At 38.9% G+C, this 131,484-nt stretch overlaps 5 protein-coding genes, 8 long non-coding RNA genes and 1 pseudogene across 14 annotated transcripts; 2 read left to right on the forward strand and 12 right to left on the reverse strand.

Moving 5' to 3' along the window:
* The first annotated feature begins 10,984 nt into the window (after nucleotides 1-10,984).
* On the forward strand, nucleotides 10,985-61,947 carry LOC147506280 (uncharacterized). Its single transcript, XR_015194033.1, has 3 exons — nucleotides 10,985-11,027; nucleotides 61,149-61,198; nucleotides 61,860-61,947. It is a non-coding gene; the product is annotated as an uncharacterized LOC147506280 (long non-coding RNA).
* Nucleotides 19,408-20,212, reverse strand: LOC147506281 (uncharacterized). The gene is made up of 3 exons (XR_015220776.1): nucleotides 20,075-20,212; nucleotides 19,826-19,894; nucleotides 19,408-19,744 (listed from the first exon to the last, which is right to left on the reverse strand). It is a non-coding gene; the product is annotated as an uncharacterized LOC147506281 (long non-coding RNA).
* Nucleotides 23,425-24,169, forward strand: LOC147506282 (uncharacterized). The gene is made up of 2 exons (XR_015193681.1): nucleotides 23,425-23,543; nucleotides 23,663-24,169. It is a non-coding gene; the product is annotated as an uncharacterized LOC147506282 (long non-coding RNA).
* Nucleotides 61,948-71,337: 9,390 nt separating the features above from the next.
* On the reverse strand, nucleotides 71,338-73,664 carry LOC147506283 (uncharacterized). The gene is made up of 8 exons (XR_015220777.1): nucleotides 73,427-73,664; nucleotides 73,039-73,329; nucleotides 72,857-72,949; nucleotides 72,567-72,758; nucleotides 72,328-72,469; nucleotides 72,054-72,239; nucleotides 71,906-71,979; nucleotides 71,338-71,819 (listed from the first exon to the last, which is right to left on the reverse strand). It is a non-coding gene; the product is annotated as an uncharacterized LOC147506283 (long non-coding RNA).
* A 4,478-nt stretch (nucleotides 73,665-78,142) lies between these two features.
* On the reverse strand, nucleotides 78,143-78,809 carry LOC147506284 (uncharacterized). Its single transcript, XR_015220778.1, has 3 exons — nucleotides 78,669-78,809; nucleotides 78,541-78,595; nucleotides 78,143-78,287 (listed from the first exon to the last, which is right to left on the reverse strand). It is a non-coding gene; the product is annotated as an uncharacterized LOC147506284 (long non-coding RNA).
* A 5,542-nt stretch (nucleotides 78,810-84,351) lies between these two features.
* On the reverse strand, nucleotides 84,352-85,838 carry LOC147506285 (uncharacterized). Of its 2 annotated transcripts, none has more exons than XR_015220780.1 (3): nucleotides 85,022-85,838; nucleotides 84,791-84,894; nucleotides 84,352-84,627 (listed from the first exon to the last, which is right to left on the reverse strand). It is a non-coding gene; the product is annotated as an uncharacterized LOC147506285 (long non-coding RNA). The 2 variants fall into 2 exon arrangements; XR_015220779.1 differs by having other exon boundaries at nucleotides 85,586-85,837.
* A 1,342-nt stretch (nucleotides 85,839-87,180) lies between these two features.
* LOC147506286 (uncharacterized) lies at nucleotides 87,181-88,374 on the reverse strand. Its single transcript, XR_015220781.1, has 4 exons — nucleotides 88,232-88,374; nucleotides 88,032-88,148; nucleotides 87,476-87,904; nucleotides 87,181-87,374 (listed from the first exon to the last, which is right to left on the reverse strand). It is a non-coding gene; the product is annotated as an uncharacterized LOC147506286 (long non-coding RNA).
* Nucleotides 88,375-88,488: 114 nt separating this feature from the next.
* On the reverse strand, nucleotides 88,489-89,162 carry LOC147506287 (uncharacterized). The gene is made up of 3 exons (XR_015220782.1): nucleotides 88,946-89,162; nucleotides 88,723-88,868; nucleotides 88,489-88,607 (listed from the first exon to the last, which is right to left on the reverse strand). It is a non-coding gene; the product is annotated as an uncharacterized LOC147506287 (long non-coding RNA).
* A 201-nt stretch (nucleotides 89,163-89,363) lies between these two features.
* Nucleotides 89,364-91,025, reverse strand: LOC147506288 (replication protein A 70 kDa DNA-binding subunit B-like). Its single transcript, XM_086605732.1, has 6 exons — nucleotides 90,677-91,025; nucleotides 90,334-90,497; nucleotides 89,983-90,268; nucleotides 89,790-89,874; nucleotides 89,592-89,710; nucleotides 89,364-89,467 (listed from the first exon to the last, which is right to left on the reverse strand). The coding sequence occupies exons 2-6, from the start codon at nucleotides 90,484-90,486 to the stop codon at nucleotides 89,364-89,366; spliced, it is 747 nt and encodes a 248-aa protein (XP_086461858.1). The 5' UTR covers nucleotides 90,487-90,497; nucleotides 90,677-91,025.
* A 3,307-nt stretch (nucleotides 91,026-94,332) lies between these two features.
* On the reverse strand, nucleotides 94,333-94,797 carry LOC147506289 (ATP-dependent DNA helicase PIF1-like). The gene has a single exon (XM_086605733.1). It carries the CDS (start codon nucleotides 94,795-94,797, stop codon nucleotides 94,333-94,335), a length of 465 nt encoding a protein of 154 aa, XP_086461859.1.
* Nucleotides 94,798-94,814: 17 nt separating this feature from the next.
* Nucleotides 94,815-95,870, reverse strand: LOC147506290 (uncharacterized). The gene has a single exon (XM_086605734.1). The coding sequence runs from the start codon at nucleotides 95,868-95,870 to the stop codon at nucleotides 94,815-94,817; it is 1,056 nt and encodes a 351-aa protein (XP_086461860.1).
* Nucleotides 95,871-97,517: 1,647 nt separating this feature from the next.
* On the reverse strand, nucleotides 97,518-105,157 carry LOC147506291 (uncharacterized). The gene is made up of 6 exons (XM_086605735.1): nucleotides 104,951-105,157; nucleotides 104,760-104,858; nucleotides 98,641-99,115; nucleotides 98,381-98,491; nucleotides 98,159-98,290; nucleotides 97,518-98,056 (listed from the first exon to the last, which is right to left on the reverse strand). Exons 3-6 carry the CDS (start codon nucleotides 99,104-99,106, stop codon nucleotides 97,518-97,520), a joined length of 1,248 nt encoding a protein of 415 aa, XP_086461861.1. The 5' UTR covers nucleotides 99,107-99,115; nucleotides 104,760-104,858; nucleotides 104,951-105,157.
* Nucleotides 105,158-112,019: 6,862 nt separating this feature from the next.
* Nucleotides 112,020-112,820, reverse strand: LOC147506292 (uncharacterized). Its single transcript, XM_086605736.1, has one exon. The coding sequence runs from the start codon at nucleotides 112,818-112,820 to the stop codon at nucleotides 112,020-112,022; it is 801 nt and encodes a 266-aa protein (XP_086461862.1).
* Nucleotides 112,821-120,875: 8,055 nt separating this feature from the next.
* LOC147506293 (uncharacterized) lies at nucleotides 120,876-127,828 on the reverse strand (annotated as a pseudogene).
* Nucleotides 127,829-131,484: the final 3,656 nt, after the last annotated feature.

Consider the following 131,484-nt stretch of genomic DNA (forward strand, 5'->3'; position numbering starts at 1 on the left):
AGAGTTATTGAAAAGAGATTTGTAACCTAATCATCTTATTTGTGAATTTTTGTAATGAAGAGGACTTTTGTTTAATTGAAAATTTTATTGGTTTTTAATTATGAGCATGTCTTCAGTGCGCGAGATGTATGGTGCGCAGGTCCCTTTGGATCAGTACTTCTGCCATGCAATACACACGCACCCCCTGGTATGAGTGGCCCAGATTTCACAGCATACCATACGACCTGCGCACCATAGATTTAGCCTTTAATTATCCGCATATGTAAACTGTTTATGGGTTTTTGGAAGTGGAGAGTGCGTCACACCTCGGAAATCGAAGAGTCGAGAACAAATATTGTTTTTTAGAATTCTGTCGAAATTTGGGGTGTGACAGTTTATAAAAACATACTCTTACATGTATGCAAAGTGTATAGAAATTGTAAACTATCGAACTAACTTAGACAAACAATTAACGGGAAATCTGAAACTAGATGTAGATGTATTGAACTAACCTCAAAGAGTAATTAATGGGAGATTGGAACTTGGATGCAAATGCAATGAACTAATCTCAATGACTAATTAACGAAGCATCGAAAACTGGATGCAAACTGTACTGAATTAATCTTAATGAATAACTAACGGGAAATCATAAAGTGAATGCAATTGAATTGAACCAACCTCAAATAATAATTAACGGGAAATCGGAAACTTATGCAACTATATTGAACTAACCTCAAAGAATAATTAATGAGAAATTGGAAACTGGATGCAACGTACTACATTAAACTATCCTCAAAGAATAATTAATGGAAAATCATAAACTTTATGCAAATGCATTGAACTAATAACCCTAAAACATATTTGTATTATGGCTAAATCTATGGTGCGCGAGATGTATGGTGCGCCATTACATCTCGGCCACTCATACCAAGGGGTGCGTGTGTATTTAATGGCAAAAGTACTAATCCAAAGGCCCATATTACCTGCGCACTGAAGACATGCTCTTGTATTATATGTAGGGGGAATAAATGTCTCGACAAATATAGTTTTGCATTTTAAATAGTGTTTATTATAAATTTTTTAGGCTAAATCTACTGTCTTGTTGAGATGAATCGCGGCGTGCCCTCACATCTGGGCCACTCACACACGAGGAGGTGTGGGTGTATTTCACAAAGAAGTACTGATCCAAAGGCCCATACAATTTGTGCACCATACAATGCTTACCCAAGACATGCTCATTTTTTATTGTGATTAAGAATGCCTTGCTATTCAAGTAGCTTCAATATTATCTTCGCCACATTGGGCATTCTCACAAAACTTCAATCAAACTTCTATTATTAAAACCCAACAAAAAAAAAGAAGACGACGAGTTTTATCAAGGTTTGGTGCTTCCTTTTTTAGAGAGCGGTCAGAAATTTAAATGAGTAATTAATATAATTTTTATATCTCGTAGCTATGCATAGTTGTTAATATTTGTCAGAATAATTTAATATAATGGCACCCGTTCGCAGGACACGTTCATGTGATAAATCTTTTCAAGTGGGAGTAGTGTAATCTTTGAGGATATGAAAACAATCAATCTATTTTAGTGATTTGTACACATTAGCACGTAGTTTTAACGGTGATGATATGATTTACCGCTAAATCACCATAAATCTAATAAAACTATTATACAATAAAACTATTATATCAAGCTAGACATGCTCTTAAGATAATTCTATTTGAAAATTACAGATTAATATCCTAAACCACAAAGTGATGATGCTATCTCAATTTGATCCCTTAGTTTCCAAGTACTTATGCACCATAATCACTTGTCATTAACGTATTTCGGTTTATTTTCAATAAAAATATATTCTTATTCGAAAATTTGTGTGAGAATTTTATAAAGCCTTTTCAACACATAAAATATTTAATAGATCACGGGCGTATTGTAAAGACTCAAATTCTCACTAAGGGTATTTTTGTAAATTTCATATTTAACCTAGGGACATTTCTGTAATTGGTCGGTCGGGTTATATTTCAAACGTACGTAACTTAATGAAACTTACCTCATATTTCTAAGCCACGTTAGATAAGCAAATCTTATGAGAAAATTTGACAAAATGTCGGTTAGCGGCTTTTCTGCGTCGAAGCTGGCACGAGTTAACAACTTACACGCATGAGTGGGTTATTGTTATAGCCTGCGGTGAGATAGAATATAGGAGATTAAATTTAGCGGGATGGGCCGGAAAAATAATTACGACGTGACGTCAAATGAGTTAGTGGTTAGGACTTAGGAGTGAATTAGGACCTTAAGCCTAATTGGGATATATTGGGCTTGGGCCTTAATATATCGGCCCAAACAAAACAAAACAAAAATTTAACCAAAACCAAATCGCACCCAAAATTTTCCCCAATTAAGCCAATTTCAAAACCTAAGAGAGAGAAAATCCAAATTCGCCCAATTCCATCGATTCAAATCAAGAATTCTTCACACCCAATCCTTAGAAACCATAACCTCAAGTGTGGGAGTTCGAATTTCCAGCGTACCGAAGTGAAATCGCAGCGACAGGTGAGTTAATTCCTCTCAAATCGATAGTGTAAACTCGATTTTGATTTAATTGGTTGTAATTGATGAGAGATAATTGATATGGGGTGGTGTTGTATTCGGCAGTAGCTTGTTTGGAGAAGTAGAGCTTCAAAATTGGTGGAGGAGAAGCTAGAGTGAGCTTAAAATTGGTGGAACCGAAAGCTAAGGAGCTATTCTACCGATTTGGTAAGGATTTTAGTATATTCAATCTATTTTAAAGAATTGATGTTGGTTCTAGGGTTGTTTAAGATCACATTGAGTATCGAGTGAGTGAGAAAGAACACCCACTTAGTATTATTAACGTCGAGAAAGAATTACTATGCTATCTACAATATTCAACGTTAGCATTATTAGTAACGTTAGTATTATTAACGTTAGTAATATTCAACGTTAGTATTATTAACGTTAGTATTATCAACGTTAGTATTATTATTAACGTTAGTAATATTCAACGTTAGAATTATTAACGTTAGTATTATTCAACCCACTTAGTAATATTCAACGTTAGTATTATTAACGTTGAGAAAGAATTTGGTTTTGATGCTATCTACAAAACCAAATCCTTAACGTCGAGATTCTTTTCGACTTTCGTAGATAAGAATTTCCTCGTTAGTTTGATAAACTCTAACGACCGACGTATACATCTGATGTTATAGGAGTGATCTCGAGTGGATTTGGTTAAGTGGGCTTGATTCGGTTAAGTGGGCTTGAGGAGAACGGAGCTTGCTAAGGTAGGAACTTACATGCCAATATATAGCATGCTTATTTTCATGCATGATTTGATTGTTTTAAATTGAGAAAAATAGTTTGCGTATCAACCATGCATGTATATGTGATATCCATGTTTTGCATTGTATTCCTCGATATAAACTATATATATGGATAGCTTTCGTGTGAAATGGTTTTTGTGAAATCGGGGTAGTGGGGATTTATTTTCTTTGTTAAAAGAGTAAAACTGGTTTTGGGAAGGGTTTCGCCTCTTCTTGTCTCGATAGGAGAGAGAGATGGATTTTTAATGCGGTAAGGATTACCCGGTTGTTTGTAACTAGGTGTGAGGTTCTGGATTGTTCCCGGGATGGTTGTTGTTATTTACGATGATTCGCCGTTTGGGAATCATTTATTTACTATGACTGGCCCGTTTGGGAGTCATAGGTTGCTTTTACTCGATTGTGGGAAATCCAGGAACTCACACCTACAGAATCAACAGTTTAAAAGGAAAACTAAATATGTAATTATAGTATTTTGAAATAACCGGTAATACGAGTATATATATATTACTATGCTTATCACGAGGGGATTTGGAAAAGAATTGGTGAATTCCTATAAAGAAGGAACTGTTGTTGCATTAGGAGATGGCAGGTTCGCTCTCTAGGATTCCAACTGTGGTGTACACTTTTTGAGGTGGTGGGCCATCTTGATAGGGATGCATCATGGGATGTAGTCCGGGAATTCCTTTCTACTTTTCTAGATAACCATGCTTGTTTGTACCTTTTCTAGATAACAAAGGTACAAACATTTCTGTCCTAATTTATAATATTCCTCTCTATTAGAATTCTCATAATATTCTATTTCACATTTTATGTCATCAAGGGTTGGAAACGATCCTGGCGGTTATTGAGCTACCCTCAACGATCCATCATTGCACACATCTTGTGGACCTGATTTACGCTACTTATCCTCATTTGGATGAAACTTCCATCGCCACCCCCGACTATTTAACCGAGCGGACAATTCTTTTCGGAGGAATGATGATGTCAATGCCATTAATGCAAAGCGGCTTTTACGTATGTTCCCGTGAGAAACTATGACTTTTCTAGTCACGACAAGTTGGATGAGGCGTGATGCAAATAATCTAAGAAATATTAATCAAGATCCAAATGAGTACCTAAACTCACTTGATCCCCAGGTCCGCCACCATTTCGACTCAAGCTAAAAGAAGGTTGTCCAATAATGTTGCCGCGCAATATTGCCCCCGAGATGGGTTATGCAATGGGACTCGCTTGATGGTGTTGCAATGTCAACCACACGTTATCCGGGCGGGAATTCTTACGGTGAAAAATCGGGTAACCGTGTATTTATTCCAAGGATCTCTTTGTCACCATCCTCTTCAGATTTTCCTTTCAATATGACACGAAGATAATTTCCTATCCATTTGGCTTATTCCATGACATAAATAAATCACAAGGTCAATCTGTGAAGTTTGTGGGAATAGATCTTCAAACTGAAGTTTTCAGCCATGGCCAACTGTATGCTATATTATAAGACTGAAGCTGATTTGGCGGTGTGTCCTCAATGTGAAACTCCTAGGTACAAAGTAAAGGAGGGGAAATCGGGGAAGAAAGAAACAAAAGAGGCGAGAAAAGTATTGAGACATTTCCCTTTGATTCCTAGACTCAAAAGGTTGTACACTATACCATGGATAGCTCGTGAAATGACATGGCACAGTAGAGCGACACCTTCTTGGAATTATATGAGGCATCCAATCGACTCGCTTCAGTGGAAGACATGTAAAGATGATTGGCCAGATTTTTGCTAAGCAAGGTATGTAATGTTTGGCTTGGAATTGCAACCGATGGATTCAATCCACGTGGTGTTCAATCCATTGGTTATAGTTGTTGGCTTTGTTTTTGTGGTGCCTTATAATCGCCACCGTCTTTGTGCCTGAAATCTGAGTTCCATATGATGTCGTTGTTAATACGGGCGGCGCACCGAGTCAAAAACATCAATGTACTCCTTAGACTACTAGTTGATGAGTTACAACAGTTATGGAAAGAAGGGTGGCGACTTATGACATGCACAAACAGGAGCATTTTACTTTGAGGGGCTATGTTGATGTGGGGCATTCATGATTTACCAACAGATATGGCAATTTTCATCGCGGTAACACATGGTTACAAAGCCTCGTCCCTATTTGTGGTGATGAAACTCCGCCTATGCATCTTCGGAACGCAAGGAAGATCGTCTATACAAATTACCGGATGTTTCTTAAATCTGATCACCCATTTAGGCAAGGCAAGTATTTAGGACTTAAGACAAAAGAGTTAAACCCTCCTCCACCAAGGTTAAAGGGAGAAGTAATTGAGAAAATGTTAAGTCGTGTCCATTATGTACCTGGGAAAGTATTAAAAGGTACCAAACGGAGTATAGATGATGTGGATGTGGTTGCTATTGGAAATGATGAAGATTATGAAGTTACTGAAGCATGGTATAAGAGGTCTATTCTCTTTGAACTGGAATATTGGTCGAAGCATAAATTCGACATGTTATTGACGTGATGCACGATGAGAAGAACGTGGCAGAACACATAATAAATGCGATTCTTGACAAGAAAGACAAAACAAATGATACAGTTCAGGCACGAGAGGATTTGAAGAAAATAGGAATTCATAGTGGTCAATGGATGCAAACAGACCCAATCACAGGGAGATCTGTTAAACCAAAGGCCCCATTTGTCTTGAATAAAGATGAGAAGCTTGAGTTCTGCACAATTTTGAAGAACTTGAAGCTTCCTACAGGTTTTTCATCAAACTTAAAAAACGTTGTCACTTTGAGTCCTCCTGGTTTGCTTACAATGAAATCACATGACTATCACGTGATTATGTGTTACTTGCTTCGTTTTTGCTTCAACACACTTTTCCAAAACACCGCGATTTGGTAGAGCTATTCATCGATTAGCTTATTTTTTAATCTTCTATGTTCGAAAGTCTTAATCTGAAAGGAAATCCAAGATGCCAAATACATGGTTGCAGAGGCATTGTGTGTATTGGAAAAGTATTTTCCAACCGCTTTCTTTGATATCAGCATCCACCTCTTGGTGCATTTGGCTGATGAAGGGCTGATTTGTGGACCTGTGTATCCTAGGTGGATGTATCCATTTGAATGGTATGTAAAATGCCTTTACTTTTATTTCTTATTTAGTGGCAATTATTATCGACGAAAATACAAAGTACAATTTTGGTTTTGTTTATTTTAATAGGGCAATGAAGGAGTGTAAAAATATTCCGAGCAATAAACGTTATGTTGAAGGCTCCATTGCGGAGTCCTATATTGTTTCTGAGTCTGTTAGGTATGCTATAGTGTACATGCCAAATTCTCGGGATGGAAATCACAAAGCTACTCGTGAGGCGTTTCTAGATGAAGATGGAGAGTATAGTGATGAAGGGCCTATACTTGAGGGTAAAACTGTGACCCTAGGCAAGGAACAATGGATACAAATCCGTAAGTGGGTTCTTTTTCGACTCGACATTGAAAAGCTTGATGAACATTACATGTTTGATTTTTTTTGATAGATTTGACTCAAACATTTACTAGTCTAAAAAGTTGTAATAAATAGTCGTGTCAAACTGCATAAACAAATTGTAGTGAATATTGTGCCTTGCAAGCAACTACACGTGCCAGAAGAAAAGGGGTAGCAAAGATAGAAGTGGAGATACAGACTGAGTTTATTGTGTGGTTATATGACAAGGTATTGTTTTATATATAATTTAGTTTTGTATGATATTACAATTAGTATTTTAATTTTATCTTTCTAATTGCGTTTTTTTTTACTTCACGCTTGTTGTTGCAAAAGACACGTGATTGTGACTTATGGCGATTTGTCCAAGGACCATTGTTCAAAGCTAAAACATATAAAAAGTACCGTGTTAATGGTTTTGTGTTCTCTACTAGGTCGCATGACGAAACAGTTTCCACACAAGATAGTGGTGTTTGCTTGAAAGCAATCACTACGTTTATGTCGAGTAGGAAAGACAAAAATCCCATTGATGCATCAACTAAGTGGTATGGGGTTATCGAACATATAATAGAGTTGGACTATACGACCTTCCAGCATGTTGTCTTTTACTGCAATTGGGTGAGGGTAGATGACAAGACCAATGGTTGTAAACTTTGTCCAGATTCTAATTTGGTGATGGTTAATCTCAATAGGCTAAAGAGTGTTGATCAGTACTTTGATGAAATGGGTGATTCTTACTTCCGAGGCTAGTCGGTGTTTTACTCGAAGGATTTGAGAAATCCTAACTGGTGGGTAGTCATAAATTCGCTTTGTAATTGATTGACAAGTCGAGTTGATGAACTAGATGCACCAACTGACTTCCAATCTATTCTTGAGGACCAACCTAATTTGCAGCCGTTGATGGAAAGTCTAACCTGATTATAATAGTTGCACTATTATATTATGAGATTTTTAGTTGTATGCGAACTTCTCATTTTCTACTTTTAGATATATAAAATCTTTCTATTTTGAAGTTTGTTTGTGTAGTTGGGTGAAAGGTGTGTTTGAGTTGTTTTTTATCCTTTTTTTTTAATCAAGAATAGTCTCTATAAATGTATACTTTTGAACTTTGTCATTTTTTTGTGGTATCCTAGTTTTACCTATTTGTTATAACATTTTTTTGTCATATAGTAGGCTATTTAATAATGGCACCAGGTCAATCTCAACCTATTGCTTCCCAGCCTTCGAGTTTAGTCCCACTTCCATCTCATAATTCAACTTCAGACTCACACATCTCAGCCTTTGGGAAACTCACCAACGATTACCAAGTTTCCTATAGAGTTCAATGAGGATGGCATTGTTGTGGGTCCTAACCATGCCAAATGGAATACCCAGGTTGGTATTTATGTTCGATCACGTATTCCAATTCATTACAAGGATTGGAGGAAAATAGATGGAAGCTTTAAGGATAATGTATGGAATAAATTAATGGTAAGGTTTACATGTACTTTAATTTCGATGATAGCATCCATTATTCTTGAATATTAGTATGTTTTTCAAATCCTATATCTACATGTTGTCCAGCCCTATGTATGGAAATTTACTTAATATGAAATGAACAAAAGTCACTTTGTTCATGTAGGAAGAATTTGAGCCTAATGTTCCCCAAGCAATGGCACGCCGAGAAGTTGAAAAGGACTTTCCCCAAAAGTTCAGATCAGCAAAGTATGCCCTGCGAAAAGAGATTTTGCGTAAGTGCGGGAGCGTGGAAGAAGCTCTCAATGATATTGCAGCATGCCCAGATGGTAAGGACCCAAATCATTGGGCTACGTTTGTTAGAAATGAGAGTACCGCTGAAGTGAGAGCTAGAAACGCAAATAATGCAGAGAATGCCAAAAAGAACATATATCAACATACTAATGGGCGGGACACATATGTCCATAAACTGGATAAAATGGTAGGTGTCTATTCTTGCACTAATGATTTCTTATCACGTTATGCCAACAACTATTAAGGATTTTTTTGTAGGATAAAGAAGATCCTAGCAGAAAACATGGACGGGTAGATAGTTGGAAAAAAAGACATGAGCGTCGTGATGGAACTATATTAGAGAGCGCTCGGACCCATTATGTAAGTTCTAATAACATTGAAGCTTGAACTTACCGGTGTGTTGGTATTGTATATAGACTATGTTGCATATTGTATTACTCATATCGGTGGTTAATATTATAGGAACAAGTGGAGGCTTCTCATAAAAGAAGAAAAGAAGCAAGCGCGGGTGGTGAGGGCAGTGTAATGGAAGTAGACTTCGATAATGATGAGTTGTCTGAAGTCTTTGGGCCCGACAAAGGGAGTAGAACTCGTGGAATCAGCTCGAACAAGTCTAAGAAACAATTGCAACGCATGGTATTGCCAAGGCATTATTGCAGCAAGCAAGCTCTTCATCCAACTCGAAGTTGAAGTGGGGAAATGAATGAGGTGAAGTCTTCCTTAGCTAATGTCATGGAATGTGTTAAAGGTGAGTTTGCAATTTGCACTTGTGCTTTATTGCATACAATATCATTATGTATAACCAATTGTTACTATAAATTGTGTCGGGATGTACTTTAAGGCTGTCAAAAACAATGGACCATCGATTGCTCAACCACCGCGGCGCCCAAAGAACACCGTAAACCGAAAGTCGGTTCCAGTTTTGTTCGCCACCGACTCAACAAAACTTGATGAATATGTTTGCTAATTTGAATCCTCCTTCCGGGACGCTTTGGTTCTTCACCAAATGTATCTTTATTAGATAGGGATGGTGTAGTGGTTGCTAAGGGTATGTCATGACAGACAATTTGGAGATTGCAATGGCGTAAAAGTTCTCGCAGTGAGAAAAAGGTCTACATAGAGGAAGTCTTGGTTGGTGATGCTCTTTGTTTACGATGGGCCCCAAGATGGAGTTAGATTTTGGATGGCTTTAGTGCGGAGGTCCTTTAATTTGGCTTGAGTCAAGGATGCAATTTTCTTAATAAGTTGTTTGGGATATGCAAACTTTCTAAACTTGGAATTTTTCAAGATTGTTTGGTTACTTTATGTTTTGAATGTCGTTTGTTTTTTGTTTAATATGGATGTCATAGTGACTTGACAAACTTATGGTCTTTTTTTGGTATGGATGAGTATTGACGTTAATATGTTTGTACTATATCTATTTATTAAATTTGATTGCAGATTTGTATGCTTGTTTGCTTAAAGGTGTTGAAGAAAGTACTAACCCATTTTTAACTCCTTTTGTGCAAATCAATATAATTGGTTTGCACTGCCGGTCCCAAGCCCGGATAAAGGAGGAGGGAGGATGGTGGAGCCTTGGACTGTTTTCCATTGAACGTTGGGATTCTCGAACTAAAGGTGGAGTCAATAGAGCTGATGGAGATGAGGAGGTTCTGCCTGTTGAGTTTTTGTTATTTTCCCTACCTTCTAGAGTTTTTAATTGTTATATGGCACAATTATTCTGTTTCAATTGTAATAAAGCTAATGTGAATATTTTTCTTAACCATTCTTTAGAGACCGGATGATCTTTGGGCAATACATTCTCAACCTGTCTTTCCAAGGCCACATAAAAAGAACAATTCTTCTTGGATAGCAATTCAGAAGGTGGGTGATGTTCCCATATGGTCTAGTATCTGAGGGTTGCTTGATGCTATTATACGTAGCCAGGTGTCTGGTAAAAAATTGTCATTGTAGAGCTAAAGAATTATTTTTACTGGTTTTGTGTATCTAATTGTGTACCCTTATCATGATTGCATGTGATGCTAAATGTGAATGCTTTATTTCAGGGGTGGGTGCTGCAGTGTTCATTTGGTACAATTGCAAGGCACAGGTGAATTATATGCCATGAAGGCGGTGGACAAATTGGAAATGTTGAATCGTAACAAGGTACTGAATTTAGCATTTTTATGGTTTAGGGTTCACAATATTATCTGTTTGTAGCATATCACTACTAACAATTGGGATGTAAAGTTGTATGTGACCTAACCGCCAAAATGCTAATTTGGTTTTCATGGTCCCCGTAACTTAGCCAACGGCTAGTTTTAGGTGTTGATGTAATCCTCTAAAGTCTTAATTATACCCATTATGATTGTATCCATTAATACAATTTCTAATTTTTCTATTTTTCTTCGGGATCTACACGATGTTTGTTTGATAACGGACTTCGGTCCGGTGGGGAGCTCTTTGCGTTTTTGACAAGCAACCTATGAAGATTTTCAAAGAGGAATCTGCGAGGTACCTTTAATCTTCAATTGATTTTTCCTCATCTCTATGAATGCCAAGAAACATTCATTTTGGAGGTATGCTCACAAATGATGGTCTTTGACCATAGATTTAGTTAACCCCTTGAACCTCCTCAAAAGCAGATTTTACATTTTAAATGTAATAGGTGCATGAATGGTTCCAAACTTGCCTTTTTTTAGGTTGGATTAGGAGAATGCGCAAGTTCACACAAAGCATGATCTGTTCACTAGAATTGATATAAGATAACTTCGTTCAGTAATATGTCATGAAAACTTGAATATATAGTATCTAGTCTAAGGCTGTCTTTGTTCCGAGAAAATATATTCATGTCAAGGAATTTGTTTCTTTGTGAACTTGGATCTAGATTTATTTTCTCACGATTACTAGTTCACCTCTATTTATGGCCGTCTAATTTTAGTTTTATGCTAAAATAGTATAGAAGAAGCAATCATGTGGTGAGAGCACCATCCTAAGTAACATGAAAGTGATCGTGGTTATTTCGCTCATTATCAAAGACATTATAAATAAAGTACATTCTTACACATATTTCTTCAAATAGTGTACTGACTTCATCATTGATCATTGTGTAACTTTGCCAGATTCTATGCTGCAGAAGTCTTAATTGGATTGGAATACCTTCATTGTTTAGGTAAATTTATAAGATAGACGTGTTGTTTCATGGGATAAATGTTTTTCCTGATTATGACAAAGCTGTTACAATTGCAAAGTGTATGTATAGGTGGTTCTTTTCTGCATACTTGTTGTGTTAAGAGGTTTATTTTTTTTATTCTTCCTACTTTGTGTGCTTTCCTCGAAAGCTTGATATAAACTGCATCTTCCGGTCTAGCTTGTGCATTAAACTATTAAAGTATGATTCAAGCATCGCGGTGAATGGCTTATCATGTCATTAGGCCTATTTGAGATCCTCCTTTATGCAAGAAATTTAACTAATGGTTTATCTGAAGTAAATTTTTTGCTGCTCACCTCAAGTTGTTCGGTTATATAGATTCAATAATTCCCATTCATTGAGTATTGTTAACGTTTGTGTTCCAAAGCACTTTTCCTTCGAATGCCTGGTTTTTATTAAGACCTTAAGATAATTATTCATAAGCATTACTGTTGAGCGTTGGATATTCTTTTTGTGTGTGTGTGTGTGTGTGTGTTGGGGAGGTGTTTCCTAAGATTGTTCACATACTTCCCATTTCACAATATTAGATGGATAAGATTTTCTGTGTATTCTAATTTCATTTGTGTTGTCTTTTACATTATTCGGTCAATCATGCTTCTTTCTTCTTCATGTCTCTACAATACAGAATAATATATCGGGACTTGAAGCCCGAAAATGTTTTACTCCAACAAGGGATGGCCATATAGTGTTAGTGCTTTTGATCTATCCTTTTTAACATCCTGCAATCCTCAAGTATGTTACATACTCTTCTACTTAACCTACACTACACAAACTTTTATATTTCTCGCACGATATACCTACTTTTAAACAAAGCCCACATGAAGATGATAATGAGACACACTCATTCAAAAGTGTTATTTAGTTAATTTCATGTGAAATGTGAAACAAGAGACTCATGTAAAAGATCACGTTTAGTTTGACCAGAAAAGAGGAAGTGAAAATTTGGGAATTCCATATGATCATACCCGTAGATACACACTAGTAGTGGTCAGTAATCTTCAACATATAGCTTAGTGAGGGAATCTAAAGACACCTCCATGTAACATGTAAGCACCGAAAAAGGTTCAAAGGTGAGTTGTTGTATCTTGCTCCATTTGTACGTATGGTAAAACATACTAACAAACATGATTTTTATCTAATAAGTTACATTGACACGGATACGTGTGTCCGTATCCGACACATATACGAAGCGCCTGGCATGGCGAAATATAAGAAAATTGAGGTATATCACATACAATATGTGTCCGTGTTGTGTCCGACATGAACATGTGGATTAGTGACATGGATTATTTCTAAAATATGGTGTGTCCATGTAACATAGTTTTTTATTTATCTTTCGAATAGCATATGGGAACTGATTTTACACCCGCACTAATGAAACCCTTTATTGTGATTATAAAAGAGTGTAAAACACAATAGTACATTTTATGACTTGTGTCACTATTCATGAAAGAAATCCTAGAATTATCATTTCATTTGGTGAAATTACTCATTAAACATTGTTGCATTAAATATGGCATGGTCTTGTACCTAATGTTACTACACATTTCATCTTGATGTGACAGGTTTTGGTGCCTCAGGTTCCTGCAAAATGAAGATCTGTAAATCAACCACCTCCTATATTTGTAGCTGAGCCCATAACACAGTCAAATTCTTTTGTAGGAACTGAAGAGTACATTTCTCCTGTATGTCTCCATTGACCTTGTTCTTTTACTTTTTTTAAGTTGAATAATTTATATGGAAATTTATGTAAATTTATGTACGCCTATGCTTGACTTAATTAAATGTTCTGTGACAGCTTTTTTTGGACTCCATGAGCTTCTTTAGTAATAATCAATAGAACTGTTCTCTTACTCTTCCCATGGAATTAATAGAGTCTGTAGGGTTGTATATGAGATGAGAGAACACCTCCTTGCGTCAAATATTTTTCTGGAAGGCACAAAACAGTGTCAAAAGTAGGATCTTTGAAGACTGCTCAATTAAGTGGAACAGTTTATTGGAGTTTGAATTGCTCATATTGTTAGGAGTATGAGACCCTGTTGCCACATTTTTTGTGAGTTTGGTTGTTGGACCAGTGAAAATAAATAACCGAACTTTCCGATCTCTTGGAAGGGACAAAACATACCGCTACTTAAGAATTATGCTACCATACTTTGTTTTCTCAATTCCGTAGTTTGAGTATAAGGAGCTACTACTTAAGAATAGGATATAAGTATATATCTATATATACATATTTGTTTTCTATCGCTCGACTCTTTTTTTTTATTTATTTCTATTGGTGTATAGGATGAAAGGGACTTTTCTGATGATACCATCCCAAAGTCATCCCCTGATGCTTACAACTACTGAAGGTGCTAGTTTTGTACAAATGATGTGAGAGCTTGAGTTTAAGGACAAGTCCCATTGATTTGGAAAACAGTGCGTATTTCATTCGTGGCAAGTCCTATTTATGAAAGACGTTTTGGTGATGTTATTTTAATAAAAGATTATGTGATTGGATGTACTTGTGAGATTTCTTGTTTATATTATGGACGATTGTAAAATACCCAATAAGTGGGGGTATCTTTATGCAGGTTAAGTAGTCTCCCAAAAAGGGGGGGGGGGGGTGGTTTTGGGGGAATTTTTTTTACATATGAAATAGTTTTGTAACGGTTCTTCACCGTTACTAAGCTTTGCAATAAATAACACAAAAAAACGTTACTAACTTTATAAAAGCGTTACTAATGTTAGAAAAGAGTAACACAAAAAACCGTTACTAACTTTATAAAACCGTTACTAATGTTAGAAAAGAGTAACACAAAAAAGCGTTACTATTTTTATAAAACCGTTACTGATGTCACTAATTTTATAAAACCGTTACTGATGTTAAAAAAGAGTAACACCAAAAAGTGTTACTAATTTTATAAAACCGTTGCTAAAGAGTAATACAATTGAGCAAAGAAAACCGTTAGTAAATATTTTAGTAACGGTTAGAAACCGTTACAATAAATAATTATGTAACGGTTATAAACCGTTACGAATATTAATAACGAATTAGCAATGCCAAAACTATGATGCAAAAAAACCGTTACAAATATTTTTAGTAACGGTTTTTGACTGTTAGGGATATCCTGTTTTGGTATAGTGATGGCCGCCCTATCAAAGATGTACGAGCAACCCTCAGCAGCAAACAAGGTGCATCTTATTAAAAAGTTATTTACTTTAAAGATGCATGAAGGAGGATCTTTCGCAGAACATTTAAACGAGTTTAACACGGTGACTTCTCAACTTTCGTCAGTTGAAATAACGTTCAGCGATGAGATTAGAGCCTTGTTGGTTCTAAGTCAAATGCCCAAAAGTTGGGCAGGTATGGTAACAACTATTAGTAGCTCTGCCGGGAAGTTAAAGTTGGAATTCGACAGTGTGGTAAGTTTGATTATGACAGAAGAAAACAGAAAATAAGCTACTGGGGAGTCTTCAAGTACTGCTTTAAATGTTGAAAGCAGAGGAAGAATCTCACATAGCGGTTCGGGTCATGGTGGATCCAAACCCAAGAGGGGCAAGTCAAAGTCAAGAAAATCGAAAGGTGTATGTTGGAATTGTGGCAAGAAAGGCCATTATGCTAACGAATGTCGATCTCCAAAGAGGGAAGCTGAGAAGGATCACAGAGTAAATATTGTTGCTGAGGATGCCTTAATTTGCTCTATGGAGAGCAAAGCCGAGTCCTGGGTGTTGGACTCTGGTGCTTCATTCCACGCCACTGCACACAAAGAGTTCTTTGAGAACTATGTACCTGGTGATCTTGGAAAGGTATTTCTAGGAGATGACCAACCATGCAGTATCATCGGAAAAGGTGATATACAGATCAAGCTAAATGGGTCTGTATGGAGATTGAAGGAAGTTAGGCACGAACCTGACTTAAGGAGAAATCTAATCTCAGTGGGGCAACTTGCAAATGAAGGTTATGTTACAACCTTTGCAAATGAGGCTTGGAAGGTTTCGAATGGTGCAAGGATAGTTACACGTGGCCAGAAAGACAGTACTCTCTACTTAACCACAAATGCATGTGGTTCCATTGTAGTGGCTCATAGCAAGGATGATCCAAACCTATGGCACAGAAGACTTGGGCACATGAGTGAGAAAGGATTAAAAATCCTACACTCAAAGGGAAAGGTACCTGGTGTACAATTTATTGAGATTGCCATGTGTGAAGACTGCATCTTCGGGAAGTAGAAAAGGGTAAGTTTTTAGAAAGTCGGAAAAACTCCGAAAAGCCAAAAGCTTGAGCTAGTTCATACTGATGTTTGGGGGCCAGCTACTATGGCCTCAATCGGTGGGAAGTCTTACTTCGTCACCTTTATCGATGACTGCACAAGGAAAGTTTGGGTCTATTTCCTTAGATAAAAGTCGGAGGTCTTCGACGTGTTCAAAGACTGGAAAGCCATGGTGGAAAATCAAACAGGGCTGAAGCTAAAATGCTTGCGGTCCGATAATGGTGGAGAATATGGCGACAAAGAGTTCAAAGAATTTTGTTCTTCCAGTGGGATCAGGATGGAAAAGACTGTTCTAGGGACACCTCAGCAGAATGGTGTTGTAGAAAGAATGAACAAAACTGACAGAGCGTGCTAGGAGCATGCGTATTCACGCTGGATTGCCAAAGCAATTCTGGGCGGAGGCAATCAGTACAGTAGCTTACTTGGTTAATTATGGACCATCAGTTCCATTGGATTTCGAAATTCCAGAGGAAGCTTGGAGCGGAAAGGAGGTAAAGCTTTCACACTTGAAAGTTTTTGGTTGTATTTCCTATGTACATATCGCTGACAATGCTAGGGGCAAAATTTGGACCCCAAGTCCTTGAAATGCACATTTATTGGATATGGCATCGACGAGTTTGGTTATCGCGTTTGGGACTACCAAAATCGAAAAATCATAAGAAGCAGAGATGTGGTATTCAATGAGAAGGTGATGTACAAAGACAAGAATGATACACAACTCAATGATACTAAGTATGTTGAGTTGGAAGACCTTGAAGCTAGTCGCATTACAGAACAACAACCGGTTGTTGAGGTTCCTCGACTAGACACAGATGGTAGTGTTGAGGGTGCAACACTACAGAGTCCAACTCCTGCCCCTGAACCGAGAAAGTCATCTAGGCCACCCGTGCCGAGCACAAGGTATCTGTCATCTACTTATGTCCACTTCTTGTTGCTTACTGATGGTGGTGAACCCCAATGCTATGATGAAGCATTAGAGGTAGAGGATGCAAGCAAGTGGGAGCTAGCTATACAGAATGAGATGGAATCCCTCATCTCAAACCATACTTGGGAGTTGGCTAAACTACCCATGGGAAAGCGGGCTCTACACAACAAATGGGTTTACAGAGTTAAGGAAGAACATGATGGGAGTAAGCGGTACAAGGCCGATTGGTAGTCAAAGGCTTTTCACCGAAGGAAGGCATCGACTACACGGAAATTTTCTCCCGGTTATGAAGCTAACCACTATCGAGTGGTGTTGAGTATTGTGGCTGCAGAAGACTTGTATCTTGAGCAAACTTTGATGTGAAGACGCATTTCTCCATGGCAATTTAGAGGAAGAGATTTACATGCAGCAAACCACGTGGTTACTCAATTCATGGCAAGGAGAAAATGGTTTGCAAGCTCAGAAAGAGTTTGTATGGACTAAAGCAAGCTCCCAGATAGTGGTACAAGAAGTTCGACAGCTTTATGCACGGTAATAGCTACAACCGGTGCAATGCGGATCACTGTTGCTACTTCAAGAAGTTTGGCACCAGCTATATCATCCTTTTACTCTATGTGGATGACATGTTGGTGGCAGGGTCAAACATGAAAGAAATAATGAACTTGAAGAAGCAACTAGCAAATGAGTTTGCTATGAAGGATTTCGGACCTGCCAAACAGATTCTTGGAATGAGAATCAACAGGGACAGAGCAAATGGGACACTGAAGCTGTCTCAAGCAGAGTATGTTGAAAAAGTTCTAAAACGTTTTAACATGAGTGATGCTAAACCAGTTAGCACACCCTTGGCTAGTCATTCAGGTTATCCAAGGAGCAGTCGCCAAAGACAAAGCAGGAAAAAGAATTTATGGCAAAGGTGCCATACACATCAGCTATCGGCAGTCTAATGTATGTTATGATCGTACGGCACGGCATTACATTGTCGCAAAGGGGGGAGCAAAGTAGTTTCGATTTATGAGCAATCTGGGAAAACATCACTGGGATGCAGTGAAGTGGATTCTTAGGTACTTAAGAGGTACCAACGATATGTCTTTATGCTTTGGTCAAGGTGACAGTTTACTACAGGGTTATGTAGACACTGACTTAGTTGGTGAAATTGATCATCGTCGGAGCACTACTGGGTATGTGTTCACTATGGGTTCCACTGCAGTAAGTTGGATCGCTCAATTGCAGAAGATTGTAGCTCTATCAACTACATAGGTTGAGTATGTCGCAGTCACAGAAGCTAGCAAGGAGATGATTTGGTTACAAGGTCTTTTAGAGGAACTGGGTAAGGAACAAGAGAATAGCACATTATACAGTGACAGTCAAAGTGCGATTCATCTTGCGAAAAACTCGGCGTTTCACTCAAGGATGAAGCACATAGACCGGAGGTACCATTTCATTCGTACACTTCTGGAAGATGGTACTCTAAAACTTGAGAAGATTCAGGGGAGTAAGAACCCAGCCGACATGTTGACCAAGACGGTCACAATTGACAAACTGAAGTTGTGTTCAACTTCAGTAGGTCTTCAAGCTTGAAGATCGTGGAATGAGCGCACCAGCCACCAGGTTTCACAGGATTAAAGATGATTTGGTTTCAGTCTCCAAGTGGGAGATTGATAGGTAAGTGTGAAGCCTGATTGATAAGTCAATTAAAGCAACAACTCAATTCAAAGTGAATGAGTGACCACCGCCAAATTAAGCTTGTCAACAAAGGAGATTCTTTATAAATGCAAATCACAAAAAGCATGGAGACAACAAGCCTTAAATTGTGGATTCAAAATAGTTTGCAACTATTTGCAACTATTGCAGAGGGGAATCAGATGCCTATAAATGAGTGCTTTGATTCATTCCTTTTATACACGATTCAGAGAGAAAGAATCAGTAGTCTTGAGTGATTTTGTGTTTTGGTTTCATTAAGGAAACCAAAACTTAGAGAGTAAGAGACAGAGAGCTTTGTAAGGGCTTATCATCTTTAATAAGAGAAACTGGAGTGCTCTTGAGGACGAGGGCAAATTGTCTAACCTCGTGAAATTCTTGTTGTTGTCATAATTTCGTCAAGATTCATTTAAAGTCTCTTGTAATGTTCTTGTTACATTACTTCCAAGATCCTATTTATTTTCGGGTTGTTTCGGTTTACACCCTAACACAACCGCGGTCGACGACAAACACTTGGACACTCATGTCAGACACATGGACACGTTGTGCATACCATTTCAAACTAGGGTTTCTTCTATACCCTAAAAGACTAAGAAGATAATCTATTAACATAGTTACAATTCCATGATATGCCACTTTCAAATTTATTTATTGGAAAGGAGCCGCTTGGTAAGGTCTTGAGCACAAGATTGTGTGTAACTAAATAATACTAATATTTTTCCTTTTTAATTAATGAATGCATACAGTACATCTAATTAAAAATAAAAAGATGTTACATCTAATTATCTCTTGGTAACAAGGCAACAGTAAATGATTTTGCTATTCTACCCTTAAACCCGTCTTACACGCCTAATTTGCCTAAATTTGCATACTTATAAGGACCACCAAGCCCTCATGTAAGATGAACATAGTCACAGTTAAACTACGATATCTTTGCAAAAAATGTACCTGCAGGATTCAACGGGATAGTGTCAAATACACATGCAGAATTACTAGAGCCAGATAACATCTCTGCATACTGTGCAGGTTTCAAAAACTTCGTGAATTTACGTGGTTGCTTATGGTTTCCATCATCAAGATCAACATCATTTGCAGCATCTTTCGGCTTTTCAGAACCAACAAAATCAGAACTTCCACTATTTGCCTGAAATAAAATTTTCACCTCAGTCAACAATTTATGCAAAAAACCACAAAATTGGGAAATCGAAACTCTACTTTTAACTACCAGGTCAGAATCAACAAAATTTCCAGCTTCTTGTTCTTGATTTTCAATTGGTTCAAATGCTACTAGTGCCTGCAAGAAAGAAAACATAGTTATCAAATCAATCAATGAGTTCGGCACAATGGTTAGATAGGCATAATCAACTCACCATTTGCCAGCTTGATCAAGCACGTACGCTAAGAAATAGCATATTAGTGTGCAGTTTGGCTATATACACACAAATAAATGGATACAATTATATACAATACTTACAATTTCAAACTGAGTTTGAAACTGTCTGCACTTGTTAATTGAACTGCTTACTTGGTTGATCCCATCATCAGAATATCATATCTGAGTATATGTGGGACAAAGTACACTCACCAGTCCATCGATATTAATATGGCCACTTTCTACACACACTTTGGCCAGCTCCATACCCACTCATATGGCAGTGATATATGCAAATCTTTTGAGCATTCCCAATGCAGGGGATTATGAGGGGTTTGTGACTATAGTCACCAGTTTTTGGAGAAAATTGGTGTGCAATGCAGAGATGAAAAACTGGTGACTATTTTTTCCGGTTGATTTCAAGGTGAAACCTTCCACTGAGATAGTGGCTGCCTTGTGAACTTCGGACGGGATGTTGGATTCCGTCTCGTGTGTTTTTTTAAAAAAAACCGGTTTTTTTTTCGGACGGAATGTTTCATTCCGTCTCACGTGTTTTTTCGGTTTTTTTTTTTTTTTTTTTTTAACTTCAGACAAAATACTAGACGGGATGTTACATTCCGTCTCGATCAAAAAACTTCGAGACGGAATCCAATATCCCGTCCGAGATTTTTTTTTCACCTTTGCATTACACAGCTTCACCTTGTTTTTCACTAAAACGGTGAAAAATTGGTGAATAAGACTGCCTACGTAGCGGTGATAAGGAAGGAATTATTTTGAACTGCATTGAGAATACTATTATAGATGTATATTAGGAAATTAACTAATTTTGTTAGCTATTACGTACTCCCAAGCTCTCTCCTTAAAGTTAACTGATGACATTTTATACACATACTAGTAGTAGTATTACACATGATAAGACTTTATTTATAAATGAAACACATAACAATCAATGTAATTATATTTTAAGACAATACACTATACGACAAAAATGACAATATTAGTAATCTAAAGTTTATATAAAGTAGCTTGTTAGAGTCAATTTGGTCTATAATAGAACCAAATGGCACTAGTTCATCTTCTATAAGTGAAGTAGGATTGGAAAAATCATCTGCATGGTCCATTATTTCATTAAATTCATCCTCTGGCATATAAAGTCTATTCTCAAAATTAGTCTGGCACTCCATTAATGATACTTTTGAATGTAATGCGAGGTGAAGAGACGGTTTGTGGTGTTACTTGGAAAAGGGGTTATGCTCTGAGTTTTACAATCATCATCTTAGTAGTAAGAACGTGGTTTCATAACATGACAAAAAAGATTTGCTATGGGACCAGTTACCTTTTAAGCATTTTTTTAATTCAAGAATAATGTGTGTTTGTTTGTGTGTTGACGTGTGTTGTTCACTTTTCTTTATTATTATTTGTTTAGGGCTTTAGAATTACAAATTGAAATTAGAAAGAAAACTATATGCTGTAAATTTAGTGATTAGTTCAAATAAACGACAACGGAATTTTGTGAAGAAGATCATACATACCTAACATAATATTTGAACAAATTAACAGCCACCATGGGATGGTCAAGAGCATAGCATAGGACTGAAAATTTTGATATCACATGAAAACCATAATTCCTTCACCTTCATCTTCGGTAAATCAACATCCCTGAAGTAGTATTTGGAGAGAAAACTCAATATCTATATGTATGCATGTAGAAGAATGAATAGAATAGTGTTATATGGACCTATTTTTTAGACCTACTATTACGACTCACAGTTTGCATTGCAATACATACGGATATGTATCTCTATGTAAATCAATGATTAGGACTTTTGATACATCAATAAGTTCAAATAGTAGGTCAAATAAGTAGGTCGGTATAGCATTCTTTGGAATGGAATGAATGTATTATGTAGGTGATTGATTTTGATCTTAATCTTAGGAGGTCAAAGATGTATTTTTATTAAGAAAAAATAATACTGGCTTACCATAAAAATGTTGTTAAGAAAATAACAATCTTCCTATATGGTGCATACTGCCATATTGGCTTATTTTATTTGGTGACTACGTTTTCTATTCTAGCTAATAAGAGGGGAAGTGAAGTAGTCCGTATCATTAGTCCTCAACTAACAGAATTGAAGCTTCAAGTCCGAGTTAAAGACCAGGAAATACTGATGTATTTAATAGCATGAGGTCTAGTGTTATTGGTGTCAATGAGCTGGGCTGGAGCCCCACGGGCTTATCGTGTTTGACCCACCAGAACTTTATTGCTAGTCTCATGGTTTTTATTTTGGATCAGTGTTGGGTAAATAACTTAATATTCTCACTGATGGATATGTTAACGTGGTTTATGGTATAAATAACTTAGCTGTTTTTTCTTAAAACTTTTTTGCAGGTTCAAATAATTATACTAAGGGTGCGTTTGTTAAATTTTAACTCATGGAAAGGAAAGGAAATAAAATGGGTGGTCCACTATGGAATGGAATGGAAAGGAAATAATTTTAAGTGGTATGTGTTTGGTAAACTGGGGAAAGGAAAGTAAAAACTGGAGAAAGGAATAATCATGTTTGTTTGCAAAAGCTATGGAAAGGAATAATTGTATTGTTGGGTCATGAGTGTATTAGTAGTAAGTCCCTATCTATTTATTTCCTTTCCTTTCCTTTCCACAAAAATTTCAGGGGTTAGCTAAGGACACAAAACCTTTTCCATTTCAATAATTTTGTTTCCATATGGAAAAGCCCATTTTCTTTCCATGGATAAACAAACACCTTATATCTTTTCCTTTCCTTTCCATAGTATTTCCATAGTATTTCCATCATAACAAACAATAATTTTGATTCTAATTGGAGTGGTAATGTCAATGAAAAACAATTTACATGTTTTGTTGCAATTATAGTACCTTTACACCAATTCTAGTTTGTAAAAAATAGTTGCATAGTTGAGATTTACCTTGATGAATGAATGCCAAGTTAGATAACTTAGGGTGTGTTTGTTATGGTGTGTGTTTGTTAAATTTTAACTCATGGAAAGGAAAGGAAATAAAATGGGTGGTCCACTATGGAATGGAATGGAATGGAATGGAAAGGAAATAATTTTAAATGGTATGTGTTTGGTAAACTGGGGAAAGGAAAGTAAAAACTAGGGAAAGGAAAGTAAAAACTAGGAAAAGGAATAATCATGTTTGTTTGCAAAAGCTATGGAAAGGAATAATTGTATTGTTGAGTGGAGTGTATTAGTAGTAAGTTCTTATTTATCTATTTCCTTTCCTTTCCTTTCCACAAAAATTTCAGGGGTTAGCTAAAGACACAAAACCTTTTCCATTTGTTTCCATATGAAAAAGCCCATTTCCTTTCCATGGGTAAACAAACGCCTTAAAAACTATGGAAAAGGTGGACCACTCTTATTTTCCTTTCCTTTCCATAGTATTTCCTTTCCTTTCCATCATAACAAACACACCCTCAAAGTAGGCACGAAGTTGTATCGATGAGATACAAGGATAGAAGAGACTGTAAAGTTGGAACACCTATGTTTACAGATAGACTTGCAGAGACCAAGATAAGAACTTCATATGCAAGATGTAAGCATCCTGAATTTGTACGCAAATACACGGATTAAAGTAGATAAACATGAAGAAGAAACCAGTTTCGATAAAGATATAAGATGTCTTAAAAACTGTGGATGCAATTCATGTTACAGGGGATGAAATTGTAGCGGTTTATGAGGTGGAGAAAGATGCTATTACTAAGAAAGATGAAGGTTGGGAAAGCCCTGGGAAGAAGCACTCATTTAGGCCTAAGAAAAAACAGATGACAAGGTAGCTAATAAGGAAGAACAGGTTACACCTTTACTGGATGGTACTCATGCAAAAGAGAAGAGGACACAAGCTAGTGAGTCAAGTCCAAGAAGGAATTCAGAACATAGTACTAAGCAGTTTATGAGCACTTCTCCCAGTGTTACTGGCAGTGCAAGAATCCAAGGGGAGAAGACATTAACAGGTCCTATGGTGTGTGCCAAGTACAGCCACCTCAATCCCCTTCCAAAGCCTAAATGATTTACATTGACCTGTTCAACATCTGTAAGGCAGAAAACAAGATGGTCAATGCAAAGAGAATTTTAGTGCCTTCTTTGTCGTTTCTTAGTCAATGTTGCTTTAAACCCATAGTACATATTCTATTTGTTTGATGTGCATTGGATATTTCTTTTTGTTTGCGTTGTATTCTGTTTATATCTGCTTTCAATGGTTGTGCCTTCTGTTTTCATTTTCTCTTCCACAATGGATTAACTTATGTGGCCTCTGTGTGTAATGTGTTTCAGGTGCTCGAGTAAACGCCTGTCCTAACCGTGTCACCTTATAATTGCTTATATAGCAACGAACTGGACAGAGAATACAGACAACGATGGTGAAGGGTAAAATATCGAAGCTCACTACACCTAATCCTTATATTCCTCACGACATATTATTTTTTGGTATACTCGTTAGACTCCCTGCCAAATCTCTCCTTAGATTCAAATGCGTCAGCAAACTATGGTACGCCATACTTGGCGAGCCAGAGTTCATTAAAGCACACTTGACCCGCACGAAAGAACAATCTACCTCGTCAATAGTTGGTTTCTTCCAGGTCAAATACAAGGACTCAAAAAAAGAGGGCTGTGAATATATCTTTGTTAACAAAGAAGGTCCCGAGTATTTTGCTGTTCAAACTGTGAAGTGGACGTCTAGAGTTGGTGATTGTAACGGCTTGTTTTGCTTTCGTTCAAGATCTGGTTTTGAGATTTGCAATCCCAGCACACGCGAGTTTTTGTACCGTCCCTTGCCCCCACCTCCACCTCCACATTGTCTTATAAGCTATGGATTTGGTTTTGATCCTTTGAAGAATGAATATAAAGTTGTCCAAATTGTACATGGAGAAGGAAATTTCCATAGGTGCATGGTTTGCACTTTGGGAGCTAATAATTGTTCTTGGAAGGACATTACAGTTGCAAGTAATTTATCAAATTGCTTAAATCATTCATCTCTACGTGGGTCCAAACAACTCGGGGGCATCGTGAATTCAGATAGAGCTCTATATTCAAATAGTGCTCTTCATTGGTTCTTCCGTCGACCTCATATAATTATGTCATTTGACATCCACTACGAAAAACTCTCTTTGATTCTAGGTCCCAATCGTGAAACCGAGTTAAGAAATTGCCGTTGTTTTCTAATTGAGTGGCAAGGCTATCTGTGTATAGCCTTTCATAGAATCATCGCTCGGTGAAAAGAAAATGGAGGCTATGTTGTCCTATTTAGGTATTTGTTGAAGCATCACGATTACAGTGTTCGGGGTGGGGTGCAGGAAGAGGTTTGGGATAATGTATATGTCATTCTCCCGTACAAGATTAGTTGTCTAGTTGGTGATTTGGGTGGTGAGTGTTTATTGTATTGGTTCACTAACGGAAATCCTTCATTGTACTCTCCAGAAAAACGTAATAGCAGATATATATACCGTTATGGCTATGGAACAAAAATCAAATTTCCGCTTCCATTGGATACTGATGATTCCACATTACATGAGTATAAGTTTCATCACATAGAAAACCTCCTCTCTCTGAACACATTTATGCCTGCCAGTCCAAGTCCCGTCAGCTGTAAAAAGGACAAAAGCTTGGTGCAAGTTAAACTTGTCTCATCTCTCTGAGAACATACAGTTGTGCTTCCTGGTGCAAGTCCAGCCAGGTATATCTGACAAATGCCCGATGCAGGTCAAATCTTCCAACCCATCTTTAGAGAATGAAAGAACTTCATATCTTCACTCAGTTAGGAAAAAACTGGCCTTTGGTGTTTTTTGAGCTTCCAACACTTTGGTTTCTCGGCATATTTGGATGTTGATTGACATGTTAATTTGCTGCCCTTGTGGTGATAGTTACTTTTGGTAATTTTATCTTCAAATTATTATGTGATAAGTATTACTTGTGGATTTGTTGAATGATTTATGTGATGTGCTCAGTTTTTTGACAAAATATGGTTTGTTATCTTACTGCATAGTTTAGATTCTACAGAGTGCTGACTGAATTCGGTGCACGTAGGCTACCTTTTACTGTTGCATAACGTTGTTCACTTCCTTTCTGGGTTCAATCTGACGCTCTTCTACCACTAAAATTCTTTGTGGAGCAGGAAAAGGGAGATGTTTGTTGCTAACCTTTATTTGATGTTCATTAATAGATATTGGGAGGAAGCATTTGGTTGATTCTACCCCTGGACCAGTTGCATTTCCATGTTTTCCAATATGGGATGGCAATAGTGAAATGAACAATACCCTGAGTCCCGACACATTTAGCCTTTCTTGAGTGTGTAATTAGAATTCCACTTCTTGAATCGAAATAATGATTCGAAATGAAACCAACACTGAAGTGTTGAGTGTTGGCAAGGGGGTGAAGGCCAAAGTGGGTAATTTGCTAAATCAAGTGATCAAGCCTGGTCCATCAGGAATTCAGAACATGAGTAGTATCATCTAGAGTACTGTACTGTGAACTCAGACATGTAAATCAGTTCCCAAATTGATTAGATGATCATCATCTCTATGAAATTATGTTACTAGTATTACCAGTGTACAAAAATTATGTTACTTTGGTGGTTGAGATTGGCATTGGCCTAGATATACATAAACTCTGCGACAGTCTTCTCTAGTTTTGTTTTATTAAATTGAAATCATCAACATCCAAGAGAGAACTTTCGAATATTTTCCTGCAAATTAACGATACCCTTCTAGAGTTCTAGTGATGTAGACTCTATTGCAGTCTCAGTTGATATACAGTCATCTTGTTTTTTTATCGTTGGAGTAGAATATGTGATCCTATTCAAACTGAAGCCTCATTGCAGGCCTTGAAGCCTTCAACTCCTTCAAAATTTAGAAGTGTTTCTCCCTTGATAAAGATTTTTAATTATACATTCTTTTTGTTGATAAATGAATTTGGATCGTAGGAATTTGAACTGCATTTGAACATTATTCCTAAATCCAACACTCAATGACTTGCTCCATTTTCATAACCTATTTATCTTCCCTTATTTTCAAATTTTGGGGCATCAAACCTATCTCAGGCTTCTAGTCCCCTTCCCTGAATATGTACTAGAACATAATACATCTATTCTCTCAAACTTCAGAATAGATGTATGTGCCACACATATGGTCTAATTGTCAGATGCAACCTAAAACTGCACAACTGTTTAGGTTTTGAATGTGTTAGTAATTATACAATTTGTGCATAACAAAATATATCCAAATGTATAAGTGATCACAAGCACAGATTCATGCGCACTAAAAAGCACGAGGAAAATTGTTATTAGTTTAAATGCTCACTACTCGGATACATAGTCGGTATAGGACTCTCTTAAAGAAGGGATGTCCAGCCGCAGAGCCTTAGTTTAGTCTATGTAGGGGTGGATTGGGTATTAGGGGTTTGAAGTTAGAAGGTCTTATATGCAGGTGGGGTGCCATAGAGCCTTAGTCTATGTATGGTTGTTTGTATCACTTGTAGCGTGAATCTCTCACACTACATCACACTTGTTTTGCAGATCAAAATAAATAAACAAATATTTAAATGCTCACTAGCCACTAGTGACTTATTTCAACTTAGAACAATGTCAGAATCAGAATGTCAATCTGAAATGTTAAACATCAAAACTTATTTGTTGATGTGATCACTTATTTCTTACACTTTTAACTTATCTAATTTCTGCATTTTGAGCTTGGAAATATAGCTTTATACAACGCTAAAAAGTGACTAAGATAGTACGATGTATTTCTTTTTCCAAGGATATGGGAGAACTTGTTGGGCGGAACATTTGAGATAGAAAACAGTTGGATAGTATAATCTACTCAGGTGAGACTCTGAGTTAACGCTATCTATAAATGGTTATTCAAATATTTTGAGAACAATCACAGCTAGGAGGTCTAACACTTCTACAAAAACATTGGTTGCTTGAATAAGGAAATATAAGTGATCAGGGGAAATTAATCAATACTTAGTCTTACACAGTTGGGAACTAACAATATTTCACTTATCCAATTACACATCTTTGAAGATGTGTTGAAATCTTGGTATCTTCTCTCATGGGGGGGCAACTCACAATGAGTTTGCCCTTCATAGTGTTGGAGTTATCCCTCACATGAGGAGAGGAGAGAAACCGGGTTAAACTTGTGTGGAAAAGCAAAGCGCCACGCCTCCAGAGCAAATCTGAGCGCCGCCCGCCATGCGCCGACATCGTCAAAGGCAAAAGCGCCACCGATGTGGCATTTCCGAACCGCCCCGCGCCCATGCCTATTTTGGTAGGATTCTATTATTGCGGAACCGCAAGTTTGCATTAGATGTTAGGGTTATTTGGCAAAACCTAACACACTAGAGACAATACAAAAGTCAAAGAAAACCCAATCTTGAAAGCAATCAAGATTGAGAGATAACCTTTACAGAAATACAAGCCTGTAAAGAAAGAGGAGTGATCTAGTAAGGTGAGAGACTGTAAGGAGTGATTGTAATCTTCCTTCCCACTTTATAAAAAGATTAGCTCTTATGGAAGTAGGCACCATTGGCCTAACCACGGTATATCTTTGTATTGTGGTTTGTTTTTACTGCTTTACATTATTATCTGTTGTTAATAGTTGTTTAGCGAGTTGGGCATGTTAGTTTGGTTGTAGGGAATATTAAGATTGTTGTCTGGAGTTGAATTGTGTTCAAATACAAGTTATCTGTGTAGTAGGGAATCGATTGATATCGGTGTTTAACCCCAACAAGTGGTAGCAGAGCCAGATTAGGTAGCCTAGGGTGTTATCCAAATCTTGGTCGAAAGGTGTTTAACAAAACTCCTGAGAGAAGATTTGAGTTTAAATAACTTGTAGAGATAGACAATTTTGTGAACACTCACATGACGAGTCTGAATAGGAAGAACTACACCATTTGGAAAGCCAAGATGGAAGACTTGCTTTATTGCAAGGACTTGGCATAACCCATTGAGAATGGAGCAGAAAGATCGAAATCGGTTGCTGCGGCTGAGTGGAGCAAGCTTGACAGAAAAGCAATTGGGTACATTCGACAGTGGATTGACGATAATGTCTTTCACCATGTATCCCAAGAGACTACAACTTTTGGCTTGTGGGAGAAACTCGAAGACCTCTATGAGAGGAAGTCGGGTGGAAACAAAGTGCTGGTTGTTAAGAAGTTTGCCAACACGAAGTACCAAGAAGGTTCTTCAATGTCTGAGCATCTTAACGAAGTACAAAATACCATCAATCAGATGCATTTGATGAAGATTAATTTGGGAGACGAAGTTGAGGCTTTGTTTCTATTAGGCTCTCTACCCGAAAGTTGGGAGACATTAGCAGTCTCTCTACACGGAGCAGCCAAGGATGGAATCGTTACCATGGAGATGGCTACCGCGTCTTTGTTGAATGAGGAGACTAGAAGGAGTTCAAAAGGCAACTCTTCTCACTCAGAGATCCTTGTCACAGAGAAACGGGGGAGAGGTAGAAACAGAAAACCATCTCGTTCTAGAAGTGATGATAGAAGTAAATCTAGGGATGAAACTAGAACTCCCAAGGCAGAGAGGCAATGCTACTATTGTGCCACCAAGGGTCACTTCAGATATGAGTGCAGAACACTGAAGAGGGATGAGAAGAATAACTATGTACATGAAGACATGGTGCAGAGGAACGGAAACACAGGCAGAGATACTACCGCACTAGTCAACTAATTTAGTGGGAATTGTGGTCGACAGGTGGTGTGGCCGCCTTAGTACCTCGTGCCGAATACGAGTGGGTGATAGATCTGGGGAGCATCCCGTCACACCAATAATCAGGGGGATTCTTCACTACCTACAGTTGTGGTGAATATGGTGAAGTGAGGATGGGTAACAGTGGCATCTCGAAGATTATGGGCATTGGTGATGTTCATGTAGAAACCAATGTCGGCTACACCTTGACACTCAAGGATGTAAAATATGTCCCTGACATACGGCTAAGCCTAATTTCGGCTGGGAAGTTAGATGACTATGGATTTGTAAACTCATTTTGTAACGGGATATGGAAACTGAGCAGAGATTCCATTGTAGCAGCCAGAGGGAAGAAAACTTGCTCTCATTACAAAACACAAGCTAGTTTGTGTAAAGTAGAAGTGAATGCGGCAGAAGAAGAAGCTTCCTCCGAACTGTGGCACAAGAGATTGTGTCATATAGGCGAAAAAGGGATAGAAGTTCTTGGTAAGCAAAAGGCCTTGACAGACATCAAAGGTACACATTTAAATAGATGTACTCACTGTTTGGTAGGAAAGCAACACAGGGTGTCTTTCCAAAGATTCCCGTCTCACAGAAAGGACAATGTCCTTGAACTAGTGCACACAGACATATGTGGTCCTATAAAAGTGAAATCCTATGGGAGAGCTTTATACTTCGTAACCTTCATTGATGATGCGTCAAGAAAGATATGAGCATATAGTCTGAAGACAGATGAAGTACTTGGCGTGTTTGAGAAATTCCATAACATGGTGGAAAGAGAGACAGGGAAGTTGTTGAAGTGTATTCGCTCAGATAATGGGGGTGAGTACATTGGGTTGTTTGAAGAGTATTGCCAGAGTCATGGGATTCGTCATGAGCAGACCGTTCCCAAGACACCACAACAGAATGGAATAGCAGAGAGAATGAACTGTACCATTGTAGAGAGGATGAGATGTATGCTATCTCACTCTAAGCTACTTAGAACCTACTGGGTAGAAGTAATGCGTACAGCCGTGCATATGATCAACCTACCACCGTCGAAGCCTTTGAATAGTGACTATCCAGAGAGAGTATGGTCAGGCAGAGATGTTGATTATGGATACTTGAGGGTATTTGGGTGTAGGGCATTTGTGCATATTCCGAAGGATGAGAGATCCAAGCTTTATGACAAAGCCAAGCAGTGTATTTTTCTGGGTTATGGAGATGAAAAGTTTGGTTACAAACTCTATGATCCGATTAACAAGAAGGTAATCCGAAGTCGAGATGTTGTGTTCCTAGAAGACCAAACCATAGCAGACTTTGAGGAGGGTGAGAAGCTACATGCTTTCACTAATTATCTTTTTGATTCAGAACCAGAAGTTCCTACTATGGAACGTGCAGAAAGCATTGAGAATGCAGAGAACCATGAGTTTGAAGCTCATGATGAGAATCATATTGCTCATGATGGGATATAACCTATTGGTATAGAAGATGCAGATGAAGTGCATGAACCACCACCAGAGCAAGCAGAAGTGCATCCTCCTGAGGCACCAACAGATGGGGCAAGGAGGTCAGATAGAGAGATACTAGCTTCAACCAGGTATCCACCACATATGTACGTTCTACTATCGGATGGTGGAGAACCTATGTACTATCAAGAGGCACTTGAATGTACAGACAAAGAGAAGTGGTTGAAGGCCATGCATGACGAGATGGATTTTTTGCATAAGAATCACACTTATGAGATTGTTGAGAAACCGAAAGGAAGAAAAATTCTCAATAATAAGTGGATTTACAAAGTCAAGCATGAGGAGAATAATCCACACCCAAGGCACAAAGCTTACCTTGTAGTGAAGAGATTCGGTCAAAGGAAAGGGATTGACTTTGATGAGAGTTTCTCTCCTGTAGTGAAAATGACTTCTATTCCGGTGGTATTGGCTATGACCGCAAGTATGAACCTAGAGGTTGAGCAGCTAGATGTTAAGACAACTTTTCTTCATGGAGACCTTGAAGAAGATGTCTACATAGACCAGCCAAAGGGGTTTGAGGTCAAAGGCAAGGAGCACCTAGTATGCAAGCTGATAAAGAGCTTGTATGGGTTGAAGCAAGCACCAAGACAGTGGTACATAAAATTTGATTCCTTTATCGCGAAGCAAGGATACAAGAAGTCTGATTCCGATCATTGTGTGTTTGTTCAGAGATTTCCATATGGGGATTTCATAGTGCTCTTGCTGTATGTGGATGATATGTTGATAGTTGGCCCAAACATCAACAAGATATCCAAGTTGAAGAGAGACTTGAGTAAGTCCTTTGAGATGAAGGATTTGGGTAAAGCAAAGCAGATACTTGGGATGCGGATCACTCGTGACAGAAAGAGTGAGAAGTTGTGGCTTTCTCAAGAAAGTTACATTGAGAAGGTGTTGAAGAGATTCAATATGGATCAAGCGAAGCCAGTCAGTTGTCCGCTTGGTGGCTAGTTCTGCATGACCAAAAAGATGTGTCCAAAGGGTGAGCATGAGCAGAGTCAGATAGAAAAGATTCTTTATGCATCCGCAGTGGGCAACTTGATGTACGCAATGGTGTGTACAAGACCGGATATTGCTTTCGCCGTTGGTGTTGTAAGCCGATTTTTGTCAAATCCGGGGAAAGAGCATTGGGAAGGTGTTAAGTGGATATTGAGATATCTCAAGGGCACTTCCAAATTGTGTTTGTGTTTTGGTGGCAATAAGCACTTACTTTAAGGCTACACTGATGCAGACATGGCAGGTAATGTTGACTCGATGAAGTTCACCTCCGGTTATCTAGTTACTTTTGCAGGGGGGGCAGTTTCTTGGCAATCAAAGTTGCAAAAGTGTGTTGCCCTCTCCACTACAGAAACTGAGAATATTGCAGCCACTGAGTGTTGTAAAGAGATGCTATGGATGAAGAGGTTCTTCGACCTAATTAGATAAAAAAAGTAAAACCGTTTGTAGTTCTATGTGACAGTCAGAGCGCCATCTATTTGAGCAAGAATATGAGTTTTCATTCTAGATCCAAGCACATATACGTGCGTAATCATTGGATTAGAGAAGTACTCGAAGACAAGCATTTGTGTATCGAGAAGATCCATACTGACAAGAACGGGTCGGATATGATGACCAAAGTCTTACCAAAAGGTAAGTTTGATGTTTGTTGTGGTTACCGGAATGGTAGCAGACTCCTCCCCGTTGATTTGAAATTGCATAGAGGTATCCCCCCACCGCTCGAGGGGAGATTATTGGAGTTATCCCTCACATGAGGAGAGGAGAGAAATCAGTTCAACTTGTGTGGAAAAGCAAGAGCGCGCCACGCGCCCTACACAAGCTATTCTGAAGCACGCCCCCCGCTAAAGTGCCTGGACATCGTCCAAGGCAAGAGAGCACCCCGCGCCCTCCACAGGCAAACCTGAAGAGCGCCTCACGCTCAAGCGCCTGGACATCGTCCAAGGCAAGAGCGCGCCCCGCGCCCATGTCTATTTTGGCAGGATTCTATTTTTGTGGAACCGCGAGTTTTGCATTAGATGTTGGGGTTTTTTGGCAAAACCTAACACACGAGAGACAACACAGAAGTCAGAGAAAACCCAATCTTGAAAGCAATCAAGATTGAGAGATAACCTTTACAAGCCTGTAAAGAGAGAGGAGTGATCTAGTAAGGTGATAGACTGCAAGGAGTGATTATAATCTTCCTTCCCACTTTATAAAAGGATTAGCTCTTGTGGAAGTAGGCACCAATGGCCGAACCACGGTATATCTTTGTGTTGTGGTTTGCTTTTACTGTTTTACATTATTATCTATTGTTAATAGTTGTTTAGTGAGTTGGGCATGTTAGTTTGGTTGTAGGGAATATTAAGATTGTTGTCTGATAAGAGCCCAAAACTGTAGTTTTAACCCCTTAATAATCATACTGTTAGACCAATTATGTGAATAATAAGTAAGAGTTAATACTGATTACGTGTTTTTATGCATTTCGTGCTTCAAAGTCCATTATGTGCGTAAATGTGCCACTTTAGCGAGATAAAGGAGCAAAAAAGTTGTGAGAACTTCCGAATGCCATATCTTTGGACTCAGACCTTGGATTGAGGCCTACCTTATGTCAAAACGACCGGCTCGGAAAGAGCTTTGCAATGGTCTAAGTCTTGACCCAATCAGAGGAGCAGAAGTGGACGAAAAGTCTGTGGAAGCCAACTGCAGCTGAAGAGGCCTTTTTTGGACTGAAAGAATTGGGTTTTGGGCCTGATTCTCTGGCCCAAAACATGGCTCCAAGCCCATGCACGATTTTTGGATCTGGATGTATAAAAACAAAAGCTTGACTCAGTGTTAATGGCAGTCAATGACAGTTAGGTTAGGTAGATAGCTTAGAATAGAAAGTAGCCATTAAAATAGCTTCTAGATCTAGTTTTATTTAAGAGTTTTAATTAAGTTTAGTTCCATTTAAATTATTGTATTAGATTAAACATTTGAATCTTGCTCTTAAATTTGATTAGATCAATAAAGTAGTGTTCTTTATCAATTTCGTTTTTGTCATTTACAATTTATTAGATCTAAATTCAATTCTTGTTACCATTCAATTCTTAGTTATTAATTAGATTCCATTATTGTTTAATTAAGTAAATTTCAATGCTTTATATTATATTTAGTTTTAATCTAAATGGAAATGATTTGAATGATTCAAGGCTAAACCTCCATTAGAGGGGGTTGAGAAGCCTTGATGAAAGCTTGATTCCGTTTAACGTTAGAGTCGCCGTAATTTCTATTCCACGCCGTAAATAATTAGTTCACCATGAGAATGGGTTTAATTGTTCACATGCTAGTTATAAATTGGTAGAAATGCCATGTGTAATTAGGGATTAGGAAGAACCGATTGTTCGTGGTAGCAGTTCAATTCGATTACGACGACTAATTCGCCGCTAGTGGATTAAGTTGAGTTAAGGTGGAATCAATCCCCTCTAACTCCTTATCATTCAATCAACGTAGCATTCCCTTAGTGTCCGATAATCGACTAGTTGCATTTTAAGTGGGTAGTTGCATCGTAGTCTAGTTCAGAATTAAGTAAATCTCTCATTGACTTTAAGTAAAGTATTGAGACTAGAAAACAAGCATACGGAAGGACTAAGAGTGGAACGAATCACTCTACTCCACTATATTCGTCTATTGATCGAGAGTAGAAAATATCTTTGATAAACAAAGGCTCACAAGTCTAGTTGTTAGTTTACTTACGTTGTGAATTCATCACTCATTTCGTAGGAAGACTAATCATTTTATGTTTATCAAATGGCGCCGCTGCCATCTTAGTTTCACTTTCGTATTGTTTTCGTAGTGTTAGTACTGTTTTTAAAGTCCCATTTCACCCACCCACCCTTGTTGAATCATACTGTGGTTGTCCATTTTATAGTTGAAAATTTCGGCAAAATTTATGAATCGAAGCGCTTGGCCTCCTCCTGCGCCTTGACCAGCCTATGTTATTGGACGAAAGCGACCGCCCCCATGTGGAGCGACCCGCCCTAAAAACACCGTAATTTGAAAATTATTTATGAGCGAAGGCTATCTCTATGAAGTTAAATTTTCGTGGTTAAATTTTTTCGGATTTGGGCAGCTTTGATTCGAACTTTGCTCTTTCATATTTTTAGGTGTTCTAAACCGCTATATACATGAACAAAGCGTAAACAAGAGGCGCTATTCATAAAAGTTTAAGCAAGGACGCTAATCGTATTCCTTTCTTCCAAACCTCGTGATCTCCTGTTAGAGTTTTATACTAGTATATCGAATTGTTAGGAGTGTTGCATGTTTAGTTAAGCTCGACTTAGTCTTGTATGAGATTAAGGTGCGGTAGAACAAAACACCAAACGTAAATACACAACAACACCAACAAACAAATCTATCTAGTATACCACACACTACACCTCTAGCTACTATTTTACACACACCACCGATATAATGGGGAAGAAAGAGACTCTCTCTCTCGACTTCTACAAAGCCTTGAGCGATAGCCCCAAATCTTGCATCGTTCTAGCAGACCCAACCGGGGATTTCAGAATCCCTCCAAATATTTTTAATTTGTTACCCGTTTTTCATGAAAAACCTTATCAGCACATGCGTAGGATTGAACAAGTCCTAACAACATTCCACCATCCTACGGTTGGTACGGAACAAATTAAATTAAGCGGTATTCCCTTTCACCTTAGCCGATAAGGCGCGTCTTGGTTAAGCGCCCAAAGCCTAATTACGTGGACTCGTGGGCTAAACTTGTTTTTTGTTTATGGAACATTTTACCCACCCCTAAAGACGGATGAGATGCTTTCCAAGATTCATTTCTTTCGACAAAATCCTCATGAATCATTTTGAGGCTTGGAATCGTTTTCACCGATCCGCTTATAGAGTGTCCACACCATAACCTACCAAAAGACACGTTAGTTCGCGGCCTTTTCAAAAGGATTCAACATCACCATAAAGAAGTCCTTGATATAATGAATGGGGTAGTTTCTTAAGTAAAGGAGCCTCTGAGGCTTATAAATTTTAGAAGACCAAACTAAAAGTTTAAATAATAATTGGGGGTAGTGATGATATCCCCGCTCGCCTAGTTCTTCTTCGGCGGTTAAAGGCACGGTATGTTTGAAATTAAACACGATTCGAGCTTAAAACTCTAATCGAATCACTCACTAAAAAGGTAGAGGCCATTTACAGACAACAAAAGCCTATCCCCGCATGAATGTAAATTCAAATCCATGTAGTTTCATTTGAGTCCCCGAGCATCCCGACTCCACCGTCTATCTATAGCCTATGAACAGGCTTGTTCCATTAATAGTGAACCTAACGCTCCTTGGAGACAAAATCCCAACTCGGTTGGAGAAATAACCAACAAGTCACACCTCAAGGGTACAATAATCAATATGTTAGGCTAACGACGCCTTTACCAAGCTCCACTCACGACAAGGATGTGGTCGGGGGTAATTTTAATAATTATAACAACCAAGTGCAACCTCGACAAGGTCAAGCACAAGGTCAAGGTAATTATAATAATTATAATGCTAATAGAGGTATCGTTCAGGCCAATAATAATTATCAGAATCCACCTATAAATAATTCACGTGAAATAGTTCAATACACCACCGTGACTACTACACCCACACAACCGATCGCCTTTGACACCTTCATACAAGTGAGCCAAAAACTTTTCCAAACTATGGCTCAATCTAACCAACAGCTTCTACAATCCGTTAATAATTTAACCCACGGTTGGCTCAAGATAAAGCCCAAACCAAAGGTGTGTTGCCAAGTCACTTGCAATACATAATCCTAAAACAACAAACACTGACCTTTGAGGTAAGCGGATAATACTAGTAATGAATTTGAAAAGTAGGTGAGATAAATGCCATCACCACTCTCCGATTCGCAGAGTGGTTGATAACAAGGTAACTATGCCTATATCCCACCAAAGCGCCCCCTACACCTACTATTTTACTAGATCTTGAAATAGAAACTGAAGAGCCTACCACCGTAGAGGTACCATTATAATACAACCTAAGAAACGAAAGCCACGGTTAAACATCCGGTGATACCATAGCTAAATATAGTGAAACCACCGTTTTCCACAAAATTAGTCATGTTAACTAGGGATACAAATTCACGAGGAGATTGTGGACGTTTTCAAGAATCTAACTATAAACCTTCCTTCCTCAAGCTATTAAAAGCTACCACATCATGCTAAGTTTCTTAAGGAATTGTGTATTACTAGGGCGAAGACAAATATACCAAAAGACGCTTTTTAATGTAACAATTCCCAACCTTATCCGAACATAATGGAATTGTTAATTTACAAGGACCCCCGGTCGATCCCATCAGACAATGCACCTTAGAGATTCTATCTGACGATCGCGTTATTAGACGGGGGCTAGTGTTAACTTACTCCCCATTTTATTTGTATAGACAAATAGGTCTAGACAAGATGCAACCCACTAAAATGACGTTGCAATTAGGCGATCGGGTCTATTAAGTATCCTAAGGGTGTAGTAAAAATGTGTTGGTAAAAAGTTCGGGATTTCTACTATCCGTTGATTTTGTAGTCCTCGATACGTAAGTCGCTAACGACTGGGGCCCGATCATTCTAGGGCGGCCCTTCTTGGCAACCGCCAACGCTCATTAATTGCCGTGATGGTTCAATGTCCATGTCTTTTTGGCCATCTTGTTGTTGAAGTCAATGTTTTAAAACAAGGACCATTTACCCGATTCGCCTATGGATGGAGAGGTTAGCATGATCGAGAGCTTTGCTTTCGAGATTATTTCAACAACACGTTCCTCGATAGTCATATGCCCAAAATTCTTTCCTTTGGAAAGTCGGACTCCAACATTTTCATTCCTACACTAGTCGATACACATACTATTGATGAGGGCCGGGATAGATGACTTTTTCAAAGATGTAAAGGACTACCATAGTAATGTGGATATGACCAATCTAGATGAGGAATTTGATGAGTTTCTTCGAGTAGGTGAAAATTCACCCTATCAAGAACTAACTTGCACAACATCCACCTCGATTCCCCTCCTTCCACCCTTTCAAAGGAATCTCGAAGTTTGCACTTTCGATCCTTTTGTTTCTCCTGTGCTTCATAATTTTTTAAATCCTCCTAGCAAACGGATACTTGGAAGGACAAACTATTTGACACCTTCATTTTCAGAATTGAGACAAGTCCCCTACACACACAATGAATGAGTTCGATTGCTAAAACCACATCCTCATTGTGTACAAGCTGTCTTTCTACAACTTATCCATATCCACCATATTCTCCACACCCATTCACTTTTCCACACTTATTTACTAGAACACCCACTCATTCAAAAATTAAAAGAAGGTGCATCATAGGTTACCTGATAGTGGTAATCCGACTTCCCCTTTCATATCACTAGGTTGAGTCATAGGAAAATTGGTGTTTGATTGTGTTTGGATATGTTTTACGTGATATTTATTTATGGAATGATCCACAACTATTTCGGTTGTTGATATATGATCAATTGCATGTTCATACATATGTTTTAGATAAAGTCTCGAAAGTATCGACTATAAACGACTCAATTTCGTGTTTGGTGCACTTCCTTACACTTTAATATATTGGCGAGTGCACCATTAAGGTAACCGGCCCTCCCTATGGACTGTGGTGGTGGTAAGTACCGGATCCTAAGTCCACGGTTCACATAGTTCACGTTTTCCACTCTTGCATGTTTTTCTCGGATTTTTGAGTCATGTTTCTCTATGGTGTGAATTATGTCTTTATTGCTTATCGCTTTTTCCTTCTAAAAATAAAATAAAAAATAAAAATAAAAAATAAAAATAAATATAGTAATCTAGGAAGTCTCGAATCGACTTTAAAAGACCATTTTACTAAAACAAATTTTCTAAGCTTCGTTGTAAAATTTGTTTGGGGTGGGGTGTTAAATGTTCGTAATAAATATTTTATGTGCCATTAGAGTTGCTTAGGCGTTTTATTGTATTACGATTCGGATTGACATAATCTATTAATTTAGAGTTCATTAGTTCGCATAACTTACGTCATGCACGACTTCGCGAGACGTTTTCCACTATCTCGTATGTCATCCGAAGTCGGAATAGAGTATTTTTATGGATCATTGGATAGGAAATTCCCTCCTGATCATTTCCATATCTCATTCGCAAAAATCGGACCCGTAACGGCGGCAATTTTGATTTGAAATTCGCGAAAAAAATCAAAAAATCAAAAATTTCGATTTTGGGCTTAGACCAACCCAACCCGCACACCGGTATTTCAGGGCCTTTACCTTCTCAGCAACGGTTCATCGTTTTTCCACTCCATTCCGCCATTAACAAAGCTCAAAACCCTAACAAAAAATAAAATTAAAAAGAAATACCATAAACTCACGCCAACCATCAAATTTCCAAGCTAAATCTCTTACAAAACTAAAACCAAACCACCTCCACCAATTTAACTCCAAAAAACCACCAAAAATTCAAAAATTTGGTGTCAGCGCCACCACACCGCCACCACCACTGTTCTTTTCGGTCGGTCAAGCTAAACCACCACCACCACATCATATTTAAAACCTCACCCATTCCAAACACTAGATGGCTCAAGGAATTATCACCAGGAGCAAGTGTTCCTTTAGCAGACCATTTCACTACCGTTTACGGTGGCGAATGGCTAGTAGAGACTGGAATAGTCTCACGGTACTTTCGACCGAAGCCTTCTACCCGCGAAGAATTGGTCCGACATTTTACAACTTACGTGGAGTTGAGGGGAGTAGGATTTTGTGATGGTAAGAAGAAGAGAAGGGAGTTGACATCGATCGGTTGGCCGAGATTCTAGGCATTCCGCCTAGAATCCATCCGGATGTCACTCACAGAACCGGTTTGCTTTGAGGGTGGAGCCATTGATGGGCGCATCGTCATCAATGGGAGCTAACAATACAAACTCCCATTGTGTTCGGGCATCACTCCGGACCAACCGGTGGCTTTCTGACCCGATTGGATCGGGTCGGAATGTCCTAGGAAGGACAAGGTCGGTGACATCTGGGTCGACTGCCTCCACCTCTTATGGATACTCCGGGAGCGGTGGCACGATTTACGTGATCCCGGAGTTTTCTTGAGCATGATTAGGGGGCTGGAAGGTCTTTGGCACCTCTTTCGTGTGTTAATCACCAAGATCATCTTTGAAGATGAAAGCACTCCCCGCCCGAGAGGATTTACATTACCCCGCACGGGAACACGCCAGATATCTATAGGAGAGTGTGTCCAACAAGTTTGGAGGAGGGGAGGATAGAAGAGGAAGAAGAAGAGGATGGTGGGGCTGGGAATGAAGAGGGAGGAGGATGAGGATGCCTCCGAGGATGAGGAGGACGGACTGCTTTGATGCAGATGCCTTCCAGAGGTGTTGGTGCGGCCCTTGAACGCATGGCTATGCTTCATAGGGGCATCGTTCACTAAACACTATCTGCAGACAGACCTCCGGACTCGGCCTGTGCCACTATTCATCACAACCGAGATCCGCACCCGAGAGAGGATGAGAGATGGGATATGAGGGTGAGATGGAAGCCCAAATAGCCCGGTTTAAAGTGGATATGCTTGACGCTTCCCACCTCATACGGAACTCGCCAGAGGACACGGCCTACGAGGCATGAGCGTCGTCGACGAAGGGCTACCGCTGCTGGACCTTCTGGAGCGAGCCACCACTAGAGAGTGTGCCCTCCACCGCTGGTGCGAATTTGTTTAGAAAGTCGAGGATTGATAGTGGTTGTTGTTTTATTTACTTTTGTTGTTTTATTTACTTTTGTTGTTTTATTGTAATGAAATTTTTATTTCCGTAATTTGAATATTGTAGTGGTACTCCAAATGAAATTTTAATATAAGGGCTTATTTCCATTATGCATGGTTGTTTCATATGACCCACCTTCCCAACTTGTTTGGGGGTGGTTTTATCAATTCAAGCATTATTTTGTATAATAACCCTCAGATTAGAATTAATTATGAGTCAAGGTGAAAATATGGTTGTTTAGGCGTAAATATGATTAAGTATCATTGTAGGATGAAATCTATATTAAATAGGTACATTCTATCATAAAATCAACCTAAAAGATCTTGGGTTTGAATTAGAATCCGGGATATGAGTTGTTCGGATTTTTCGAGTTTGGAAATTTTAGGATCGAGGAACTGCGAATTAGTTTTGGCAACTTTCGATCCTTTTTAAAGCAACTTTAAACCTATATAAACTTGATACAAACTATCCTCACAACTCACACTACACCTAAACTCCATCACTCACGCCTTCACGCCCGCGATTCCCACACATTTTCACTTCATTTTCAAGAAAATCTTCCGAGGAGCGCCGCTGTTTAGTAAGGCTTCGCTCTTCTACACTTCGACAGAAAATTTTGTCGGAGCGCCAAGGCCCCAAGTCAAAGCGACTTCAGCGCTAAAACACTGGAATTCAAAATACTAATAGCCAGCGCCCGCCTCCAGCGCGACTTCGCACTAGTTTTGGAATTCCAAAACACAAAGAGCGACTTCGGCCCTGGCGCCTTTCAGCGCCGACTTGCATGGACCAGAAATTTTCCAGTTTTTCGTGGCGTAGTATCCGGATCATTAGCAGCCTATCCCAAAGCGTAATTTTGAGATGACATCTCCAACATTGATACCGAACTGATCTTTCGAAGATTTGTCCCAGCACTACTTACGGTGCTTGGTTTCAATGAGGTGATCAGCATATGTTGGCGGGAACCTTATGGTAAGACCGGCTGAACTTTATTCTCCAAGACTTGCATCTTATTTTTATAATAGCTGCATTTTCTTTGAGAGACCGGATGGAGAACAAGTGTTCTCCATCAACATCGACGATGAACCAATGGAAATTACCGTGTTCTTGCTAGCATTTGTTCTTGGACTTGCTATGCCCATCGGAGATACAAGACCCATGGTGCTATTGTTTGATAATATGCATGTTCTACACTTATGAGTCTTTGCACGAGGCTTATGGGGCGAGCATTTTTCGTATTGAGGACCAAAGGGACTATAACGTTGCCCTTATGGCTTTGTCCATGAACATAGGACTGTTACGTTATGTTTGGATTATGCTAAACATTTTAGGGAATGGCGTTTTCTTTGTGAATGGCCCGCCCGGCAACGTTTTCCCGCTTTAGCCAATGGACGCCGGTTCTGACCTTCCCGTAACTTTTTGATGTCTAGTTTAGCACGAGCCTATACCATGAGGCATAAGTACCTTCTTATGCCTGCTCTAGTTTCGCGTATTATGCTATGTTTCTTTCTGTTTTTTGTACACGTTTCACGGATTGGATTAGGGTAGACGGTCGCGACGCTTGATAGTGATTATTCGATCAGGTCACGATGACGGCAGGGTGGCGGATGACCTAGCGAGGTTGCACTTCCACCCCATCAGATAGAGTGGCATAGCCGGGTTAGCAACCATAGATGATAAATGCGTGAAGCGTTTTGAGTTTGTTTTATTGTTAAGCTAAAATATGTCCTAGAACCCTCCTTTGTTTGATATGCAAATATCGTGAGATATATCTAAAGCAATCTACTATCTATATACTAAAGCAGAGACCTATTGTATTTTCTATCCTACAATCCCAATGCATGGGATCTCTTTGGAAGGTTTTTGAGTATATTTCCTTATATTTAGAGAGTTTGAGTGTATTTAATTCTTATCTATTTGATTAAATAAAAAAAATAAGAGATAATATGTGATTTGTAGAAGGTAATTTCCTATTACGAATCAAACACTTTAGTGTTCCAATTCAATATATTTGATCAAATAAAAAATACTATAAATTAGGTGATTTGTAGAAACTAATTCCCTATTACAAATCATACAATTTTAATGTCTATGATAAAGCACCGACATATTTTGAATATATCCTTAACATGGCCTCAAAACATAGTTATTATACAAAAATAACATCACAAAATAACAAAGAAAACAATAATGACAAATATTTTAAAATATGTATTCTAAATGAAACTAACGTCAAAAACAATTAATGGGGAATCAAAACTGGATGCAAATGTATCGAACTAACCTCAAATAATATTTAACATGGGAATTGGAAATTAGATGCAAATGCAAGCATTAAACTAATCTTAAAAAAGTAATTAATATAAAAATCGAATATGGATACAACTACATTAAACTAACCTCAAAAAGAATAATTAACATGATAAATCAAAACTTGGATGGAAATACATCAAACTAACATGAAAAAAAATAATTGTTGGAAAATCGAAAATTGGATGCAAATGCATTGAGCTAACTGCTAACCCTCGAAGATTAAATTAGCGGAAATCGGCTGGTTGCAAATCGCATTGAACTAACCTCAAAGAAAAAATTAATTATAAATTGGAAACATATAATGCAAATGTGTGGAACTAATCTTATAAAATAAGAGTTAGTCATCGGTCATCTTTGTATGGTATGCATCTGCAGTATGGGCCTTTGGATCGATACTTCTTTGATGAAATACACCCACCCTGTGTGATCGAGTGGCCCGAGATGTATCTCAAGCACCATAGATTTAGCCATAAAATAATTAATCTGAAATCAAAAGCGGATGCAACTGCAAGACCAACTAATCTAAAAAATACAAAGGATGCAAAACCTCAAGAAGTAATTAATGGGAAATCGAAACTGGTTGCAAATTAATTGAACTAACCTCAAACAATAACTAACCTCAAATAATAATTTACATTTATTGAATTTGGATTAATACAATAGTTATCGGATGCAAATGCATGGAACCGACCTCGAAGAACAATTAACATGAAATTGAAAATTGGATGCAAATGTATTAAACTAACCAAAAAAGAATAATTAACGAGAAATGATAAATTTGATGCAAGCGCATTGAACTGCTCTCAAAAAATAAATAACGGGAATTGGAAATTGGATGCAACTGCATTGAACTAACATCAAAATATAAATAACGGAAAATCAGAAACTGGATGCAAATACATTGAACTAACCTCAAAACATAGTTGGGTTATATGTTGTGGGAATATCTCGATAAGTATAGTTTTGCATTTAAAATGGTGTTTATCTTATCTCTTTCCGTATGATTGGGATATCCTTGCTATTCAAGTAGCTTCAATATATATGAACTTCGCCTTATTAGGTAATCTCACAAAACTTCAATCAAACTTCTATTATTAAACAACAAAATGAAGTTGAGGGGTTTTATCAAAGGTGGGGGGTTTTTTTTTTAATGGAGAGTGAGATTTTCACGTTATAAGAAATTTGGTTGAGTAATCAATATAATATTAATATATAATAGTTATGCATATTTGCAAATATTTTTTAGAATAATTAATATAACAACACCCGTTTGTAGATAATATTTGAAGATTCCACATAGCGAGCCATGCATAATTTAAAGAATAATTAACGGAAAATCGGGAACTGGATAATCTTCGATGATCCCACACAGTAAATTAAGCATAATTTAATTTTTATGTCGTGTTTGCAAGGGCATGCACTACAAATGGATTAGTAGAAGTTGGTATTACACACCACATTGGATAATTATAAGAAAATCGGAAACTCGATTCAAATACATAACTAAGCTCAAAGAGTAATTAACGGGAAATCGGAAACTTTATGCAAATGCAATAAACTAAACTCAAAAAATAATTAACTAGAAATCGGAAACTGGATGCAATTGCATTAAACTAACGTCAGAGAATAACTAACGGGAAATCATAAATTGGATGCAAATCCTTGAAAAATATTTAACGGAAATCGGAAACGGTATGCAAATACATCAAACAAACTTCAAATAATAATTAATGGGAAACCGGAAATTGGATACAAATGTATTAAACTTAACTCAAAAAATAATTAATAGAAAATTAAAAACGAATGCAAAAATAATTAATATTGAACTAACCTCATAGAATAATTAGTGGGGAATCAAAAATGCAAATGCATTTAAATAACCTCAAATAATAGTTAACGGAAATCAAAAACCGGATATAATTGTATCGAACTAACCTCAAATCATAAATAATCGAAACTAGATCTTGGATCTATTGAACTAACCTTAAAAAGTTGAGCATGTCTTTAGTGCTTGTCGGTCGTGTGGGCCTTTGGATCGAGTACTTTTGCATTGCAATACACACGCACCCGGCACGTGTATGAGTGGCCCAGATGTGATGGCACACCATACATCCGCCGCACCATAGATTTAGCCTAAAAAGTTATTAACGGGAAATCGGAAACTGGATCCAAATGCAATGAACTAATCTCAAAGACTAATTAACGAAACATTGAAAAATGGATGAAACTGCATTGAACTAACCTAAATGAATAATTAACGGGAAATTATAAATTTGATGTAACTACATTGAACTAACCTCAAAAAATAATTAACGGGAAATCGGAAACTTGATGCAAATGCATTAAAGTAACCTCAAAGAACAATTAACATTAAATCGGAAATTGGATGCAACTGCATTGAACTAGCCTCAAAGAATAATTAACAGAAAATAAAAAACTGGATGCAACTGTATTAAATAAACTAAAATCAGAGATTAACTAACGGGAAATCAGAAATTGGATGCAAATGCATTGAAATAACCTCAAAAAATAGTTAACTAGAAATCGGAAGTCGGATGTAACTGCATCGCACTGACCTCAAAACATAAATGTCCACCTTTTTAGCCTTCTCACGTGAGTAATTAAGAACCCAAAATGAAAGTGAGTTTATGTAAAGCCCGTATTTAAAATGGCTAAATCTATTGTCTTGTGAGATGTATGAGTGCAGCCCTCACATCTGGGCCACTCACACCTTCTGAGGGTGTATTGCATCAAAGAAATCTTGATCCAAAAATATGTATTTATTTATTAATTAATTAATTTAATTATTTATTTAAAATTAAGCTAAATTGGATTTGGGATCGTGGGCCTGATTTATGGGCCGAAGTTTGTGTTGGGCTTGGGTTTCAAACCCAAATATATATTCATACTTTTCGGATAATAGGGTTCTTAGAAAAATAAAATAAAATAAAAAAGAAAGGGGGAGATAAAAGCTTGTTGGCTAGATGGCCTTGACGATTGGATTAGGAGGGATTAAATTCGAGCTTTTAATACAGAGTGGTTATATTTTTTAAAGGTGAGTGGTTATATTTTTAAATTGGACTCGAGATCTCTACAACCGGATGCAGAGATCATCTCATAACCGTGTTATCTCGCCGGATTGATCGAATCCGAGATGTGTGTGTGTGCCTCGATATCGTGTGTGTGCTCGAGATGTGTGTGTGTGTGTGTGCTCGAGATATAGATGTGTGTGTGAGGTACAGACTCTGAGATCAATCTCTATACCGGTTATAGATTAAATCTGAAACTATGTTGTATTATTTGTCGAAGCTTTATGAAGTTAATGGCGGTTAAAGCCCAACATAAAAGAAATCGGCATGTTTGTCTGTTTGAACTTTTCTTTCTTTGTGGTTTGGAATTTATTGATTGATGTCGGGGGGTAAAGGGTTTTATGTTTGGTTATGGAGGTTTGAATGGGTGAAATTTGTTGAAGCTTTAAAAGAGTGGGCTATAATGGCGTCGAATCGAAACCGTCCGGATTATTGTTTGAACTCTCCTTTTTGTTGTGGTATGGTTGGTTGATGTATGATTGAAATCACGGGATTGGGTGTGGGCTTTTGTCGAAGCTGTGGAAATCGTTAATGGCGGTGAATTCTAGATCTAGTTTTGATGAAGTATATGAATTGAATGATTTGAGGTTTTGGTTTTGTTAAAGTTGTAGGGGTTTTTATGGGGGTTAAAATCGGTTGGTTGAAATGGGTGGGTGATTGGAACTTGATGGTGAATGATTTGGTGGTTTGTGGTTTGGGTTGGTGGTTGGTGGAGGAGGTGGTAGTAGGCGATGGAAAGATGATAATTTGGGCCTTGGGCGGTTTCGATTTTGGACTTTAGTTTTTAGTTGTTTGGGCCAACATTAGATTGTTTTGTTTGGGCGGTCCACATTAGTTTAAGTTGTTGGGCGATTAGTTTAAGTGTTTGGGGCCAATTTCTAATATTGTTTGGGGCGAGTCCATAGGACTTAATAGAGATCCAAATGGGTCTTTCAACATTTAGACTTTTGGGTTATAAGGTTTGGGGTTTGGGCTTGCTGAGTGGGTCGAACCATGACCTTAACCATGAGCCCATGAACCATGCACCTTTGCCCTTAGCCATGAACCATGGCTATGACCACGAACATTGAACATGGAAAAGAGCAGGTTTGACTTTGACAATGATGGGTTGACTTTGACCATTGACCGTTGACTATGAAATGTTGACTTTTTCTAGATTTTCACATATTTAAGAATATGGACAAATGTAGTAATAAAATGTTAAAATTGTATGGACAAATCAAATGATAGAATGTTGTGGAAGCTTGTATAAACTTGGTTGTCATTATCTAAGATAGATGTGACGTTGATAGTTTGTATTTTTGACTGTGACAAGAGTGAAATTTTAGGAGATATAATATTCCTAAAAGCGTTATAAAAATGTTATCGCGGTATGTTTGGAGCTATTGTGGCGTTATGGGGTATGTTGAAATTGTTGTTACGGTAAAAGGATATCATATGATAAGATATCGATTAATTGCAATATCTTTGAGAAATTTATATAAACGCTCTATTATTATATATGTGAGATGCTACTATGAGGTAGTATAGTATTGGTGAATATTTTCCCACGGGATTGTGGCTTAGTGCAATAATATATGAGCATGTCTTGATCTTGTGAGTGCTATATATGGTGCGTATTGGTAATTATTCCCACGGCCTTTGGATCAGTACATCTGCCATTAAATACACACGCACCCTTGGTATGAGTGGCCGAGATGTAACGGCGCACCATACATCTCGCGCACCATAGATTTAGCCATAATATATTGGCACGTGAAATGATGAAAGGAGTTATGAGATGTATTGAGATATTTCTAAATAGTGTGGCTTAGTGCAATAATTAATGAGCATGTCTTCGGTCTTGTGAGATGTATGGTCTTGCGCGGTAATGTGGGCCTTTGGATCGATTACTTTTGCCATGCAATACACCGCACCCTACCCTGCGCCCAATAGATTTAGCCATAATTAATTGGCATGCACGTGATATAGTGAAATTATTATGAGTCATGAATGTATGACACTTGAATAAATTACGTAACGAAAATCATAAAAACCTAACTACCACAACTCATGTGATTTGGCCCGGCCTAGTGATGGTATGTGATATGATTGTCCCTTCGGGCGTTTGATGAATCTGAATGGCCCTTCCTTAAAGTAAAGTAATGTGATTGGCCCATACGGCGTTTGATGAATCTGAATGGCCCTTTTGGCGTAACCCGAATAGTGGCTTGATTATTCCGTTAAGCAAAATTAGAGCGAGGCAGCGATAGTTTATGCGAATAGTGGCGATACTTACATAATGGCTTTTCGTGTGAGGGTTACTTGGTGTCGCGGCATCCCGCTTCGAGGTGGTTACGCCAGAGTGGTTCATTATGTAAGGGGAGGCATGTGGATGTACATGTTAGGCGTTGGGGAAGCGATTGTGGTAGCCGGGAAACTAGGTAAGACATAGATCTGGCGTGATTTTAGGGACATGCAAAGAAAGTCTTAATTAATATAATCATGGTAATATGTTGGTTAATGATATATCTTTAGATATATTATTATATAGCTAAATCTATATGTGTATGGTTAATTACATATATCATTTAGATGTATTTAATGGCAGATGTACTGATCCAAAGGCCCATAATTACCTGCGCACCATACGACCTGCGCACTGAAGACATGCTCTTATTATATATGGTTTTGCAAAAGGGTGGGTCAAACTAATTACTTGTGCAGAGACGACCCACTCTGTAATTGAGCATGGAATGAGATAAGTATAGAATATGTTTGGCTGGTTATTAGTTCAGTTAGAACCTAAGGCGCCTCGGTGGAGGAACTAAATGCCTTTTATTATGCGTATGGTTTGTTGTGTGGTTAGTGGGAAGCTAAGGCACCTCAGTGGAGGAACTACCTGCCTTAATTATGGTACTTAAGGATGTTGTATTATTCGTTGGAGGTTAAGGTGCCTCGGTGGAGGAACTACACCACCTTATTTATTGTGTATATATATATATAAGTCTAATTTGTATTTTAGAGCTACTCACACCGATATTTTTATAATCTTGACCCGATTTGCATGTTTGCTTATCGGATGTGTTCATTAAATGAACATAGTTGATAAGTCTTGACAGATTTAGTGTTGAAGAAGGTTGGTTCTTTGCTTGTGGTTTTGCGTTAAGCGTCGCATTTCAAGATAGGTTTTCTTTTCCCTTGAGGTGATATAGATTTTCAGTTGAGACAATGTTATTTGTATTTTCATTTGTAATTTTAAATAAAGAGTTATTGAAAAGAGATTTGTAACCTAATCATCTTATTTGTGAATTTTTGTAATGAATAGGACTTTTGTTTAATTGAAAATTTTATTGGTTTTTAATTATGAGCATGTCTTGATCTTGAGATGTATGGTCTTGAGTCCCTTTGGATCGATACTTCGCCATGCAATACACACGCACCCACAGTATGAGTGGCCCAGATTTCCACACATATACCATCGACTGCGCACCATAGATTTAGCCTTTAATTATCCGCATATGTAAAGCTGTTTATGGGTTTTGGAAGTGGAAGTCGTCACACCTCGAAATCGAAGAGTCGAGAACAAATATTGTTTTTAAATTACAGTCGAAATTTGGGGTGTGACAGTTTATAAAACATACTCTTACATGTATGCAAAGTGTATAGAAATTGTAAACTATCGAACTAACTTAGACAAACAATTAGCGGGAAATCTGAAACTAGATCTTAGGATGTATTGAACTAACCTCAAAGAGTAATTAATGGGAGATTGGAACTTGGATGCAAATGCAATGAACTAATCTCAATGACTAATTAACGAAGCATCGAAAACTGGATGCAAAGCATCTTGAATTAATCTTAATGAATAACTAGCGGGAAATCATAAAGTGAATGCAATTGAATTGAACCAACCTCAAATAATAATTAGTGGAAATCGAAACTTATGCAACTACATTGAACTAACCTCAAAGAATAATTAATGAGAAATTGGAAACTGGATGCAGCGTGCTACATTAAACTATCCTCAAAGAATAATTAATGGAAAATCATAAACTTTATGCAAATGCATTGAACTAATAACCCTAAAACATATTTGTATTATGGCTAAATCTATGGTGCGCGAGATGTATGGTGCGCCATTACATCTCGGCCACTCATACCAAGGGAGTGCGTGTGTATTTAATGGCAAAAGTACTAATCCAAAGGCCCATATTACCTGCGCACTGAAGACATGCTCTTGTATTATATGTAGGGGGAATAAATGTCTCGACAAATATAGTTTTGCATTTTAAATAGTGTTTATTATAAATTTTTTAGGCTAAATCTCTATCTTGCTTGAGATGAATGGAATTAAGCCCTCACATCTGGGCCACTCACACACAGAGAGGTGTGGGTGTATTTCACCAAAAGAAGTTGATCCAAAGGCCCATACAATTTGTGCACCATACAACATGCTTTTGAAGACATGCTCATTTTTTATTGTGATTAAGAATGCCTTGCTATTCAAGTAGCTTCAATATTATCTTAGCCACATTGGGCATTCTCACAAAACTTCAATCAAACTTCTATTATTAAACCCAACAATAAAAAAAGGCGGCCGAGTTTTATCAAGGTTTGGTGCTTCCTTTTTATAGAGGCGGTCTGAGAAATTTAAATGAGTAATTAATATAATTTTTATATCTAAGTAGCTATGCATAGTTGTTAATATTTGTCGAGAATAATTTAATATAATGGCACCCGTTAAGTAGGACCGTTCATGTGATAAATCTTTTCAAGTGGGAGTAGTGTAATCTTTGAGGATATGAAAACAATCAATCTGTTTTAGTGATTTGTACACATTAGTGCAATAAAAGCCGAGCGGTGATGATATGATTTACAGCTAAATCACCATAAATCTAATAAAACTATTATACAATAAAACTATTATATCAAGCTAGACATGCTCTTAAGATAATTCTATTTGAAAATTACAGATTAATATCCTAAACCACAAAGTGATGATGCTATCTCAATTTGATCCCTTAGTTTCAAGTACTTATGCACCATAATCACTTGTCATTAACATATTTCGGTTTATTTTCAATAAAAATATATTCTTATTCGAAAATTTGTGTGAGAATTTTATAAAGCCTTTTCAACACATAAAATATTTAATAGATCCACTTGTATATTGTAAAGACTCAAATTCTCACTAAGGGTATTTTCATAAATTTCATATTTAACCTAGGGACATTTACGTAATTGGTCGGTTGGGTTATATTTCAAACGTATGTAACTTAATGAAACTTACCTCAGACTTCTAAGCCACGTTAGATAAGCAAATCTTATAAGAAAATTTGACAAAATGTCGGTTAAAGCGGCTTTTTTTTTCGAAGGCTCGACCCTTCACGAGTTAACAACTTACAAAGCCCATGAGTGGGTTATTGTTATAGCTGCGGTGAGATAGAATATAGGAGATTAAATTTAGCGGGATGGGCGGAAAAAATAATTCTGGACCAAATAATTCGACGTCAAATGAGTTAGTGGTTAGGACTTAGGAGTGAATTAGGACCTTAAGCCTAATTGGGATATATTGGGCTTGGGCCTTAATATATCGGCCCAAACAAAACAAAAATCGCACAGAACCAAATCGCACCCAAAATTTTCCCCCAATTAGCCAATTTCAAAACCTAAGAGAAAAAATCCAAATTAAGCCCAATTCCATCGATTCAAATCAAGAATTCTTCACACCCAATCCTTAGAAACCATAACCTCAAGTGTGGGAGTTCGAATTTCCAGTGTACCGAAGTGAAATCGCAGCGACAGGTGAGTTAATTCCTCTCAAATCGATAGTGTAAACTTCGATTTTGATTTAATGGTTGTAATTGATGAGAGATAATTGATATGGGGTGGTGTTGTGATTCGCGGTAGCTTGTTTGGAAAAGTAGAGCTTCGAAAATTGGTGGAGGAGAAGCTAGAGTGGCGAAAATTGGTGGAACCGAAGCTAAGGAGCTATTCTACCGATTTGGTAAGGATTTTAGTATATTCAATCTATTTTAAAGAATTGATGTTGGTTCTAGGCTTGTTTAAGATCCGCGTTGAGTATCGGTGAGTGAGAAAGAACACCCACTTAGTATTATTAGCGTCGAGAAAAGAATTACTATGCTATCTACAATATTCAACGTTAGCATTATTAGTAGCGTTAGTATTATTAACGTTAGTAATATTCAACGTTAGTATTATTAGCGTTAGTATTATCAACGTTAGTATTATTATTAACGTTAGTAATATTCAACGTTAAATTATTAACGTTAGTATTATTCAACCCACTTAGTAATATTCAACGTTAGTATTATTAGCGTTGAGAAAGAATTTGGTTTTGATGCTATCTACAAAACCAAATCCTTAACGTCGAGATTCTTTTTAGACTTTTCGTAGATAAAATTTCCTCGTTAGTTTGATAAACTCTAACGACCGGCGTATACATCTGATGTTATAGGAGTGATCTCGGTGGATTTGGTTAAGTGGGCTTGATTAGGTTAAAGTGGGCTTGAGGAGAACGGAGCTTGCTAAGGTAGGAACTTACATGCCAATATATAGCATGCTTATTTTCATGCATGATTTGATTGTTTTAAATTGAGAAAAATAGTTTGCGTATCAACCATGCATGTATATGTGATATCCATGTTTTGCATTGTATTCCTCGATATAAACTATATATATGGATAGCTTTCGTGTGAAATGGTTTTTGTGAAATCGGGGTAGTGGGGATTTATTTTCTTTGTTAAAAGAGTAAAACTGGTTTTGGGAAGGGTTCTCTCTTGTGTCTCGATGGGGGGAGAGAGAGATGGATTTTTAATCTTGGGTAAGGATTACCCGGTTGTTTTATAACTAGGTGTGAGGTTCTGTTGATTGTTCGGGATGGTTGTTGTTATTCTGATGATTAAGCGTTTGGGAATCATTGGTTTTATTACTATGATTGGCCCGTTTGGGAGTCATAGGTTGCTTTTACTTTCGATTGTGGGAAATCCGGGAACTCACACCTCTGAATCAACAGTTTAAAAGGAAAACTAAATATGTAATTATAGTATTTTGAAATAACCCGGTAATCACGATATATATATATTACTATGCTTATCACGAGGGGATTTGGAAAAGAATTGGTGAATTCTATAAAGAAGGAACTGTTGTTGCATTCGAGAGGCGGCGGTTAAATCTAGGATTCAAGCGTGGTGTACACCTTTTCGGGTGGTGGGCCATCTTGAAAGGGATGCATCCGCGAGGATGTAATCGGGAATTCCTTTTCTACTTTTCTAGATAACCATGCTTGTTTGTACCTTTTCTAGATAACAAAGGTACAAACATTTTAAATCCTAATTTATAATATTCCTCTCTATTAGAATTCTCATAATATTCTATTTCACATTTTATGTCATCGGGTTGGAAACGATCACGAAGGCGGTTATTGAGCTACCCTCAACGATCCATCATTGCACACATCTTCAGGACCTGATTTACGCTACTTATCCTCATTTGGATGAAACTTCCATTTCATCACCCGACTATTTAACGAAGCGGACAATTCTTTTCTGCGAGGAATGATGATGTCAATGCCATTAATGCGGCGACTTTAACGTATGTTCCCGGGAGAAACTATGACTTTTCTAGGCTGGCGACAAGTTGGATGAGGCGGATGCAAATAATCCAAGAAATATTAATCAATATCCAAATGAGTACCTAAACTCACTTGATCCCACAGGTCTGCCACCATTTTGACTCAAGCTAAAGAAGGTTGTCCAATAATGTTCTTTAGCAATATTGCCCCGAGAGATGGGTTATGCAATGGGACTCGCTTGATGGTGTTGCAATGTCAACCACCGTTATCACGGGCGAGAATTCTTCTGGTGAAAAATCGGGTAACCGTGTATTTATTCAAGGATCTCTTTGTCACCATCCTCTTCAGATTTTCCTTTCAATATGACACGAAGATAATTTCCTATCCATTTGGCTTATTCCATGACATAAATTGAAACTCCTAGGTACAAAGTAAAGGAGGGGAAATCGGGAAGAAAGAAACAAAAAGAGGCGAAAAGTATTGAGACATTTCCCTTTGATTCCTAGACTCAAAAGGTTGTACACTATACCATGGATAGCTCGTGAAATGACATGGCACGATGAGGAAATACACCTTCTTGGAATTATATGAGGCATCCAATCGACTCACTTCAGTGGAAGACATGTAAAGATGATTGGCCGATTTTGCTAAGCAAGGGCGTAATGTTTGGCTTGGAATTGCAACCGATGGATTCAATCCACGGTGTTTCAATCCAATGGTTATAGTTGTTGGCTGTGTTTTTGTGGTGCCTTATAATCACCACCGCCTTTGTGCCCCCAAATCTGAGTTTCATATGATGTCGTTGTTAATACGGGCGGGGCGCACTCAGTCAAAACATCGATGTACTCCTTAGACCACTAGTTGATGAGTTACAACAGTTATGGAAAGAAGGGGTGGCGACTTATGACATGCACAAACAGGAGCATTTTACTTTTAGGGCTATGTTGATGTGGGGCATTCATGATTTACCAGCGTATGGCAATTTATCGGTAGTAACACATGGTTACAAAGCCTGTCCTATTTGTGGTGATGAAACTCCGTCTATGCATCTTCGGAACGCAAAGAAGATCGTCTATACAAATTACCGGATGTTTCTTAAATCTGATCACCCATTTAGGCAAGGCAAGTATTTAGGACTTAAGACAAAAGAGTTAAACCCTCCTCCACCAAGGTTAAAGGGAGAAGTAATTGAGAAAATGTTAAGTCGTGTCCATTATGTACCTGGGAAAGTATTAAAAGGTACCAAACGGAGTATAGATGATGTGGATGTGGTTGCTATTGGAAATGATGAAGATGATGAAGATTATGAAGTTACTGAAGCATGGTATAAGAGGTCTATTCTCTTTGAACTGGAATATTGGTCGAAGCATAAAATTTGACATGTTATTGACGTGATGCACGATGAGAAGAACGTGGCAGAACACATAATAAATGCGATTCTTGACAAGAAAGACAAAACAAATGATACAGTTTAGGCACGAGAGGATTTGAAGAAAATAGGAATTCATAGTAGTCAATGGATGCAAACAGACCCAATCACAGGGAGATCTGTTAAACCAAAGGCCCCATTTGTCTTGAATAAAGATGAGAAGCTTGAGTTCTACACAATTTTGAAGAACTTGAAGCTTCCTACAGGTTTTTCATCAAACTTAAAAAACGTTGTCACTTTGAGTCCTCTTGGTTTGCTTACAATGAAATCACATGACTATCACGTGATTATGTGTTACTTGCTTCCAGTTTTGCTTCAACACACTTTTCCAAAACACCGCGATTTGCGTAGAGCTATTCATCAGATTAGCTTATTTTTTAATCTTCTATGTTCGAAAGTCTTAATCCGAAAGGAAATCCAAGATGCCAAATACATGGTTGCAGAGGCATTGTGTGTATTGGAAAAGTATTTTCCAACCGCTTTCTTTGATATCAGCATCCACCTCTTGGTGCATTTGGGTGATGAAGGGCTGATTTGTGGACCTATGTATCCTAGGTGGATGTATCCATTTGAACGGTATGTAAAATGCCTTTACTTTTATTTCTTATTTAGTGGCAATTATTATCGACGAAACTACAAAGTACAATTTTGGTTTTGTTTATTTTAATAGGGCAATGAAGGAGTGTAAAAATATTCCGAGCAATAAACGTTATGTTGAAGGCTCCATTGCGGAGTCCTATATTGTTTATGAGTCTGTTAGGTATGCTATGGAGTACATGCCAAATTCTCGGGATGGAAATCACAAAGCTACTCGTGAGGCGTTTCTAGATGAAGATGGAGAGTATAGTGATGAAGGGCCTATACTTGAGGGTAAAACTGTGATCCTAGGCAAGGAACAATGGATACAAATCCGTAAGTGGGTTCTTTTTTGACTCGACATTGAAAAGCTTGATGAACATTACATGTTTGATTTTTTTTGATAGATTTGACTCAAACATTTACTAGTCTAAAAAGTTGTAATAAATAGTCGTGTCAAACTGCATAAACAAATTGTAGTGAATATTGTGCCTTGCAAGCAACTGCACGTGCCAGAAGAAAAGGGGTAGCAAAGATAGAAGTGGAGATACAGACTGAGTTTATTGTGTGGTTATATGACAAGGTATTGTTTTATATATAATTTAGTTTTGTATGATATTACAATTAGTATTTTAATTTTATCTTTCTAATTGCTTTTTTTTTTTCACGGTTGTTGGTCGCGAAAAGACACCTGATTGTGACTTATGGCGATTTGTCCAAGGACCATTGTTCAAAGCTAAAACATATAAAAGTACCGTGTTAATGGTTTTGTGTTCTCTACTAGGTCGCATGATCTAAACAGTTTCCACACAAGATAGTGGTGTTTGCTTGAAAGCAATCACTACGTTTATGTCGAGTAGGAAAGACAAAAATCCCATTGATGCATCAACTAAGTGGTATGGGGTTATCGAACAGATAATAGAGTTGGACTATACGACCTTCCAGCATGTTGTCTTTACCGCAATTGGGTGAGGGTAGATGACAAGACCAATGGTTGTAAACTTTGTCCAGATTCTAATTTGGTGATGGTTAATCTCAATAGGCTAAAGAGTGTTGATCAGTACTTTGATGAGCCGGTGATTCTTACTTCTGAGGCTAGTCAGGTGTTTTACTCGAAGGATTTGAGAAATCCTAACTGGTGGGTAGTCATAAATTCGCCCTAGGCGATTGACAAGTCGAGTTGATGAACTAGATGCACCAACCCACTTCCAATCTATTCTTGAGGACCAACCTAATTTGCGGTAGTTGATGGAAAGTCTAACCTGATTGTAATAGTTGCACTATTATATTGTGAGATTTTTAGTTGCATGCGAACTTCTCATTTTCTACTTTTAGATATATAAAATCTTTCTATTTTGAAGTTTCTTTGTGTAGTTGGGTGAAAGGTGTGTTTGAGTTGTTTTTTATCCTTTTTTTTTAATCAAGAATAGTCTCTATAAATGTATACTTTTGAACTTTGTCATTTTTTTGTGGTATCCTAGTTTTACCTATTTGTTATAACATTTTTTTGTCATATAGTAGGCTATTTAATAATGGCACCAGGTCAATCTCAACCTATTGCTTCCCAGCCTTCGAGTTCAGTCCCACTTCCATCTCATAATTCAACTTCAGACTCACACATCTCAGCTTTTGGGAAACTCACCAACGATTACCAAGTTTCCTATAGAGTTCAATGAGGATGGCATTGCTGTGGGTCCTAACCATGCCAAATGGAATACCCAGGTTGGTATTTATGTTCGATCACGTATTCCAATTCATTACAAGGATTGGAGGAAAATAGATGGAAGCTTTAAGGATAATGTCTGGAATAAATTAATGGTAAGGTTTACATGTACTTTAATTTCGATGATAGCATCCATTATTCTTGAATATTAGTATGTTTTTCAAATCCTATATCTACATGTTGTCCAGCCCTATGTATGGAAATTTACTTAATATGAAATGAACAAAAGTCACTTTGTTCATGTAGGAAGAATTTGAGCCTAATGTTCCCCAAGCAATGGCACGCCGAGAAGTTGAAAATGACTTTCCCCAAAAGTTCAGATCAGCAATGTATGCCCTGCGAAAAGAGATTTTGCGTAAGTGCGGGAGCGTGGAAGAAGGTATTGCAGCATGCCCAGATGGTAAGGACCCAAATCATTGGGCTGCGTTTGTTAGAAATGAGAGTACCGTGAAGTGAGAGCTAGAAACGAAAGAATGCAGAATGCCAAAAAGAACATATATCAACATACTAATGGGCTGGGACACATATGTCCATAAACCGGATAAAATGGTAGGTGTCTATTCTTGCACTAATGATTTCTTATCACGTTATGCTAACAACTATTAAGGATTTTTTGTAGGATAAAGAAGATCCCAGCGAGAAAACATGGACGGGTAGATAGTTGGAAAAAAGACATGGCGTCGTGATGGAACTATATTAGAGAGCTTCGGACCCATTATGTAAGTTCTAATAACATTGAAGCTTGAACTTACCGGTGTGTTGGTATTGTATATAGACTATGTTGCATATTGTATTACTCATATCGGTGGTTAATATTATAGGAACAAGTGGAGGCTTCTCATAAAAAGAAAAAAAGCAAGCGGCTGGTGGTGTGGGCGTGTAATGGAAGTAGACTTCGATAATGATGAGTTGTCTGAAGTCTTTGGGCCCGACAAAGGGAGTAGAACTCGTGGAATCAGCTCGAACAAGTCTAAGAAACAATTGCAACGTATAGGTATTGCCAAGGCATTATTGCAGCAAGCAAGCTCTTCATCCAATTCTGAGTTGAAGGGGGAAATGAATGAGGTGAAGTCTTCCTTAGCTAATGTCATGGGCGTGTTAAAGGTGAGTTTGCAATTTGCACTTGTGCTTTATTGCATACAATATCATTATGTATAACCAATTGTTACTATAAATTGTGTCAGGATGTACTTAAGGCTGTCAAAAACAATGGACCATCGATTGCTCAACCACCGTGCGGCCCAACAACACCAGAAACTGAAGTCGGTTCCAGTTCTGTTCGTCACTCGACTCAACAAAACTTGATGAATATGTTTGCTAATTTGAATCCTCCTTCTGGGACGCTTGGTTCTTCACCAAATGTATCTTTATTAGATAGGAATGGTGTAGTGGTTGCTAAAGGGTATGTCATGCTGACAGCAATTTGGAGGAGATTGCAATGGCAGAAAAGTTCTCGCAGGTGAGAAAAAGGTCTACATAGAGGAAGTCTTAGTTGGTGATGCTCTTGTTTACGATGGGCCCCAAGATGGAGTTAGATTTTTGGATGGCTTTAGTGCAGGAGGTCCTTTAATTTGGCTTGAGTCAAGGATGCAATTTTCTTAATAAGTTGTTTGGGATATGCAAACTTTCTAAACTTGGAATTTTTCAGTATGGTTTGGTTACTTTATGTTTTGAATGTCGTTTGTTTTTTGTTTAATATGGATGTCATAGTGACTTGACAAACTTATGGTCTTTCTTTGGTATGGATGAGTATTGACGTTAATATGTTCGTACTATATCTATTTATTAAATTTGATTGCAGTATTTGTATGCTTGTTTGCTTAGCAGGTTGAAGAAAGTACTAACCCATTTTTAACTCCGCTTTGTGCAAAATCAATATAATTGGTTTGCCTTTGCCGGTCCTAAGCCCGATAAAGGAGGAGGGAGGATGGTGGAGCCTTGGACTGTTTTCCATTGAGCGTTGGGATTCTCGAACTAAAGGTGGAGTCAATAGAGCTGATGGAGATGAGGAGGTTCTGCCTGTTGAGTTTTTGTTATTTTCCCTACCTTCTAGACTTTTTAATTGTTATATGGCACAATTATTCTGTTTCAATTGTAATAAAGCTAATGTGAATATTTTTCTTAACCATTCTTTAGAGACCAGATGATCTTTGGGCAATACATTCTCAACCTGTCTTTCCCAGGCCACATAAAAAGAACAATTCTTCTTGGATAGCAATTCAGAAGGTGGGTGATGTTCCCATATGGTCTAGTATCTGAGGGTTGCTTGATGTCATTATCGTAGCCGTTAATCCGGTAAAAATTGTCATTGTAGAGCTAAAGAATTATTTTACTGGTTTTGTGTATCTAATTGTGTACCCTTTATCATGATTGCATGTGATGCTAAATGTGAATGCTTTATTTTCGGTGGAGTCTTTGCGTTTCATTTGGTACAATTGCAAGGCACAATTGAATTATATGCCATGAAGGCGGTGGACAAATTGGAAATGTTGAATCGTAACAAGGTAATGAATTTAGCATTTTTATGGTTTAGGGTTCAATATTATTATCTGTTTGTAGCATATCACCGCTAACAAAATGGGATGTAAAGTTGTAAACAGCCAACTGCCAAAATGCTAATTTGGTTTTCATGGTCCTGGTAACTTAGCCACGGCTAGTTTTTAGGTGTTGATGTAATCCTCTAAAGTCTTAATTATACCCATTATGATTGTATCCATTAATACAATTTCTAATTTTTCTATTTTCTTCTGATCGCTACGATGTTTGTTTGATAACGCATCTACGTCCCCGGTGGGGAGCTCTTTGCGTTGCTTGACAAGCAACCTATGAAGATTTTCAAAGAGGAATATCTGTGGAGGTACCTTTAATCTTCAATTGATTTTTCCTCATCTCTATGAATGCCAAGAAACATTCATTTTGGAGGTATGCCCACAAATGATGGTCTTTGACCATAGATTTAGTTAGTCAGAATCGCTTCTCTGAAAAGCAGATTTTACATTTTAAATGTAATAGGTGCATGAATGGTTCCAAACTTGCCTTTTTTAGGTTGGATTAGGAGAATCGCTAAAGTTCACACAAAGCATGATCTGTTCACTGAATTGATATAAGATAACTTCGCTTAGTAATATGTCCCGAAAACTTGAATATATAGTATCTAGTCTAAGGTCTGTCTTTGTTCCGGTGAAAATATATTCATGTCAAGGAATTTGTTTCTTTGTGAACTTGGATCTATATTTATTTTCTCACGATTACTAGTTCACCTCTATTTATGGCCGCTAATTTTAGTTTTATGCTAAAATAGTATAGAAGAAGCAATCATGTGGTGAGAGCACCATCCTAAGTAACATGAAAGTGATCTCGTGTTATTTCCGTTCATTATCAAAGACATTATAAATAAAGTACATTCTTACACATATTTCTTCAAATAGTGTACTGACTTCATCATTGATCATTGTGTAACTTTGCCAGATTCTATGCTGCAGAAGTCTTAATTGGATTGGAATACCTTCATTGTTTAGGTAAATTTATAAGATAGACGTGTTGTTTCATGGGATAAATGTTTTTCCTGATTATGACAAAGCTGTTACAATTGCAAAGTGTATGTATAGGTGGTTCTTTTCTGCATACTTGTTGTGTTAAGAGGTTTATTTTTTTATTCTTCCTACTTTGTGTGCTTTCCTCGAAAGCTTGATATAAACTGCATCTTCTGGGTCTAGCTTGTGCATTAAACTATTAAAGTATGATTCAAGCATCGTGTGAATGGCTTATCATGTCATTAGGCCTATTTGAGATCCTCCTTTATGCAAGAAATTTAACTAATGGTTTATCTGAAGTTAATTTTTTGCTGCTCACCTCAAGTTGTTCGGTTATATAGATTCAATAATTCCCATTCATTGAGTATTGTTAACGTTTGTGTTCCAAAGCACTTTTCCTTCGAATGCCTGGTTTTTATTAAGACCTTAAGATAATTATTCATAAGCATTACTGTTGAGCGTTGGATATTCTTTTGTGTGTGTGTGTGTGTGTGTGTGTGGGGGGTGTTTCCTAAGATTGTTCACATACTTCCCATTTCACAATATTAGATGGATAAGATTTTATGTGTATTCTAATTGCATTTGTGTTGTCTTTTACATTATTCGTCAATCATGCTTCTTTCTTCTTCATGTCTCTACAATACAGGAATAATATATCGGGACTTGAAGCCTGAAAATGTTTTACTCCAACAGGATGGCCATATAGTGTTAGCTGCTTTTGATCTATCCTTTTTAACATCCTGCAATCCTCAAGTATGTTACATACTCTTCTACTTAACCTACACTACACAAACTTTTATATTTCTGCACGATATACCTACTTTTTAAACAAAGCCCACATGAAGATGATAATGAGACACTCTGTCCAAAAGTGTTATTTAGTTAATTTCATGTGAAATGTGAAACAAGAGACTCATGTAAAAGATCACGTTTAGTTTGACCAGAAAAGAGGAAGTGAAAATTTGGGAATTCCATATGATCATACCCGTAGATACACACTAGTAGTGGTCAAGAATCTTCAAAGATATAGCTTAGTGAGGGAATCTAAAGACACCTCCATGTAACATGTAAGCACTGTAAAGGGGTTCAGTGAGTTGTTGTATCTTGCTCCATTTGTACGTATGGTAAAACATACTAACAAACATGATTTTTATCTAATAAGTTACATTGACACGGATACGTGTGTCCGTATCCGACACATATACGAAGCGCCTGGCATGGCGAAATATAAGAAAATCGAGGTATATCACATACAATATGTGTCCGTGTTGTGTCCGACATGGACATGTGGATTAGTGACATGGATTATTTCTAAAATATGGTGTGTCCATGTAACATAGTTTTTTATTTATCTTTCGAATAGCATATGGGAACTGATTTTACACCCGCACTAATGAAACCCTTTATTGTGATTATAAAAGAGTGTAAAACACAATAGTACATTTTATGACTTGTGTCACTATTCATGAAAGAAATCCTAGAATTATCATTTCATTTGGTGAAATTACTCATTAAACATTGTTGCATTAAATATGGCATGGTCTTGTACCTAATGTTACTACACATTTCATCTTGATGTGACAGGTTTTGGTGCCTCGTGTTTCTGCAAAATGAAGATCCGTAAAATCAACCACCTCCTATATTTGTAGGCGAGCCCATAACACGTCAAATTCTTTTGTAGGAACCGAAGAGTACATTTCTCCCAGATGTCTCCATTGACCTTGTTCTTTTACTTTTTTTAAGTTGAATAATTTATATGGAAATTTATGTAAATTTATGTATATATATGCTTGACTTAATTAAATGTTCTGTGACAGCTTTTTTTGGACTCCATGAGCTTCTTTAGTAATAATCAATAGAACTGTTCTCTTACTCTTCCCATGGAATTAATAGAGTCTGTAGGGTTGTATATGAGACGAGAGAACACCTCCTTGCGTCAAATATTTTTCTGGAAGGCACAAAACAGTGTCAAAAGTAGGATCTTTGAAGACTGCTCAAGTGGAACAGTTTATTGGAGTTTGAATTGCTCATATTGTTAGGAGTATGAGACCCTGTTGCCACATTTTTTGTGAGTTTGGTTGTTGGACCAGTGAAAATAAATACTGAACTTTCCGATCTCTTGGAAGGGACAAAACATACTGCTACTTAAGAATTATGCTACCATACTCTGTTTTCTGAATTCCGTAGTTTGAGTATAAGGAGCTACTACTTAAGAATAGGATATAAGTATATATCTATATATACATATTTGTTTTCTACTGCTCGACTCTTTTTTATTTATTTCTATTGGTGTATAGGATGAAAGGGACTTTTTTGATGATACCATCCCAAAGTCATCCCCTGATGCTTACAACTACTGAAGGTGCTAGTTTTGTACAAATGATGTGAGAGCTTGAGTTTAAGGACAAGTCCCATTGATTTGGAAAACAGTGTGTATTTCGTGGCAAGTCCTATTTATGAAAGACGTTTTGGTGATGTTATTTTAATAAAAGATTATGTGATTGGATGTACTTGTGAGATTTCTTGTTTATATTATGGACGATTGTAAAATACCCAATAAGTGGGGGCATCTTTATGCAGGTTAAGTAGTCCCCCAAAAAGGGGGGTTTTGGGGAATTTTTTTTTTTGTACATATGAAATAGTTTTGTAACGGTTCTTCACCGTTACTAAGCTTTGCAATAAATAACACAAAAAAACGTTACTAACTTTATAAAAGCGTTACTAATGTTAGAAAAGAGTAACACAAAAAACCATTACTAACTTTATAAAACCGTTACTAATGTTAGAAAAGAGTAACACAAAAAAGCGTTACTATTTTTATAAAACCGTTACTGATGTCACTAATTTTATAAAACCGTTACTGATGTTAAAAAAGAGTAACACCAAAAAGTGTTACTAATTTTATAAAACCGTTGCTAAAGAGTAATACAATTGAGCAAAGAAAACCGTTAGTAAATATTTTAGTAACGGTTAAAAACCGTTACAATAAATAATTATGTAACGGTTATAAACCGTTACGAATATTAATAACGAATTAGCAATGCCAAAACTATGATGCAAAAAAACCGTTACAAATATTTTTAGTAACGGTTTTGATCGTTAGATATCCCCGCTTTTGGTATAGTGATGGCCGCCTTATCAAAGATGTACGAGCAACCCTCAGCAGCAAACAAGGTGCATCTTATTAAAAAGTTATTTACTTTAAAGATGCATGAAGGAGGATCTTTCGCAGAACATCTAAACGAGTTTAACACGGTGACTTCTCAACTTTCGTCAGTTGAAATAACGTTCAGCGATGAGATTAGAGCCTTGTTGGTTCTAAGTCAAATGCCCAAAAGTTGGGCAGGTATGGTAACAACTATTAGTAGCTCTGCCGGGAAGTTAAAGTTGGAATTCGACAGTGTGGTAAGTTTGATTATGACAGAAGAAAACATAAAACAAGCTACTGGGGAGTCTTCAAGTACTGCTTTAAATGTTGAAAGCAGAGGAAGAATCTCACATAGCGGTTCGGGTCATGGTGGATCCAAACCCAAGAGGGGCAAGTCAAAGTCAAGAAAATCGAAAGGTGTATGTTGGAATTGTGGCAAGAAAGGCCATTATGCTAACGAATGTCGATCTCCAAAGAGGGAAGCTGAGAAGGATCACAGAGTAAATATTGTTGCTGAGGATGCCTTAATTTGCTCTATGGAGAGCAAAGCCGAGTCCTGGGTGTTGGACTCTGGTGCTTCATTCCACGCCACTGCACACAAAGAGTTCTTTGAGAACTATGTACCTGGTGATCTTGGAAAGGTATTTCTAGGAGATGACCAACCATGCAGTATCATCGGAAAAGGTGATATACAGATCAAGCTAAATGGGTCTGTATGGAGATTGAAGGAAGTTAGGCACGAACCTGACTTAAGGAGAAATCTAATCTCAGTGGGGCAACTTGCAAATGAAGGTTATGTTACAACCTTTGCAAATGATGCTTGGAAGGTTTCGAATGGTGCAAGGATAGTTACACGTGACCAGAAAGACAGTACTCTCTACTTAACCACAAATGCATGTGGTTCCATTGTATTGGCTCATAGCAAGGATGATCCAAACCTATGGCACAGAAGACTTGGGCACATGAGTGAGAAAGGATTAAAAATCCTACACTCAAAGGGAAAGGTACCTGGTGTACAATCTATTGAGATTGCCATGTGTGAAGACTGCATCTTCGGGAAGTAGAAAAGGGTAAGATTTTAGAAAGTCGGAAAAACTCCGAAAAGCCAAAAGCTTGAGCTAGTTCATACTGATGTTTGGGGGCCAGCTACTATGGCCTCAATCGGTGGGAAGTCTTACTTCGTCACCTTTATTGATGACTGCACAAGGAAAGTTTGGGTCTATTTCCTTAGACAAAAGTCGGAGGTCTTCGACGTGTTCAAAGACTGGAAAGCCATGGTGGAAAATCAAACAGGGCTGAAGCTAAAATGCTTGCGGTCCGATAATGGTGGAGAATATGGCGACAAAGAGTTCAAAGCATTTTGTTCTTCCAGTGGGATCAGGATGGAAAAGACTGTTCTAGGGACACCTCAGCAGAATGGTGTTGTAGAAAGAATGAACAAAACTGACAGAGCGTGCTAGGAGCATGCGTATTCACGCTGGATTGCCAAAGCAATTCTAGGCGGAGGCAATCAGTACAGTAGCTTACTTGGTTAATTATGGACCATCAGTTCCATTGGATTTCAAAATTCTAGAGGAAGCTTGGAGCGGAAAAGAGGTAAAGCTTTCACACTTGAAAGTTTTTGGTTGTATTTCCTATGTACATATCAGTGACAATGCTAGGGGCAAGCTGGACCCCAAGTCCTTGAAATGCACATTTATTGGATATGGCATCGACGAGTTTGGTTATCGCGTTTGGGACTACCAAAATCGAAAAATCATAAGAAGCAGAGATGTGGTATTCAATGAGAAGGTGATGTACAAAGACAGGAATGATACACAACTCAGTGATACTGAGTATGTTGAGTTGGAAGACCTTGAAGCTAGTCGCGTTACAGAACAACAACCGGTTGTTGAGGTTCCTCGACTAGACACAGATGGTAGTGTTGAGGGTGCAACACCACAGAGTCCAACTCCTGCCCCTGAATCGAGAAAGTCATCTAGGCCACCCGTGCCGAGCACAAGGTATCTGTCATCTACTTATGTCCACTTCTTGTTGCTTACTGATGGTGGTGAACCCCAATGCTATGATGAAGCATTAGAGGTAGAGGATGCAAGCAAGTGGGAGCTAGCTATACAGGATGAGATGGAATCCCTCATCTCAAACCATACTTGGGAGTTGGCTAAACTACCCATGGGAAAGCGGGCTCTACACAACAAATGGGTTTACAGAGTTAAGGAAGAACATGATGGGAGTAAGCGGTACAAGGCCAGATTGGTAGTCAAAGGCTTTCAACAGAAAGAAGGCATCGACTACACGGAAATTTTCTCCCCAGTTATGAAGCTAACCACTATCAGAGTGGTGTTGAGTATTGTGGCTGCAGAAGACTTGTATCTTGAGCAGCTTGATGTGAAGACTGCATTTCTCCATGGCAATTTAGAGGAAGAGATTTACATGCAGCAACCACAGGGTTACTCAATTCATGGCAAGGGGAAAATGGTTTGCAAGCTCAGAAAGAGTTTGTATGGACTAAAGCAAGCTCCCAGACAGTGGTACAAGAAGTTCGACAGCTTTATGCACGGTAATAGCTACAACCGGTGCAATGCGGATCACTGTTGCTACTTCAAGAAGTTTGGCACCAGCTATATCATCCTTTTACTCTATGTGGATGACATGTTGGTGGCAGGGTCAAACATGAAAGAAATAATGAACTTGAAGAAGCAACTAGCAAATGAGTTTGCTATGAAGGATTTCGGACCTGCCAAACAGATTCTTGGAATGAGAATCAACAGGGACAGAGCAAATGGGACACTGAAGCTGTCTCAAATAGAGTATGTTGAAAAAGTTCTAAAACGTTTTAACATGAGTGATGCTAAACCAGTTAGCACACCCTTGGCTAGTCATTCAGGTTATCCAAGGAGCAGTCGCCAAAGACAAAGCAGGAAAAAGAATTTATGGCAAAGGTGCCATACGCATCAGCTATCGGCAGTCTAATGTATGCTATGATCCGGTACGGCAACGACATTGCCCGTCAGATGGGGAGCGATGAAAGTTTCCATTTATGAGCAATCCGGGAAAACATCACTGGGATGCAGTGAAGTGGATTCTCAGGTACTTAAGAGGTACCAACGATATGTCTTTATGCTTTGGTCAAGGTGACAGTTTACTACAGGGTTATGTAGACACTAACTTAGTTGGTGAAATTGATCATCGTCGGAGCACTACTGGGTATGTGTTCACTATGGGTTCCACTGCAGTAAGTTGGGTCGCTCAACTGCAGAAGATTGTAGCTCTATCAACTACATAGGCTGAGTATGTCGCAGTCACAGAAGCTAGCAAGGAGATGATTTGGTTACAAGGTCTTTTAGAGGAACTGGGTAAGGAACAAGAGAATAGCACATTATACAGTGACAGTCAAAGTGCGATTCATCTTGCAAAAAACTCGGCGTTTCACTCAAGGACGAAGCACATAGACCGGAGGTACCATTTCATTCGTACACTTCTGGAAGATGGTACTCTAAAACTTGAGAAGATTCAGGGGAGTAAGAACCTAGCCGACATGTTGACCAAGACGGTCACAATTGACAAACTGAAGTTGTGTTCAACTTCAGTAGGTCTTCAAGCTTGAAGATCGTGGAATGAGCGCACCAGCCACCAGGTTTCACAAGATTAAAGATGATTTGGTTTCAGTCTCCAAGTGGGAGATTGATAGGTAAGTGTGAAGCCTGATTGATAAGTCAATTAAAGCAATAACTCAATTCAAAGTGAATGAGTGACCACCGCCAAATTAAGCTTGTCAACAAAGGAGATTCTTTATAAATGCAAATCACAAAAAGCATGGAGACAACAAGCCTTAAATTGTGGATTCAAAATAGTTTGCAACTATTTGCAACTATTGCAGAGGGGAATCAGATGCCTATAAATGAGTGCTTTGATTCATTCCTTTTATACACGATTCAGAGAGAAAGAATCAGTAGTCTTGAGTGATTTTGTGTTTTGGTTTCATTAAGGAAACCAAAACTTAGAGAGTAAGAGACAGAGAGCTTTGTAAGGGCTTATCATCTTTAATAAGAGAAACTGGAGTGCTCTTGAGGACGTAGGCAAATTGCCGAACCTCGTAAATTCTTGTTGTTGTCATAATTTCGTCGCATTCATTTAAAGTCTCTTGTAATGTTCTTGTTACATTGCTTCCAAGATCCTATTTATTTTCGGGGTTGTTTCGTTTACACCCTAACACAATCCGTGTCAGACGCACAAACACTTGGACACTCATGTCAGACACATGGACACGTTGTGCATACCATTTCAAACTAGGGTTTCTTCTATACCCTAAAAGACTAAGAAGATAATCTATTAACATAGTTACAATTCCATGATATGCCACTTTCAAATTTATTTATTGGGAAGGAGCCGCTTGGTAAGGTCTTGAGCACAAGATTGTGTGTAACTAAATAATACTAATATTTTTCCTTTTTAATTAATGAATGCATACAGTACATCTAATTAAAAATAAAAAGATGTTACATCTAATTATCTCTTGGTAACAAGGCAACAGTAAATGATTTTGCTATTCTACCCTTAAACCCGTCTTACACGCCTAATTTGGCTAAATTTGCATACTTAGAAGGACCACCAAGCCCTCATGTAAGATGAACATAGTCACGGTTAAACTACGATATCTTTGCAAAAATGTACCTGCGGGGATTCAACGGGATAGTGTCAAATACACATGCAGAATTACTAGAGCCGATAACATCTCTGCATAATGCGGGTTTCAAAACTTCGTGAATTTACGTGGTTGCTTATGGTTTCCATCATCAAGATCAACATCATTTGCAGCATCTTTTCGGCTTTTCGGAACCAACAAAATCAGAACTTCCACTATTTGCCCGAAATAAAATTTTCACCTCGGTCAACAATTTATGCAAAAAAACCACAAAATTGGGAAATCGAAACTCTACTTTTAACTACCAAAATGAATCAACAAAATTTCCAGCTTCTTGTTCTTGATTTTCAATTGGTTCAAATGCTACTAGTGCCTGCAAGAAAGAAAACATAGTTATCAAATCAATCAATGAGTTCGGCACAATGGTTAGATAGGCATAATCAACTCACAATTTGCCGCCTTGATCAAGCACGACGCTAAGAAATAGCATATTAGTGTGCAGTTTGGCTATATACACACAAATAAATGGATACAATTATATACAATACTTACAATTTCAAACCGAAGTTTGAAACCTATGCAAGCACTTGTTAATTGAACTGCTTACTTGGTTGATCCCATCATCGAATATCATATCTCGAGTATATGTGGGACAAAGTACACTCACCAGTCCATCGATATTAATATGGCCACTTTCTACACTCACACTTTGGCCAGCTCCATACCCACTCATATGGCAGTGATATATGCAAATCTTTTGAGCATTCCCAATGCAGGGGATTATGAGGAGTTTGTGACTATAGTCACCAGTTTTTGGAGAAAATTGGTGTGCAATGCAGAGGTGAAAAACTGGTGACTATTTTCTCCGGTTGATTTCAAGGTGAAACCTTCCACTGAGATAGTGGCTGCCTTGTGAACTTCGGACGGGATGTTGGATTCCGTCTCGTGTGTTTTTTTAAAAAAAATCGGTTTTTTTTTCGGACGGAATGTTTCATTCCGTCTCGCGTGTTTTTTCGGTTTTTTTTTTTTTTTTAACTTCAGACAAAATACTAGACGGGATGTTACATTCCGTCTTGATAAAAAAACTTCGAGACGGAATCCAATATCCCGTCCGAGATTTTTTTTTCACATTTGCATTGCACAGCTTCACCTTGTTTTTCACTAAAACGGTGAAAAATTTGTGAATAAAACTGCCTACGTAGCGGTGATAAGGAAGGAATTATTTTGACCTGCATTGAGAATGCTATTATAGATGTATATTAGGAAATTAACTAATTTTGTTAGCTATTACGTACTCCCAAGCTCTCTCCTTAAAGTTAACTGATGAAATTTTATACCACATACTAGTAGTAGTATTACACACTAGGGTTTGCCCGTGCCCTCCCAAGACGATGAACCGCCTTTGTGGCACCAACTTCGAAGCCGATAGAAAGCTAATGTACCACAACATATCCAAAGATAAAAATTTTGTTGAAATCTTTTTATCAGTTTCCAGAATTTTGGAGACACCTAGAAATTTATAAACCTTTCAGAAAATATAAATTTGAAAGAGAATTGTAAACAAAAAATTATTGATCAGCAGATCCTAAACGTAAACAAAATTCAACAACCAGGTGTGGTTGGAACTTGATGTATGCAATGAACAAAGCATGTCAAATTACATACCAAATATAATGTCTTAAAATGATAGATTTCATTTCCTCTTCATAAATAATCATCATTATCAAATCCTCCCCAAAACAGTCCAACACACACGCACTTATCCAACTAATTCACATGTGAAGATAATTTATCAGCTTGAGTTCTGCGCTTCTGTAGCAATTTAAATTACTCAAGGTAACCTGGATTTCAAAAAGCAATAAAGATATATTAGTGCCATACTATACCAAAAATTTATTTATGTGACAAACTACGCAAAACTAATGAACACAGATGTAGAAGAAATGCATACACCACACACAAAAAGGTAGAATTTATTCCAATTACAAATACGTATTATGGAATTAGCTGATTCAAGTACAAGTAAGTTCTAAAGTGGTCAGCAATCCACCAGGTTTTTGTTAACTACTTAGGTCAATGCAACAAATTTATTTTTTTCTAATGTTCTGGCAAGTGGGTGCTAGTACAATTTAACTCAAAGGGAAATGTTCTGGCAAGAGGGTGTTTTATAGGTACTGAAATTTTGATTATCATCATACCGATAAAATGCCTTTGTACAGTAATGCAAATAGCAATTAAATTCAAGCAGGTTCCCCACCCCTTTCTTTTGTAGATCAGTTTAGATGCGTTTTCTTATTGTACCTGTGTAACTAATTTGAACGAAACAAAATGAAAGTGTTAGAAAGTCTATTATTTCTTTTTCATAGCAAGGATCTTTCTTTATGAATGGGATATACCCATCTGCGTTATCTACAATATACACGACAAAGAAAAGAAAGGGATCTTCTCCCCTCAGATGCCCTGTCGACTATGTATAACAACATCAAGTCTAAAGAGAATGCAGCTACATCAATCTTTGATTAATCAAATACTTTTACAATTCTCCATTATTTCCGGAAAGTCGTTACATTAATATTCCCATGTTTATGCATATGCGCTTTGGAAAAGTGGTTCATCATCATCACGATCCACTTTGTTCAATAAACAGAAAAAAGATTTGATGATGAGATTGTCCTTTTTCAGCCACATAAAAGGAAGAAAATCACTACAGGGGCTGATCCGGACTTGGGAAGCTCGGTGCAATCTTTGGCACCCAACCGACCTGGTCCGCTTCTCATTGTCATAAATCACCAACAGATCTTGGAGCCAAATATCTGTGCACATTGATAAAAGGAAGATGGGAACTCATTAAGAAATTATAGCTCGGGATATCTTAGAATTGAGCTTTGAGAAAGTTTACCCCCAATGATGTTAAGATCTTCCAAACCTACTTCACTACCATTAAGAATGCCCAAGCACACGCTTCCATCGCGACTAACAAAAATGGCTCGTTAGAATGTATCCAAGAATATAGTTTTGTGTCCTATTACTAAAATATTAAGCAATACGTCTTGTTATGATCATATAAGCTTCGGGGAATAACAAGCTTAGCTTTCTTTCCATTGAAGTTCAATATTACCGACCGAAGTACTTCTTGACATCTTGGAGGGATTTGAATGGTTTTTTGCCTTTCCAAAGAGATGGGAGAGTCTCATCATCTACCGCTTTCAGGTGGCTTTCCATTTAAATCTTTCCTTATCCGGAAATTCATAAGTCGCTTTTATCAGTATATGATAAGATCTAACTCAAAAAGGGAGTTACATACGAATTCTTGTTGTAAACTCATCGATGAAATGAAAGCCCCGGTAGGCACGCAAGTTGAAATAAGTGTAGGAACTCCTCACTGTCGAATATTGTTATAAGTCCTTTAACACTTGTAGACTTTGTTCCATAAACAAGCTCTGCAGGCCGCGAATAGTGCTTGCTGGTTGAAAAATAGGAAAATTGCATGTCAACAATTATAGACTGCAAGATACATTAATATGTAGAAACGGGATATACGGGTAAGGAGTCGAGCTTACTTTCGGACGAACGACTTCGGGACATTGGTGTCCAAACTACTCTGAAGAAGGTACAAGATCATCACCAAAGAAGAGAAAACCTCCACCACGCCAAGACTCATGCAAAGGTCCCGATTACATTTCGTGGTTATACCAAATTTACGGAGTCGAGATACAATGCCGATTCCCCATTGCCAAGGCCAAGAACTCCATCTCGTGTTAGATATGGTAGGATCGGATACTTGTTGGTCATATCCACATCTGTGGATATTGTAAAAATCACAAGGCACAAAAGCATATTCCACACTTACTTAACCGATGAATCATAAAGAGGCAAAAGCATATTCCAAGTTACCCACCCAAACCATCAAAGTCAGCCTGCTCAACCGATAAATCAAGAAAACCTACACGCACGGATCAACCATCATAATTAAACAAAATCAACAAACCAAACACAAGAATGCAAAATAAGATGAACCAGAAAAAGCATTACTAACCAAAGCCACCGAGGTTTCCTAACTCCCCGACCTCACAAGAGGTCTACTCAAGTTCAACTAAGTAGTAGCCTCTTTCCGAAACTTTTCCAACAATTTCGAACGCTCGAATTGAATACCATCTCCAAAATCCAATCCACCAATCTCCTTAAAACTCACCAACTCTCCTCTATCCCTTATAACACCAAACTCAGAACCAACTCCTGATTTCTCCATGTAAAAACATTTGAACTAAAACAACAACAAAGAAAAAAAACAGCCACAGTACATATCCACTGAAGATAATCCACCTTCTCAAACATAAAAAAAACATGAAAATCAAGATCCAAACTTCAGTAAAAGAGAAATAAAGGAAAAGGAAGATAAGAAGAGGATAGAGTAGCATACCTGACATGGGTCCGAGAGTGGGGTTGCAGATCTGAGAAGAGAAGAAAGAGAATTGAACCTAAACGTTTTTACCCTATATTATAGAAGAAAATGATATTGTGAAACTGCACCAAAAGTTAGAGAATAGCACACCACTTAGGATATCTTGAAACAGCCATGTCACAACTTAGAAAAGACAATGGTAACCACTGGATGGAGGCCCTGCGGGCCCCACACCATTGTGTTTTATTAGATAGATGATAAGACTTTATTTATAAATGAAACACATAACAATCAATGTAATTATATTTTAAGACAATACACTATACGACAAAAATGACAATATTAGTAATCTAAAGTTTATATAAAGTAGCTTGTTAGAGTCAATTTGGTCTATAATAGAACCAAATGGCACTAGTTCATCTTCTATAAGTGAAGTAGGATTGGAAAAATCATCTGCATGGTCCATTATTTCATTAAATTCATCCTCTGGCATATAAAGTCTATTCTCAAAATTAGTCTGGCACTCCATTAATGATACTTTTGAATGTAATGCGAGGTGAAGAGACGGTTTGTGGTGTTACTTGGAAAAGGGGTTATGCTCTGAGTTTTACAATCATCATTTTAGTAGTAACTAGTAAGAACGTGGTTTCATAACATGACAAAAAGATTTGCTATGGGACCAGTTACCTTTTAAGCATTTTTTTAATTCAAGAATAATGTGTGTTTGTTTGTGTGTTGACGTGTGTTGTTCACTTTTCTTTATTATTACTAGCAAGTTGCACGTGCTTTGCACGATGATGATAAGGAATACATATATTGGAGGGTATGTGATAATGTTTAAAAAAAAGAAACATTGAAGTGTATGTGATTATGCCGAACTTGTGAACCATCACAACTTTACGAATTGATAAGGACATTGTAATAACTGATAACAAAATATAACCTGGATATATAAATTTTGTAAGAGATTTTGTTTACATTTACAGAGTGGGTGACCACCACTGAAATAATTTTATAGTCTGTCTGCTATTTTGCATTCGATGTGAAGAAGCATTAAATTATGCATTTTCAGATCCTCACGTATAACTGTTAGCATCAGTGACATAACCTTCGCTAGTGCAGTATTACATAATAAGCCATAACGCTATTATGTGATAAGAATTTCTCTAAGAAATAATGTTTCCAGTTCACATGTATTATTGGAAAAAGAATAATATGATAATCCAAATTGTGTATATTACTTGTTGTTAACGCCCATTCTTTGCATCCAAATTGTGTATAACAAAAAGATATGATAGATACCTCACTTATTTCATTTTCACTTAAGAGTTCACTGTGCACAGCGTTGTCAGCAAAATCTTGTTATAACGAATCTATCTCTGAAAAACATTGATAAATAGCTTCAGAAAAACTTCATGCTTTAAGCACACAAGTGACTCAATGCCAATATAGTTTTCCAACGATCCTGCGAGGTACACAAAATGATAAACAATAATTTTGGGTTAACATACCAAAAAGAGAAGACATGTTTACAATCTCCTTCAAATATTTCCTCTGATATGAACACCATCTTCAGACTTGTTGTCGGACCCCCAAACAAATCTTATTTTTTTGTTAACCAACCCCCAAACAAATCAAACTGCCAACTCCTGCCAGATAAGAGGATGACATATAAATTATTTGTACAAATTAGCTAATGAAGTAGTAAATCAAATATCAATAGAGTGGAAAAGTAGTCTATATATGCTACATGGGCTCTGAAAAAAGGCGAAGAGATTTGCTATAATGATTTGCATTTCATGTCACGACCCCCCCCCCCCCTCTTAACGTCATCCTCTTAACGTCATACTATGATTACAATATACAGTAATCAATAGAAAGAAAAATTGAATTGACGACATTTTCAATCGGTAAGTAAGCCAGACAAGAACCTCTCTGCCTTCGTCAACAATGGTGTCTTTCACTAAGAAATCATTCTTTGGGTCTTATATAGTAGATTAGGTGAATTATTTTTTTTTCACCCACCCAATGTATCTCACCATGCTCATGACATGTCATACTAACATGGGATGCTGGCCATATTGAAGTCTTGAAATTTGCTATTCAGTTTTCATTCAGAACCACAAGTGGAACTGACATCACCCCAATTTTATCATTTCCGTATTTCTTATGGACCCCTATATAATGAATGGCTAAATACGTTGGGAACAAACTGGGGAGGAATCACTACCTATCCTCTTGTTCGTAGTTAAGTGGTAGAGCCTTGACCTTTAATATAGGCAGTGATCCTCCTTCTTATTTAGTTGAGGATCACTACAAATCAAGAAGTTTCTTTCAAAGAAAATATAGGAAGGGACCTAATTGCCTACTTGAGCTGCTAGACTTCCATTGAGAGCCTGGTCGATGAGGAATAAGTCGGAGAGTCTAGTTTCTAGACACCTTCTACTACCTTAAGATTGTTTCAGCACTCATTGACTCAGTTCCAGTTCCTGCTAGGTTAGAATAACCAACCATCTCTACTGCCAGGTACATGGAGTCACTCGGACGACTTTCCGGTGTTTCATTGCCTATCAGAGAGCACATCTCTAGCGTTCCGACCCTATCATGTGTCCAAATGGGCAGCGACCGCAAATGCGCAACTGCACACAAACATAATTTTGCAACTTTTGTATTCAAGTAATTATCCACTCTACAGGCATACATAGAGACACATGTAGTTGTGTGTAAACGAATTTTCTTCCAGTGATACCATGTTCGTGCTTCGTACATAGATAGGTAATGCTCACACATGTCCCTATCTACGACACACCAGATTTGTGTGTAAACGAAATTTCTTCAAGTAGATACCATGTGTAGTTTTTTAGTAAACAATCTACAGGCGTCACAAATAATTTCAAAAGTTCCAAATATAAATAATGATCCTAAAAAGATCGACCCTTTATAACAGAGAAACGGAGAAAAAAAAATCCCCCATCGGTGGCCGACAACAAATTAATCCTTCTCGAGACGCCCGATATGAAATTTCAGGCACAGAGATCAAACCAAAATCCTTGAGGCAAAAGTCTCCAAACGCCCGCCATCTCTAGACCAGGAGAGTCATTGTTTGGTAGCCGACTCGAAAGCAACTTCTCGCTCATCCCGAAGGGCTTAAAACCATACCTCATCTCCTCGATCCTCTCGCTTCCGCTTATAAAATAGAATAACAATAGTTATAACACATTCAATACAAAAATTGCCTCAAGAGAAGGAGAAAGTCGGAGACAAACCAGGGGAGATTTGGTTTAAGATCGACAAATAACCGAATCTGCAATAAGAGAGCCATCTTGATCTCTAGTTCCAAGTATGGCTCTTGAGTCCCCGATATTTCCAATTAGAAGATCTTGACCCTAAATAAAATTAAGGAAGGGGAAAAAAAATACAAATAAATTAATGAAATCAACCAAAATCTTTAATGTTACAAAAAATTGACCGAGGGAGCCACGAAAAGAAAACAATATATATTACCTGCTTGACCAATTAATCAAGCGGTTGTCCCACTCGCAGAAGCGGTCGATGTTGCGGTGCATTCTCAGCTCATTATCTATAACTTTAAATGCCTTTAGAAATGACTCTTTCGATTAATCCGAAAGATTTCTGGATGCTTCTCCTTTTCTTCAAGGTCCATGCGGGCACCTTTCCTCATCGGCACACAAAAGAGGCGCTTTCTTACGAGTCCATGTAGGAAAAACTGAAAAAGAGAATAATCAGCATTTGATACAGAATGAGAATTATGACTCCATACCTCTTTTCCCCGATCTTGTGAAACCTGATTGCAAGTATCCATGAGATCCGAGATTGTTGACTCAATGTAAAGTATCTATTTATCCGAGAGAGATGCCGGACTTAACGCCCACTGCCGCAGAATATTTGTCGCAATGAGGCATACATCGATGGAAAACTTCGATCTTTGTTAACCAATCGAGGGACGTTACGTACTTTTAATATCTCACCTTAAAAGTGTTAGAAATGACTCTTTTCGGTCGAAAGATTTCTGGATGCTTCTCCTTTTCTTCAAGGTCCATGCAGGCACCGCATTCCTCATCATTACATAAAGAAGCGGTTTCTTCGAAGTTCATGCTTCCCATCGCACTCATGTTCTCTTTAAACCCACCTTCGCACCTGTATTTATATGCCAATGCGCTACTGAGCTTGAGAGGAAGAGAGTCCCACACTCTTAGCAACCATGTGGGTCGCTAGGGACCATGGCCATCAAAACCCCACGTAAGATCGTGGTCCGTCCTTGATCCAAAGTTCTCACATGCAAAAGAATCAGCTCAGAAAAAACTCTGGTGCCCTAGATAGAAGGGTGTGTAAGAAAAGGACTCAAAGAGCATAATTGTCAAAGCATCAAGCACCATATGAAGATGAAAAACAGATAACATGTCTTGCCCATTGACTGAAATGCTAATACTACATTTTTGAATGCTTCGAAAACCACTCCAGAAAGTGAGAATTCAAAAGAGAATTTCAGGGCCATTGATTATAAACACAATAAAGCAGAGGATATAGTTAGACACATAGTGACACTGCAAACAAATTGCAGAGCTTAAAAAATTAATGTACAACTTGTGAAAGTAACCAAATACGATTACATTAAATCACATTCATTCTTCACATTTACCATAGCAACAAAAGTAGGATGGATATAGTTGTCAGGGACAAAGAACCACAAAAGAAAACGAATACATACCTCAACTTTCTACATATTGTAAAACCCATCTCCTTCTTTTAAAAGCTGCAAGCCGAATCTGTACCATCTCAGGGACCGTCACTTGATACTTAGTTACATACTTCTCTATGAGTTTCTCCTCATTTAATGTCAACGCTGAAGTGACTGAACCTGCATTAACTCTTCCTATCAAACAGATTGAGTACAGAATTTCCAGCACATTACACCTAGGAATAATCCTTTTCTCAAGACTAAGAGCAAGTATCACTGAATTTTTCACAATATCCGACAGTTCAAAATTTTGTTTACAGTAAAAAACTCGACCCTGCTTTGCATATTCTCTTTTGATAGTACGAAAATACAGGGTTGCCTCTTAAACACTGAAAGACTCTCCGCATGAGAAAATACCAAGCTAAATACATACCTTTTCGAGAGACAGGTAACAGCCACATCCAAGAAACTGGTTTTGAGTAGTGGGGCTGTTTTGAAACAGAGAATTTTATTTTTTTGACTTCTAATAATAATCGGCAGTGGAGGCAGAAGATTTTTTACCTGTTTCTCATACACATTAGATGAGAGCACCTTAGGTTGCTTGACATACATCCTAGTGTTTTTGTAAATTTCCGGGTGTATGACATACATTCCAGGGGTTTCATAGGCTGGTTTATCAATCAAGGCGGTGGGTGGCCGTGGTGGTTGACCCACATACCGAAACGTGCATCTGGCTGTTGGCTTGGTGAAAATAGAGTATTAGGGCTTCCTTAGTGGCTTCACAGAGTCTTTGGTATGTTGGACCATCTTTGATTGTCAAAGACGACTTTCCCTCCCTAAAGTGGTATTGTTCTTGATAATCGATACCTATCTTGTGCTCTGTAATTCTGTTTTTCCACATTTCATTGTAAGAAGGTGCTGATCTATAATTAACAATTGTACCTCTCGGAATGCTAAAGTCCCCATGGAAATAATTTTGATCCCCGACCATATCCTCTTTCATATCCGTAAGGTCCCGGCTGGCCTAGGCCCCGCACATCCATCGTATGGTTGTTTGGAACATGATACCGATTCATTTGGATAATCCAACAACACGGATGTCTTGGGTTTCATTTGGAGTGTGTTCCCGGAAAGCAGCTATGAGACGCTTCTCCTAAATGAGGTCCGTAGATAGCTCCCGACACTTGAGGCCCAGAAAAGCGATATACATAAATGTGGCATTCAATTATTAGTGATTAAATCTAGTCAACCAATTCTCTTTTCTATTTTGGTTAAAGAAAACACTTTAATGACGAAGAAAGGATTAATGGACTACCCGGCTAAGCTAGCACCAAATGAAATGAAAAGCTTGAAAGCAATGTTCGACAAACTTTATGCAGCCTACACCGCAAATGAGGGCATCACATGGATTAAGAACATAAAATGGCTATTGAGTAGATAAGGCCTAACCTCGGGTGAATGTTGCTTTTGCTTTTGATATCCTAATCATCATATCATTGTTATTTCACTAAGGGACAAGATTATCATTTATCAGCAATCAATACAACAACATAGAGTCATAGATACCAAAAAAAATTCCAAGATAGACGATCACAAAGAGTGACATTCACTTGGCATATGTATTGTCATCTCCCTTTGCCCCAATTTATTAGGAAATATATGTAATATATCCCTCTCACATTTTACACTCTCCTATCATGTTTACCACCCTATCCTAAATGGTGCTATTTGGTAGATTTCTTGGAAAGTCATTTCCACCGGGAAAAAATAAAACATAACACATATTATGTCTTGAATTTATAGCCAACACTAATAACCATGAACATAGAATAAGGGTGAAAACATGTAAAACATTGTTATAAGTTGCAATGCCAAAGGAAATATAATAGCAAACAGTAAAATTTGTTGACAAACACATGCATAAAATTGATACTTCATAGATAGGCCTTGAAAGACCAAAACACTCTTTACATTGATGAACTGCTCAATTCAATACTACGCATATCCATAAATTACTTTGATACAAAGCAAGATTTGGATGAAGTAATTAATTGATGTTTTAGGGAAACTATAAAAAAAACAATAAGAAACGGAAAAAAATCTAAAACAGTAAAAGCTTCAATCGTCGGTTGCCGTCTCGTAGTTGAAATCCATAGAGGGTTCATAATCCGAGCCTACATTATCGTGATCCTCATCATCGCTGATAACTATGACCTCAGGATTGACAATTGGGTGTTGCAAATTTTGAACTTGATGTTGTAGTATTAGGTTCCTATTGCGAACTTGGGCTATTTCATTCCGAAGGTTAGTTAATTGGTTTCCAAGAGTTTGGACTTGGGTACGTGTTTGACGAAGTTCACGGAAATTGAAATCAATTATTTCAACTTCGAAAGTTTGTTTAAGGTAGTTAACGGCTAACCTCGCCGCCACTTGTTCCGAATCATCCCTAAATAGTGTGGGCAATCCAAAAAATCTTCTTTTTTCAGTAGGTTGTAGTTCAACCCACGACTCATACCGGCCGGCGACGAAATTGGATCCATACGTAGGTAAATGCATTCCTAGGATCCGAGACGCCTCATCAAGTAAGCTCTTGAATGAAATGGGAATATTGTTGTACGCCATAATCTGTAACGGAATCTCCAAAGAAAGCAAGAGAATTAGTTAGTCGAAGTTAACTCATTACAAAGTAAATAGAAAAATTCCAATGGAAAGCACAATACAAAAGCATAACACACACAGCATAACACACGTACTTTGTTTGCCTACTTTGAGATTGAGAGAATGAAGAAGCAAGAAGAGTAAATGTGTAGGAAATAGAATAAAATAGCTGGTATTTATAGGAGTAAAACCAAAGCAAAAGAGAAAAAAGATGAACAACCATATGCATTGATCGGCTATTAATGTTGGGTGGGGAATTATGATGAATGAGGAGTTATGTAGAGGGATTAATAGCAATTGCTTGAGAGGGTATCCGTTTTTAAAATGGTTTGTCTGAATTGAAGTAAATATCGTAGGAGACGAAGCATTTGAAAAGAATTGGAAGGAAGGCGTTGGATATGTTGGTCACTAATGTTAAGGCCTAATTAAAGGCCCAAAATTTGAACCATGTTTGAAGGTGTGGGGATTTAATAATATTTGTTTTTAAGCCAAATGGTTTATTTAGAATCATATGTTTTGGACCAATAAAAACATAATTGGCGTTGCCCAAAACGATGGCATTAGTAAATCATATCTAATAAGTAAATTTGATTGTTTGGGTAAAATATTAAGCACAGTTGCAAAGTTGATTACAGTCGAACAGGACAAAATTACGTTATTTAATTAATAGGAGTACGAATGGTGGTAACTTGATCGGAGTGAAGTTCTAACTTTTGATCACTGTTGTGTTAGACATTTAAAAGGAAACGATCCTGAAACTTTGGACACATTGGTTTGGTGTAAATGGTGTATGGTTCCTTTTAACTATCAGTTGATAACTTGAAAAGGGGCAATGCATGGCTGGACTCAAAGGATGCTGCTGCATCATTTGTCCGCTGCACGTCTGTTAACTAAAGTCATTTAAGATTTTGTAAGAAATTCATGTATAGGCATTGTACGTCTCAAGTAACCATCAAATTAAGTAATTTAACGACACTGACTCTTGTATATCGATGCAAAACATGTATCATTAGTGTCAAATGAAGACCATCTCGCCCACGTCTAATACAATCATGTTAGCTACATAAGTAACATTTTGCAACCATTGGCAACACAATTACTATCAAATTCCTCGAGAGAGCACATGCTAAACAAATGGGTGCTAAAGCCATAAGTGAAACTCTGATGTTAAGTTATTATTTGGTGTCAATATTGTTTGGCACTTTGCATGATGTTCCACAACCAATAAGAAAATCATGGCCTCCTAAACGACCTAACATGATTTTGGAGTTTCAACATTTTTTTTGTAGCGAAGGAGTGTTCGGGATTTTTTGTTATAATGATGTCATGGGACAAAAATAATTGTTCTAATACGGCATACCCACAATGATCTTGATCAAAGCATTGGAATTGGAATGCAGTATAGAGACGCTCTTGTCCTTCCGTTTTGTTTATATGCATTGCCGCTGTGATGAACTCATCATAGCCTATGGTGCCATTGCCCTATGCGTCAGTATGTTTTGAAGATTGATTGACTGGGTTAAAAATTAAAGAGAAATGATAAAAGAATAATCTAAAAGCTTGAGAAAAAGGCTCAACTGTCGATATTTCTCACTATGTTATTGGACTGACAGTATCCATTAACTGTTGCGCCTCATATTGAGAAATCTTTGCTCCTTGCTTGTACAATACCTGTTCAAGTACTTACGGTGTCATGGTCCTACTGTACGTCAAAATCTCAAAGTTTTGGGACTCAGCACCACCAGAAATTGTCAATTTCAAAAGGTTTCCCGTTTAAATTCCTACAACCCTATTCCTAGCCAAGTGTTGGGCAATACAGTTGTAATTGTTAAGGAAAAATGGTTAATATAAATGCTGTGGAGAATATGACGTTGTGTTAGCCATGTGCCGTCCCTGATGTATGACCACCAATAATGCAGAACCTCAAAAGTGTATCCATAAAAAGAAGTAGAGGAAGGAGAGGAATGAAACACAACCAATTTGACAAATTTTAGCAGATCAAGTTGAAACCTAACAAAATGTTTATTGCGTAGTCCTAAATAATACAGTTACAATATTAGACCAACATAAAAATAGCAAAAGGGTAATTTGACCATAGTATTTAATCCCAGGAAACAGGGCGTCCTGACCACAAATTAAGCTGGTACAAATGAAATGGCTAAAGGAAACTTTGAGGGTGATGGCAAAGGCGAAGCCCAACTAAATATCGTCATCATCCTCCTCGGCAATGTGGTTGGCAAATTTGTGTTCCTGTTGTTGTATCTCTCGCCTCTTCTCAGCACTTTCCTTTTCTTTTGGTTGTTTGGGCGGGAACCTCAGGGCATGCACGGCCTCATGTGCATGTTGAGGCAGAAGGCAATCCTCGAGCTGAATGCAAGCTGAGGCTCATTTGTAGAGTATACATTTCCAATTTCCTTTGATACCATCCACCCATTTGCATGATCTATTGTAGCATCAATTGTGCCGTCTCGAATCACCTTAGCCACCATTCTCTCACCACCAGCAACAGGATTCTCAGAATTCAACCTCAATTTTTCAGCAACATTTTTTAGTAAGCTACGCGGTCACACCCTTAGAAGGGGGCCTTACCAACATGGAGAAAGAAATAATGTTAGCAACTGATGTAACAGAACACTGTCCAAATTCCACATCATAATCTCACATATATATCAGAGTTTTCTAAGTTATGGGAGTATCATAAATGGAACGCTGGCCAAAACTCGTATTGATAAGACACAAACATTTACCCCGCAAATCATGGCAATGCAATAAGCTATGTTTCCACCGTAAGTGGGGTGCGTAGACCACAACCGACTCAACGGAGGCAGCCCTAGCACACCCACATCGAGCTCTGTCTAAGGATGGCAGTGCAATTTGAAAAAATATTTGGTTGCACAATTGATAATTTAAAAACAAATATATGTTGCCTTCCTATTACCTAAGGGCGGGTGTTAACATCAAGAGGTGTATCCAATATATCTGTCGCACCACACAATGCCACACTTACGGATTACAATTTCTTATTCAAAAAATGCTTTTAGTATAAATAATACACTGGTAAGTATAAGACCATGTCAATGTATTAACTACTCTTACCCTATTCTCCACTTCGGACCGAATGAACAGAGACAAATCTTTCTAAATAATTGTCAAGTTTTCGAGAAATTATGTTACATTCGGTATAAGACAAACATACCACATGCATGCAAATCAAGCAACACATTAGTAAAACTGTGGAGAGATGTTGTCGAAAATATAATTCTCAAAAAATAATGAGGTTGAAAAGCAAACGACCTGCAGAAATCCCTCGCTTTCTTGTCCTCCTAATTCCATATATCTCCAAGACAAGCTCCACTTATAAGTCGATGTAAATATCGGATGGTCATGCCCCCGGTTGAAAAACTATAAAATGATGATCCGAGAGGGATGATACCACCGTCGAAATGAAACTATAACTATTATACAACATGATTTACCTTCGTCAATGCCAATTCGATATTATGCAGCAAACTTGTAGATCTTTCTCGTTGGAGCCACAAAATGCACAACCCCATTTTCGGGATCTTCTCAACGCCATCCCGAGTTAAGAGATTCACAAGTCTGTAACAGTTTTTTCACATGTATGATGAGATCAGTTTTCTTGTCACAGCGTCTACAATAATACTCCGCATCCAATCCATTGCTTCCTCCAGCCGTCCCAGCCATGTAAGAGCGAAGCGCACAATCTATGTGAGCAACTTGTGCACAGATATAACTCTCGTTAACCTTTGCTTAATATCACTCTGTCTGGCCTTGCCCAATCGCTTTGCACGCAGTAGGAGTTCAAAAGGTAGTAGAAGGAATCAACCCTTTCGACCTATTCCTTGAGCAGGAAAAAAATAATTCATAATAGTGGCTTTAGTATAAAGGGAGGTCTTAGAGTGTTTTTTTCTTTCTAAAATGCCTTTGAATAAAACCAATACGCAACCACGGCACACCAGGCAACTAAAATGAAGTAACTTATTATTCAAATTGTGTTGTCTTACCTCTTATAACATTGGCAACATACTTCGCTTTGAAGGCATGAACCAGTGTCTCAGAAACTGCTCTATCAAGCGTAAATCCGTGCTGCATCATCTGGTCCCAGAATCTACAAGCCATTGAGAACAAAGATATTACATACAACGTCTGGGTGAAGTAGTAGGTTAATTAAATCAGCCGGCAGAGTGGCAAAACAGAACGAAAGCAAGGAAATCCCAACTTCGGGGTAAAAGTACCAAAGGTAAGAAAGTACAGGCGGACGTTACTTGATGCTGTCAACCTCTCGTCCGGTGATAGCAATATAGGCACTCACTATTTCCGACAGGCATTCATTGGGTCATTTCTGAATGGGATGAACTCTGCACTTATAATTTCTTTCAATCAATCATTCGTGGAAAGCTCTACAAAGTCTTTAAGTTAAGGAAGCCGAGTTGAACAGAAGATAGAGCTTCAGTTCCAGTGAAAGCCCCTACTCTGTCGTCTTCCTCATTCTAGGCCTGACTTTACATTCCTATTTCGACTTACTACTTCTACCTAAGACCAACGAAAGCCACTTGGAGATACTGATTCCGTGAGAGCCGGCAATTTCTCCATGAACGATTGATGGTACGAAGAGAGACAGGGCTTTTAGTCTATTGATGTTTAACCCGAGTGGGTCAAAGCTCTCCTGTGGTCCATGCATCAGTATAGTCCATTGATCTCGTGGTAGAGGTCAAATAGTCTTTAGTTTATGTTTCGGGAGTGGGGGACTAATGCCTTAACTCTGCTTTTATATAGGGTAGTCCGTCACCCATGCCCACCTCTGTGTCTACTTCTACATATGGTGCTCCAGAAAAGAATCCAATTCCACTTCCGCCTTCCTTAGCACAAGCGTTAAGCGATAATAATTCCTTCCTAAAGTGAGTCCTGTGCCCCGTGCTTCCCTCCCTCCTGCGCCTATCATACAAGTTCGAAACAACACTGGTTGAAAAACATCTAATGGGTTATTTTATCTCGGAAAAAAAAATTTATCTCGAAAAAAAAATACAGAGAAAAACTAAACAACATTCTGCATAATGAACCTCAGAAAACTCTGAAAAATGAAACATGGTACCTCATCATTGGAAACTTGTTCATCCAAAACAAAGATCAAAACAAAACTCATGCTTCTCCACATATGCGGTCAAGTCCACCTTTCACATAAGATCATAATTTAGTTACTCAATCTTACAAAATCAACTCGATAGGACTTTGATATTTCTAGCATAGATCCCAATTCACATCTTGCATTAATTGAAGAAATCTGAATAATCACTTTTTGTAGCAGCGGGGAGAAAACAAAATTAAGGTAGCCATTTATGTTCGAAATAATAATCGGCGTGGAGGCAACGGAGAGATAATCGGCAAGATAGAGAGGTGTTACTATCAATATAGAGTGTATGTGATTGTAAAATTTCTCGATAAGTTTCATGTTAATTATCTCTACCGATCTCTGGAACACAACTTGTACTGTTGTACATATTACATTGCGCTTAATATCAAGGAGTTGTCCTGAAATCTAGTTATGTTTCATTACGTATATGGCACTAACCATTGTTTCTTACTTCGTCATCCTGTCTTAAATGCGAGTCTTAACATTTATCAGTTATCTACATTAGGGATTTGGTCAAGCCGAGGTTCTCTTTTTATCTGCTGCTTTATAATGTTTTTTTTTTTTCGACATTTCAATAAATATACAAATATTTGAAAAACATGTTTACAATCATCTGAGAAAAGAAAACAATCAAAAGGTGAAGTGGTCGAGAAATTGAGGCAGCTGTAATTGAAATTGGTAGAACAACTTTCAGTAGAGTTTCTCAAAAGTAGGTAAGATTTTAGTTTCCTTCCTTAAATGTAAGGAAAAAAGATGAGGCCTTTTACTCACTTTTTTCTTCTCCCGATGGTGGAATGTCTTCATGTGTTTTTCTACCCCCCCTGTTTCACATGAAACAAATTTTCTATCAATCTTCTTCATTACACTGTCTTGTCCTGAATTTAATTTAACAAAGAGAAAGCTACTGGAAAATAGTAGGATGGGAAATCATACTTCACGGCCTGTTAATGACTTCAAAAGATTATTGCGCCATGCATGCATGTAGACCGTGAAGCCCTTGGTTGGTCTCAACAAAGATTGTCGCCTGCAAAATAAATGAGCAAGACACACAAACACCGGTCATTTATATTCTTACCAACTTGATGGCTTTCATATCATAAACTACATACATTTGAATTCACACCTCCAAATTCGAGATCTTGTTTACTGAGAATAACAATAATAAATTTCTCTTCCCAAGTTTGGCGGTTAAGCCATTTGGGTGGAGCAATGTCTAGATGTAAACAGCACAGGATTGAGGAGGTTTCATGGCGGTTGTGTGAATACAATTACTCACCGCTCTCAAGACATATCTCAACTTCATTCTTATTGTTTCCTTGAAGAACAGCACGAAACTGTCCCTCGAGGAGAGTAAGGAAGACGGTATAGATGGTGAGTTTAGCTCACCAACAGCAGCCAGAGAGAGCCCCAGGTTTGATTGCGAGTGGCTTATCCTGACCTTGAAGAATGACCAGGATCTAAACAAACACATGCAAATTTCAAAGGGGAAAACTAACGTCAGAACCAAATTAAAAAAATGATGATCACATGCCGAGGCGAAAAGCTAAATTAAATGTACCTTCATTAGGAAAATGCTTGAAAGATTCCATTTGTGCCACACATAACCTCATCTTCACTGGAATGGTATGATTGGCCCAATCATCAGAATTAGTGTATATGTGTTTGGCTTTGACAAAAGGGAAAAACCAAGGGGAAAATTGCCGCACATGCAACATGACTTGTAAAAAGGGGGAAAAGTTAAAAGAAGGTAACCATACAATTAACATTTAACCATTATGGAAATTAAATATAAGTAAGAGTAGGAAGGGACAAACCATGAAACGAAATAGACAATGTCGAACGAAAAAGTTAAAAACATAGGTGCCAGTGAAAAAACACAAAGAATAACACTGGTCAAACAATAGTCTAGGGTTTCTTGTTAAGAACAAACATTAAAAGAAGTAGATTTGATAAGACAGTGTATTCACGTTGCATTCATGGATGTCTCCTGCAAGGAAGAAAGGATAAAAACGTTGTCACATAGCACCCTTGATTTAATTAGTACGTATACTATTTATGAACATACAAAATAGATTAATATTTTAATTATAACATTCAAGAGTGTTGAGATTTACCTTGGACTATGTTTTTCTAATTCTTTTCAATGGTTGTATACCGGGTTCGATTGCGCTGGTTGAATCCCCTTCTCCAACAATATCATCAGCCGACTCAAGACATGCACTTTGGCATTCCTACGTTTGTTTAAAATGTTATACGTGGTTGTAGTAAAATAGCGCTGCTTGTATTCCGAACAATAAAACACACATAGGACTACCTTATCAACCAATTGACCGCTGATGTTTGGTTCCTCAGGGTAAACTTTCTCAATGGTGAACGATTCAAAACCATCCTTTGAATTGAACTCGGTGATCTGAACTTGAAACGTGTAAGATCTGCCTTCAAGTTTCCCAAGTTCATTTTGAAGGCGCTTTGGGGCTCAAGGTCCTTTTTTGGATATCAAGAAAGGATAATATAAGCAAATGATGTTAATTATTGTAAGAAACGTAAGTTTTGAATATTTGAATTAGCTTGCCTTGTGGATTATATCTAATTCTTCTACTGGCTTCTTAACCAAGTTTTCAGCATGCTTGTTGAAAGCGACAAAAGTGGTAATATCCGAGAAATCATTAACAGCAAAGCGAAGCTTATACCTGTTTGCATATTAGAATGTGTATAGGCAAGAAGTAGGTACATAGACATTTCCAAGTTTTTTTATTCAATTTAAAAAAATGAAAAAGAACAACAAAAATGGTTTATTTTACTAACCTTTTTTCGGTATCAACCTTACATTTTGGACAACGCGTATTGGGTTCAGTTTGAGCAATTGTTTTAAAACAACGTTTGCAACAATTGTAGAACCAATTAGTACTGTAGACCTTGTCTATGATGGCACTGCAGGTATAACTTGATCCCTACATAAGAAAGATTCAAGTATATTTTAAGTAAAAGGTATATATATTAACGTAGGCGAGAAAAAATCACTATGCACCTTATATAACTGATCTTTTCCCATTTCCTTCAATTGATTAATGGTTACTCTCTTGTCTCTGAGCATGGCTTCTTCAGAAAGATTTTCAGCAGGGCCCTCCGGCTCGACTAATATGTTTGCAGCTTTAATGCTAGTAGGCAACAATAAAAAGCAAATGTAGGGGTGACTATGTGTATAGATCAAATTAGTCAATGAATGGTTGCACACCAAAAGCACATACCAACTAAAGGGGAGGAAATCAAAGTACTACTTGATAGTATAAATGAATGTAGTTTACGTTAATTTGTAACACCTACATGGTTGCATAATTTAACATTTTAATGCACAATTTAACACTTATGTGGTTGCACACTTTTGGCCGATATTTTAACCTTTTTTTTTTATAGTTGTGATCAGGAAGAATGAATGCAAATATGATTTATAAACAGCTAAAACTGACTGGCGGCTTGAACTTCGAGGCGCCATCGATATCTAGGTTGACATAGATCTTTGTTCCACTAACAGATGAAAGTGTTATTTTGTCTACAAAAAAAAACTATATTTAAAGTCCATCCTTTGAGAAAAAAATTTAAGATGAGGCATAAAATTCAGATTAATTAAATTTCAATGGCAATTTAAATTGTAAACACTTTAAATGTATTAGTACCTTGGTAATCCCTTGCGGCCAGCGAAGTTGCTATAATGATCACGTTATGTTGTGTTATGATGTCCTCCGGAATTGATTTGACCAGGTCACCCCATAAAGTAATGGTGACTTCAGCACGTCTGAAGGTTGTATAAATTTGGATTAGGCTACAACAACATGTTAGTTTGTTTAATTCGATATCAAAAAGGTCACACGCACTTCGTATCCATGAGTACTATCTCCTGCAGAACTGATCCAGATTTCTGTTTTGTGCTTCCGACTTTCTTAAGCACGCCAATCACATCTAAATGTATAAACAAATAGAAGGTTAGATCTTTTAATCATTATAAAAGACGGCACTGGGAAGTAAAACAGAGAGGGAATAGTTAAGCACAAGGTCGTGAGTTATAACCTGATAGAAGAGTTCTCTGTTTCGCTTTATCTGGAATGGTGTTATACTCAATGAAATTGAACTTGTACCTTTCGATTTCAACACCTTCTTCATCTACGGACTGTATCAATGTTTGTGGTTTGAATTGGATTACAAAGGGATGCACCACGGGGCGATAGGCCTTTGCTAACACCACATCAAAGCTTTGTATGATGTAGATATTACCCTCTTCCAACACATCTCCTTTGGCCAATTTGTCAAATTCTTTAAAATACTTTGATTCCAATTTAGCATGCATGTGGGTTCCCTAGTAATAAGGAAAAAAATGAGTGATAAATTACGAATGGTTGCATAACAGACGATGTTGATTACCTTAGCATCCAATAGTAGTAAGTCTCTACTTAGGACCTCATTGTTGTTGTTCCAGTGGATCGACTCCCACATCCTTGTCACACGAACCATTATTTTCAATCTGCTTGTGCCTGAACGAAGCTTAGAAAGGGGTTGGAATTCTTCTGTTTCCATTTGAGGTTTTCCTATAAAACAACAATACCGAATGTATGTAAGAGATTAAGACGAAATGTTAAGTGAACAACTTCAAAGAAGAGCAATGCAATATTATAAGCAAATATCATAGCATTGTCTAATAGGGACTTTACAGAAATTTCTGCCTGACAGGGAAAACAATAATATGGAATTCCAACTAACTAATCACCTAGGCTCGGCAAATATTTGATTTCAATTGATCAATATACTCACAACCTCTCCAGCACAACATATATAAAAAAAAGTAAAGAAAGGCTTGGCGAAGAAGGATCCTGAACAAATGAAGAGAGGGCTAAATGCTTTTATGTGGTTGCAGATGGTTGTGATATTCAACGTATACATTAATGGGGGACCGGAAGTTGTAAAGTGGTGTAGTGGACGTTTAAGTCAGAGCAATGGCCAAAGGGAAAACCCAATCGTTGAATTGAGGTTTTTGCTTGCTGTTACGATATATATATATATTGAATGCCTAAAGTGTAGTAGCCTAAAGGGATAAAACATCATTGCATTTATCTGGTGAAAGTTTAGAAACGCTTGACTATTTATAGGCAGTTGGTCAATTACTCAATTGTTTCTTTAAATCATCTTTTATCTATTTTGAGATTGTAAGTAGCTTAGCTGACTAATTGAAAGATGCCTTTGACTAATTCTTTTAATATGTGCTTCTCATGGACAGAGAGATACAAATGGACTATTTGCGAAGAAAACAAAAATAACTGAAATTGCTTTTATACACCGTGGAGCATCGGGTCCACTTGCAAGAGGGTAGATTTATTCTTACTTATTTAATTGCCCAGCTTTGTGTTAAGTAAACGGACTTCAAGCTATGGAGAATCTAGTCAAGTATAATTCCAATAGTTATTGATTTGAATGGTAGTTCTCTGTATAATCGGGTTTTGACGGGTATGCAAATGTTGAAATGTGAATGTGATCATTTGTTAGGTGATGGACGGAGTGTTTCCTCCAGGTGTAGCTATTAGGTAGTATCATAATACACAATCAACCCAAAAAAAAGTGTACTGGCACATCTATGATATGGGCATCGAGTATTCTTATGAAAGCTTGCAGTTGTCAAGGCCCCAAACTCGTAAATGATTAACTTTATCCTCTAGACAGGAATGCATGATCTTACAAGGATCTAGGCCAACCTTACGATGGCAAGATTCTAGATTTGTATACATTAATTTCATTAAGAAGGTACTATTATTAGCGTACTTCCAACCTCAGCTAGCTCTATTTCTGAAGAAAGTTCACTTGTTTGTTGTCTAATGAAATATAGAGGTTCTTCACTACCTGACATTGTTGGATTCCTCTCAGAAAAATAATCAATAGAGTCTCCATCGCCCTAAAAGTAAAAAAGGAAAAAAAGAAAAAAGAAAAAAGAAGAAGGAATTCGTATGAGGTTCTGTGTTCAATGTTCAAACCTTACACGAAAAAGATTTGGTGTAGCCTTGGTGTAGAGCTGTTGACTTGCGGAGCTTATCTTGCTCTTTATGTTAGAGGCCATGCTATATAATATATTACTATAACACGTTTGATAGTTCCGTCTAATCTCAACTTCGTGACTACTTATTGAAATAAAATTTGTCACAAAATGTTATTGAATTCTGCTTTCTTGATAGCCCTAAATGGCGAACTCAGAGACAAAGTACAACGTCTGAAGTTGGTGACGGGGCAAAATATTGCTGGTGCTGGGTCCATGATGAATTTTGGTTCTGAGGGACCTAACCAGCAATCCTATCCCAACAATTAGGCAATGTACACCGTCTTAGCCGCACACCAATTTCAACAGCTCCTGATCAACTCTCAACAAATCCGCCAGCTCAAACGAAGAAAGAAGAAGAAGAACCGCACTCTCGAATGCAGCTCGATTAACTCTCAACAAATCCGTCGGCTCCAATGTCAAAGAACAAAAGAAGAAGAACCGAAATCGCTGCAATGGCAGAAGCAAAGTGGGGACTTCAAACTCAAAGGTTCTCTTCTGCTCTGAAATCAAAGAGAGTAAATATGACACGAATTCTTCAGCCTGGGATTGAAGAGATCAATGGATAAGCTAAACAGGGTCTTAAGTGTTGCAAGATGTCAGGTGTACTGTGTTAGATAGATATTCTCCTTTCCTGCATACTATCGTAAAGTATATTTATATTAGTGAGCGTGCTCTCGTGGGGACTTTCATGTAAAACACTCACCGTAGGATTAATTCTTTCATTCTATCCCACGTATTTAAAAACTTCTGATGACTCGTGCTGCAAGGATATATCATAAATTCATAATCCCAGTGAATTTGCAAGTGATGAAACATAAGAAAACGGATAATTTCTGTATTCTACAGTTTCCTTTAATTAGTCTTACTATTATAGTTATTCAGTAAAGGAAGTAAAATGCCATAAAGACCTTCCTTTTAGCGATTAAACAGTAGACTTCTAGGAAACTACGTCCATGGTAATTGGAGGATCTATTCTGAGGGACAGATTTTCGACGAAGGACCTAAATTTTCTCTGGTTTGAGTAACGAACACTTTCTCTAAACAGTATGACTACAGCTTCCGTGCTGAAGCCCAGACAACGGGTTCTTCTTTCCATGCCAAGTATAACCTAGCATTTACCCCTTGAGCTGGCTGTAGCGACCATCCTGATCTATACCTCTTCAAGAGTGCTTTTACATCGTCAACAACATCATCACTATACAGGAATGGTGTAAAGGACATCCTTCGCTCCTCGGACCATTGGGCTCCTCTGTCCCTTCTGTCTGACTCCTAACCACCACTATCCCCGTCACAAGCTAATACACTAAGTACGCTCCTCGAACACTCCCTCTCCAACATCAACCTTTATCTATAACTATGGGCAGCATGAGCTAGGACGCGCCCTTTTCTAGTTTGTTTGGATCAGATATGAACAGACCACTACATTGGTCAGCAATGACTATTACCATTCAAACATGTAATTTCTAACGTGACGTGATTGAGTTATAGACATAATTTAAATTATAAGCACATAATTCCAATAGACATCCAAGTTTCATACTTATAGTTTGACCTTGTTTAGTCATGCAGACTGCAACATTCAACTCCGATCCTTTGATATTTTTTGTTGAACGGGAGAACATCGTGTTGGGCTTTGCTGCAAATTCACATGCAGTCAAAATGTAGTTAGAATCATATGGCAGAATAAGCAAGATACAAATAATTAACAAATTCGGAGAAGAACAATACATACCCAATGGCTATTGTACATTGCAATAATGGAGGACATCATTGTAGACAACATTCCTAGTGTAAGTTTCAGAGCGACCCCGTATTGTTCCTTTCTTGACTAAAACTTTGGTAGAAGATTGCGATATTCCTCTTGATAAAGCAACATAGAGCTGGCCATGGGAGAAAACATGATCCGGCAAATACACTCCAACATTTGGAATGGTTTGACCTTGCGATTTGTTAATTGTGAGAGCAAAGCTCAACTTGATAGGAAATTGTTTCCTAATGAGCGTGAAAGGTAACCTTGCATCCAGAGAAGGGTGAAGTGGGATGCGGGGAAGGAAAACTCTAGCACCAATGGAATTCCCAAGAAACAATCTACAGATCAATGACATGTCGGCGAATCCTCTACATATCAACCTTGTTCCATTGCAGAGGCCATTTTTAGGATCTAAATTTCTGGTTAGTATAACGGGAGCTCCCAATTTAAGTTTCAATTTGTGAGGAGGTAGACCACTGGGACATAGAGAATTTAAGTACTCATTCGGGTACAAACCACGTGAATCATTTTCAACCGAATCGAAAGAGTAGTATGTGACTTCTTCACCGAAACCCGATCAATTATTTCATCATTCAATAAGTCGATTTTCATTTCTAGGAGTTATTATTGCCCTATCAATCATGTAGTCAAGGTCACCAGCATTTTCATGTAAGCTTGGGAAGATCTCATTTATAAGATTCCCAGGTGAGGTCTCATTGTCCCACGGTACAACAATATCTTGAGGAAGCGCAATCATGTCCTCGTCAATAAATGGTTCAATGCCATCGCCTATGCGCATCAGTAACTTTGCAAAAGTCGGATCGTTTCTCGCCCGCATGTTTTCCTTTAAATGTATAACATGTACAGCCTCCCAAAGTGGGGAGTTTGTAATACATGCATCAATAGTCTGTGCCCTCGTACCACGGGGAATAACAGGAAGCACTTGGCGGAAATCTCCACCCATAACGAAAACTTTTCCCCCAAAAGGCTGATCATTGCTTGTGATGTCTCTTAAAGTTCTGTCCAGTGCCTCAAAAGCATGACGATGTGTCATCGTAGCCTCGTCCCATATCAGTATGCTCGCTTGTCGTAACAAAGATGCCAAGCCGTTTCCCCAATTTTGCTTATTTTGCATGTGGACACGGATGTAATTGGGATCGGTACCTTGAATCTTGAATGGGCTGTTCGGCCTCCAGGCATCATTATAGCAGCAATTCCCGATGTCGCTGTTGCAATCGCAATTTTTCCTTCACAACGGAGTTTTGCTAGAATGGCTTTATATAAGTATGTTTTTCCTGTACCTCCTGGGCCGTCTACAAAATATACACCACCTTCTTTTCGCTGAATTGATCCCATAATCTTATCAAAAGCAGTTCTTTGATCATCATTAAGGTTGCCTATAGCTGAGAGGTCTTCTGAAGTAACGGGAATATCCAGTTCTTCTCTAATTAAATTGGAAGTTTCATGAAGGTGAACGTGTTCATCAGTGATTGCAGGCAAATCGTATGCTGAAATTTGTTTACCATGTTGGTCTAATAACACTCTAAGTTCGGACAACAAACAATCCCTAACATAGATCGGGTTTGTATTGGAAAAGGCATAGTCTTCTGACATATACCCATGAAATTCATCCCACAAAGCACGCACACCGGCGGGATTACAATAGACCAGGATAGTAACAAACAGTTTCCGCAAAGAAGATGGCATTTGTATCATCGATGCCTCAAGCAAACAGCTGCGAACATCGTTATCCCTTTCAAGCAAGCCCAATGCCTCAGCAGCTTCTTTAAATGTGTGGTGTACAGTAGATCCAACAGTTCGCAGGTGCTCAAATGACGTGGGCCCTCTAATATGATTAAGTAGCACCCTCAAGTAGTACCTCTCACCCTCTAGAGGTGAAACGGCAAAAAGTCTTCCAATGACACGATTTTGTCCAATTCTGTCTTGCCAATGCTTACCCGACTTATTCCACACATAACGTCCAGGGATTTCACGATAGAGATAATCTCGAGCAGCTTCGCCAGTGTTATTAAGAGTAAAAAATTCTGTTAACATTGTGCGGGAGTTCCTATCATCAGCCAAAACATCCTCAATGAGGCGATTGCCCCGGTAGGTCACCTCATGCATATTCTTAAGGTGGACTTGTAAAGAGTACGCGGATGGGTATATTTGGCTAAGTGGGAATTCAAAAATCCTCCAAAGGGCTTCTTGTGGGCAAATCCAACGTCCATCAACATACTGCTTTATTTCATCTTGTTCTTTGTTGTTGTCCGAGCTAACTTCCAATGCCACTCGATCCGAACCCTTGTAGATATACTTGTATAAATATTTGACACTTTTAATGCTCGAGCATATCTCGACATTGATATGGCAGTTGTATTTCTTTAGTAACCACGGGTTATAAGGAACAACCCAACGATTATCGACCGCGATAACTCCGACGATGATTTTGTACAAACCGCAAATGCACCGTTGTTTTAGCCTCATATATATATCTTTGCGTAGGAATCGCTCCTTGATTAGTAACCGGAGCCGAATTGCTTTGGGAAATTTTGGAACATTTTTATCCTTCATGCAAACGCATTGTGGGTTCAAACTACCGCGACGGACCATGAATCATATGTTTAACAACAATTTCATATAGTTAAGTTCAAGTCTTTGGGTCGAATTTCCGCTCTAACAATTTTGTCATAATCTTCCGCAGTAGTTATCTTGTCATCTTCGTCAAGGATCAGTAGGATGTGTGCGTGCGGTAATCCTCGCTTTTGAAATTCAATAACATGGACATGCGCAACAACTTTCCCAAGCACCCTTTAGTAAATAGATCATTTTTAACTCTTCAAGCTTGGCACGAAAAGATCCTAACAATCAAATCCGGTTACGTCATTGGGAATTTGCCCTTCCAACAACTCAGCGGTTATCTCCTCCCAAGATGGATTGCAAGTCATTGTGATAAACAAATCTGGCCTTCCATACTTTTGAACTAATGCCATGGCATCGTGATACCGACGATGCATGTCTCGGGGGCACCCCGTAAAAGACGGAGGCAAGATTGTTTTGCGCCCCACATTACCTTAATTTGGAATAAGAATGGACTTTAGGATATGCAATTAATTAAACGTGCTTAAGAACTAAAAGTATCTGCATACCTGAATACAATTCTCCCGAGTTGAAAGAATCTTGCAACCCTTGATAAAGCTCAGCCCTTATTTCTTGTTGATGATCACGCACCCACCTCAATCTTAGAGTGGATATTTTAACGTAGTTGTCAACTATATATTGTTGTAAAAGACGACCACTACGGAGAAGAAGAAGTGGATCATCCGGTCGAATCTAATTATGAGATGACATGTTAGTTCTGCTTCCACCGGGGAAAAACCAATTCAAAACACAAAACATATGAAAGTAGAAGTTGGCACTCACCTGCAGCAAGTAACAATAAAATGCTTGGCAACTAAGCCTCCATTAGAGCGGAACATATGCAAATTCCATCCTAGGGTGCCACGAGGGAGTAGCAGAGGGTATTGAAGCGGATCGTAATAGCCACCATGTCGGGGACATTCTCAAACTTCGCCGGATATCTTTTGAGCTCGATGTCTCTTTCATTAAGGTTACTTGGATCTTCACCACCCACCAAAATGGCGCTACTTGAGCGCATCGTAGGCAAAGCTATATTGGTGAGCACCTATTGGGTTATCCTTAATTAGCGGTGATTGGGGGCAATGAGGATAGCTGCGATATCTGGCTAAATATCTTAATGTAACGGGTTTTCCTTTAAAACCTTATGAATGATTGCAAGCACCCTCGGTCCAATAATCCGCTTTCAGCCATACGGTGGTCAAGCTCATGATCCGTGTCGTATATATACATCTGAAGATACCTAGGTCTATCCCCAGGGTTGGGCAAAAGGCTGCCAATACGATGATAAATAGATCCCCGAGCTTTATATGTGTAAATTCCTTCCCGGCCGTCTGCGAGCTCTTCCTCTATGTGTACACCCATAGAAGTGAAAGAGAAGACATGGTTGTATGCGCGCACGTGTTTCCTAAAATCAATACCTTCAATTGTCTGAGCTGTATATAGATTAGTCAACTCAGGGGGTGCTTCCATTAAAGGTAAACTTGTGGTCCCATTTGAGCAGCATAAGCTAGGTGGCTCGCGGTGGAAAAGCCTAGCTCGACAGTGTGTACAATTCCTTGGTTGCGGTAAACGATGGGTTTGAAGACTCGAAGAGTCAACATAACCTCGTGCACAATTGTGATTCCGCCTTCTTCTTGTCGGCACTCTTATTTGGTGGTCACTACGATGATTACCTAAGGTTTAATACTTTGAAGGTTAATATATTATAGAAACGTAGGCATGAATAGATTGAAACATGCAAGATAGATATATTTAATTCAAGGACAAAATGGAACCTTGCAAAGCAACAACTTTAGCCGTTAAATCTCCACGGTTGTTTTCAATATCCCCAAAGTGCAAACCAGTATCAATCACACAGAATGGATGAGTAGCATCTACACCGACATCTTCGTGATCAGCATCTAAGTCTGCAGTTTACCGTAGATTCGCCTTTGGCAAGATTAGCGAATGATAGGTGTCTAAGTATAAAATGGTGTAAAAGAGTTTATAAGTATAACCTTCAAAAGCTTCATCCTCGTAGTCAGTGCTGCTTTGAGTATCACCATCATTGAAGGTTATGTAACTGAGATCACATTCGTCAGATATTTCTTCAGGAGGTATGCCTAAAACTGGCAAAGATAAGACAAAATAGGAGATGTGATACGCACGGACAAATTTATTAAATCGATAATGGAAGATGCATGGAATAATTCGTCGTTTTGAGGAATAAGCTAGGGTGGTATTAGGTACAGAATAATTCCTAGGGTTTCAGATTTACCATCATTGCTTCCACTTTCTGATGGAAGTGATGTTGCATCAATACAACCAAATTCTTGATTGGCTAAGCTTCGGGCTCGTTGCCTTACATGAGTCAGACGTCTTCCCTGTGAATGTCGACCTGCACGAAGCACTGGGTTGGAAATATTCCTAGCTTGGCGGCGTACGTGAGTCAGCCTATTAGGGGTTAGACTGTTGGAGTCCAACAATTCTTCAGCAGGAATCAATCGAGGCGAGCGCCATGCCACACGCATACGTTCTCTATGAGAAGCAAGTTGTTCATTTCGTTGGTTTTGGACTCGTCGGTAATAATTCCTTCGGATACGTTCCCTTCGGTGGGCTATCTGTACTGGGGTCATATTGCTTTGCCTATCACTTTCCCTAATTCTCTGAGCCTGTTGTTGTTGTTGGTGCACACTATTACCACTAACAGAGAGGAAATTTGGAGGGATTCCGGACCCAGCCATTTCCAAAGACTTGCAAATGAAAAAGAGCTTGGTTATATATGAAGTTGGGTCAGTAAGTAGTTTAGAATACAATAAGACTTCATATAATCAAGTGAAATACTGAAGATATTTAATACATTTAGTTTGCAGCAACTTTAAAAGCACTTGATTAGATTAAGTCATTTCAAAATAATAAATAAACTCATGATACTATCTAAACCAACCCCTGGAAAGTAAAGACCACATTTAACCTGGCTATATCACTTTTTTGTATCGTTACTTATTATATGAAACCAATGAAACCAATGATCGGATAAATCCATTGGGCAAACTAAAATCCGAGCTGTCAGATACCTTTTGATTTGGATGTCCATGCAATTGATATGGTCTTTTTATGCAAATTTTGGTTGTGCATTTGATTGAGCAGACTGAGAATGGACTCGTGGAAGCAGTAGCTGTTCTTGGGTCGAAAATGCCACACGTGTTTTGAGTTAGATGACACAAAATTAGGTGAATGCTTTAAAACCAAGTCTAATCTTATGAAGGTACTAAATGGATTTTCCACAATAAAAGTCTTTTTTATTAGTGACGTCTGCACTGCATTACCATTTCGAGTTTATGCCCAGGCATGGGAAAGATGGCGAGGACAGATAGCTAAGCTAGACTGCAGTGCTTTCTGGGTTAAGTGCGATCATCGCCAGACCAGGGAGGACTTGAAGAACTTGTTAAAGGTCATGCTGGGAAACACTAACATTCTTAGTAGTGTGACATGTCACTGGATGGAGCCGTATATATCAAACTTTCTTTATGGCAGACCATTTACAATGGTGAGTGTTGTGGTGTTTATATTACTTCTGGTATGAATATATTTTTTGGTGTTTTGTGTGTTTATCACTGGCTTATAAGCATTAATCCTGGGTAAGGGCTTAGCAGGAACGTACAGCTTAGCTAAGAAATGCATGCAATTAAAACCACTATCCAACCCGCATAGTTTGATGGGGCTTATCCTTGGAATTCAAGGAGAAAACATTGAGGTAATCATGAATTATTTTGTTTTTGCATGAACTTCATTTTCTGTTTTGCTTCTGAAATTGCTTATTTTGCCTGTATGATTAAGGTCGTTTTGGCTGAACGTTCAAGAGCTTTTGGCCCCTGGTGAGCTACTCTACTTCTCATGCACGCAATTATTTGACTTGATTTGTAAATTGTGCAAAACCTACATTCTTGATGATGATCATTAAGCTATCAATCCTATTTTAGACAGTTAGAGTTACCTAAATTCTACAACTAAACACAAAAACTGCATGACGAACTTCAAACTAAAGATTAGTTAAGAATGAAGCTCAGCAGTACCATCAGCTCTAACTCTCTTAAGATCGGCCTCTTAATTAGACCATTAGAGGCCATCCAAACTCCTCTCTTTGGAGTAGCCCACTTCATCCTCTAGGCTGTAGTTGATTCATGATGACTCTCCTACTTTAAATCAAAGAGATCTCTGGCCCTACTACTGAATTAGTATAGGAATATAATCCGGGCTACCTATGAAGTAGTGAAGATGACCTATTTTGAACCTTCTGTCTACACTTTTGTCATCAGAATATGCTGTAAGTTAGCCTTTTATTCTAGAAATTGTTAATCTGTATGCTACTTGGTTGAATTTCCTTCATAAATTTGATTGCGAAGCAAACAGCTCCTTCAAGTTTGCATTTTCTTTGGGGAAAAGAAGTGAGCAAAATATACTGCAGCTTCGGTTTTTTTTTGGGTCTTGTTTACGTTGAACAGGATGAAACCTCATAAACCTTAAATAGCGATTTAAACTTGTTTTCACCCCACAAAAACCTTGAGTGCAGCAATTGCTCCCTTTCCAACACTGTTGGTCCGGAGAAATTCAAATTTACAACTCTTGTTGGGTGCATCCTGAACCCTGACATTTAAATTTTTAATAATATGTACTGGATCATTATGCAAATTATTGGATATGTAATGGTTAGAGCTTCTAAAGATCCAATTTCCGCTTTGATGGACACAAGGATTGAAGTTACAGATCTCTGAATGTTTATTAACAATGAATATTTCAACGCTGAAAAGGAGGGGAGAGCGAGTTAAGTTCAGCGACAGGAATAATATTTTAATAAGCCGCACTTTGTAAAGATTTCTTACCTTTTTTGAGGGTATAACTCGTAAGGATTATAAGATGTTGATGTGGATGCGTTTCTACTCTCTTTAGATTTGAACTATTTTAGACAGTTAGAGTTACCTAAATTCAAAATATCTGATAACATTAGGGCTATTGATAAGGACACTGTCTTTGAGTCCGCCATGACTCAAAAGCCTAGAGTCCTTTTTTGTTCAGTTCCCTACACACCAATCACTTGTACTCAGGCGACCTACTCTCCTCCACACTAAGGACCTATAGTCAAGGGACCTAGAAGATGTATGTCCAAGATGTCCAAAAGGACACCAGCAATAAATGAAACGATGAAAAGAAATAAAAGTAAATGTTCTAATCAATTAAATCAAAGATCATAACAGTCGAGCATTCCAATATAGAGCCAACTTGGTATTCATATGTTGAAAGACCAAAAATCCAATGAAAAAATAGAAAAAATTTAGGCAGAAGACCATACATTTGCAATGAAAAGTTGCAAATTGCACTTGACGAGACAGCTCTACCCTGAAATTGGAACAATCTCTCAATTGTCTCACACATACATACACTCCGTATAATTAATTATAAGATACTTAACAGAATTCCTAGTGTCCAGTTTATTCAGTTTCAGAGTTACTCAGATATCCAAGTTTCCAATCCAGATCCAAAGCCAACATTATATATAAAAAGAAGCCGCCAACATTCTTTCATTACTTGTAATGTTCTTAAAGAGGGGTTTGTTCTTTCTAATGAAGTTATATTGGAGTTATTTGGACTTGACAAAATTGCTACTCATGGTCCTTGCAATGATGCCCATCAACCTTCTCCTCTCAAAGTATTGAATCACGCAAAGTGGTATTCTTTTTTTTTTTTTTTTTTTTTTGTTTTATTGTTCAAGCGCAAAATTTAACTGTTATAGCATGTTAAATGTTTGGCACTGTTTGAAATATCTGATTTTGGTTACATGTACAAGGGATGCATGGCAGAGATTGGGTGATATGGATGTGGAAGAAGCAATGTGTCACTATATTTCGATTGTTACTGAGTTATATCCTTCTTGGGCAGATGGCTCTACCTCTGTAAGTTCTTAAGTACATAATTTTTTGTTCTCGGTGTTGTATGTGTAGTTGTGCAATTTGTTACATTCTTTTCTTTTAATTGCTTAAGAATTGATATGCAGAAGAATAAAGATGGCGATTATGAGGCAAGTAGTTCAGCTGCTAAAGAATTAGTTGGGCCAGTTTTCAGTACCTTTTTACATGAGGATTCTGACGACGAACTGTAAGGTTTTCTTCTTTTAGGATGCTTTGGTAATAAGTCTTTGATCCTGCATGTTTTTCCTCCAATTGGTGATACTTGTTGATATTGTTAGTTTCCTGGTAAAATTTTAGAGGATGGATATTGGTGAAATAGCCACATTACTATGTATGGCTTTGTTCTATTCTGGAAGAGTTGTTTCTTCCTTGTCCACTATCTATTTGACTCTTCTTAACAATGTTACTTGACTTCAATGTTTTGGATGTTGGTTTATATGTATGTTACATACATTCTTCTTCTTTTCATTGACTTTTAGTGATGTGATAGGGAATGAAATAAATAACTAATGTTGGTAATGTAATTATATGTGTGGTTTAAAGTAATTCTAAGTAATGCGCTTCGCAACAGAATATAGGCGGTTCAAAATTCCAGTTGGATTTCTTTTTTTCCTTTCCCAGGAAGCTGCAGCTGATACATGCCTCTTCCAGAGAAGGGGAGATCAATAATTTGCTCAAATGTATAGACAGTGGAACTTCCGTGAATCTGAAAGGTTTGCGACTTTGTCTTGGCCTAGCCATTTTCTCTATTGACATTGCATGAAATTTCTATTATGATATCAAAATTCCAGATGCAACTGTTCTTTCGTATATATAGTAAGGCTATAGAGTCGCTAACTCGCTAAGCGTCGGGACAACATGCACATGTAATGTAAAGGCTTGTGTTGTAAAATACATTGACGAAGCTACAAAAAGATGGGGGATTTATATGCAATCTCTGCTACAATATGTTCATGCAAGGTTTAATGCTTTATGAATGATAGAACACTTAAAAATTTTGGCTTGTTCTGTTTTACATGTCAATTTTAAGAAGTTATAAGACAAAATAATATAGAATCGGATTAGAGCTTTCTATGAGAATTTTCTCAAGTGGGGAAAACTAATGTATGAGATATAGAGGGGCTTGGCAAAGAAGTTTTCCGAGCATTCAGTATCTGGGATTCTGGTTGTTTTTTCCATCATCAGTTAAGAAAGATACTCAGGGCAAGAAATAACAAAATGGGTTGTAATAGTTCCAGGGTAGAGGTGAAATGAGACTTGTCTATTTTCATAGCCTTAGTGCTTAACATGTGGATGCCTTGTTCAGTCTCAGGCAACCCACGCGAGGTTATTCAGCATTGAGGCTATCTTGTCTGCCTTGGCTGTTCTTTTTAATTTGAGATTGTAATGAATTTTGACATTATCTTTGTGTTAGGATGCATTCTTTATGTATAGCACTTTGTTAAGGATATGGCTTGTATTCTACATTTCTACCCCTTTGGATAGGTTCAAGTTTTCTCGTAAATTCTGTTTGAGTGAATTGTTCTCGCGTGCAGTATAATTAATTATATTGAGGATGTGGTATGCTGGGATCCCAAGATTCATTCTGAGACAAAAGGATCAGTGGCGGAAGACAACCACGACATGTGATTATAGGGAATACACTCATATGGGTGTGGATTTGATGAAATCCATGAGTTGGTCATGGTTGTAACACATTGTTTCGTATCGCAAGAGATGGATTCTATGTTTGTCCAGAATTTTTCTGAAATTTATGGGGTTTTTACAATTTATCTTTAACCGTGGGATAATGTCTATGTTGAATTTTCTTTTTCCACTTGATTGCTGTACTATTTAGTCTTTCATTTTTGCATTCTAAGCGTAACTCACATATACATCCTTATCTGGTGACTATGAAGGAAAGAAGAAGTAGAAAGCAGTAAAAGTATTTAAAGTTTAATAGTTCATCCTCAAGATATTTAGGAGTCCCATACTCCCATATGCTAATGCATTCTTTTCTCAATAATTGCAGATAGTGAGGGGTGAACCCCATTGCATAAGTTATAGTGTAGAGAGGGGTGAACCCCATTGCATAAGGGATGAATCAAGCAGAAGGGATGAATCAAGCAGAATGAATCAAGCAGAAGGGATGTTAATTGTATTCATACCAGCTAAAATTTGAAAAAGGATAGATCAAAACATAAATTATATGATTATTTAGAATACAATTAAAGTTAATTAACCAGAAAAGAAGACAATTAATATTGAAGAAAAAAATGTAGAACCAATGACATCTACACTGAGCCAAGTGAATGATAATCAGAATCTGACAGAGGCACCACATAAAATGCCAATTTCGAATCTTCAAAACAGTTATGGGCAGAATAATACATAGTTTTCATATAAATACTATAAAAGAAACCAATCATTCAGTAACAGATGATGCAAATACCTATAATTTTGTCTGCAATTTCCAAAGGCGCGTTACAGACAAAGGAAAAAGATGTACTTTGCAGACACCGAGTAAATTTTCTTCCTAGCTTCCTCCTCACTGTAAAACCAAATAAAGGCAAATGAAATTGACTTAGAGCACAAATCCATCAAAGAAAATAAATTTATTTACAGGTGTACTACAAGTAATACCAAGACACGCCGTATCAAGTGCAAAAGACACTCTTGGAACTAAAGACTCTTAGAAATGGGGGTCACACCCATGCGAAAAGACTTCCTTTTTTGAGAGACCCAAACCAACGTGCATCTTTGAGAGCAACCATTCGTTAGTGAGAGAGAAGTTGAAGGACTTTTCGTTTGTTTGATGAGAAAGAGTAGAGATGGGAGAGAAGGGAGAAGAGACTGTTCGTATTATGTTATTAGCTGATTAAATACAACTCTTATTAAATAACCCAATTATTACTAATAATTAATAAATGGCATTTATACATGCGTACAATTGAGCATTGCGTGGATTTGGTTTTAGAATATATTCCCACATGAAAAGACTAATTGGCCCTATTTAAAGGTGTTAAGCAAATATTTTATTTAAGGACAATATTGGTACTGAAAATTTATAAACACATCAAAAGACAAAGTAGTCCTCATTAATAAATAGGTAGGCATATGATTTTATTATTCACCAAGGGTATTATGCGTCAGAAAAAGTCCCGGATGAATTTAAGAGGCCACGATCATTATAGGCTATACTAGTAGTAGAGATTTGTTTAGGGCTTTAGAATTACAAATTGAAATTAGAAAGAAAACTATATGCTGTAAATTTAGTGATTAGTTCAAATAAACGACAACGGAATTTTGTGAAGAAGATCATACATACCTAACATAATATTTGAACAAATTAACAGCCACCATGGGATGGTCAAGAGCATAGCATAGGACTGAAAATTTTGATATCACATGAAAACCATAATTCCTTCACCTTCATCTTCGGTAAATCAACATCCCTGAAGTAGTATTTGGAGAGAAAACTCAATATCTATATGTATGCATGTAGAAAAATGAATGGAATAGTGTTATATGGACCTATTTTTTAGACCTACTATTACGACTCACAGTTTGCATTGCAATACACACGGACATGTATCTCTATGTAAATCAATGATTAGGACTTTTGATACATCAATAAGTTCAAATAGTAGGTCAAATAAGTAGGTCAGTATAGCATTACTGGAATGGAATGAATGTATTATGTAGGTGATTGGATTTTGATCTTAATCTTAGGAGGTCAAAGATGTATTTTTATTAAGAAAAAATAATACTGGCTTACCATAAAAATGTTGTTAAGAAAATAACAATCTTCCTATATGGTGCATACTGCCATATTGGCTTATTTTATTTGGTGACTACGTTTTCTATTCTAGCTAATAAGAGGGGAAGTGAAGTAGTACGTATCATTAGTCCTCAACTAACAGAATTGAAGCTTCAAGTCCGAGTTAAAGACCAGGAAATACTGATGTATTTAATAGCATGAGGTCTACTGTTATTGGTGTCAATGAGCTGGGCTGGAGCCCCACGGGCTTATCGTGTTTGACCCACCAGAACTTTATTGCTAGTCTCATGGTTTTTATTTTGGATCAGTGTTGGGTAAATAACTTAATATTCTCACTGATGGATATGTTAACGTGGTTTATGGTATAAATAACTTAGCTGTTTTTTCTTAAAACTTTTTTGCAGGTTCAAATAATTATACTAAGTTATCTAACTTGGCATTCATTCATCAAGGTAAATCTCAACTATGCAACTATTTTTTACAAACTAGAATTGGTGTAAAGGTACTATAATTGCAACAAAACATGTAAATTGTTTTTCATTGACATTACCACTCCAATTAGAATCAAAATAGGCACGAAGTTGTATCGATGAGATACAAGGATAGAAGAGACTGTAAAGTTGGAACACCTATGTTTACAGATAGACTTGCAGAGACCAAGATAAGAACTTCATATGCAAGATGTAAGCATCCTGAATTTATGCATAAAATCACAGCGGATTAAAGTAGATAAACATGAAGAAGAAACCAGTTTCGATAAAGATATAAGATGTCTTAAAAACTATGGATGCAATTCATGTTACAGGGGATGAAATTGTAGCGGTTTATGAGGTGGAGAAAGATGCTATTACTAAGAAAGATGAAGGTTGGGAAAGCCCCGGGAAGAAGCACTCATTTAGGCCTAAGAAAAAACAGATGACAAGGTAGCTAATAAGGAAGAACGAGGTTACACCTTTCTTGGATGGTACTCATGCAAAAGAGAAGAGGACACAAGCTAGTGAGTCAAGTCCAAGAAGGAATTGAGAACATAGTACTAAGCGGTTTATGAGCACTTCTCCCGGTGTTCTTGGCGGTTGCAAGAATCCAAGGGGAAGACATTAACAGGTCCTATGGTGTGTGCCAAGTAGTGCGATCTGACCACCTCAATCCCCTTCCAAAGCCTAAATGATTTACATTGACCTGTTCAACATCTGTAAGGCAGAAAACAAGATGGTCAATGCAAAGAGAATTTTAGTGCCTTCTTTGTCGTTTCTTAGTCAATGTTGCTTTAAACCCATAGTACATATTCTATTTTGTTGTGACCTATGCCTTCTCTTTCTTTACTATTCTATTTATAATCCCCCTCCTCTCCCTTGGGCCCTCCATCTGTCCACTCATCTTACGGTCTCTGGAGTGCCATGTGTTAAGTTCTCGTCTGGCGTTAGGGTTTAAGCCCTTCCTCACCTTTAGGCCGCGTGTCGGATGGTTCAATTCCATGTCAGCTAGCCTTCCGCGCCGCGGCTCTCCACTATCGGTCCTCGGTTCTTGACCTCCATATATACTTGGCTTCCATGCCCACTGTCTTAAGTAGCCTGTCCGTCATCCCACACCCCGTCCTCTTCCTGGCTCCCTTATCCGTCAGACCCTCGGCCCTCATAAACTGGGTCGCTACAATGCCCCCTCTCGAGTTCGCGGACTCGAGAACTCAAATCATCTGCCTTTTTCCGTAACTTCTGCTGCACGCCTTTTTATTATTGACGCACGTGTCCCCCGCGTGCTTGGTTTGTGTCGCTTCGTTTCTTGCTCCTCCACGTGTCACCTTTCCTCTGGTTCAACTGACGGCTTCTTGATTTTTGATCCTATTTCTTTCCCCTTTTACCCCCTCCACGCTTCAACTTCTACTTACTCCTTCTTTCCTTCTCATTCCTTTCTCACCCTTCTACTTCTTCCTTACCAGTCGCCATTTTTTAACCTTCCACTTTCCTTCCCCGCTACTTTCGCCCCTTTTTACAGTCAACTCCATCCCTCTTCTAGCTTTCCTCCCACTCCTCCATTCTACACACCTCGCCCGCTCAAACGTTTGCCTCTGCTGCTGGATTGGTGCACCAGGTTGGTAATCTTCTCTCTTTATTTTTCGCATTTCTTTTCGTAAACCGTTCATATTCCTTAGCTCCCTCCCATGTCGGATTCCCAATCCGACGGTCCGACTTCCTCGGCGATGCAGTATCGCGGAGGAGTCTTCTCCTGCCCTGATCCCACGCGGCCCCTCCACCAGCAGGCGGCCTTTCAAGCTTCCACCGCCTCCCCCACGCTCCCGTCGACCTAATTTGTAAGCGATTAGGGTTGGCTATGGCATCCCAGACGACATCCTCCTCGAGCACGTGCCCGACGTGACTCACTTCCCTCATCTGGTCCCCAAACCGGGATGCCTGCGTGGTCCGCGATCGGCCAAATTGTATCGGCTTGCGGCGCCCTTTGTCTCGACTAGATGTCGGCGTATGCAACCACTTCAACATTCCCCTTGCCGGGTATCGGCAATTTTGGCGTATCATGTATGCCGCGAACTATTATAACCTCCACCACGAGCCCCAAATAGCCGCCCGGCGACATAATTTCTCACTATTACATCGCAAAAAGTACCAAAGATGTGGCGTTGGGTACCACTCTTTACGTGTCCGTCTCGGTAAACAGATCCTTCATTCTCAAACTCACCACCTCGGACAAAACTTGGCATCACTACCCCCGTATGTCTCTCGGTAATTTACGTGTCAGCGGAGGTTCCATCTGAATCGACTCTCAACCATCTCACCTTCACGCCTTCGCGGTGAGTTAAACTTCTTTGCCTCACTTTCTTAAGTTGACTTATCTTTGCGGACTCACTCCCTTGTCTCTATTTCTCTCACAATGCGGGTTGGAAGTCCGACTCCAAATCCGGTTTTTTATCGGCCTGAAGTCTGCAATCTTTGAACAAATCCGCAATTTGGGCTCTTCTCAAGCTGAAGTCCTCGGTATAGATCCCTCTCATGGAACCCCCTTACTGACTGACCCCTCTCTACACACCTTGGGTAAATATTCAGCTCCCTTTTATTGTCCTCCGCCCCCAAAAGAACGAAAGCCTCGTCCTTCTCCATCCTCACTATCCGCCTCCCATCCGTCCCCAGCGTAAACCCGCCCGGCGGCTTCACTCGTAAAACCACCAAGTCTCAGGCCCGGGCTCGGGCTCTAGAGGAGATAGTCAGAAAGTCCACCACACACCTTTCTTCTTGGCCCCGCCAATATACATCTCCTTCTTTCCGTTCCCTTACTGACTGGGACGATCAATATATTCCCCCCACTTCCCCTCGAGCCGACTCATCACCTCCCCCTATGGACGTCTCCAAGATCAAAATTTGTTTGGCAATGACTTCGGACGATAGCGTGGCCGAAGTCCCTCCTTCCCGCTTACTTGTCGGGCCTCTGCTGTACCCCACATGTCGCGGATCCCTCATCCTGAAGAGCCCCCAAAGCGCCCTTGGTCTTCTCCTCCTTCTGCAAGCCTTTCTGCGACTCCTCCGTCTTCTCCTCATCCCGCGGTGGCCCGGCAAAAAACGCTTCGCTCTCTCCACTGGTGCGCAAACTCCGAAACTTTCCGCCCCCACTTCAAGGTGCGCGGCCGCTCGGTCAATGTAGAGGATTCTGCTCTAGAAAACCCTGATGTGGCCTCAGCAATGTTCTACGGCTCCCATCTTCCCCGTGACTTGGCCTATGCTGATTCTGGGACCTTCGAACAGCATCGCACCTCCTTGTATGCCGGCTGGGAGAAGGTCTGTCTCTCTTGCCCACTTGCACTTTGTTTTGACCCTTATTCTGACTGCTCTTCCCTTGCTAGGTGAGCCTGGACATGGCCTATATGATCCGCGGCCTCTTCTCTTCCCCGAGTTACGTGGAATCGCGGGAAGGAGGTCGGCTACCCCGATGGACTAAGGGCCACTGTGGCGCCTCAAAAGGCCGAGTTGTCGACGGCGGACATGGCCAAACTCCGGTGAGGATGAACGAGGACCGCTGAAGCTTCCACCAGGCGCCTTCATGGGCCGAGTCAGCGACCGCCCTAAACAAACAACGGGGCGCCCTTGCCTCCGACCTGAAGGGAAAATATGGCGCGCTCTCCTTACGCGACACACTTTCGGGACATGGGCGGCTGCGGGTAAGCTTCAAGGCTCAAAGGCGACAAGCGGGTGGCCAAAACTGGCGAGGAACATGTCGTTTACTCAAAGAAGGCCGACTCCTTCCCGAAAAGCCCCCTCTCCCATGCGGGAAGATCCATCCACAGCGGTACCCGTTGCCCGCGAGCCGCTTGTTTGAGTCGGGTTGGCGTTGCCCTCCCTCAATCCAGCTGCTGAAGGCTCTGTTTGCGAGGCAGCCTCCCTGGGCCCCGACTCGAGTGCTCTCGACCAAGCTCCCCTTGCCGAAGATCTGGTGCAGAATTTAGACTAGCCCCCCATCGGCTGTCTGTTATTGTATTATCTATTTTGTAACTTACTCTTCCAACTAAGTGTGCCCCTAATCTTGTTTGTTCTTTCCCTTTCATTCGTATGTTGGTGTGAGTAGAAACTGTCACTCTTTCCGATTACATGTATAATCTCTTAGTTTTAATTGCTTTGTCTGGCATGTTGCTGTTCGTCATTTCTTGCCTCTATTTCTTCTCATTTCGTCCTGATCTACGCTGGGGCCTTCTCTCTTCTTGCCCCCATGTGTGATCCCCGCCTCTCGCTTGGGAATGTCTCTTTTCCCCTTGGAGTCACTCGTTGACTCTAGGTTCCATCGGGGCAGCTCGACCTGCCGTGGGCCCGATTTGAACCATTCGACCGCGGAAGGCTCATCCCGCGCATGACCTCTTTTTGGCGTGGCCGCCTACCGTTGGGCTTCTCTCTTTGCCCCGTTTTGGCGTATGCCTTTCTTCCGGGGGACGGCTCTCCCGACCCGCGGGCTCTATCTTGAGGTGGACCTCTGGAGTCCTCGGCGTCTCTTGCCCTCACGTGTTTTAGCTTGGGACCGTGCGGTTTATGTAGAATGGTGAAATTTACTCCTCAAAAGTGCCATTGTATTATATATTTACAACTAGCTCCGATTATCATTACGGACTTTCATTACATTCAAACATGAAACTTTTTAGCATTCTCACATTCCATGGCTTTTCTAGCACCTTTCCTTCCGCTGTTCTTAGCTTGTAAATCTACCGGCTCCTCCCTACGTCGACCAGCGTATAGGGCCCTCGATTCGGTCCGAGCTTTCCATCATTCTCTCTCTTGGTACTTTCTGCGTCCCGCCGTGCAGCGATCCGCATCCTCCACCCTGAACTGTCTCCGGCTTGACTCTCTTGTTATATAACTCTGCGGTAGCTGCGGTGGTACTCCTCTAGTCGATTCGGCCTCGTCTCTTCTCTCTTACGCTAAGGTCATATCCATTTGCCGATTATGCCCTCGTTCACCCGTCTCCACCCCACCTCGTCCCCGTGCGTGGCTGCTACCATTTCCGTGGGAATCCGCGACCTCTACCCGTAAGCCAAAGGGAGTTTCCCTTGTTGATGTTGGTGGTCTGTATGCCCATAGAACATGACTAAGTTCATCTGCCCACACTCCTTTCTTATCCTCTAGCTTCCTTTTGAGATTGTTCATAATGGCCTTGTTGGAAGACTCTTTTGCCCATGGCCTTCGGATTGTATGGGGCCGAGAACCCTGTTTCACCTTGTATGCTTGCAAGAATGCCTTCACCTTGGACCCGGTGAACTGGGTTCCATTATGCTGCTATGATAATATATGGCAACCCAAATCTACGGATGATATTCTCCCACACGAACTTGATCCGTGAGTTTCCTTGACTGTTCGCGGGGCCCACGCCTCAATCCATTTGGTAAAATAATCTGTGGCGCCAACATGAATCTCCTTTTGCTTTGTAGCCATGGGCGTGGACCCACTATATCCATTGCCCACATTCGCGAAAGGCCACGGACTTGACACAATCATTGTAATGGTTCAACCGGTTGCAAAGATCATCGGCGAACCGGCACTTCTCACATCGTTTAGCATAGTCCACGGCGTCCCTTTTCATGTGCGGCCAAAAGTAGCCCTGTGATATCAGTCTGTGTGCTGTTGTTCTACCCGCTGAGTGACTCCCGCAGTCTCCCTCATGCAACTCTGCTAACACTTCTAGGGCTAATCTCGGCCCGAGACACTTTAACAAAGGCCCACTGAAATTCCTTCGATATAGCTCCCCCTCTATGAGCACGTATCTCCGAGACGTCTGCTCCAGTCTCCTTCTCTCCCCTTTATCTTCCACCCCGTCCCCCGACAAAAAACTCTTGGTAGGTACGATCCATCCCCCTTCTTCCTTCTCGGCCTGACATATCTCCGCCACTCTTTCTTCCCCCTCCTCCGTGCTAGGCTTCTCCAATCGCTTTACTTTTATCACCCTCTCTTCCGATTCAGGGATTGCGGCCGCCACGTATGCTAGGGCGTCGGCATGTCTGTTTTCACCGTGACCCAAGTGTATGAACTTAACCTTCGCAAACCCGGCAACCCTCTTTTGCAGCACTTCCAAATATTTTGCCATGCGTGGGCACCGCGCCACAAACCCTCCGTTTGCCTGACACACCACCAGATTTGAGTCGGAATACACTGTCAATTCTTTCACCCCCACCTCTTCTGCCATTCTCATGCCCGCTATTACTGCCTCGTACTCTGCTTCGTTATTTGATGCCGCGAACCCCAGCTTCATGGTTAATTCTATTCTGTTGTTTTCTGGTGTGACCAACACTGCCCCTATCCCACTACAATTTCTGTAGCCGACCCATCGGCGAAGACTCTCCATCCATTCCTTCGATCCCAGGGGTCCAACCAATCCTGTTCCATGATCCTTTCCGGCTCCATGACCATCTCGTTTCCCCAGGTGGGGTCCTCTGCTGGAAACTCGCTAAAATTCTGCCCACCGCTGCGCCTTTCCGCTTGTTTTAATCGATCGCGTATCTCGTAAGAACTTCAACATCACCGCCCATTTCAGCATCCTTCCGACTTCTCGACTTTCAATGCTTGCTTTAGCGGCAAATTGGTCACCACCACTCTGAGTCGCCTCAAAGTCACGGTTTCAACCCGGGGCCGAGAACACCAATGCCAAAGCATATTTCTCTATTTTGCTATATCACGGTCTCCGCTTCCGGTGAATGTTTTACTTTGGAAGTACACCGCTTTTCAATTTACCCACGATTCGACTAGTTGCCGGAGCTAATGGCGTACTCCGTGACCCCAAATATAAGTATAACTTCTCTCCGCTTGCGTCGCGGCGGCATAGGGGCCTTACCTAAATAACCCTTTAACTCTTGGGCATACTCCTCTCTCGCGCTCCGGGGTCCATTCGAAATCCAGCGTGTTCCTCGACAACCGATCTGGCGGCCTACACTTATCCGGCGACCTCCGAGATGAATCTATTCAAAGCCCGCGACCCTTCCCCCAGTCTCGCACCTCCTTGACATCATCCGAGGCGATGGCATCTCCACTAGGGCCCTTATCTGCTTTCGGGGTTGGCTTCTATTCCCGGTGAGTAACTATGTATCCGGGAACTTCCCGTAGTGGCGCCCGAGCGATACATTTCTCTGGATTAAGTTTTAAATTGTACAACCATGAATATTCTAAATGTCTCTTTCAAACCCTCTAGATGCTCTTCCTCCGACATGCTCTTCTCCACCATGTCGTCTATGTAAATCTCAATCCTCTTCCGGATCTTGCTTTGAACATTTTCTCCCCTAGTCATTTGAAATGTGGCCCCGTTCTTCAATCAAAGCGGCATTCTTGTGTAATAGTATGCGTCCCACCTTCCACCCACGAAGGCGTCTCTTTTCTGATCGGCCCATACATGGCCACTTTTTATATCCCATTGATCGTCGTCCATGAAAAGAAAACACTTTAAACCCCTGCCGTTCTATCCACCGGCTTGTCTACTCTCGGCATGGGGTAGCTATCTTTGGGACACTCTGAATTCACGTCCGTGAAGTCGGCGACATCCGCAGCACCTTGCCATTCTTCTTAGGTACCGCTACCACATTTGACAACCCGATTCGGTAAAGACACCTCTCGTATTATACCGCCCTTTCAACCTCTCGACCTCTTCCGCGAATTCCTTGGTACCTCCGGTCTAATCCCTCGCATCTTACGTCTTCTTTGGTTTGGCGTCCCCTCATATGTAACTTATGACATGCGAACTCGGGTCCAATCCGGTGACTTCCTCGATCATCCAGGCAAATACATCTTGGTTAGCATATAAGAACAGTATTAATTTGCTCTTCCATTCCTCGGACAAAGCGACTCCCACCGATGTGAACTTCTCTTCACCGTTCTCCCCAAGTTTACTACCTCTATCTCATTCAAGGTCTTACGTCCTTCTACTAACTCCGCCCGATCCCTCCCGGCCAGGAACTTCACTAATTACTATGCCTCGCCTCTTCCTCCGGACCGTGAGGTCTCTTCCCTCGACCAGCGGATCAATCTCTTCAACACCGTACTCGGTGGCTATTTTTTGCCGGCACGATCCCCGTGGACCTCGTATACCCGGTAGGTAGGTAGGAAACCGAATCACTTGGTAGTAAGTGGGAACCGCTTTCATCTCGTGAATCCATCTCCTCCCGGGATGGCGTTATATTGGTGCGATCCGGCATCCACCACCTAAACCTTGAAAACACCGTAACAGTCCCTTCCAGCCACCGAGCAAGAGCTCCCCCAAGGGTTCCGTCATGTTCCCGTTGAACCCATACAAATTTGTTGGTAAGGGTCTCAGCTGCTTCCTTTCTATGTTCATCTCTTCCATTGCCCCTCTAAATAGTAAATCCACAGCACTGCCGCAATCCACCAACACCCTCTTTACTATGTAATTTCTCATAGTCACCGTGACCACCAACGCATCCTCATGCGGGGAGTCGATGGCTCGGAGGTCCGCGTCGGTGAACGTGATGCTCTTCCTCCCTTTTGTGACCCCGTAATCCGTCCGCGACTGCCCTGCTGTCTCATGTACTTGCTGTATGCTTGCCGCTCGTCTTATCATCGGTGCGGTGTGCATTGGGCTCAATATCTCTCCAGCGAAGATCCGTTGATGGTTCCCGGTATCCTCCACGGGTAGGCGCTGCTCCCCACTTTTTCCCCTTCCGCTACAAACTCCTTCAATAATCCGCTTGCTATCATCCTCCTGGATTAACCACCTTAACGCATAGCGGCCGTCCGTCTGCGTGATTGTGTATTTGATGATAAGCCTGATAAGGTCCGCCTTTGCCCTCCAGCGGCTTGGTTCGCGGACCCTCATACCCTGCAAATTCTGAATCAACGGTAGTATTTCACTCAACGGCTTATTCATGGCACTTGCTCTTCCTCGCGATAAGGTTTTTGTCTCGACCCTCCCTCCTAGCCTCTTTCAAGCGGCCCTCTCGAGGCGGCGATGAATACCTCGATACCGCTGCCCCTTTGTCGGAGGGTTCATATTGCCGACAGCCCTCCGCTTTGTCCAACGATAACACCGCCTTTCTGGCCTTCTCACCTCCTTTCGTGAGATGGTGTCCTCATACCTAATGTACTTTTTCCACCCTCGGATACAAATCCTGTAGTGTTGCTATCTCATTCTTTGCTACCGATTCATGTACCACGGTTCCGGGCAACCCTCTCTCGAAAGCTATCACCGCGTCCTTTCATCTAGATTTTCCACTTTCAAAGTCTCCGCTTTGAATCTACACAAGAAATCTCTCAGCGATTCCATGGACCTGCGCTACGTTGAACAAGGCCGCCAATGTCCACCACCGCGCTTCTTTTGGTGTATGAAGTGATCAATGAGCGCTGCTCCAACTCCTCGAAAGTTATTAATACTCTTAGAAGGTAACTTTGTAATACCAATCGGATGCTCCCTTTTTAAGCTTGCGGGAACATCATACATCTTAGTCCATCATCACAGCGGCTCCACGCCACAACGGCATCTCTTTGCCGGAAATGATGAATGTGGCCGGGGTCTCCGTTCCATCATACCTCTCAAACCTTGGCTGGTTGAACCTCTTGGCACTTCCGACTTCCATATCAAATCTGCCGGTGGGTTTGCGATTCAACCCGCCACCACGACTCCGTACCTCCTGCTCCCTTGAGTTACGACCCAAAGCTAGCCTTCGGATCGGCTATCATTTCCCCGACTTGTTCCTTAGTGAGCCCCACCCCGTTTGTTCTTCAAGACTGTTCCCCCTTCCTCCTCTTTCCTGCTCTAGACACCTCCCTTTCCGACTCCTCTATTGTTTCTCTCCTTCTTAACCCCTCGTTTTCCTCCCTCAACCTCGATATTTCCTCATGCAACAACCTTGTTTCCTCGACTCGGACATTATTGTCTCTTCCTATCCCGCTCCTCCCCTTCGGCTCCTTGTTGACTCCCGTCCCTCCGGCGTGTCGTCTTTTTTTTAATTAAGCCACTCTTCTTTTGTTGCCATCTCACTATTTTTTCTTACTCTCTCTTTCTTTTCTCTCCCCAGGGCGGTAAATGTTGTGACCTATGCCTTCTCCTTCTTTTCTATTCTATTTAAATCCCCCTCCTCTCCCTTGGGCCTCCATCCGTCCCACTCATCTTACGGTCTGCGGGTGCCATGTGTTAAGTTCTCGTCTGGCGTTAGGGTTTAAGCCCTTCCTCCCCGCTTTAGGCACGATGTCCGGATGGTTCAATTCCATGTCAGCTAGCCTTCCGCGCCGCGGCTCTCCACTATCGGTCCTCGGTTCTCGACCTCCATACTTGGCTTCCATGCCCACTGTCTTAAGTAGCCTGTCTGTCATCCCACACCCCGTCCTCTTCCTGGCTCCCTTATCCGTCAGACCCTCGGGGCCCTCATAAACTGGGTCGCTACATATTTGTTTGATGTGCATTGGATATTTCTTTTTGTTTGCGTTGTATTCTGTTTATATCTGCTTTCAATGGTTGTGCCTTCTGTTTTCATTTTCTCTTCCACAATGGATTAACTTATGTGGCCTCTGTGTGTAATGTGATGNTTTCAGGTGCTCGAGTAAACGCCTGTCCTAACCGTGTCACCTTATAATTGCTTATATAGCAACGAACTGGACAGAGAATACAGACAACGATGGTGAAGGGTAAAATATCGAAGCTCACTACACCTAATCCTTATATTCCTCACGACATATTATTTTTTGGTATACTCGTTAGACTCCTGCCAAATCTCCCTTAGATTCAAATGCGTCAGCAAACTATGGTACGCCATACTTGGCGAGCCAGAGTTCATTAAAACACACTTGACCCGCACGAAAGAACAATCTACCTCGTCAATAGTTGGTTTCTTCCAGGTCAAATACAAGGACTCAAAAAAAGGGCTGTGAATATATCTTTGTTAACAAAGAAGGTCCCGAGTATTTTGCTGTTCAAACTGTGAAGTGGACGTCTAGAGTTGGTGATTGTAACGGCTTGTTTTGCTTTCGTTCAAGATCTGGTTTTGAGATTTGCAATCCCAGCACACGCGAGTTTTGTACCGTCCCTTGCCCCCACCTCCACCTCCACATTGTCTTATAAGCTATGGATTTGGTTTTGATCCTTTGAAGAATGAATATAAAGTTGTCCAAATTGTACATGGAGAAGGAAATTTCCATAGGTGCATGGTTTGCACTTTGGGAGCTAATAATTGTTCTTGGAAGGACATTACAGTTGCAAGTAATTTATCAAATTGCTTAAATCATTCATCTCTACGTGGGTCCAAACAACTCGGGGGCATCGTGAATTCAGATAGAGCTCTATATTCAAATAGTGCTCTTCATTGGTTCTTCCGTCGACCTCATATAATTATGTCATTTGACATCCACTACGAAAAACTCTCTTTGATTCTAGGTCCCAATCGTGAAACCGAGTTAAGAAATTGCCGTTGTTTTCTAATTGAGTGGCAAGGCTATCTGTGTATAGCCTTTCATAGAATCATCGCTCGGCGAAAAGAAAACGGAGGCTATGTTGTCCTATTTAGGTATTTGTTGAAGCATCACGATTACAGTGTTCGGGGTGGGGTGCAGGAAGAGGTTTGGGATAATGTATATGTCATTCTCCCGTACAAGATTAGTTGTCTAGTTGGTGATTTGGGTGGTGAGTGTTTATTGTATTGGTTCACTAACGGAAATCCTTCATTGTACTCTCCAGAAAAACGTAATAGCAGATATATATACCGTTATGGCTATGGAACAAAAGTCAAATTTCCGCTTCCATTGGATACTGATGATTCCACATTACATGAGTCATGAGTATAAGTTTCATCACATAGAAAACCTCCTCTCTCTGAACACATTTATGCCTGCCAGTCCAAGTCCCGTCAGCTGTAAAAAGGACAAAAGCTTGGTGCAAGTTAAACATGTCTCATCTCTCTGAGAACATACAGTTGTGCTTCCTGGTGCAAGTCCAGCCAGGTATATCTGACAAATGCCCGATGCAGGTCAAATCTTCCAACCCATCTTTAGAGAATGAAAGAACTTCATATCTTCACTCAGTTAGGAAAAAACTGGCCTTTGGTGTTTTTTGAGCTTCCAACACTTTGGTTTCTCGGCATATTTGGATGTTGATTGACATGTTAATTTGCTGCCCTTGTGGTGATAGTTACTTTTGGTAATTTTATCTTCAAATTATTATGTGATAAGTATTACTTGTGGATTTGTTGAATGATTTATGTGATGTGCTCAGTTTTTTGACAAAATATGGTTTGTTATCTTACTGCATAGTTTAGATTCTACAGAGTGCTGACTGAATTCGGTGCACGTAGGCTACCTTTTACTGTTGCATAACGTTGTTCACTTCCTTTCTGGGTTCAATCTGACGCTCTTCTACCACTAAAATTCTTTGTGGAGCAGGAAAAGGGAGATGTTTGTTGCTAACCTTTATTTGATGTTCATTAATAGATATTGGGAGGAAGCATTTGGTTGATTCTACCCCTGGACCAGTTGCATTTCCATGTTTTCCAATATGGGGTGGCAATAGTGAAATGAACAATACCCTGAGTCCCGACACATTTAGCCTTTCTTGAGTGTGTAATTAGAATTCCACTTCTTGAATCGAAATAATGATTCGAAATGAAACCAACACTGAAGTGTTGAGTGTTGGCAAGGGGGTGAAGGCCAAAGTGGCCTTTTAGTAACATGCAACCCTGCAGCTTGGATCGATGGGTAATTTGCTAAATCAAGTGATCAAGCCTGGTCCATCAGGAATTCAGAACATGAGTAGTATCATCTAGAGTACTGTACTGTGAACTCAGACATGTAAATCAGTTCCCAAATTGATTAGATGATCATCATCTCTATGAAATTATGTTACTAGTATTACCAGTGTACAAAAATTATGTTACTTTGGTGGTTGAGATTGGCATTGGCCTAGATATACATAAACTCTGCGACAGTCTTCTCTAGTTTTGTTTTATTAAATTGAAATCATCAACATCCAAGAGAGAACTTTCGAATATTTTCCTGCAAATTAACGATACCCTTCTAGAGTTCTAGTGATGTAGACTCTATTGCAGTCTCAGTTGATATACAGTCGTCTTGTTTTTTATCGTTGGAGTAGAATATGTGATCCTATTCAAACTGAAGCCTCATTGCAGGCCTTGAAGCCTTCAACTCCTTCAAAATTTAGAAGTGTTTCTCCCTTGATAAAGATTTTTAATTATACATTCTTTTTGTTGATAAATGAATTTGGATCGTAGGAATTTGAACTGCATTTGAACATTATTCCTAAATCCAACACTCAATGACTTGCTCCATTTTCATAACCTATTTTATCTTCCCTTATCTTCAACTTTTGGGGCATCAAACCTATCTCAGGCTTCTAGTCCCCTTCCCTGAATATGTACTAGAACATAATACATCTATTCTCTCAAACTTCAGAATAGATGTATGTGCCACACATATGGTCGAATTGTCAGATGCAACCTAAAACTGCACAACTGTTTAGGTTTTGAATGTGTTACTAATTATACAATTTGTGCATAACAAAATATATCCAAATGTATAAGTGATCACAAGCACAGATTCATGCGCACTAAAAAGCACGAGGAAAATTGTTATTAGTTTAAATGCTCACTACTCTGATACATAGTCGGTATAGGACTCTCTTAAAGAAGGGATGTCCACCCGCAGAGCCTTAGTTTAGTCTATGTAGGGGTGGATTGGGTATTAGGGGTTTGAAGTTAGAAGGTCTTATATGCAGGTGGGGTGCCATAGAGCTTTAGTCTATGTATGGTTGTTTGTATCACTTGTAGCGTGAATCTCTCACACTACATCACACTTGTTTTGCAGATCAAAATAAATAAACAAATATTTAAATGCTCACTAGCCACTAGTGACTTATTTCAACTTAGAACAATGTCGTAACTGTAATGTCAATCTGAAATGTTAAACATCAAAACTTATTTGTTGATGTGATCACTTATTTCTTACACTTTTAACTTATCTAATTTCTGCATTTTGAGCTTGGAAATATAGCTTTATACATCGCTAAAAAGTGACTAAGATAGTACGATGTATTTCCTTTTCCAAGGATATGGGAGAACTTGTTGGGCGGAACATTTGAGATAGAAAACAGTTGGATAGTATAATCTACTCAGGGTGTCTGAGACTCTGAGTTAACGCTATCTATAAATGGTTATTCAAATATTTTGAGAACAATCACAGCTAGGAGGTCTAACACTTCTACAAAAACATTGGTTGCTTGAACAAGGAAATATAAGTGATCAGGGGAAATTAATCAATACTTAGTCTTACACAGTTGGGAACTAACAATATTTCACTTATCCAATTACACATCTTTGAAGATGTGTTGAAATCTTGGTATCTTCTCTGGCGGAAGGGGGCAACTCACAATGAGTTTGCCCTTCATAGTGTTGGAGTTATCCCTCACATGAGGAGAGGAGAGAAAGAAATCGACTTGTGTGGAAAAGCAAAATGCGCAGCGCCTCCACGAGCAAATCTGAAGCGCCTGCAAAAGCATGCGCTGGACATCGTCAAAGGCAAGGCTGGCCCAGCGATGTGGCATACATTTCGAAGCCCAGCGCCCATGCCTATTTTGGTAGGATTCTATTATTGCGGAACCGCAAGTTTGCATTAGATGTTGGGGTTATTTGGCAAAACCTAACACACTAGAGACAATACAGAAGTCAAAGAAAACCCAATCTTGAAAGCAATCAAGATTGAGAGATAACCTTCTGAAAATACAAGCACAAGCCTCAAAAGAAAGAGGAGTGATCTAGTAAGGTGAGAGACTGCAAGGAGTGATTGTAATCTTCATTCCCACTTTATAAAAAGATTAGCTCTTATGGAAGTAGGCACCATTGGCCGAACCACGGTATATCTTTGTATTGTGGGCTTTTACTGCTTTACATTATTATATGTTATTAATAGTTGTTTAGCGAGTTGGGCATGTTAGTTTGGTTGTAGGGAATATTAAGATTGTTGTCTGGAGTTGAATTGTGTTCAAATACAAGTTATCTGTGTAGTAGGGAATCGATTGATATCGGTGTTTAACCCCAACAAGTGGTAGCAGAGCCAGATTAGATTAGCCTAGGGTGTTATCCAAATCTTGGTCGAAAGGTGTTTAACAAAACTCCTGAGAGAAGATTTGAGTTTAAATAACTTGTAGAGATAGACAATTTTGTGAACACTCGTATGACGAGTCTGAATAGGAAGAACTACACCATTTGGAAAGCCAAGATGGAAGACTTGCTTTATTGCAAGGACTTGGCATAACCCATTGAGAATGGAGTAGAAAGATCGGAATCAGTTGCTGCGGCTGAGTGGAGCAAGCTTGACAGAAAAGCAATTGGGTACATTCGACAGTGGATTGACGACAATGTCTTTCACCATGTATCCCAAGAGACTACAACTTTTGGCTTGTGGGAGAAACTCGAAGACCTCTATGAGAGGAAGTCCGTGGAAACAAAGTCTTTGGTTGTTAAGAAGTTTGCCAACACGACCACGAAGTACCAAGAAGGTTTTCAATGTCTGAGCATCTTAACGAAGTACAAAATACCATCAATCAGATGCATTTGATGAAGATTAATTTGGGAGACGAAGTTGAGGCTTTGTTTCTATTAGGCTCTCTACCCGAAAGTTGGGAGACATTAGCGATCTCTCTACACCTGAAAGCCCAAGGATGGAATCGTTACCATGGAGATGGCTACCGCGTCTTTGTTGAATGAGGAGACTAGAAGGAGTTCAAAAGGCAACTCTTCTCACTCAGAGATCCTTGTCACAGAGAAACGGGGGAGAGGTAGAAACAGAAAACCATCTCGTTCTAGAAGTGATGATAGAAGTAAATCTAGGGATGAAACTAGAACTCCCAAGGCAGAGAGGCAATGCTACTATTGTGCCACCAAGGGTCACTTCAGATATGAGTGCAGAACACTGAAGAGGGATGAGAAGAATAACTATGTACATGAAGACATGGTGCAGAGGAACGGAAACACAGGTAGAGATACTACCGCACTAGTCAACGACCTAGTGGGAATTATGTCAGATTGTGGTGTGTGTTGTCTTAGTACCTCAGGCCAGAATACAGAGTGGGTGATAGATACAGGAGCATCCTATCACGTCACACCGCATAGGGGATTCTTCACTACCTACAGTTGTGGTGAATATGGTGAAGTGAGGATGGGTAACAGTGGCGTCTCGAAGATTATGGGCATTGGTGATGTTCATGTAGAAACCAATGTCGGCTACACCTTGACACTCAAGGATGTAAAATATGTCCCTGACATACGGCTAAGCCTAATTTCGGCTGGGAAGTTAGATGAGTATGGATTTGTAAACTCATTTTGTAACGGGATATGGAAACTGAGCAGAGGTTCCATTGTAGCAGCCAAAGGGAAGAAAACTTGCTCTCATTACAAAACACAAGCTAGTTTGTGTAAAGTAGAAGTGAATGCGGCAGAAGAAGAAGCTTCCTTCGAACTGTGGCACAAGAGACTGTGTCATATGGGCGAAAAAGGGATAGAAGTTCTTGCTAAGCAAAAGGCCTTGACAGACATCAAAGGTACACATTTAAATAGATGTACTCACTGTTTGGTAGGAAAGCAACACAGGGTGCCTTTCCAAAGATTCCCGTCTCACAGAAAGGACAATGTCCTTGAACTAGTGCACACAGACATATGTGGTCCTATAAAAGTGAAATCCTATGGGAGAGCTTTATACTTCGTAACCTTCATTGATGATGCGTCAAGAAAGGTATGAGCATATAGTCTGAAGACAGATGAAGTACTTGGCGTGTTTGAGAAATTCCATAACATGGTGGAAAGAGAGACAGGGAAGTTGTTGAAGTGTATTATTTCGGATAATGGGGTGAGTACATTGGATTTTTGAAGAGTATTGCGAGTCATGGGATTAGATCATGAAGCGGACCGTTCCCAAGACACCACGAGAATGGAATAGCGAGAGAATGAATGTACCATTGTAAAGAGGATGAGATGTATGCTATCTCACTCTAAGCTACTTAGAACCCTCTTGGGTAGAAGTAATCGTCTGTACGTGCATATGATCAACCTACCACCGTCGAAGCCTCTGAATAGTGACTATCCAGAGAGAGTATGGTCAGGCAGAGATGTTGATTATGGATACTTGAGGGTATTTGGGTGTAGGGCATTTGTGCATATTCCGAAGGATGAGAGATCCAAGCTTTATGACAAAGCCAAGCAGTGTATTTTTCTGGGTTATGGAGATGAAAAGTTTGGTTACAAACTCTATGATCCAATTAACAAGAAGGTAATCCGAAGTCGAGATGTTGTGTTCCTAGAAGACCAAACCATAGCAGACTTTGAAGAGGGTGAGAAGCTACATGCTTTCACTAATTATCTTTTTGATTCAGAACCAGAAGTTCCTACTATGGAACGTGCAGAAAGCATTGAGAATGCAGAGAACCATGAGTTTGAAACTCATGATGAGAATCCTATTGCTCATGATGGGATAGAACCTATTGGTATAGAAGATGCAGATGAAGTGCATGAACCACCACCAGAGCAAGTAGAAGTGCATCCTCCTGAGGCACCAACAGATGGGGCAAGGAGGTCAGATAGAGAGATACTAGCTTCAACCAGGTATCCACCACATATATGCGTTACTTGTCGGATGGTGGAGAACCTATGTACTATCAAGAGGCACTTGAATGTACAGACAAAGAGAAGTGGTTGAAGGCCATGCATGACGAGATGGATTCTTTGCATAAGAATCACACTTATGAGATTGTTGAGAAACCGAAAGGAAGAAAAATTCTCAAGAATAAGTGGATTTACAAAGTCAAGCATGAGGAGAATAATCCACACCCAAGGCACAAAGCTTACCTTGTAGTGAAGGGATTCGGTCAAAGGAAAAGGATTGACTTTGATGAGAGTTTCTCTCCTGTAGTGAAAATGACTTCTATTCCGGTGGTATTGGCTATGACCGCAAGTATGAACCTAGAGGTTGAGCAGCTAGATGTTAAGACAACTTTTCTTCATGGAGACCTTGAAGAAGATGTCTACATAGACCAGCCAAAGGGGTTTGAGGTCAAAGGCAAGGAGCACCTAGTATGCAAGCTGATAAAGAGCTTGTATGGGTTGAAGCAAGCACCAAGACAGTGGTACATAAAATTTGATTCCTTTATCGCGAAGCAAGGATACAAGAAGTCTGATTCCGATCATTGTGTGTTTGTTCAGAGATTTCCATATGGGGATTTCATAGTGCTCTTGCTGTATGTGGATGATATGTTGATAGTTTGCCCAAACATCAACAAGATATCTAAGTTGAAGAGAGACTTGAGTAAGTCCTTTGAGATGAAGGATTTGGGTCAAGCAAAGCAGATACTTGGGATGCGGATCACTCGTGACAGAAAGAGTGAGAAGTTGTGGCTTTCTCAAGAAAGCTACATTGAGAAGGTGTTGAAGAGATTCAATATGGATCAAGCGAAGCTAGTCAGTTGTCCGCTTGGTGGCTAGTTCTGCATGACCAAAAAGATGTGTCCAAAGGGTGAGCATGAGCAGAGTCAGATAGAAAAGATTCTTTATGCATCCGCGATGGGCAAACGATTGATGCCGCGATAGGTGTATACAAGACCGGATATTGCTTTCGCCGTTGGTGTTGTAAGCCGATTTTTGTCAAATCCGGGGAAAGAGCATTGGGAAGGTGTTAAGTGGATATTGAGATATCTCAAGGGCACTTCCAAATTGTGTTTGTGTTTTGGTGGCAATAAGCACTTACTTCAAGGCTACACTGATGTCGCATTATGGCAGGTAATATTGACTCGATGAAGTTCACCTCCGGTTATCTAGTTACTTTTGCAGGGGGGGCAGTTTCTTGGCAATCAAAGTTGCAAAAGTGTGTTGCCCTCTCCACTATAGAAACTGAGAATATTGCAGCCACTGAGTGTTGTAAAGAGATGCTATGGATGAAGAGGTTCTTCGACGAATTAGGGCTAAAGCAGAAACCGTTTGTAGTTCTATGTGACAGTCAGAGCGCCATCTATTTGAGCAAGAATCTGAGTTTTCATTCTAGATCTAAGCACATATACGTGCGTAATCATTGGATTAGAGAAGTACTCGAAGACAAGCATTTGTGTATCGAGAAGATCCATACTGACAAGAACGGGTCGGATATGATGACCAAAGTATTACCAAAAGGTAAGTTTGATGTTTGTTGTGTTACCGCCGGAATGGTAGCAGACTCCTCCTGTTGATTTGGAAATTGCATAGAGGTATCCCCCCTCACTGTTCGGGAGGGGGAGATTATTGGAGTTATCCCTCACATGAGGAGAGGAGAGAAATCAGTTCAGCTTGTGTGGAAAAGCAAAAGCAAGCACCGCCTACAAAAGCTATTCGAAACACGCCCAGCTAAAGTGCCTGGACATCGTCCAAGGCAAGAGAGCACCCCGCGCCCTCCACAGGCAAACCTGAAGAGCGCCTCACGCTCAAGCGCCTGGACATCGTCTAAGGCAAGAGCGCGTCCTGCGCCCATGCTTATTTTGGCAGGATTCTATTTTTGTGGAACCGTGAGTTTTGCATTAGATGTTGGGGTTTTTTGGCAAAACCTAACACACGAGAGACAACACAGAAGTCAGAGAAAACCCAATCTTGAAAGCAATCAAGATTGAGAGATAACCTTTACAAGCCTGTAAAGAGAGAGGAGTGATCTAGTAAGGTGATAGACTGCAAGGAGTGATTATAATCTTCCTTCCCACTTTATAAAAGGATTAGCTCTTGTGGAAGTAGGCACCAATGGCCGAACCACGGTATATCTTTGTGTTGTGGTTTGCTTTTACTATTTTACATTATTATCTGTTGTTAATAGTTGTTTAGTGAGTTGGGCATGTTAGTTTGGTTGTAGGGAATATTAAGACTGTTGTCTGGAGTTGAATTGTGTTCAAATACAAGTTATCTGTGTAGTGGAGAATCGATTGGTATCGATGTTTAACCCCAAAACATACCCCCTCTATATGTTGCATGCAACAAAGTATGTGAAGTTTAGAAATTCTTAGAATACATATACACATATACAACGCAAAAGAAATAAGCTGTTTGCTAAAGCACCCAGTAGCCACCAAATAGTAAGATACATGAGAATGATCATTGCACTCATTCCTAACATGCCCTAATCCCAAAACAGATTTAAAATTTCAATTTAAATTCAAATAACATACCTCAACAACATCAATGAAATCTTGCTTTCTTTGAAATGCACCTATCCACTTAGTATGATCTGCCGTCCTGAATATCAGTATCCCAAAAGTAACCAACCTTATTTTCATACAAAATCACGTAATATATACAATATCGTAAAAGCAAAGATAAGAAAAAATTTACCACGAGTCCATCTTCATATGATGTGCATTAAAGAAAAATATCGCAAACGGTAACAAAGTAATATCAAAATATTTCACATAAACTTGAATATCCTCCGAGTCAATATCCACCAATGCCACACTAGCAAATTTCGATACTTCTCATACCGATTTCTCAAGCTAGTATATTTCAAAACACAATCAAAATATCAAACGTAATAAGTATACAAAACAGAAAAATAAAAGAGTAAACGAAACTCACGATATCGTCAAGATGTAGACAAACGAGGTCGGAAGCTTTTCCGAAATGAAGAACGAGGACCTTATCAATAGTATATCTAATCACCGAGTCCACTTCTTTTTTCTTCGTTAGTGTCATTTTTATTCTCTGAGAGAAAAACAGAAGAGTAATACTCGTCATACTCTCTCTCCACACGGCTAATTTTTTCTAAAAAAAATGAGTACTCTCTCCACAACCCATTCTTTACTAGAATTACTGCATAGCAGTGGGGAAGTGAGTGTAGCAACTAGCAAGGGTAAGAGATGAGAGGAGGAGGGAAATGAAGAGAAGGGCGGACAACAAAGATAGTGAGAGGCGGAAGATGAAATGAGAAGCATATGAAGAGAGAAACTATAGGGGGAGGGGCACAGATAGACAACAGCCAAGAGTCATTTTACACCCTTTCCAAAAAAAAGCCACAAACTATGCGACTTCTCAATATAAACCAAAGGTAAATATAAACAAAATAAAATAAAAATCTGCCAACCTGTTAACACACTCAAAATAGGACAAAGGCTAGTTAGACATATATAATAACATATTGAGTGTTTCAAAGTACCCTAATAGTAATTAAATTCGATATAGATACCAAATCCTACTTCATAGCCCATACACTTCTTTTAACCTAACTTAAATGGCCTGCAACTAAGACATGTTTTAACTAAGAATTAAGAAGGTGATAGTTGAGCTAGCAGCTATAAACACAAAGAAAAAAGCATCTTACATTTTATGCACAGCGAAACATACCTAAAGAGTCAATAGGGCACAATACCAGCAACTTTGGAGACTTCATCATTGTTGCAAGGAACAAGCCTTGATTGGCTCAACTAAAACCTTCAGGAAAAAAAAAACCTCAATGCCTCATTGCATGCCTTTGGAACAAACTGAAGCCTTAAACTCCTTGAAAAAAAAAAAAAAAAAAAAAAACCCTCAATGCCTCATTGCAGGCCTTTGGAACAAACTGAAGCCTTGAACTCCTTCAAAATTTAGAAGTGTTTCTCCCTTAATAAAGATTTCTAATTATACATTCTTTTTATTGATAAATGAATTTGGATCGTAGGAATTTGAACTGCATTTGAACATTATTCCTAAATCCAATACTTAATGACTTGCCCCATTTTCATAACCTATTTTATCTTCCCTTATCTTCAACTTTTGGCGCATCAAACCTATCTCAGGCTTCTAGTCCCCCTTCCATGGATATGTACTAGAAAATAATACATCTATTCTCTCAAACATCATAATAGATGTATGCACCACACATATGGTCAAACTGTCAGATGCAACCTAAAACTGCACAACTGTTTAGGTTTTGAATGTCTTAGTGATTATACAATTTGTGCATAACAAAATATTTCCAAATGTATAAGTGATCACAAGCACAAATTCATGCGCACTAAAATGCACGAGGAAAATTGTTATTAGTTATTAGTTTAAATGCTCACTAGTTGGATACATAGTCGGTATAGGACTCTCTTAAAGAAGGGATGTACAGCCGCAGAGCCTTTGTATAGTCTATGTAAGGGTGGATTGGGTGTTAGGGGTTTGAAGTTAAAAGTTCTTATATGTAGGTGGGGTGCCATAGAGCCTTAGTCTATGTATGGTTGTTTGTATCACATGTAGCGTGAATCTCTCACACTACATCACACTTGTTTTGCATGTCAAAATAAATAAACAAATGTTTAAATGCTCACTAGCCACTAATGACTTATTTCAACTTAGAACAATGTCCTAACTGTAATGTCAATCTGAAATGTTAAACAGCATAACTTATTTGTTGATGTGATCACTTTTTTTTTTTTCACTTTTAACTTATCTAATTTCTACACTTTGAGCTTGGAAATATAGCTTTATACAACACTAAAAAGTGACTAAGATAGTAGGATGTATTTCCTTTTCCAAGGCTATGGGGAACTTGTTGGGTGGAACATTTGAGATAGAAAACAGTTGGATAGTATAATCTACTCAGGATGTCTGAGACTCTGAGTTAACGCTATCTATAAATGGTTATTCAAATATTTTGAGAACAATCACAGCTAGGAGGTCTAACACTTCTACGAAAACATTGGTTGCTTGAACAAGCTAGGAGAGAAGTGAGCGCCAAATATAAGTGATCAGGGGAAATTAATCAATACTTAGTCTTACACAGTTGGGAACTAACAACAATATTTCACTTATCCAATTACATATCTTTGAAAATGAGTTGAAATCTTGGTATCGTCTCTGGCGGAAGGGGGCAACTCACACTGAGTTTGCCCTTCATAACCCCCTATATATTGCCTGCAACAAAGTATGTGAAGTTTAGAAGTTCTTAGAATACATATACACACCTACTACGCAAAAGAAATATGCTGTTTGCTAAAACACCTAGTAGCCACCAAATAGTAAAATACATGAGAATGATCATTGCACTCATTCCTAACTTACCCTAAACCCTAAACAGATTTCAATTTTTCATTTAAATTCAAGTAACATTCCTCAACAACATCAATGAAATCTTGCTTTCTTTGAAATGCACCTATCCACTAAGTATGATCTGCCGTCTTGAATATCAGTATCCCAAAACCAACCTTATTTTCATAAAAAATCACATAATATATACATTATGGCAAAAGCAAAGATAAGAAAAAATTTACCACGAGTCCATCTTCATATGATGTGCATGAAAGAAAAATATCATAGACGGTAACAAAGTAATTTCAAAATATTTCACATAAACTTGAACATCCTCCTAGTCAATATCCACCAATGCCATGCTAGCAAATTTTGATACTTCTCGTACCGATTTACCAAGCTAGTATATTTCAAAAATAAAATCAAAATATCAAATGTAATAAGTATCCAAAACAGAAAAATAAATTTGTAAACGAAACTCACGATATCATCAAGCTATAGACAAACGAGGTCGGACGCTTTTCCGAAATGAAGAACGAGGACCTTATCAATAATATCTCTAATCACCGAGTCCACTTCTTTTTTCTTCGTTAGTGTCATTTTTATTCTCTGAGAGAAAATAGAAGAGTAATATTCGTCATACTCTCTCTCCACACGGCTAATTTTTTCTAAAAAAAATTAGTACTCTCTCCACACCCCATTCTTTACTAGAATTACTGCATAGCAGTGGGTAAGTGAGCATAGCAACTAGCAAGGGTAGGAGATGAGAGGAGGACGGAAATGAAGAGAAAGGCAGAGAACAAAGAGAGTGAGAGGAGGAAGATGAAATGAGAAGCATATGAAGAGAGAAACTATAGGGGGAGGGCCACAGACAGACAACAGCCAAGAGTCATTTTACACCCTCTCCAAAAAAAAGCCACAAACTATGCGACTCCTCAATATAAACCAAAGGTAAATATAAACAAAATAAAATAAAAATCTGCCAACTTGTTAACACACTCAAAATAGGACAAAGGCTATTTGGACATATATAATAACAAATTGAGTGTTTTAAAGTACATTAATAGTATCTAAATTCAATATAGATACCAAATCCTACCAAATACTAACCTAAACGGCCTATAACTAAGACATGTTTTAACTAAGAATTAAGAAGGTGATAGTTGTCCTAGCAGCTATAAACACAAAGAAAAAAGCATATTATATTTTATGCACAGCGAAACATAGCTAAAGAGCCAATATGGCACAATTGCAGCAACTTTGGAGACTTCATCAATGTTGCCAGGAACAAGCCTTGATTGGCTCAACTAAACTCCTTCAGGAAAAGAAAAACCTCAATGCCTCATTGCAGGCCTTTCGAACAAACTAAAGCCTTCAACTCATTCAGGAAAATAAAAACCTCAATGCCTCATTGCAGGCCTTTGGAACAAACATAAGCCTTCAACTCCTTCAAAATTTAGAAGTGTTTCTCCCTTAATAAAGATTTCTAATTATACATTCTTTTTGTTGATAAATGAATTTGGATCGTAGGAATTTGAACTGCATCTGAACATTATTCCAAAATCCAACACTCAATGACTTGCTCCATTTTCATAACCTATTTTATCTTCCCTTATCTTCAACTTTTGGGCATCAAACCTATCTCAGGCTTCTAGTCCCCCTTCCCTAAATATGTACTAGAACATAATACATCTATTCTCTCAAACTTCAGAATAGATGTATGAGCCACACATATGGTCGAACTGTCAGACGCAACCTAAAATTGCACAACTGTTTAGGCTTTGAAAATCTGAGTGATTATACAATTTGTGCAGAAAAAAAAATATCCAAATGTAAAAGTGATCACAAGCACAGATTCATGCGCACTAAAAAGCACGAGGAAAATTGGTATTAGTTATTAGTTTAAATGCTCACTACTCTGATACATAGTTG

The sequence above is a fragment of the Coptis chinensis genome, chromosome 4 (genome assembly GCF_015680905.1).
Source record: "Coptis chinensis isolate HL-2020 chromosome 4, ASM1568090v1, whole genome shotgun sequence".
NCBI classification, from domain to species: domain Eukaryota; kingdom Viridiplantae; phylum Streptophyta; class Magnoliopsida; order Ranunculales; family Ranunculaceae; genus Coptis; species Coptis chinensis.

What these genes read in the sequence shown, in the direction of transcription:
- LOC147506288 (XM_086605732.1), bottom strand. Translation starts at nt 90,486, where the DNA reads ATGGAAACAGAAGAATTCCAACCCCTTTCTAAGCTTCGTTCAGGCACA. An exon ending in TACTACTATTGGATGCTAAG is followed by an intron (nt 90,269 to 90,333) that starts GTAATCAACATC and finishes CCTTATTACTAG; the next exon opens with GGAACCCACATGCATGCTAA. An exon ending in ACAGAGAACTCTTCTATCAG is followed by an intron (nt 89,875 to 89,982) that starts GTTATAACTCAC and finishes TTATACATTTAG; the next exon opens with ATGTGATTGGCGTGCTTAAG.
- LOC147506289 (XM_086605733.1), bottom strand. Translation starts at nt 94,797, where the DNA reads ATGACACATCGTCATGCTTTTGAGGCACTGGACAGAACTTTAAGAGAC.
- LOC147506290 (XM_086605734.1), bottom strand. Translation starts at nt 95,870, where the DNA reads ATGCATGAGGTGACCTACCGGGGCAATCGCCTCATTGAGGATGTTTTG.
- LOC147506291 (XM_086605735.1), bottom strand. Translation starts at nt 99,106, where the DNA reads ATGGCTGGGTCCGGAATCCCTCCAAATTTCCTCTCTGTTAGTGGTAAT. An exon ending in AGAAAGTGGAAGCAATGATG is followed by an intron (nt 98,492 to 98,640) that starts GTAAATCTGAAA and finishes TATCTTTGCCAG; the next exon opens with TTTTAGGCATACCTCCTGAA. An exon ending in TAAAGTTGTTGCTTTGCAAG is followed by an intron (nt 98,057 to 98,158) that starts GTTCCATTTTGT and finishes ATTAAACCTTAG; the next exon opens with GTAATCATCGTAGTGACCAC.
- LOC147506292 (XM_086605736.1), bottom strand. Translation starts at nt 112,820, where the DNA reads ATGAAGCTGGGGTTCGCGGCATCAAATAACGAAGCAGAGTACGAGGCA.